At 45.5% G+C, this 144,179-nt stretch overlaps 1 protein-coding gene and 1 pseudogene across 1 annotated transcript; one reads left to right on the top strand and one right to left on the bottom strand.

Moving 5' to 3' along the window:
• Positions 1-23,032: 23,032 nt before the first annotated feature.
• Positions 23,033-77,365, bottom strand: LOC134352509 (serine/threonine-protein phosphatase 2A 65 kDa regulatory subunit A alpha isoform-like; annotated as a pseudogene).
• Positions 77,364-130,563, top strand: LOC134352508 (serine/threonine-protein phosphatase 2A 65 kDa regulatory subunit A alpha isoform-like). Its single transcript, XM_063059775.1, has 13 exons — positions 77,364-77,435; positions 80,035-80,125; positions 80,217-80,317; positions 83,695-83,927; positions 85,676-85,823; positions 88,676-88,831; positions 100,593-100,727; positions 105,837-106,010; positions 112,396-112,456; positions 115,099-115,253; positions 124,241-124,383; positions 127,836-127,927; positions 129,102-130,563. Exons 1-13 carry the CDS (start codon positions 77,364-77,366, stop codon positions 129,560-129,562), a joined length of 2,022 nt encoding a protein of 673 aa, XP_062915845.1. The 3' UTR covers positions 129,563-130,563.
• The last annotated feature ends 13,616 nt before the right edge of the window (positions 130,564-144,179 follow it).

Below are 144,179 nucleotides of genomic sequence, written 5' to 3'. Positions count from 1 at the left end.
AAAAGAATAAGAAATGATAGCGGTGAAAGCTCTGAAAGTGAGGAAGATGAACAAGCTCAGAGAGGAGGTGTTGTCATAATTAGGTTTAATGAGAAGGCTCAGGGACATATGAAGAAAATTAACCCGTTTGTGCTAACAACAACTCTGACAAATAAGATAGGGGAAATAGTATTTGCAGAAGTCCTTAATGATGGCAACTTATTGGTAAGATGTGGGAATGAGGAACAACTTGAGAAAGCACTCAAGCTAAAAGAGATGGGGAAATGCAAGGTGGAATACACTGGGAGGGTGGGAGCACAAAATAGTGGTTGTAAAGGAGTGATCATGGGGATACCAATGTGTATAAATATGGAGGAGATAAAGAGGAATATCAAAGGAGGGAAAGTAATGAATGTTCAAAGACTGAAAACAACAAAGGAGGGAGTGAAAAAGGAAAGTGAATCTGTATTGATTGAATTGGAAGAAGAAAGAGTGCCAAGGAAGGTGTTCCTGGGTTTCATGAGCTACCCAGTAAGGGTGTATGTGCCAAAGCCACTGAGGTGCTATAATTGTCAAAGGTTTGGACACGTGGCTAAAAACTGTAAAAGGCAGAGGAGATGTGCTAGATGTGGGGGTGATCATGAATATGGAAAGTACAGAACAGGAGTGCAACCAAAATGCTGCAATTGTGGAGGAGCTCATAATGTTGCATATAGTGGGTGTGAGGTTGTCAGACGGGAGACTAAAATTCAAGAAATAAGAGTGAAAAGAAAGATCACTTATGCAGAAGCTGTAAGAATGTCAGGAGAATAGAATAATGCTCCGAATGAACAGGGAGCAATAGGGATACGAGAGATGCAACAAAGAACAAATGACAGGATTTATGTAGACAAAAAGGCTCTAGTAACATTCATTGCAGGAGTAATTAATAGTACGGCTGAGGTAAAGTCAAAAAGTGACAAAATTCAGCTGGTGGTAAAAGCAGCAGTAAACCATTTAGGGTTAGTAGGACTGGCATGGGAGGAAGTGAGGGAGAACCTCAGTAATCAGTCAAGCCAGGAAGTGTCATGTGTTGGTTAATACTAATTATGGTGATTCTTTTACAATGGGATGCAAGGAGCTTACTGGCCAATAGCCAGGAATTCAAGCACTTTATTAAAGAAATGGTTGTAAAACCGGATGTAGTGTGTATTCAGGAAACTTGGTTGAAACCAACTTTAGACTTTGTGGTATATGGGTATACAATGATAAGGAAAGATAGAAATCTAGGGGGAGGAGGGGGCTGTGCTATGTTAATCAAGCAAAGTATACCATATAGGGTACTGGAAAAAGGAGATGATCAGGAATACATGGTGGTGGAAGTGTGGGAAGAGGGGAGGGAGTGGTTATAATTAACTACTACAATCCATGTAAAAGGTTGGATTTGGACAGCCTATTAAAGATACAAGGACAAAACAGACATAAAGTAGTGTGGTGTGCAGCTTTCAATGCTCAAAGCACAATATGGGGGGATCAGATTACAGATCCAAATGGAAAGGTAATTGAAGATTTGATGGAAGAAAGGGATTTGCTGTGTATGAATGATGGTAGAGGCACAAGGATAGACATAACAACAGGAACTGAGTCAGTGTTAGATATTACATTCGTGTCTAATACCTTGGCTGGCATTAGTAACTGGGGAGTTTGGACTGCTTCAACAGTAGACAGTGATCACTACCCAGTTTTTTTTTTAAATTTTATTTTTAGATCACGACCCAGTTTTATGTTCAGTGGGTGAAAGAGTTGAAGTAAGACCAGGTGGCGGAACCCCAAAGTGGGTGTTTGGAAAAGCAGATTGGGGTAAGTTCCAGAAGTTGAGTGAAGAAGGGTTGACAAAGATTGATATTTCTGGAAATGTAGATAAATTAAACAGTCAGGTGACTTCAGCAATTATCATGGCAGCAGAAGGATCTATACCTAGGAGTAAAAATAGGATGAATAGGAAACTGGTACCATGGTGGACAGAGGAATGTTGTCAGGCTGTAAAAAACAGAAATAGAGCATTCAGGCTAGTTAAAAGAACCCATAATATGCAGCATTTGGTTCAATATAAGAAAGCACAGGCAGTGGTGAGAAGAACTATACGTCAAGCTAAAAGGGCAAGTTGGAGGAGTTTTTGCGACAAGATAGGAAGAACAACACCTGTGGGAGAGATATGGGGAGTGATTAAGAGGATGGGAGGAGATAGAAGGGAATGGGAATATCCAGTAATGATATCTGAGGAGGAAACTGCAGTCTCCAGTAGGGATAAGGCTGAGATCATGGCCAAGTCATTTGTACTGATACACAGTTCAGAAAATTTGTCTTAAGAAGGGAGAAGGAGAAGGGAAAGAATAATGAGTTAACACCCAGGTGTGTTAAACAGGAGGGAAGGGACAGATGATATAATTGATGATCCATTTACATTAGCAGAAATGGTGAGAGCAATAAAGAGATTGGGACCAGTCTCCCCAGGGAAAGATCTGATATGCTCTGTGATGCTAAAAAATCTAGGAGAAGGAGCGCTCTTGAAGTTGCTGCATTTTTATAACAGAGTGTGGGAGGAGGGAAGATTACCAAGTGCATGGAAAGAAGCAGTAGTAATTCCAATAAGGAAGCCTGCAAGGATCCGTCAAAACCCACGAGCTACAGACCAATTGCATTAACATCAAGTATATGTAAGATAATGGAAAGGATGATAACAGAAAGCTTATCATATGAGCTTGAGAAAAGGGGAATGCTGGCAAGTTATCAGAGTGGTTTTAGAAAGGGAAGGAATTCCATGGACTCAGTGATTATGTTAGAGACTGAAATAAGGAAGGCCCAGGCAAATAGAGAGTCAGTAGTGGCAGTGTTCTTTGACATTGAAAAAGCCTATGATATGATGTGGAAGGAAGGATTATTAATTAAACTGCACAAGATGGGGGTTGGTGGGAGAGTTTTTAATTGGATTAAAGATTTTTTGTTTGGTAGAAAAATTCAAGTTCGGATTGGATCAGAATTATCAAAACAGTACATAGTGGAAAATGGCACACCTCAAGGTAGTGTGATTAGCCCGTAACTTTTCATCATTATGATCAATGATGTCTTCACAAAGGTACCAGTGGATATAGGTAGGTCACTGTTTGCGGATGATGGGGCCTTGTGGAAAAGAGGCAGGAACATGGACCATATAATCAGGAAACTACAAGAAGCAATTGATGAAGTGGTGGAGTGGGGTTATGATTGGGGATGTAGATTTTCAGTAGATAAAACTCAAACTGTATTTTTTACCAGGAAAAAGGCTGAGGTAGGGAAGAAGTTAAGGATGTATGGGGTTGAATTAGAAAGGGTTGTATCATTTAAATTTCTGGGAGTGATATTTGATTCACGATTAACATGGGCAGACCATATCAGGAAAGTTGAGGATAAATGTAAAAAAGTAATAAATGTGATGAGATGTTTGACTGGTAGGGAATGGGGAGCAAGTTGTTCAGCTTTGAAGAGAATGTATGTGGTTTTAGTGAGATCTGTGTTAGACTATGGAAATATAGCATATGGATCAGCAGCTAGGTCTCTTATAAGGAAACTGGATGTGATTCAGGCTCAGGCCTTGAGAGTGTGCAGTGGGGCTTTTAAAACGTCACCAGTGTCAGCCCTACAGGTAGAAATGGGAATAATGCCTTTGGAGCTAAGAAGGATGCAACTGATGACAAACTACTGGGCTAACTTGCAGGGGCACAATGATTCTCACCCTGCTGAAGGAGTGTTGCAGGAGTGCTGTGAAAATGGGAGGTTTCAGAGGGATACCTTTAGTCGGGTAGGGAATGATATCGCGAAAGAATGTGGAGTATTTGATCTGAGGAGAAGTCCTTCAGTAGTTTATCCGGTAGTAGCTCCATGGAAGCTTGTATGGCCTGACATAGACTGGCATTTGTTAGAGGTAAAATGGAAAGAAAGATATAAAACAGATTTGGTAAATGCATTTAACTGTCATGTGATGGAAAAGTATAGTGATTATACTCACATTTATACGGATGGTGCGAAGGAACCTGAAACAGGAGTGACAGGGTTTGGGGTGGTAATACCAGCAAAAGAAACTGGAATCAGCAGAAGAACATCTAATAAGTTAGGGGTGTTTACAGTGGAGATGCTGGCAGTGTTGGTTGCGTTGCAATGGGTGCAGAAAGCCAGACAAGCCAAAGCATTGATATGTTCAGATTCATCCTCAGTTCTAGCAAGTTTAAGGTCTTTTCACACAAACAGTCGGCAAGATGTACTTTATGAAGTCCTTCAGTGAGTTACAAGAATTGCAAATCAGGGAGGTCAGGTAAAATTTCTATGGGTTCCAGCACATGTAGGGGTGAAGGGGAATGAGAGGGTGGATGAGTTGGCAAAGAGGGCGTTAAAGAAAGAAAATGTGGAAATGCACATTAGTATCAGTAAAGCAGAGGTTAAGTGTGTAATCTGGGAAAAAGTCAATCGAATGTGGCAAGAAAGATGGGACAGGGAGGGGAAAGGGAGGCATTTATATCAAATACAAAAGAGTGTTGCAGGTACTAGGGTAGGTAATGGAAACAGAAGAGAGGAAATTGTGTGGACTAGGTTAAGGCTGGGGCATTGTGCATTAAACAAAACATTGAAAATGATAGGGAAACACCAGACAGGATTGTGTGAGGAATGTCAGGAAGAGGAGTCAGTAGAACATGTAGTTTTGTGTTGCAGGAAGTATGGGAGACAGAGAGAGATGATGAGAAATAAATTAAGGGAGTTGGGGATGCAGGAATTCACATTAAAAGGGTTGCTGGGCATGGGTGAGAGAGCACAAGTCTGGATATTATTAGCGTTTTTAAGGGGTACAGCGGTTTTTTATGGGATATGACGGATAAACAGGAATAGGGTACTAGGAAGGTCAAAGATGGGAGGGTACAATGTAGGTTTGTGTGTGTGTGTGTGTGTGTGTGTGTGTGTCTGCGTGTGCGTTTAGGTGAAGGGATTTAGAATATATGTCCAGTGCACATTCCGGAGCAGACGGTGGCGGTAATGCACCATTAAGCTGGACGCCGACCGTCGTAAAACAAGATACAGACAGACAGACACTTAAATAACTTTGGCCACCAGACTTCTACTTGACAATGCACTTCCTATGCTTCTGGCGCCGTAGTTTGACCTGATGCTGTAGTTTCGAAGACAGTATTGTCTATACATTATAAATATTAACTATTTTCTATCTTAGCATGGGAAATGCCAAATAAATGTATCATAGACTTAACTTACATTCCTGAAGGTTGTGGGTACCAACCCAGACAGGTTGGCGTCGGAAGGAAAGGGTGGTGTGATATTTTGTATGTAGCCTCAAAAGGAAGCATTGTCTATAACTTTTTAAGTAGCGATTGCCTTTGTGTTTAGCATATAAATATTGAGCCCGCATTGGGCTAGCAGACCTTTCTGCGGAAAGCGTCTCCGTCCGTAAGATGCCTGCTGTAGCTTGTGTCAAATAAAGAGGCTGCTTTCTACCTACCAGTGACTCTGTCTCTCTGGTGATTTCGTCCACGCTACAACAATGAATAAACTGTTGATGCTTCAGGCTGGGACATTCCATCAGGACTGGTAAGGAAGGGGGAAGATGCCAGAATAAAAGTGTGGGGAGAGGAGAAGGAGACCGAGCTTCAAGGTGATAGGTGAAGCCAAATGGATGGGGGCCGGGGGAATGATGTAAGAAGCTGGAAGGTGACTTGCAGATGTAGGTGGGACGCAACTGAAACAAGAGGGATAAAATGGAGTTGTGGTATGTGGATGCGAGAACAGGCAGAAACAATGGGCCTACCCAACCATTCAGCTTTGTGAATCTTGTGACCAGGTGTCAATTCTCTGGACACCTCCTCTTACTGACCCCTTGAAAAGGACCTCACTTGGGACCATCAGGATATTGTCTCTAACACCACCAGCAACCTCATCGACTCTGGAGATCTCCCATCCACTGCCACCAACCTCAATTTTCCCGTATCCCACACTGCAACACCTCGTATTCCAACTAAGTAGTCTTTAACCTGATGGCATGAACATTGATTTCTCTTACTTGAATTACTTCCGATAATTTTGCACCTTCCATTCCCCACTCTGGCCTCTTACTACCTCTCCTCCCTGTTTATCACCTCCCTCTGGTGCCCTTCCTCCTTCCCTGTCTCCCATGGTCCACTCTCCAGTCCTTTACCTTTTCCACCTGTCATCTCTAAGCTTGTTACTTCATCTCTCCCTCCCCCCTCCCCCACCCACCTGTCTACACCTATCACCTTCCAACTTGTCTTCCTTCCCTTACCCCTCCCTTCATATTCTGGCATCTTTCCCTTCCTCTCCAGCCCTGATAAAGGGTCTTGGCCCAAAACATCGGCTGTTTATTTATTCCCATAGATCTGCTGAGTTCCTCCAGCATTTTGTGTGTACATCCATTTAAAACTTCTCTGCATCATCATTACAAGCCATACAGACCCCAACTTGATATCATTATCAAACATGGATACTGTATATTATTGTAAACCCTCTCAACAAGATCATTGATATTGACTGAATATTAGAGCTCAACATCAACTCCTGCAACACTAGTCAACAACCTCCCAATCTCAAAGTGACCTATTTATTCCTAGTCATTATTTTCTGTTTATTAACTGATCCTCAACCCACACAAGAATATTTCCTTCATTCCCATGTGCTTTATGATTTCTTCTGTGGCACCTTATTCAAGGTCTTCTGAAAATCTAATGAGCAGCATAGCTGTCTTCCTCATCAATTCTCAGCAAACTTGGACAAGTTACACGCCAATTCTGATCAGTCCTACTTTTTCAAATGTGCTCTTGCCACTCACTCAATGATAGACTTTAAGTATTTTCTCTGCAATTGTCTTCTCCCAACTTTGTTAAGTAGTGGGGTTACATTTACTTCCTTCCAGTTGAGGGGAACCTCAAGAAGAAAGAGGTGGGATTTTGGAAAATGTATTCTTTCTACCATTGTAATATGGTAATTTTGCTCATCCATTCTGCAGTCTCTTGAATAGATACAAGGACTGGAGTTTCCTTGGTGTTGTCTGGATCCACATACTAGCCTCATTTGTAATTACAATCTGTTCGCCGTACTCACCAGTTCTGCAGTACTTATTGTTAAGGGCATGATGACCTCCTGGAGCAAAGTCTCCAGTGACACCAGAACCAGGTCTATTAATACTGTCTCATATGACAGGAAATTAGCTGCTTTGCAGCAATTGTAAAGTGCAAAGTTGCAAACGTACAGCCCAAAGACAGTAAATTGCTACAAGTTTCAAAATACATAGTGTTTAAAATACATAATGATGCGTTGTTCGTGGACCTTCATTATAAAATCAGAATCAAGTTTATTATCACTGGCATATGTTGTGAAATTTGTTTTTTGTGGCTGCAATACAGAAAACAAAATAACTAAGTTACAATAAGTCTTTGATGATTGTCTTGGAGGAGGAGATGTTATTTTTGATCTCCCGATCAGGAAGTCGATGATCTAGTTGCAGAGGGAGGTACAGGAGCTCAGGTTTTGAAGCTTGTTGATCAGTAATGAAGGAATGATGATGTTGACCACTGAGTTATAATCAATAAACAGGAGGCTGACGTAGGCATTGTTGTTGAGCAGCTGGTGCAAGGGTGAGTGCAGTGCCAATGAGATTCATTCCCTATAGAACTGGTTGGTTGGGTGGCACAGGTTTTCAGTGCCAATGAGATTCATTCCCTATAGAACTGGTTGGTTGGGTGGCACAGGTTTTCAGTGCCAATGAGATACATTCCCTGTGGAACTGGTTGGTTGGGTGGCACAGGTTTTCAGTGCCAATGAGATTCATTCCCTATAGAACTGGTTGGTTGGGTGGCACAGGTTTTCAGTGCCAATGAGATTCATTCCCTATAGAACTGGTTGGTTGGGTGGCACGGGTTTTCAGTGCCAATGAGATTCATTCCCTATAGAACTGGTTGGTTGGGTGGCACAGGTTTTCAGTGCCAATGAGATTCATTCCCTATAGAACTGGTTGGTTGGGTGGCACAGGTTTTCAGTGCCAATGAGATTCATTCCCTATAGAACTGGTTGGTTGGGTGGCACAGGTTTTCAGTGCCAATGAGATTCATTCCCTATAGAACTGGTTGGTTGGGTGGCACAGGTTTTCAGTGCCAATGAGATACATTCCCTATAGAACTGGTTGGTTGGGTGGCACAGGTTTTCAGTGCCAATGAGATTCATTCCCTATAGAACTGGTTGGTTGGGTGGCACAGGTTTTCAGTGCCAATGAGATTCATTCCCTATAGAACTGGTTGGTTGGGTGGCACAGGTTTTCAGTGCCAATGAGATTCATTCCCTATAGAACTGGTTGGTTGGGTGGCACAGGTTTTCAGTGCCAATGAGATTCATTCCCTGTGGAACTGGTTGGTTGGGTGGCACAGGTTTTCAGTGCCAATGAGATTCATTCCCTATAGAACTGGTTGGTTGGGTGGCACAGGTTTTCAGTGCCAATGAGATTCATTCCCTATAGAACTGTTTGGTTGGGTGGCACAGGTTTTCAGTGCCAATGAGATTCATTCCCTATAGAACTGGTTGGTTGGGTGGCACAGGTTTTCAGTGCCAATGAGATTCATTCCCTATAGAACTGGTTGATTGGGTGGCACAGGTTTTCAGTGCCTTGCCAGGTACACCATTGTGCCTGAAGCTTTGTAAGGGTTCTCCCTCTGGAAAGCTATTCGGATGTCGGCCTCTGAGACAGATATAAGATGCTGCATGAAATTACACATGTATAATTTTATTCTGCCTTTGAAAGTGTACATAAAAGGCATTCATCTTAATTCAGCCATTTATGATGTTAGGTTTCACCTTGTAGGAAGTAATAGCATGCAAACTCTGCCAAAGCTAAGGTGCATCCGATTCTGTCTCCAGCTTCTCTTGGAACTGTTTTTTCATACTTAAGATAGCCTTCCATAGGTCATAGAGTCATAGGTCATACAACACAGGATCAGGCCCCAGGCTGATCTACTTCATAGAAAGCCATTTAAGCTGCCTACTCCCATCAGCCTGCACTGGGTTCATAGCCCTCCACATCACTGCCATCCAGGTACCCATCCCAACTACTCTTAAATGTTGAAATTGAGCTCACACGCAGACATCCTGCCTCTCCCGGAAGTTGCAGGAGTCACCCGCACATTAACAGTGGCTCCCTGATGGCTGCAAATTATGTACAATATCCTGGAAATGGATTTTTTTCACAGAGAGAGAGAGAGACACACACACACAGAGGGGGGAGGGGGGAGGGAGGGGGAGGGGAGAGGGTGGAGGGAGGAGGCGGGAGGGGAGAGGGGGCGCAGGGAGAGAGGATGGATGGATGGCAGAGTGTTCCAAAAAAAGAAAAAAGAAAATATAAAACGTACTTCACCCCAGACTACACGAAAGAGTACCCCTGCCTAACAGGGGTCAAAATAATGACAGTGTTGCTCGCTGCACTGCTTGTAACAGTGACCTTTCTATTGCCCATGGTGGGTTAAGACTGTAAAAGACATGTTGAGGTGAGTTTAACAGGTGTCATTCATTCATTATCATAACTAACGTTATTTAAACTAGCCGGCTAGCTGCTGAGGAGCTACTCTATTGCAGCTATCCCACCTCTCCGGAAAGTTCCAGGAGTCTCTCGCAAATTGATGGTGCTACCTCCCTGAAATGAGTTTTTGCAGGGTGGGATGTCTGCATGCACCACTTGCATTTGCAGCTCATTCCACACTCTCATGACCCTCTGAGTTTCCCCTCATGTTCCCCTTTAAGCTTTTCACCTTTCACCCTTAACCCATGACCTCTAGTTGTAGTCCCACCCAACTTCAGTGGAAAAAGCCTGCTTGCATTTCCCCATCTATACTCCTGTGACCCGACTGGTGGTGTAGTGGCATCAGAGTCGGACTTGGGGACGAAAGGTCCCCAGTTCGAATCCAGCCGGCTCCCCTGCAAACTGCTCCATGCTGGGTCACATACTTCTCCTTATTTAGTGTGTTTCCACTTCTCTACAACAGCACTCCCTGCAAGGAAACACACCAATGAAGACCAGGATTCAGTGAGAACAACCTGATTACCCCACTGCTCTTAACTTGAGTCACCTTGAAACTGGAATCTTTCTTGTTGGAACAACACAGGTCACACTAACACAGGAGCTTGGCAGGTCAAGCACCATCTCTGGAGAGGAATAAACAGACCCCTCCTCAGGGCAGACTGGAAAGGAAGGGGACAGAAGCTGGAATAAAGTGGTGTGGGGACAGGAAGGAGTACAATCTGGAAGGTGATAGGCGAGACCAGGTGAGGGGGAAGGGGAGGGGGGTGTGAGAGGCTGGGAGGTGATAGGTGGAAGAAGTAAAGGGCTGGAGAAGAGGGAATCTGATAGAGATCATGGAAGAAAGGGAAGGAGGAGGGGGGAACCAGAGGAAGTGAAGAGAAGGGTAAGAGGGGAGCCAGCATGAGGGCTGGAAACAGAGAGAAGGAGGGAGTGGGGAAAGATTACTGGAAGTTGGAGAACTCGGTGTTTGTGCCATTAGGCTGGAGGCTACCCAGATCGAATATGAGATGTTGCTCCATCAATCTGAGTGTGGCCTCTTTGAGCAGTAGAGGAGACAATCAGCTCGCCAAAATGGGAATAGGAAGTTGAATTGAAATGGATAGCCACTGGGAGACCCTGCCTTTTGTGGCAGATAGAGTGAAGGTGCTCAACTATATGATACCCCAATCTACGCTGAATCTCACCAATGTAGAGGAGGCTGCACCAAGTTACAGCAGGTGACCCAAGCAGACCTGCCGGTGAACTATCGCCTCACACGGGCGGACTGTTTAAGGGTCTGAATAGTGGTGAGGGAGGTGGTCCAGGGGCAGTTCACAGGGATAAGTGGAGGAGGGTGATCAGTGGGGAGGGATGAGTGGACAAGCAGAAAGCGAGAGTGGGGGCGGGCAGGGAGAAGATGTGTTTAGTGGTAGGATCCTGCTGTAGATGGGAGAAGTTTTGGAGAGTGATGTGCTGGATACAGAGGCTCGTGGGCTGGTAGGTAAGGACAAAGGGAACCCAGTGTGCTGCAATGACAGTGTTTTCTCAAATGTTGCAAAGATGGACCAGTAGTAGTCATGGGATCCACTGCAAAGGCCCATGGATACAGCAGTAAATGCAAGAAACTTCAAACAAAAGACCGGAGTTATTGGAGAAGCCATGGAATTAATTTTCACAGTTCACAGTTGCAGCAGATAGACTGGACAGGTGCATGATGGAAACAAGTCTAAAGTCATATAGGAGCTGATTGGGTAAATATGATCAGTACTATTTTCTTGTATGGGGTGGGGGGCAAAACACTGAGACAGATTAGTTGAGCCAATTGGACTGTTTTGGAATTCAACTCCCATATAATACTATGGTACCAAAGACATTTCCACATCAACAAGTGCTAATAAGAACAATCTGTGCACTCAGCAGAGAGACAGGTGAATACTTGCCACAAAGAAACAGCCGATCGAACCCAGATGCAAGACGTCATCTGACTGACTTGGCCTCCCCTCGTCCCTTCTCCATCCACCCCACCCCTAAGGCTGATTTATGCTTCTGCGTTGGCTCTAACCTGTTGCCGATGCTGTAGCCTGTGCAAGTGGCCTATGCCCTTGTGAGCATTTATACTTCTGCACTGGTGTGTCCGCGTCGCTCTGCAATTCACCGCCAAAACGCTAGTTGGCGTTGGGGTTTCTATACCACTGTGTTGAGTTTCTTCGTGTACTTCAAGCAGTGGCGACTGAAACTGAGCGCATCATGTTGCAGTTGGAGCTAATAAATGTTGAACAAGAGTTACTTTTATTGAAGTTACTGCAATGCAGAAGGGAGGGAAGACGTGGGAGGAGATGGTGTGTATGACCATTGAATGGATTGAGGCAGAAGGAGGGTGAATTTTCTGTGCTTGTCCGGCCACTGAGAGACAAGAAGCAACCAGAAATGCATAGGAGGAAATGCGATGCTACCAAGCCAACCAATCAGTTGTTGCTGTCTGCGTCACCGCAACGCGTGGTTACATTTTTGGGGAGGTGTACGTCAGGCTACGGCATAGCGTACGTGGCTACGCCGTACCTACGGCGTAGATTCAACGCAGAAGTATAAATTGCCCTTAACTCCTTTCCTTTGGCCTAAGGAACATTTAAGTGACACCCACCTGACATGGGAACACAAAAGAGGAAACTGACCAAAATAATTAAGAACCAGCAGGTAAAGATAGTAATATGCCTGAAGTCATTTTCAGATACGTTTTATAAAAACAAAACTGGTGTTTATAATGTAAAGAAACAACCTTTCACAAAGGTAAGGTCGAATTTGGAGTATTGTGTGCGGTTCTGTTTACCTACTTAAAGAAAAGATATCAGTAAGATTGAAAGAGCGCACAGAAAATTTACAAGGACATTGCCAGGACTTGGGGAACTGAGCTATAGGGAAAGGTTGAATAGGTTAGGACTTTATTCCCTGGTGTGTAGGGGAATGAGGGGAGATTTTATAGAGGTATCCAAGATTATGAGGGATGTAGATAGGATAAATACAAGCAGGCTTTTCTCATGGTGGAAGGGTGAGACTAGAACTAGAGGTCATAGGTTAAAGGTGAAAGGTGAAATACTTAAGGGTGAACCTTCACTCAGAGGGTGGTGCAAATGTGGAATCAGCTGCCAGAGGAAGTGGTGGATAAGGGTTTGATTTCAACATTTGAGAGAAATTTGGATAAGTACATGGACAGGAGGGGTACGGAGGGCGAGGTTCAGGTGCAGACAGCTGGGACTAAGTGGAATAATAGTTTGGTACGGACTGGACAGGACAAAGGACCTGATTCTGTGCTGTAGTGGCCTATGAGCCTAAAGGTGAATTATGACGGAACTGGAACTGACAGCTACACAGCAAAAGGTCCTGAGACACTCATAGCAGCAGCATCAAATACAATTTGAGACCAGGCCGTGAAAGGAGATTTTAGAACAGGTGACCAGAGTTTGGTTGATGGGAAGTTTCATAGGAGCATCACAGAGGTGGGGAGAGAGGCAGAAAGGTTTTTGGAAGGGATACCAGAGTTTGAGACACAGACAGCTGAAGGCACAGTCATCAATAGCAGAGTGCTTAAAATCATGGTTGAACAAAATGCTGGAATTGGAGGTGCAGAGACTGGGGGTGGGGTGATTTGTAGGTGTGGGAGAGGTTGCAGAAACAGGAGACGGGATTGAAAACAAGAGTCTTAAGATTGAAATGTTGTTTAACCAGGTGTTTGGGTTGTTTGGTGAGGACAGAAGAGATGGATGAAAGGTCTTGGTGCATGTTAGAACAAGGCAGCAGTGTTTTGGAGGATTGAAACTTGTTAGTTGTTAAACAGGAGATTGGGCAGGTGGTTTGACATTTTTTGGAAGGAGGTGCAGAGATAACAATGCAAGGTGGGAGTCTCAGAGTGTGGGAACATCTAGAGAATTAGAATCCAGAGCTGGAACAGGGGAAGACAAGATTTGGTATACTTGGCTGGGAAAGGCTAAGTGGGATGAAGCCATGGAAGGATTTGTAAATAAGTACATGAATTTTGATATCAATCCCCTGTATTGCCAAGTCAATGGAAGTCAATGGGAGTAACTTATGGCATAGAAGCATTTGCAACTCCTCAGTATGGCCATTTGCAAGGGTGCTACCGGACCTCTTCCTTAAAGCTGTGGATCAAAGGGCTCCCCTCTACCTTTTGGAAGAGGTAATGTGAGTACAGCTCATCCCACTTCATGGAATGGATTCTGAGTCGGAAGATGATCTTGGAGGGTTCTGAGACAAAGACTGAGGCCTGCTGGCTCTCCACTTCTCGGAGTTCCTCCCTAACATCCACACCCTTGACTGCAACAGGAGAAGATTCTGCAAGCATGTCAGAAGTTGACGCAAGTCCTGCTGACCCTGTCTTGGTTTCTGAATACCTTTTCATATGAAGGATCTCTTGATGATTTCAATGCATTTGTTCTATTATTCATCCAAGTCAAACTGGCTTTATGCCAGGTGGACATATGCAGTTTAATTCGCGACATCCTTTCAATACTTTATACACAAAACATGCAGAAGAGGCTGTAGTCATTTCATTAGATGCGCAACATGCGTTTGACCAAGTGGAATGGCCATATATGATGTTTGCACTTAAGAAGTTTGGATTTGGACCATCTTTCATTAAATGGATTGAGATAATTTATTCACACCCATCTGCTTCTGTTATCACTAATCAGAATATTTCCTCCCCTTTTGCAATTCACCGTGGGACTCGTCAAGGCTGCCCCTTTCTCCATTTTTGTTTGCAGTTATCATTGAGCCACTGGCTGTTAGCATCCGACAGGACCCTTTGGTAGCTCCTATTGATATGCATGGACATAAATAGCACCTTTCGTTATACGCTGATGATGTCAAGCCAGCGAACACCGTGAGGGTCATGTTTTTTACCTTCTCCAGTGCGTTCAACACCATCCGCCCTGCTCTGCTGGGGAGAAGCTGACAGCGATGCAGGTGGATGCTTCCCTGGTGTCATGGACTCTTGATTACCTGACTGGCAGACCACAGTACGTGTGCTTGCAACACTGTGTGTCCGACAGAGTGATCAGCAGCACTGGGGCTCCACAGGGGACTGTCTTGTCTCCCTTTCTCTTCACCATTTACACCTCGGACTTCAACTACTGCACAGAGTCTTGTCATCTTCAAAAGTTTTCGGATGACTCTGCCATAGTTGGATGCATCAGCGAGGGAGATGAGGCTGAGTACAGGGCTATGGTAGGAAACTTTGTCACATGGTGTGAGCAGAATTATCTGCAGCTTAATGTGAAAAGGACTAAGGAGCTGGTGGTAGACCTGAGGAGAGCTAAGGTACTGGTGACCCCTGTATCCATCCAGGGGGTCAATGTGGACATGGTGGAGGATTACAAATACCTGGGGATACGAATTGACAATAAACTGGACTGGTCAAAGAACACTGAGGCTGTCTACAAGAAGGGTCAGAGCCATCTCTCTTTCCTGAGGAGACTGAGGTCCTTGAACATCTGCCGGATGATGCTGAGGATGTTCTACGAGTCCGTGGTGGCCAGTGCTATCATATTTGCTGTTGTGTGCTGGGGCAGCAGGCTGAGGGTAGCAGACACCAACAGAATCAACAAATTCATTCGTAAGGCCAGTGATGTTGTGGGGATGGAACTGGACTCTCTCACAGTGGTGTCTGAAAGGAGGATGCTGTCTAAGTTGCATGCCATCTTGGACAATGTCTCCCATCCACTACATAATGTACTGGGTGGGCAGAGGAGTACATTCAGCCAGAGACTCATTCCACCGAGATGCAACACAGAGCATCATAGGAAGTCATTCCTGCCTGTGGCCATCAAACTTTACAACTCCTCCCTTGGAGGGTCAGACACCTTGAGCTAATAGGCTGGTCCTGGACTTATTTCATAATTTACTGGCATAATTTATATGTTACTATTTAACTATTTATGTTTTTTTTACTATTTATTATTTATGGTGCAACTGTAATGAAAACCAATTTCCCCCGGGATCAATAAAGTATGACTATGACTATGAGTATATCTCCAGCCCACAAACATCAATACCCGCCCATCTGACTCTAATTAATAATTTTGGTAGTTTCTCAGGTTTCTCTATTAATTGGGATAAGCATGAACTAATGCCAGTCACTGCAGTGGTTAATACAGCATATTTACAGTCCATTCCCTTTAAAATAATTCATGATAATTTTTCCTATCTTGGTGTGACTAATACAAAAAACCCAGATGACCTTTCGCAAGTGAATTGGCGAAACAAAGGTGAGCAGGTTAAACGCAATATTGACTTTTGGAAAACCCTTCCAATTTCTTTGGTGGGGAGGGTTAATGCAATCAAGATAATTGTACTGCCACGATTTCTTCATCGTTTCCAGTCAATTCCATGTTTTATTCCTCTGTCATATTTTAAGCAATTGGATTCAATTATTATACCCTTCATTTGGAATTATAAAGCCATTAGAATGACTAAAAAACACTTGTCAAAGCCCAAGGAAGCAGGTGGTTTTGCCCTGCTGGACGTTAAAATGTATTACTGGGCTGCCCACCTATCCATGCTTGCATGGTGGAGAAAAGGCCCACCCTCTACCTCAGACTCGTGCCCAGCATGGTTACTCATAGAGCGAGTGCTTTGTAAGAAGACTTCCTTACCAGCTCTCCTTAATAGCCACACTGCAGTTAATAAGTCACATTTTAGTAACAGCTTCGTGGTTGGCAGCACTACAAGAATTTGGAAGCAGATTCAACTCCACGTTAAGGCCGCAAAAATTTATATTAACACTCCGATTTGTGACAATCATTCCTTTTTGCCTGGCCTGAATGATACTGTTTTTTCTACCTGGAAACAGAGAGGCATCTGTAGCGTAGGTGACCTACATAGTAATGGAAGCTTTGCCTCACTTGCACAGTTACAAGCAGTTTATAATATCCCTGCATCTAGTTTTGTTTAGATATTTACAAATTCAGATTATGTTAGGAAATATATACCTAACTTCGAAGTTTTAGACAAACATGAGTCCCTGGAGGCAATAAATAAATTTGATCCTGTTACTCGTAGTGCGGTATCCTATTTTTGTCAGATTCTACATAATGGAGCTCGGGTGAATACTGCAGGTCTTAAACAGGCATGGGTGGATGAACTGGGTATAGAACTGACAGAGGAGGTCTGGGATGAGTGTTTAAAGAGTATACATGATTGTTCGGTCAACGTCAGACACAGACTTATACAGTTTAAAACAATACATAAACTTCATTATTCCAAAGTAAAGTTGCACAGTTTCTACTCTGATGTTTCACCAGTTTGTAATAGATGTAAATCTGTGAGCAGTAACTTGTCACATTCATTCTGGTCATGTTGTAAGCTTTATGCATACTGGAAAAGTATTTTTCACTGTTTCTCTGCGGCTTATGGGAAGCGACGGGAACCAGACCTGCTTATAGCCATCTTTGGAGCAACAAGCTCCCTATCTTCAGCCAATAAGTATGAAAAAAAGGCTGTATTGTTTGACAGGGTGATTGCTAAGAAGTTAATCCTGCAAATGCCGAAAATGGACTCTGTGCCTACGTACGATCTGTGGCTGAGAGAACTGGCAAATACTGTACATTTGGAGAGACTGAGACTATGTAATGAGGACAGAGGGGACATCTTTGAAAGGATATGGGGCCCTGTATTGGACTTTCTCACGGGGTGAGGACTGAGGTTTTTTGGTGCAGTGCACCTCTGCTATGTATGTATACTTTAGCCTTCATATTTTTCTCCCTTTTGCTGCTCGATATTTAATTAGATTTTGTTGAGGTCGTGGTTTCTGTAGATGTGCTGTTTTGTTTTGTTTTTCTTGTTTGTAATAAAAAAATAAAAAGAATATGAAAATAAAAATAATTCAAGAAATATGTTTCAGAACTTAAGGAAAATACTCAGATTTTAGGGTCGAAGCCCAGGGTGCAGAACTCCAACAACAAATAGAAGTACCCGACGAGAACAACTGTGAATTGGAAAGGAGATTGGAAAATGGAGGAGATTATTACAAGGATACAAAAAGAAAAGGAATTTGTTGCAAAGTGAATTATCTACATTTGGATTATAAAATGAAAACATGGAAGCAAATGAAGAAGAACTCCGAGGTCTCAGTAAACAACTGCAGGCTACGATCCAAGAAAAGGAAAACCTGAAAAAGCAGCAGACTTGGAAAAACAACAATTTTAAAAGTATAACGTGCAATAGTTACTATTCTTTAACAAGACGATTTTAGTCTTACAAGTGATGCAGATGAAATCAATGTGATTGAGGTAATGCAACTACATGAAAGCATGTGACAAAATTAGGGAGGGATAGCAGTTTCTGACATTATCTAATGAGCGCATTAAGCATTCACGAGGAATTGCAACTACAGAGTGATGCTAATAGAGAACTGCAGACTGAACTAGATTGTCTAAAGTAGAGAACTCCAGGACATATTTGGTTGGAACACCACAAGTCTAGCAGGTGGCCGTAATGCACTGAAAAACTGGTTCCCAACCGCCATAACACAAAAAAGCAGAAGAAGTAGAGGTCCAACTGCTGGTGAGTCAGTATCCTGGCAAAAACTGCACCACGAAGACAAAAGAACACTCCAAGCAACTCCGCGAAAAGGTTATTGAAAAGCACAGGTCAGCAGATGGATACAAGAATATTTCTCAGTCACAGAATATCCCTTGGAGTACAGTTAAGTCAATCATCAAGAAATGGAAAGAATATGGCGCAGCTGTAAATCTGAAGGGAGTAGGCCGTTCTCGAAAACTGAGTGACCGTGCAAGAAGGGGAGTACATGAAGAGACCTGTGACAACCCTGGAGAAGTTACAAGCTTCAGAGGCTGAGACGGGAAAGTCTGTGCATACAACAACTGTTGCCTGGGTGCTTCAAAGTTGCAGTTTTATGGAAGAAGAAACGATGAATTATGAAAGGAATCTGGCGACTAACATCAAAGAAGACACTAAAAGCATTTTTAAGTATATAAAGGGTAAAAGCGAGTTGAGGGTAGCTATAGGACCAATACAAAATGATGCTGGAGATATTGTAATGAGAGACGCAGAGATGGCAGAGTATTTTGCATCAAGTGGAAGACAGTGGAAGACATCTGCGGTATACCGGACACTCAAGTGTGTCAGGGAAGTGAAGTATGTGCAGTGAAAATTACGACTGAGAAGGTGTTCAGGAAACTTAATGGCCTGAGGGTGGATAAATCTCCTGGACCTGGTGGAATGCACCCTTGGAGAGATTGCGGAGGTATTAGCAATGATCTTTCAAGAATCGATAGATTCTGGCATTGTACTGGATGACTGGAAAATTGCAAATGTTACTCTGCTATCTAAGAAGGGTCGGAGCAGCAGAAAGGAAACTACAGACCTGCTAGCTGACATCAGTAGTTCGGAAGTTGTTGGAATCGATTGTTAGGGATGAAATTACGGAGCACCTGGAGGCACATGACAAGATAGGCCAGAGCCAGCATGGCTTCCTGAAAGGAAAATCCTGCCTGACAAATCTACTGCAAATTTTTGAGCAGATTGCAAGCAGGGTAGACAAAGGAGATGCAGTAGACTTGGTGTATTTGGATTTTCAAAAGGCCTTTGACAAAGTGCCCACAAGAGGCTGCTTAGCAAAATAAGCACCCATGGAATTACAGGGACGTTACTAGCATGGGTGGAGCATTGGCTGAACGGCATAAAACAGAGTGGGAATAAAGGGATCCTATTCTGGCTGCCGCTTACCAGTGGAGTTCCACAGCTCGGTGTTGGGACTGCTACTTTTTACTATGTACGTCAATAATTTGGACCATGGGATTAATGCATTTGTGGCTAAGTTTGCCGATAATACCAAGATAGATGAAGGAAATAGAGAGCCTGCAGAGAGACTTGGATAGTTCAGGGGAATGGGCAAAGAAGTGGCAAGTGAAATACAATGTTGGAAAGTGTATGGCCATGCACTTGGGTGGAAGAAATAAACAGGTAGACTATTATTTAGATAGCGAGATAATTCAAAATGTAGAGATGCAAAGGGACTTGGGGGTCCTTGTGCAGGACAGCCTAAAGGTTAACCTCCAGGTTGTGTTGGTGGTGAACGCGACGAATGCAATGTTGGTATTCATTACTGGAGGTATAGAATAAAAGAGCGGGGATGTGATGTCGGGGCTCTATAAGGCACTCGTGTGACCACACTTGGAGTATTGTGTGCAGCTTTGGGCTCCTTATTTTAGAAAGAATATACTGACATTGGAGAGGGTTCAGAGAAGATTCACGAGAATGATTCCAGGAATGAAAGGGTTACTGTATGAGGAACGTCTGGCAGCTCTTGGGCTGTATTCTCTGCAGTTCTGGAGAATGAGGGGAGGGGGATCTCATAGAAACATTCCAAATGTTAAAAGGCCTGAACAGATTAGATATGATAAAGTTATTTCCCATGGTCGGGGAGTCTAGGACAAGAGGGCACGACTTCAAGATTGAAGGACATCCATTTAGAAGAGAGATGCGGAGAAATTTCTTTAGTCAGATGGTGGTAAATTTGTGGAATTTCTTGCCACGAGTGGCTATGGAGGCCAAATCATTGGGTGTATTTAAGGCGGAGATAGATAGGTTCTTGATTAGCCAGGGCATCATGAGGAGGCAAGGGGAATGGGGATGACTGGAAGAATTGGATGGCAGAGCAGACTCGATGGGCTGATGGGCCTACTTCTGCTCCTCCATGTTATGGTCTTATGATTAAGGGGAGGCTTCTCTGGTGAGGGACACTAAGGTTGGGCTTGGGGCTTTTGTTAGGAAGAGGTGAAGAGAGAAGATGCCAGAGAGAAGAGGTGAAGGGCCTGTTCCCCTGGTGTACTTGTCTCTCCACGTTGACTAAATCTTCAGTGACTAACTCTGATTTGTGTGCAAGACTTTGCTCTCTAAAACTAGCTGAACAGCACAGAAAGCTACCTCAAAAAGAAATTTAACAGAAGAAAAAAATTAAAAGGAAACGAAACACATGACATGCTTTTTACGTGTTTCTGCTCCGCAAAAGTCGCAAGGAGGTAAATCCTGCACCTCTCTGGTGTGCAACACGAAGCAGCGTTTACCTTAATCCACTTTATTAGGGAAAGCAGTCAAAACAATGATGTAATATACAAATTAGGAGAAAGATGTCTGCTGGTAACAGGTTAAATGTGCCTAACATAATCTCTAAAATCATTCAAAAAGCTAACAGACATTAAATTACTTGATTTGCAATATTGAAATGGCATCCCAAATGTGACTAGACCACTGGAATGATACAATATTGTGTAATTCTGGTCGGGAAGAGAAGCTCAGCTATTGAAAAATCTACTTTAACTAATACGTACAGAAGCAATGGCTGCCTAACCAAACCATCAGGTAATCACAGCATCCACTGGCACTGCTGTTCAAGTCACTGGAATAATGAGGTCGGCATTGAAAGTCATTTCAATAACTGTCTAACGGGCACTCTTTCTTTTAATGTTAAAAATGATTAAAAGGGAAATTAAGGTAGGTCAAAACTTATAGCACGTCATTCAGCAACGTGGGGACAATGCAGTGCAGACACATGAGGCCCCATTAAATGTGGGCCCCACCTTAGGACCCATCAATGTGGAACCCACCCCTTCACCAGGCCCCATCAAATGCGAAACCCTCTCCTACATCAGGGTCAGGACGCATTAATGTGGACCACTTCCCCAAGCCAAGGCCCATCCAATGTGGGCCCCTCACTGGGCCCCTCCTCTGCCACCCATCCGAGAACAGTTTCAGATTGGACAACATCTTCAGCTTTAATTCGAGCTCTCAGGATGAGGCTTTTCATTCTAGGACGAGGGAGATGTCTTCATTTTTTAAAGAAAGGGGCTTCCCATCCTCCACTATCAACTCTGCTCTTAAACGCATCTCCCCCATTTCACGTACATCTGCTCTCACTCCATCCTCCCACCACCCCACTAGGAATAGGGTTCCCCTGGTCCTCACCTACCACCCCACCAGCCTCCGGGTCCAACATATTATTCTCCGTAACTTCCGCCACCTCCAACGGGATCCCACCACAAAGCACATCTTTCCCTACCTTCCTCTCTCTGCATTCTGCAGGGATCGCTCCCTACACAACTCCCTTGTCCATTCGTCCCCCCCATCCCTCCCCACTGATCTCCCTCCTGGCACTTATCCGTGTAAGCGGAACAAGTGCTACACATGCCCTTACACTTCCTCCCTTACCACCATTCAGGGCCCCAAACAGTCCTTCCAGGTGAGGCATCACTTCACCTGTGAGTCGACTGGGGTGACGTCCGGTGCTCCCAATGTGGCCTTTTATATATTGGTGAGACCCGACGCAGACTGGGAGACCGCTTTGCTGAACATCTACGCTCTGTCCGCCAGAGAAAGCACGATCTCCCAGTGGCCACACATTTTAATTCCACATCCCATTCCCATTCTGACATGTCTATCCACGGCCTCCTCTACTGTAAAGATGAAGCCACACTCAGGTTGGAGGAACAACACCTTATATTCCGTCTGGGTAGCCTCCAACCTGATGTCATGAACATCGACTTCTCTAACTTCCGCTAAGGCCCCACCTCCCCCTCGTACCCCATCCGTTACTCATTTTTATGCACACATTCTTTCTCTTACTCTCCTTTTTCTCCCTCTGTCCCTCTGAATATACCTCTTGCCCATCCTCTGGGTCACCCCCCCCCCTTGTCTTTCTTCCCGGACCTCCTGTCCCATGATCCTCTCATATCCCCTTTTGCCTATCACCTGTCCAGCTCTTGGCTCTATCCCTCCCCCTCCTGTCTTCTCCTGTCATTTTGGATCTCCCCCTCCCCCTCCAACTTTCAAATCCCTTACTCACTCTTCCTTCAGTTAGTCCTGACGAAGGGTCTCGGCCTGAAACGTCGATTGTACCTCTTCCTATAGATGCTGCCTGGCCTGCTGCGTTCACCAGCAACTTTGATGTATGTTGCTTGAATTTCCAGCATCTGCAGAATTCCTGTTGTTTCAGTTTTAATTCGAGCATTTGCCACTGGATGCTGGGAATACAAGCGAAGGTGTTTTGGGAAAGGAGGAGGAGGCATGCTGGATACAAGTGACTGTCGACAGAGCAGCAAAGCTAATAACCTCACATCCTTGTTAACAGTTAAACCCATCGGATACACAATACCACTGGGTACACTACAGTCACTGAAAATAAATAGGGGGAGTAGACAGCTCGATATCTTAAGCTAAATTGAGACAGCAGAAAGACTGCAGAACCAGAATCTACAAGGCAGCTGAAATCCAGTGACACTACGTACGAGAAGTTTACATTTCCAGGGGTAATTCTTTAAAGAGTGTTGTGTATGTGGCCTGGCTACACAACAATGCTATTAATAAAAATGCTGGAGACAGGAGCGAAGTTTCATGGTTCTTTACTAGTAGAAAACGATGCAGAACACACACATACGTATCAATGTGCGCCTAATAGCGCATGCAACGACGTGTTACTACAACATAAAGCAGTCCCCATATCATACAGTCGGCTGACCCAGCTGGTGTTGTAGTGGCGTCACCCCGAGTTTGAATCCAGCCGGCTCCCCTGCACGCTTTCCATCCATGCTGGGTTACGAGCTGGTGATCTCTTTGGAAACTCACCCGGCAGAAGGCAATGGCAAACCATTGCTGTAACTTGCTTCGTACGCGGTTCCCCACTATGTCAGAGAGGCGTGGAGGGAAATCGTTCGCTAACTGGAGAAACTCCGGATGTGACGTAACTTTCCTTTTTCCTATACGGTACAAAGAGAGAATGGAAGAAGGTTTTCAAAGATGTCAGCAGCAGATCTCGTTGCAAGTCTGGAGGGCCGTTTCTTCACTCCTTTCTACGATAAGGCAAGCACTAGATAAAAAGGAAAACATGCAGATTAGATATTAAACGGAGACAAAATGGGAACGTTTCTGAAGATAATCAGAACACACATCTATCTGTAAGCTATGACGACAACTTGTGGGAATTCTAGCGATGGAGTATGTCATTTCTAAAATATTGCAAGTGAATTCATACAATTGCCAACTCTTAATTCCTGTTGCTTCAAGACCTATTCGGGCAGATGGGACTCGTCAGCTCATCTAGGAGAAGGAAAATTCTGATCTCAAACCTCCACTGCCTTGCGGCTGTACCCACTCACAGGGAAGGCTTCGGGAGTAAACCCGGAGCTGGAGTCCCTAAGGCAGTCCTACGCTGACTGACAACTCCTGTGGTGCTCCTGGTACGAAACTCAATCTGCCGTTCCTTTGGGTGCGTGCAGACGGGGAGCTTGCTACATGGGGCAACAGCTTGCTCTCCATATCGTACTGCCCAGGCTGGCGTATCTGGACAGCTGGGACACAACATCCATGGTCGACTCTGACCGACGGAGGCCTCAGTCACTGTAAGACCTATTGAATAGCACTACAGACATGCCACCTCTCCCGGATATGAATAGCGGCTCCCTGATGCCCGCAAATTATATACAATATCATGGAAATCAATCTTTTTGAGAGTGAGTGAGAGAAAGCAAGAGAGCGTGAGCGCAAAAGAGAGCGAGCCAGAGCGAAAGCAAGTGAGAGAGCGCGCGAGAAAGCAAGCGAGAGTGCTTGAGAGCGCGCGAGCAACCATGAGAGAGAGAGAGAGAGTGTGAGCGAGAGCCCGCCATGGCAGAGTGTCCCATACATCACCCCAGACTACACTAAAGTGTACCCCTGCCTAACAGGGGTCCAAATAATGACAGGGTTGCTCGCTGTACTGTTTGCAACAATGACGTTTCTCTTGCCCATGGTGGGTTAAGACTGTAAAAGACATGTTGAGGTGAGTTTAACAGAGTCATTCATTCATTAGCATAACTAACTATTTAAACTAGCTGGCTGGCTGCTAACAGCTACTCTATTGCAGGCATCCCACCTCTCCCGGAAGTCTCCCGCAAATTGATAGTGCTACCTCCCTGAAATGAGATTTTGCAGGGTGGGATGCCTGGCACTAGATTTTAACACCCGTTCCTAAACCCCAAAAATCACCTAATATAAACACAGAACTCTTTACTGAGGATTGTACTCAAAACTCTGGATTGGTTCTTAAAATATTCAGCTTACAGAAACAGGGAGGCAAGTAAGAGACAGAACTGAGAACTTCATGCTTGGCTCTGTAACAAGGTTTATAATTCTGAACAATTGGTAAATCCCTTTAACTGGAAACAGTTCCAAATATCACAGCATTGTGCCAGCACCTCGAATAACCCTCTTGCTGGTTCAGAGTTTTGAATCCATAATTTGTGTTTTATCCCCTTTAATGAACGTGCTGAGGACTGCATGTTTTCCCCTGACCCTCACTAGTTACACATGCAGATTACAAAACACACATCTTTAGTTTAAAGAGCCTTTTCTATCATCAGTGCACCTACAGCAGGAACCCAGCAGACACCCATCTTGTCGTGTGCTCATCTTCAGAGACCCAGTGACAAACTCTGGGACAATGCAGGCCACAACTGCTTGAAGGGAGAATGCTTATGCTCGTACCGAGCTGGGTCCAAAGCCACAACTTACCAGTCATAGCTTCCTGCGCAAAGTACTTTACGTCCATATCTTGGTCCTGACCCAATTTCTCCAGTATTGGTTTGAACTTGTTCTGTAAAGTGCTGTGATTTAAAAGCAATTTTTAGTACCTCTGACCTTCAAAACAAGACAGCAGCACATTCACTTAAATCTAAAGCGATACTGGATATTACCCAGATTAAAATCTCCTATTTCTGCCTCTCACACAGGCTCTCACTACCACAACTGATCGTTTACTGGCCAGATACAGGTTAGAGCTCAACTAGCAGACTATGGTCAGAAACTGCAGCTGAGCTCATTTGGGGTAGTGGATGCAAAAGGAGAATAATTTGGATGCCCCATTTTTATGCCGTTGAAGAGAGGGGGCACTGAATGCATAAACTTCCTTTTAATGCAATCCATCTGTTATTGCTTTCCACACAAATTCCAATCAAATCACAAACGCACAATTTCACAAAAATCGTTCACCGGACGGGTTGGCGGGGTGGAGATACGTCGCTACCAAAGGAGGTGTAGGGTGCTCCTTCCCTCCGCAGGCCTGCAGGTCACCCTTGGGCAAGGTGCAACACCTGCTTAAGCCCCCCCACCTGATCCGGGTCACGCGATGCCGTGGGAGCAGATGGTGGACAGTCATGTGTGCAGCCGGTGCAGATCACAAGTCCCGGTTGTACGACCACTGACGCCGGGCAGACAATCTCTGAAGAGCACTGATAATGGCTGGGGGGTCGGGGGGTCACCTCGTCTTGTAAAGACACACACGGCCCAGAAGGCGTCAATGGCACAAACCAGTTCTGCAGGACAATTTGCCAAGAACAATCGTGGCCATGGAGAGACCACGATCGCCCACGTCTCATGATGATGAAGATGGTGGTGGCGTTAACTGAAATCTCACTGTGCGGTTTTCACTTCTAACCAGGATTTATCCATCAGTGGTTGAAGGAGAGAGGGAAGATGTATTAAAGAAGATTGGAGGAGTAACCTTTTCATGCAGGAGTTGGTAGCTGAGCTGCCAAAGGAGGTGGTGGTGGTGCAGGCAGGAACAAAACCTGGACAGTCACTTGATAAACCTCTGGTTAGGTCACATTTGGAGTACTGAATTCAGCTCTGGTCTCCCCTTTAAAGGGTGTGGAGACTTTGAAGAAGGTACAGAAGATGTTTACAGGACGTTGCCTGTGATAAACCTCTGGTTCAGTCACATTTGGAGTACTGAATTCAGCTCTGGCCTCCCCTTTAAAGGGTCTGAAAAAGGTACAGAAGACATGCTGGCTGGTACTGCAGATGTTACCGGAGAGGTTGCTTTCTCCAGAGTGATGGAGTCTGAGGGAGGGACGAGCTGATAGAAGTTTACAAAATTCTGAGGCAAAGGCAGACGGCTCACAGTTGAGATGTAAGAGCCAGAAGAGAACAGCTCAAAGATGTGCCGAGGATTTGAGTACCTGGAACACACCGACGGGTCTGGTGGAACTGGATGCAGGTATGAAACAAGTGTTTATGATCCAATGAAGGGTCACGGTCTGAAACACCGACTGGTTATTCATTTCCATGGACACTGCCTGACCTGCTGAGTTCCTCCAGCGTTTTGTGTGAGCATTGAAGTATTTAAGACACTGTTAGACAGGCAAATGAACGTGCTGAGAATGGAGGATATCGGCCACGTGCGGGCAAAAGGACATGGTTCAATTAGGCGCTGCTTTATTTATAAAGTCTGCAGGTGTTGGAAACCCAGAGCAACACACACAAAATGCTGGAGGACCTCAGCAGGTCAGGTAGCACCTATGGAAATGAATAAACAGGTGACGTTTCGGGCCCAGACCCTTCGTCCGGACTGAAAAGGAAGAATTAGTTTGGCACAACATTGTGGGCCAATGGGCCTGTTCTACAGGCTCAGTGAGCAAGACAGAGGGATGTGGAGTTAGTGTGGCTGAGTGGGTTTACTATAGCAAGGAGTGATTGTCAGTATAGATGTAATGGACAAGAGGGCATGCTTCTATACAGTTCAACTGACTATATCCAGAACCCAAGCTTTGCTTGAAACACCCTCCACCATCCTCAGCCAACTTATAACCCACATTGCCAGCTTGCCAGAAGTTTTAACAATAAGGACCAGCCTCCCGTGTGGGACCCTGTCAAAGGTCTCACTGAAGTCCATGCAGACGACATATATTGCATGACACATGAACAAAATGGTTTAATTACTGTGCTAGGCTGCCAAAAGGCCACTGGGAGCTGGGGAACAGATATACAGGCAGATATGACCATGCCACACAGGAGCAAAATCAGGCCATTCAGCCCATCGAGTCTACTCTGCCATTCCATTACAGCCAATTCATTATCCCCCTCAACCCCAGTCACAGAAAGACTTAAAAATAGGGTCACTGAGTGGCTGATTTCAACTTCCCCAGTACTGAATGGAACCTCACAAAAAGGAATATTGCGCATTGCTTGGGAAAGCTGTAGTAAAATGAGGATCCAGGTCAAGCAGGAAAGTGAGGCAAACACCACAGGGGAGGGGGAGGCCTGAGGGTTAAGTTTATGCCCCTCCCCCACGCAGTACATGGAATGAGCTGCCAGAGGAACTGGTTGAGGCAGGCACATTAACAACTTCAATAAGGACAGGTACGCGGGCAGGAAAGGTTTAGAGCAAGGGTGCACAAATATTTTGGTGCCATGGATCATTACGCTAGGGGTCCATGAACCCCAGGTTGAGAACCTGAGACGATGGGACCGGCAGAGATGGTGGTCTTGGCCGGATTGGACCTGTGGGGACAAAGGACGGTGCGACTCCATCACTAAACGCCACCACAGTGGTGTCTCAACTTCCATTCCAAACTGGAGACGAAACATTCTCCACAGGCCGGGTTATAAACCCCAACTCAAATACTTACCTGGCATCTAAAACCGGTCCTATTTTCTGCAATGATTTAGCCACGTTGAAGCGAATGTTTGCCACCTGATCGCCTGCCATCTGGAGAACCGTCGGTAGCATGTGCTTTGCTGTGATTTCTTGGCCACAGGCTTCAGACAACACCTAAAAAAAAACAACAGAAAATGCAAACATTCATTCACAGCCCCGACCTTCACGAAGCAAGACTGAAGAAAAGGTCATCGATCTGATTTGTGCGACACTCAGAATGTATTTTGCCCCATGATAAAAAGGCATAGTCCACGCTGGCACCAATGATCATCCGCAAGGAGAGAGATGAGGTCCTGCAACAGAGATTTACAGATCAATAGACAAGTTGTAAAGAAGAAGTGCTGGTATATTGTAATCGCTGGACTACCCCTTCTGCCATGTACGAGCGAGTTTAGAAACAGGAAGGCAGGACGGCTGAAATGTACAGACAAAGTGTGGGTGCAGATCAGACAGCATCACTGGGATCTCTTCCATGGCAAGGTGACATGAACCAAGAGGGAACCAGGATTATAAGACGCAAGAGCAGAATTCGGCTATCGAGTCAAATATGATGGCAGAATATAGCATTAGTGGTCAGACTCTTGGCACTGTGGAGGATCAGAGGAATCTTGGGGTCTGAGTCCAAAGGACACTCAAAGCTGCTACGCAGGTTGACTCTGTGGTTAAGGAAGCATACGGTGCATTGGCCTTCATCAATCGTGGGATTGAGTTTAAGAGCCGAGAGGTAATGTTACAGCTATATAGGACCCTGGTCAGACCCCACTTGGAGTACTGTGCTCAGTTCTGGTCGCCTCACTACAGGAATGACGTGGAAGCCACAGAAAGGGTGCAGAGGAGATTTACAAGGATGTTGCCTGGATTGGGGAGCATGCTTTATGAGAATAGGTTGAGTGAACTCGGCCTTTTCTCTTTGCAGTGACGGAGGATGAGAGGTGACCTGATAGAGGTGAACAAGATAATGAGAAGTATTGATTGCGTGGATAGTCAGGGCCTTTTTCCCAGGGCTGAAATGGCCAGAACGAGAGGGCATAGTTTTAAGGTGCTTGGGAGTGGGTACAGAGGAGATGTCAGGGGTAAATGAGGTGGAGGATAAATGCGTGGCTGAGGGATTGGAGCAGGGGGCAGGGATTTAGATTTCTGGATCATTGGGACCTCTCATGGGGCAGGTGTGCCCTGTACAAAAAGGACAGGTTGCACTTCAATCTGAGGGGGACCAATATCCTGGCAGGGAGGTTTGCTAAGGCTACTGCGAGTTTAAACTAGAATGGTTGGGGGCTGGCAACCGAACTGAAGAGACTAGGGAAGAGGGGGTTGGCTCACAAATAGAGAAAGCTTGTAGACAGTGCGAGAGGGAGGATAGGCAGGTGATAGAGAAAGGATGATCTCAGACCGAATGTTTGAGATACGTCTATTTTAACGCAAGGAGTGTTGTGAGCAAAGCGGATGAGCTTAGAGCGTGGATCAGTACTTGGAGATATGATGTGGTGGCCATTAGAGACTTGGATGGCTCAGGGACAGGAATGGTTACTTCAATTGCTGGGTTTTAGATGTTTCAACAAGGACAGGGAGGGAGGCAAAAGAGGTGGGGGCGAGGCACTTTTGATCAGAGATAGTGTCACAGCTGCAGGAAAGGTGGACGCCATGGAGGGATTGTCTACGGGGTCTCTGTGGGTGGAGGTTAGGAACAGGAAGGGGTCAATAACTTTACTGGGTGTTTTTCATAGGCCGCCCAATAGTAACAGGGATATCGAGGAGCAGATAGGGAAACAGATCCTGGAAAGGTGTAATAATAACAGAGTTGTCATGATGGGAGGCTTTAATTTCCCAAATATCGATTGGCGTATCCCAAGAGCAAGGGGTTTAAGATGGGGTGGAATTTGTTAGGTGTGTTCAGGAAGGTTTCTTGACACAATATGTAGATAAGCCTACAAGAGAAGAGGCTGTACTTGATCTGGTATTGGGAAATGAACCCGGTCAGGTGTCAGGTCTCTCAGTGGGAGAGCATTTTGGAGATAGTGATCATAATTCTGTCTCCTTTACCATAGCATTGGAGAGGGATAGGAGCAGACAAGTTAGGGAAATGTTTAATTGGAGCAAGGGGAAATATGAGGCTATCAGGCAGGAAACTGGAAACAGATGCTCTTAGGGAAAAGTATGGACGAAATGTGGCAAATGTTCAGGGGATGTTTGTGTGGAGCTCTGCATGGGTAAGTTCCGATGAGACAGGGACGTTATGGTAGGGTACAGGAACCGTGGTGTACAAAGGCTGTAATAAATCTAGTCAAGAAGAAAAGAAAAGCTTACAAAAGGTTCAGAGAGCTAGGCAATGTTAAAGATCTAGAAGGTTATAAGGCTAACAGGAAGGAGCTTAAGAAGGAAATTAGGAGAGCCAGAAGAGGCCATGAGAAGGCCTTGGCAGGCAGGGTTAAGGAAAACCCCAAGGCATTCTACAAGTATGTGAAGAGCAAGAGGATAAGACGTGAAAGAATAGGACCTATCAAGTGTGACAGTGGGAAAGTATGTATGGAACCGGAGGAAATAGCAGAGGTACTTAATAAATATTTTACTTCCGTATTCACTATGGAAAAGGATCTTAGTGATTGTCGTGATGACTTGCAGCAGACTGAAAAGCTTGAACATGTAGATATTAAGAAAGAGGATGTGCTGGAGCTTTGGGAAAGCATCAAGTTGGATAAGTCGCCAGGACCGGATGAGATGTACCCCAGGCCACTGTGGGAGGCGAGGGAGATTGCTGAGTCTCTGGTGATGATCTTTGCATCATCAACGGGGACGGGAGAAGTTCTAGAGGATTGGAGGGTTGCCGATGTTGTTCCTTTATTCAAGAAAGGGAGTAAAGATAGCCCTGGAAGTCATAGACCAGTGAGTCCTACCTCAGTAAGTTGATGGAGAAGATCCTGAGAGGCAGGATTTATGAACATTTGGAGAGGTATAACATGATTAGGAATAGTCAGTATGGCTTTGACAAGGGCAGGTCAAGCCTCACGAGCCTGATTTAATTTTTTGAGGATGTGACTAAACACAATGATGAAAGAAGAGCAGTAGATGTAGTTTATATGGATTTCAGCAAGGCATTTAATAAGGTACCCCATGCAAGGTTTATTCAGAAAGTAAGGAGGCATGGGATCCAAGGGGACATTGCTTTGTGGATCCAGAACTGGCTTGCCCACAGAAGGCAAAGAGTGGTTGTAGGCAGGTCATATTCTGCATGGAGGTCGGCCTCAGAGATCTGTTCTGGGACCCTTACTCTTCGTGATTTTTATAAATGACCTGGATGAGGAAGTGGAAGTGGAGGGATGGCTCAGTAAGTTTGCTGAGACACAAAGGTTGGAGGTGTTGTGGGTAGTGTAGAGGGCTGTCAGAGGTTAGAGCGGGTCATTGATAGGATGCAAAACTGGGCTGAGAAGTGGCAGATGGAGTTCAACCCAGATAAGTGTGAAGTGGTTCATTTTGGTAGGTCAAATATGATGGCAGAATATAGCATTAGTGGTAAGACTCTTGGCAGTGTGGAGGATCAGAGGGATCTTGGGGTCCGAGTCCATAGGATGCTCAAAGCTGCTGCGCAGGTTGACTCTGTGGTTAAGAAGGCATACAGTGTATTGGCCTTCATCAATCATGGAACTGAATTTAGAAGCCGAGAGGTAATGTTGCAGCTATATGGGACCCTGGTCAGACCCCACTTGTAGTACTGTGGTCGCCTCACTACAAGAAGAATGTGGAAGCCATAGAAAGGGTGCAGAGGAGATTTACAAGGATGTTGCCTGGACTGGGGAGCAGGACTTATGAGAATGGGTTGAGTGAACTCGGCCTTTTCTCCTTGGAGCGATGGAGGATGAGAGGTTACCTGATACAGGTGTGTAAGATGATGAGAGGCATTGATCGTGTGGATAGTCAGAGCCTTTTTCCCAGCTCTGAAATGGTTGCCACAAGAGGACACAGGTTTAAGGTGCTGGGGAGTAGGTACAGAGGAAATGTCAGGGGTGAGTTTTTTACTCAGAGAGTGGTGAGTGTGTGGAATGGGCTACCGGCATCGGTGGTGGAGCCAGATATGATGGAGTTTTTTAAGAGACTTTTGGATAGGTACATGGAGCTTAGAAAAATAGAGGGTATTGGTTAGCCGAGCTAGTTCTCAGGTAAGGACATGTTCGGCACAGCTTTGTGGGCCGAAGGGCCTGTATTGTGCTGTAGGTTTTCTTTGTTTCTATGAGTCCCCTCTGCCATTCCATCATGGCTGATTTATTTTTCCTCCCAACCCCATTCTTCTGCCTCCTCCCGTATCCTTTCACACCCTTAACAAATCAAGAATCTATCACCGTCCACTTTAAATATACTCAATGACTTGGCCTCCAAAGCCGTCTGTGGCAATGAATTCCACCGATTCAGTATTCTGTGGCTAAAGAAATTCCTCCTCACCTCTGCTCTAAAGGGACGTCCTTCTATTCTGAGGCTGTGCCCTCTGGTCCCAGACTCTTGCACTATTGGAAACCGCCTCTGTGCGTCCCTTTTATCCATACCTTTGCTCGAGCACTTTGGGAGGGTTTAAGCTAGTAAGGCAGCAGGGCTGGGACACAGAATACTAGTGTAGCAGGTGTTGAGTCAGAATTCCATGTCAAACTAACTAAACAGGCTGGTCCAGTAAACAGAGCAGGCAGAAATAAGTGGGAAAGCACGAGAGGGCTGGGAGGTTTAACCACATGTTTCTGAACATAGAAATTCACAGCATATTACAAGCCCTTCGGCCCACAATGTTGTGCCGACCACGTAACCTACTCCAGAAACTGCTTAGAATTTCCCTAGCACAGCAGTCCCCAACCACCGGGCTGCGGACCGGTACCAAGCCACAAAGCATGTGCTACCGGGCTGCGAGGAAACGATATGTTTTGGCGATAGGAGTCGCTGCACCTTTCCTCATTCCCTCTCACTCACTGTTCAGCTTGAACACACGCGAGGTCATTACTCGCACGTCATCCATGTCAGCACGGGAATAAGATCAACTCCTCGAGCTTGCAAATGACGGCGGGCTGAAAAGCATGTTTGACATAACATCTCTACTGGCATTCTGGATCAAAGTCAAGGCTAAATATCCTGAGATAGCCATGAAAGCACTGAAAACGGTGCTTCCACTTCCAACATATCTCTGCAATGAATGCAACGAAAACTAAAGTGCGGAATAGACTGGACATAAGGAACCCCCTTCGAGTATCGCTGACTCCCGTCAGCCCGTGATAGGACCATCTTGTTGCAGGGAAACAAGCCCAGGGCTCCCACTGATTCAGCAATATTGGTGTGTTGCAATGATTTTATATGTTCATGCGGGGAAAATAGGTACTGTGTGTTTAACATCCAAACGTTACTTAAAATGTTTTGATGCTATTGATTTATAAGTGACTTGTAGAACCATACAACAATTACAGCACGGAAACAGGCCATCTCGGCCCTTCTAGTCCGTGCCGAACTCTTCTCTCACCTAGTCCCACCGACCTGCACTCAGCCCATAACCCTCCATTCCTTTCCTGTCCATATACTGATCCAGTTTTTCTTTAAATGATAATATCGAACCTGCCTCTACCACTTCTACTGGAAGTTCGTTCAACACTTACTTCAAGTTCCCCTGTCCTCTCCGATAATTGACTTATCACGATATTCACGCGAAGAAAATATGCGCTGTGTGTTTAATATTAAAATTCGTTAGATAAATCCTTTTAGAAATGAAATTGAGTGTATTAGCCACTTATCACCTATATTCTGGTCATGATTAACACCCCCTCCCCCCGAACAGAATCGCCAAAACCGATTTGCAGAAAAAAAATCGGCACGTACACGCATGCACGCTGGTGCCCACACAAGGCTTCATGGTCCTGGTAGTTTTTCCTCGGGGTAAACACAACGTATTTGACAGCTACTCTTGACCATCGGCAACCCTACCCACCCCCCGCCGGTCGGCCGGTCCGCAAGAATATTGTCAATATTAAACCGGTCCGCAGTGCAAATAATGTTGGGGACCCCTGCCCTAGCGCATAGCCCTCTATTTTTCTAAGCTCCATGCTCCCAAGAGGCTCTTAAAAGGCCCTATTGTATCCCCTTCCACCACTGCCCCTGGCAGTGCATTCCACGCACCCACCACTCTCTGCGTGAAAAACTTACCCCCGACATCCCCTTGTAACTACTTCCAAGCACCTTAAAAGTACGCCCTCTCGTTCTAGCCATTTCAGCCCTGGGAAAAAGCCTCTGACTATCCACGTGATCAACGCCTCTCATTATCTTGTACACCTCTTTCAGGTCAGCTCTCATCCTCCGTTGCTCCAAGGAGAAAAGGCCAAGTTCACTCAACCTATTCTCATAAAACACGCCCTCCAATCCAGGCTTCATGCTTGTAATTCTTCTCAGCACTCTCTATATAGTATCCACATCCTTCCTGTCGTGAGGTGACCACAACTGAACACAGTACTCCAAGTGGGGTCTGACCGAGGTCTTATATAGCTGTAACATTTTGATGCACTATCAATAACTCCGAAAGACTGGAAGTAGAGTAAATATTGAAAGGCTTTTATTAGCAGTAAAATGTGATCTCCATCATGCTGAGTGTCTGCTCTTGGACTGAGAGGAGGAGCAGTGACACAATCGCCTTTATTGAGGGGTCTGTGGGAGGAGCCACAGGAGCAGTCAGCAGAGGGACGTGTCCAGACAGGTAACCCAGTTACAACATATATATATGGTTTACCACACATTACCTCACAGCTCTTGAACTCACTCGCACGGTTGATGAATGCCAGCACACCATGCGCCTTCTTAACAACACTGTCAACCTGTGCAACAGCTTTGAGTGTCCTATGAACACGGACCCCAAGATCTCTCAGATCCTCCACAATGCCCAGCATCTTACCATTGATATTATATTCTGGTTTTAACAGAGAACTCAGGTGATCTGGCCAATGATCAGTACAGGGATTATATTATTCCTGTAAGTATAGGAACATGGTTGAGGGATGGGAGCACAACGTTCTGGGTTACAGATGCCCTAGGGACAGGGGGAAGGGTTTGAGTGTTACGCTAATCAGGGAAAGCATTACAAGTGATTGCTGAAGCTGGAATCTAGAGCGACAAACAAATTCAATGGAGCAGATCTGTGGGAGGAAAGCAGACTGGATCAAAACCCTGCATCAGGGACTGGTGGGGGGGGACAGTGGAATAGTGGGGAGAAAGGAGTCTGAGGTGACTGGTACACAGATGGCAGGAGAGGAGCGAAGGAGGAGCAGAGACAGTGACAGGTGGAGGACGATGGGGGGAACGAGGAAATAACATCGCGAGGGAGATGGAACAAGGTCGGGATAGTGTGAAGGAGGAGACTTGCCAGGATGCTGCCTGCATTAGAGAGCGTGTCTTATGAGGAAAGGTTGAGTGAGTTGGGGCTTTTTCTGTTTGGAGTGAAGGAGGATGAGAGGTGTGGATGGAGTGGACAGCCAGAGACTTTTCCCCAAGGCAGAAATGGCCAATACCAGAGGCATAATTTTGAGGTGATTGGAGGAAGGTACAGAGGTAAGATTTTTGTTTCACACACACAGAGTGGGTGGGAGTGTGGAATGCCCCGCCAGGCGTGATGGTAGAGGCAGATACATTAGGGGCATTTGACAAATTCTTAGATAGGCACACAGATGATAGAAAAATGGAGGGCTATGTAGGAGGGAATGGTTAGATTGATCTCAGAGCAGGTTAAAAGATCAGCACAGCACTTTAACACAGTGCTTTAACGTTCTATGTTCTAGGTACAATTGCTCTGCCTAGTTTGCCAACTAACCAATGCACCATCATTAGCACTAACACCGCAAGACAAAGCTCACATTTTTATGTCATCTGCTAAACTTCTAGCCACATCCAAATCATTTACAGGAGAGTTCCAGCACAGATTCCTGTGGTATGCCACGGGGTAATCACAAAAGCCGATCAGCAAATCAACTTTGAACCCAATTTGTCAAGTTACTTCGGATCCCTCGGTCTCTTGCTCGTTTGGGGATCTTGTCAAAAGATTTACCGAAGTCCCTGTAGACAACACCAGCTGCACTAGTACACCCGTAACTCCAAGAAACTCAAATTGGCCGACAGAATCACCACTTGCACGCTGACCATTTCTGATGAAGCTCTGCCCAAGTGCAGCTGAATCCCGTCCCTCAGGACTTTTTACAACTACCTTTCCACCACTGATGTTAGATTCACAGCTCTGTAGTTACCAGTTGCTGCCTTCGTCGAAGAAAGGCACCGTACTGCTGGGATCCAGTTACCTGGCACCTGTTCTGTGACAATTTAGGATTTTAATCTACTAGGATCCTTGGAACACACACAAATTGCTGGAGGAACTCTGCAGGCCAGGCAGCATCGATGGAAAAGAGTACAGTCGACATTTCCAGCCGAGACCCCTTCGGCAGGAGTGGAGAAAAAAGATGAGTAGATTTAAAAGTTCGGTGGGGCGGGGGGAAGGTGAGTGGAGAAAGAAATACAAGGTGCTGGGTGAAACCAGGAGTGGGGAGGGATGAAGTAAAGAGCTGAGCAGATATCACAGAGTGAGAGAAGGTTTCACCGACTCCCGTCGAAAGGAAGCAGAGATCACGGAGGGGGAGCAGTGAGTGAGGGGTTCACTGAACTCTCGAAGCTCAGCCCTTCCTTCCCATAACAGCCAAGGATACATTTCATCAGGCCTTGGAAACATATCCGTATCCAACTCCACTAAAGACTCCTAATACATCGGCTTCTTGCCCTGTTTGAGTTTTCCAGCCATGTCCTTCTCTCAAACAACAGGAATTCTGCAAATGCTGGAAATTCAAGCAACACACATAGAAGTTGCTGATGAACGCAGCAGGCCAGTCGACGTTTCAGGCCGAGACCCTTCGTCCTTCTCTCACTCTGTTCCTCACAAAGTTTTCCTGGATCCCCACTCCTTTGGGCCATTCACTTTGAAATCGTTCGTGCTGATATCAGAGAAGTTGAGGTTCTGTACTGCTATAACCTGATAACTCGTACAACTGTGTTTTGCCTTTCTCCTTCGTATCCAGGACATCTTTGAGGAGCGATGCCTCAAAAAGGTGGCATCCATGGTGAAGGACCCCGCCACCCAGGACATGCCCTCTTCTCGCTGCGACCCTCAGGAAGGAGGCACAGAAGCCTGAAAGCACACACTCAGCGATTCAAGAACAGTCTCTTCCCCTCTGCCATTTCTGAATGGACACTGAACCCATGCTCTACTTCACTACTTTTTATTTCTGTTTCCGCACCATTATTTTATATATTTACTGTAATTCACAGTTTTCTCTGTTATTATGTGTTGCACTGTACTGCTGCCACAAAGACAGCAAATTTCACGACATTATGCCGGAGACGTTAAACCTGATTCTGATTTCCTTGCTTCTGTACCTCATGCTGAATACTGGGAGAGCTGTCACATGTGACCACTCCTAGGGACTACCTGTACACTGTTACTTGAAGCTCTTTTTGCATATTCCTCCAAGGAATGTGTGGGCATCACAGGTTGAAGTGGTATTTAATTCCTTTGTGGTGGGCTGCAGTCCTTGAGGTGTGGGTGCACCCACAATGCAGTTAGGGTGGGTGATCCAGGGTTCTGACCCAGTCAGTGTCAATGCCCTGGTTCAGATTTTTACTGCTATGCTGTCGGCATTTCATTTTAGCAGTTCTGTAAGAGCAATCTGTTCTGCTTTCAGCCTGTTTGGGTCCGAGCTCAGGAATGAGGTGTCATCCAATCAGGATGGTAGAATTGGGAGAAGGTGCTAGAGAATGCTGGGCAGAGAGTTCTTTGTTCTTTCTTTCCTTCAATAACTGTTTGCTCAAGTTAACATTCTTAAATATACTCCTGAATAATTCTATGCAGTGTACAATCTGTTATTTTTTGCTGACAGGCGATTGCCAGGGACAGTAAATCACACAGCATTCACACAAACCGGGGTTTTGGTAGGTGAGACATCCCAACCTCACGGATTTTGCGGGACCAAAGTCACATACGCCTTAGATGTACGAAGCCTGAAGTTTCTCCCCGCGGAGTCCAGTGGCTGTTTGCGAGGGGCTAACAGGCTGCATTTCCAGAGACGCCCAGTAAAAAGGGGGTTTCAGAAGTAATGGCAATATATTTCCAAGTCCGGTTGGTGTGCAGCTTGCAGGTAATATTCCAATGTTTTGCTATTCTTGGCTGTTTACATCAAGTTCAAGTTTAATTGTCATTCATGAATACCCATGAATACATCCAAACGAAACAGTGTTCTTTCAGGGTCAAGGTACAAAACACAGTACCAACAGTCATACACAGCACGTGACACATATAGCAGTAAAATATAGTCACACAACAAATATAGTCCAAGTCCCTGAGTCCATGAATGTTGCAGCAGTCTGTAGTCGAACACGTACATCCTGCCTTCGGCCAAGCAAACACTTGTGGGGAGAGGGACAGCACCAACATTAGCATAAACGCTGTGCTACGTCACCTCCAGCGCCAACTCTTGATGCCTCTCTCCTGGGCGGCTGCAAACAGGCGGTCCCATGGCTTGAGGCTACATCCGCTCACCCTGCAGGGGTGTCAGTCACCCCTGCTGCCAGCCCCTGCAGTCTGCAATAAATCAGAAGACCAGACTTGCAGCATTACACATTAACAATGCCGAACAGGGTTTTGCAATCACGAGAAAAGAGACTAAGACAATTGCTGGCTGCCAGTCTGCACGCCAACCACATTGCTGACTCTCTGATGCGGGGAGAGTGCGATCTGCCCCAAGTCCAGCTTCTTCAGTTTCTACGCCGATGGGGTAGGCCCGCAGCACTCTTTAAGTGCTTAACTTCCAGCAGGGTCTTGAGATCGTAAAGAAATAAATAAAAGACAATAACACCTTCGGCTGGCCCAGTAGAACCCGCCGCGCCCCAGCACACCGCCAGCTGACTGGAAGTTCACCAGTAGAGGCTTGTGGATTAGTAAGGAGTGTCCCAGAATGTCCTCCTCCTCGATATTTCAGTAATAAATCAATATTACGGTGCCATGCCCACCACACCATTCACTGAGTGAATCGTTCAGCCATTCAACCCTCTCTATGACAGTAACAATCACCCTCCTGTGAGCTCATTTGCTTTACTAGTAACGTTGCTTACACCAAAATAAATATAATCTTGCATTTCTTATCAGACTGAGGTTTGCTCTCCTTACTGGGCTCGCTTTGTTTCCCTTCGATATTTAACTGCACTGCCACCTCAACTGTAAATGTGGCCTGTGGCCCATCCCTATGAGTTTGAATCCCAGCGAGCACTCCCGCAGGATGTTCGCCCTGTTTTGGTCCAGCCCGCGCAGGCATATCTTTCTGAGGTGTTCCTGCTGATCCAGAGGTCTAAAGTTCAAAGTACATTGCTACCAAAGTATGAGATCCATATACAAGCAGGAGCTTCGTCTTCTTGCAGGCAGCCATAAAGCAAAGAAACACAAGAGAATCCATGGAAAAAGAATCCCATGCACCAAAGACTGTCAGACAAGCAATGTGCCCAGAAAGAACAAATCGGGCAAACAAGAATAAAAAAATAGTAAACCAGTAAGACACAGAACATGAACCGCAGGGTCACCGAAATTAGGTCCACAGGCAGGGAGCCAGTTCAGATCAGTAGATGGCTGCAGGCCACAGCAATGGAGTCAGTTCCGTGCTGAGAGAAGTGAAACCAGTCCAGGGGCCCAATGGTTGCAGTCCACAGCCAAGGAGCCAGTTCAGCATGTTATCTGAGCCAGGGGCCCAATGGTCGCAGGACACAGCCAGCAAGTCAATTCAGTGCAGAGACAAGTGCTGACGGGAACAGTCGGTTCACTGCTGAGGTGTGTAAAGCCTCACAGAGAAGTTAGTCTTTCCCCCTGCGACTCTTTAAACTTTTTAACCTGGCTCGTTGCTGAAATTGACTGAACACCACTTCATTTTCCCCTCTCAGGCCACTCTCATCCAACCTGAAGTCCACTCCCAGCAATGGCCGCGGCCGCTGCACCTGCATTCTTGAGAGTCCAGCTTGCCAAATCCTTGAGGATACCGCAAAAACGCCAGGTCGTGCAGACCTCTCGACACCCTCCAGAACCTATCAAGCTCCACTTTAAATATACCCAATTACTTGGCCTCCCATCGCCGCCTGTGGCGATGAATTCCGTAGACTCACCACGCTCCGGCTAAAGAAATTCTTCATCTCCGTTCTGAAGGGATATCCCTTTGTTCCAAAGGCTGTGCCCTCCAGTCCTAGACTCACCCACTTTTAGAAACATCAATCTTATCTAGGCATTTCAACTGAATCTCTCCCTCACCTTGTCCAAACTCCAGCAAAGCCCAGGCCCATCAAATAAATCCAGGGAAAGAAGTTAATTCTGCATCTGGAATGACTGTTGGGGCCTTCAATTACACTTGTATATTGAAACTAGTTGCATCAAAAAACTTAAAATTCCCTCAGCCAGATAGTGTATAATGTCCATTTCAAGGTACTCAGATCTCTGAGCAAAAGACAGAGCCATAGTCCACTACAGCACAGAAACAGACCCTTGTGAAATAAAACTTGAAATCTGTAAGCCATCTGGTGGGTCAACAGGTCATTAAATCAGTTGTCCTTCAGCTAACACTATCAGTCCATTTTCACAGGGACGGTTAGGAACTCTGCTCCACAAAATCATAAAAAGTCTCGCCCTCAACTCAATTTTTACTCCAGACACCTTGCAGATTAAACACAAAACACCACTACACCTCAGCAAATAACGCAAGCACAGAAGCTCGTATCAAGCAGATGTCAATATTGGAAGGAGAAGCTTTGGCAAAGTGTTAATTGATTTTTGGCAGAATCTAATCATTCACAAAGAATATATTAAAAGAACATTTTAAACAAATCCATAATATTTTTGTTAAATTCTTTATTCTTTAGTGTGTGTTCTAACTGTACGTTTTATTCATGAAATATTTTAGCAGCTTGTGAAGTGTAATGGAAGTATTGTCAAAGTTATACTCACGTTAATGCAGAACAGGGTGGTCATTCTGTGATGGTAGTTGGGGTCACTGGCCATGGCAAGTACTTTCGGCACAATGGTGGATTCTGCCCAGTCTTTGCCAAACTTCTCCACCAACTTGGTCAAGTTGTTGGTCGCGGCCTCGCGAATGGCGTACACTGCAAGACAGCATTCACAGGTCAAGAAATGATCTGATCGCTGTTACTACTTGATTTTCAAATACGTACCTTGCTGATAAAATACAAAGTTCCGAAATGAAATGCTCGTACCACCTTCTTCAAAGTGTCAACCTGTTCCATACCAAGTTACACACAGTGGAGGAAATTATGCACTTGGAAAGTAGCATTTTAATATACTTATCTATTATTGATTATTTATTGAGATACAGCGTGGAACAGGCCCTTCTTGCCCTGTGAGCCACCCCCGATTAACCCTAGCCTAATTACAGGACAATTTACAATGTCCAGTTAACCTACCAACCAGTACGTCTCTGGGAGGAAACAGGAGTACCCGGAGGAAACCCACGCTGTCAGGCTGAGAACGTATAAACTCTTCACAGGTGGCAGTGGGAATCGAACCCAATTGCAAAGTGTTGCACTAACCAGTATCGCCCCATTAGATACTTAAAAAATACTTTGAATAGATTACCATTATTTATTACCTAGTAGTCTCATTGGTCATTGTAAACTGCCCTGTGATGAGGCGAGGGTTAAATCGGCCGGTTGCTGGGCAATGCATCTCATTGGGCCTGTTCCATGCTATTCTCGAATAATTAAATAAATAAACGTATCGGTCAAAGTCAAGTCTGTTTCTTGTTGCCATGTGTAGAAGTGTACGACAAGATTGCTTGCAGCAGTAATAACTGGGGGGGGAGGGGGGCACCAGTGTTTGAACTATGATGGTATTGGACATTGGGCAGGAACCTGGGAGTACAAACTGGGATGAATGCACTCAGAAACACACAATTGAAATGTGGAAGTCATTTTGGGCTTCACTTGGATGGGGCTCTGCAGAGTTTTGTCCCACTGAGACGGGGAAAGAACAGAAGGGTGAAGGAGCCATGCTTGACAAGAGACGCGCAACAGCTCGTCCAGAAGCGTAGGATGCAAAGATCAGCCTGGGCTCCAGAGGGTTACAATGTGGCCAGTAAGAGAGTGAAGAATGGACTTTGGAGAACTAGGAGGGGCCACGAGAAGGACTTGGCGAGTTGGATTCAGGAAAACATACTTGAAGAACAGGAGGATGGCCAGAGTGAGAGTCTGGGCCAGCCAGAGCTAAAAGAGGCAAAATGTTTGGAGTCGGAGACTTTGGGGGAGATCCGCAATGAATACTTTGCTTTAGTAATCAGCAGTGAGAGGGACCTTGATGCTTGTGAGGGCAGTGATATGCTACAACATGTTGACATTGAGAAAGAGGATGTTCTGGAATTTTGAAAAGCCCTGGGATAGATAAGTCCCTGGGGCCAGATGTGATATACCCCAGGGTTACTACGGGAAGCAAGGGAAGAGATTGGTGCACCTTTAGTGACAATCTGGGCATCCTCACTGGCCAGTCCTCACCGGAGGAAGTACCATATGATTGGAAGTTGGCAAATGTTATTTCCTTGTTCAGGAAAGAGAGTAGGGATGACCCTGGGAATTATAGACCAGTCAGTTTTACTTCACCGGTGGGCAAATTATAGGAGAAGATTCTTACAGACAGGATTTACAAGAAGCATAGTCTGGTTCGGGAGAGTCAGCATGGCTTTGTGAGGGGCATGTCGTGTCTTGAGCCTGACCCAATCCTTTGAGGATGTGACAAAGCACGATGAAGGATTTTTGGTTAGGCACCTGGTAGGGTCACTCAGCATCATGGAAGCACCAGTAAGATGACATGGACAACTTTGAAGGACTTTCGTTCAACAAAAGTAACGATTCATCAAGGCGATACTCACCGTGATCCACCAGCCACGTCATGCACAAGGAGTTCAACTTCTCATCAAAAAACTCCACTCCCTAAACAGGTTTTGACAAAAAAAGAATGTTGATAAAATAACCCCTCGAATTTCTAGTAGAACATGCCAACTTGCCACATTTGCATTCCAGCCGTCTTCACCTTTCGCTACTTACCAGTACAGTTTGCTAACTCCTTTGAGCCAATGGTGAAGGGGTCACACAAGAAAGACTGGCAACGTGCTCTAATAAACTGCACAAAACTAGATTGTGCCGTGGCAGAAGGCTACACAGAAGATACCCTATCTAAGGTACTTGCATCTAGTATTTTGACTACCCTTAATTAATTTCTTTGTGCCAACACCAGGACTATGATCCATGAAAAACAGGGAAAAACTTAAAAGTGTCCGATGGTTTAATGCAGACAGTAAGAACGTTACTAACTACTATTGGTGGCGTAGCAGTTGGCGTGACACTATTACAGCTGGGGAATTCTGATGTCACCTGTAAGAAGCCAGTACATTTTCCCTGCGGAACGCGCGGGTTTCCTCTCACAATCCAAAGATGCACCAGTTGGGAGGTTAATTCATCACTGTTACCTGTCCGCTGTTTAGGCTAGGGTTGGATCAGAGATTGCTGGGCAGCACGGTTCGAAGGGCCGGAAGGGCCTAATTCCTCAGTGTACCTTTAAATAAATAACCCAGTGAATCGTATGCTACCAGATCCACAGCAGGGTGCTATTTCAGCTTCACGATTTAAATGTAATTATGCATGTGCTGGATTATTTAGATTACAGATCCCGCACTCCTGACCCGCACAGTATCTCTCTTCGACATGACAGTGCACCATTCTACATTCACGTCTCCCATGCAGTTAATACATTCCACTTTCTACATTCAGTCACTGGGAACAAGTTGGCCTTTGCATAATTCTCAGGTTACTTTGCTTCATATCCAGAACAGCTAACAATTCCCAGGGTAACCACGTGGCTGAGTAGTCCAACCACAAGCTCTGCCCGTGACTCTGACTCAGACCTTGACAACTCTTTACCATAGAAAGTACAGCACAGAAACAGGCCTTTTGGCCCTTCTTGGATGTGCCGAACCATTTTCTGCCTCGTCCCACTGACCTGCACACGGACCATATCCCTCCATACACCTCCCATCCATGTATCTGTCCAATTTATTCTGAAATATTAAAAAAGAACCCGCATTTACCACCTCGTCTGGCAGCTCATTCCATACTCTCACCACTGTCTGTGTGAAGAAGTCCCCCACTAATGTTCCCTTTAAACTGTTCCCTCCTCACCCTTAACCCATGTCCTCTGGTTTTTTTCTCCCCTTGCCTCAGTGGAAAAGGCCTGCTTGCATTCACTCTATCTATACCCATCATAATTTTATATACCTCTATCAAATCTCCCCTCGTTCTTCTACGCTCCAGGGAATAGTCCTAACCTATTCAACCTTTCTCTGTAACTGAGTTTCTCAAGTCCCGGCAACATCCTTGTAAACCTTCTCTGCACTCTTTCAACCTTATTTATATCCTTCCTGTAATTTGGTGACCAAAACGGAACACAATATTCCAGATTCGGCCTCACCAATGCCTTATACAACCTCATCATAACATTCCAGCTCTTATACTCAATACTTTGATTAATAAAGGCCAATGTACCAAAAGCACTCTTTACGACCCTATCTACCTGTGACGCTACTTTTATGGAATTTTGTATCTGAATTCCCAGATCCCTCTGTTCCACTGCACTCCTCAGTGCCTTACCATTAACCCTGTATGTTCTACCTTGGTTTGTCCTTCCAACGTGCAATACCTCATACCTGTCTGTATTAAACTCCATCTGCCATTTTTCAGCCCGTTTTTCCAGCTGGTCCAAGTCCCTTTGCAGGCTCTGAAAACCTTCCTCACTGTCTACTACACCTCCAATCTTTGTTTCATCAGCAAATTTGCCGATCCAATTTACCACAGTATCATCCAGATCATTGATATAGATGACAAATAACAATGGACCCAGCACTGATCCCTGTGGCACACCACTAGTCACAGGACTACACTCAGAGAAGCAATGCTCTACTACCACTCTTTGGCTTCTTCCATTGAGCCAATGTCTAATCCAATTTACCACCTCTCCATGTATACCTAGCGACTGAATTTTCCTAACTAACCTCCCATGCGGGACCTTGTCGAAGGCCTTACTGAAGTCCATGTAGACAATATCCAATGCCTTCCCTTCAACCACTTTCCTGGTAACCTCCTCGAAAAACTCTTTAACCACAAAGGTGTAAATATTCACTAAATAGTTTTATGATTAACCATAAAGCATGGGAACACAGCACAACAGGAACATTGTGAGTTTCTAGCTCAGAAAATCTACTCTGTGTTTGCACACCGAAACTGAGAGCGATTTGCTTCTTAAAACCAAATACATACTAAATCCGGTATGATACAGGAGAGCTTAAGTAAGCTACAGAGAGTTATAAAATTAGTCAGCTCCATCGTGTGCTCCAGCCTCCATATTATCCAGGATATCTTCAAGGAGCGCTGCCTCAAAAAGACAGAGTCCATCATTAAGGACCCACATCACCCTCTTCTCATTGCTACTACCAGAAAGGAGGGACAATTTGTCTGAAGACACACACTCACTGATTCAGGAACAGCTTCCTCCCCTCTGCCATACGATTTTTGAGTGGACACCGAACCCATGAACACTACCTCACTACTCCTGCTAGTTACCGACACAGAGGAGGAATCTACAACAACCAGTTTACAACCAGCACGTCTTTGGGATGGAGGAGGAAATCGGAGCGCCTGGCAGAAACAGAGATGAGGAGTGATTTCTTCAGATAGAGGGTGGCAAATCCGTGCAATTCACTTCCATGGACAACCGTGTAGGCCAAGATATTGGGTATAATTAAAATGGAGGCTGACAGGCTCTTCATTAATCAGGGCGTGAAAGAATATGGGGAGAAGACAGGAGAATAGGGTTGAGAGGGATCACAAATCAGCCATGGTGGAATGTCGGAGCAGACTCAATGGGCTGAATGGACTAATTCTGCTCTCAAGGTCATTTGCTTCCAAACAATTGGTTTATTGATCATTACAGAATATCTCTCTGGTGCTTCCCTCTCCCTTCCCCTTTTCCCAATCAAAGATTCAAAGGTTCACTTATTTTTTTTCAAACATCTCTTTATTGCTTTTACAGAATGAAAAGAAAACACATTCCATCATCCATAGGTTTGAAAGTGCAACAAGGTTAAAGAAAAAGGGAAAAATAAAATACATAAGAAAAAAAAGGGAAAAAAACGCACAAAAAAAGCAAACACCCTGCCATTTAAAAAAAGCTGTCAATTCAATTAGTTACTTTCATCATCCTAAATATTGTTCTCCAGAAACTTGTAGAAAATATCCCAAATTTCCCGAAATTTGCCAAGTTTGTTTTTCTGTGATGTAGTTTATCTTTTCTAGAGGAAGATACGAAGTCATTCCTTTCAGCCATTGTGAAAGTCCACTGGTTGTTGGTTTCTTCCATGAATCGGCTATGCAACGTTTGGCTTCCAAAAAACAAATATTAAGCAGAGACCTTGCATTTTTGGAGGTTAGAAAGTCCTTTGGATAAATGTTCAGAATACATAATTTAGGATCAAGGAGCACCTTTTTTCCAATAATCTGACTAATCAAATCCAGCACCTTCTTCCAGAAGCAGATTATCTGGGGCACTCACACATACAATGGAACAGAGACCGCTTTTAGTGATTATATTTCAAGCATGTGTCTGGAATGTTGGGGTTAAAGTGACGAAACCTGACTGGAGTAATGTACTGTCTGGTTATCCGTTTAGAATGAGTGTTCACTGACTGGGTTTGAACTAAGGAACAAGCTTCTGACCACTCTTTTTCTGACAGATTCTCATGCAAATCAGTTCTCCATGCTTGTAGCATGTTGTTGATGACTCTTTGCATTTACTTGCAAACAATTTGTATGTAGCCCCCGGTAAGCCTCAGACTCGCTCAGCTCGCTTTCGTCTTGGGGAAGCGCCTTCTGCCCCGCCAAACGGGGAGATCAAGTTTGTGTGGATGCTGTGTGATGTACCCCACACCGCCAATTAACAGACACTATGCCATATGAGATTAAATGATTACACTTCATAAGTATTTCTTGGTGATGAGTTAGTAGAAACAAATACAATAAAGGTGCCAAGTCAGTAACTCTATCAGTTCGGTGCACCCTCGTTGGAGCTCTTACAGAACTGGGTCCCCCTTCCTCCAATCGATGTCCTCCGAACTCCACCGACCCACGAATGGGACCACCCTCGGTGATCCACCAAACACTCCACACGAGTCTGTCCTCGTCTCCTCTCCTCGCTGAAGACCCTGGGCCTCGGACTCACGCTCGGGGTCCGTGCCGTCGCCCAGCTTACAGCATCTCTCTCCTCACGTCTCCTTTCTCTGTCCCCATCGCACCTTCTGCCCAAGGCCCACGAAGAACAATAGCTTACAGACACACAAGAAAGAATACCATCTTTCCCAATTGGTTAGCAAATGAATACAATTCCCGAATCACTAATGATAACCCAAACAAGCTGCTATAGACAACCACTGTCTCAGCAGTTAACAGTACAGAGAAGCCATTTTATTAGCCTTAGCAAGTAACATAAAAGAAGAAACCCTTACATGTATAATTCAGACACTTGTCCCCGAGCTTCAGATAATTTCAGAGTGATGTCTTCGAGGGTAAATAAAGGAGGGAGCTTCAAACTGTAACTTTGCCTGGACATAATAAAACTTTGCAACTAAAGGTATTTAAAAAAGTGTTTTGTTGGAATTCCATATGTGGCCTTTGAGATCTTCAAAAGACAGAAATGAATTGCCATTATAAAGATCAGACTCCTTAGCTATGCCTTGGGTCGACCAAGTTTTAAAACCAGGATCCGCTCTGCCGGGCTGGAGCTATCATTACCAAATATAGGAGTAAACTGGGATAACTGTGATGTCTCTCCTATTTACGCAACAGCATCGTGCCAAATCATCATTGTATTTTTTAGGAAAGGGATTTTAGATTGTGTGACTAGTTTTTTCTTATTTGCTGAATACATATATAGTTCTAGAAGGATATTGATCAACTGGGATTCCATTAAGACCCAAGGAGGGGAGAGATCCTTAACAAAATAAAACATTCCTGCTCTAATTTGGGCCGCCCAGAAATACCATATAAGATTTGGTAGCTGTAAGCCACCTCCATCATACGGCAGATATAACAGGGAAAGCCTGAGTCTTGGACATCTATTATTCCAGATGAAATTAGAAAAAAATTTCTTTAATAAGTAAAAGAAAGATGATGGAAGAGAAAGTGGGATAGATTGCAAAAGGTACAGGAACTTCAGTAAAATTGACATTTTTAGAATGTTTATGCGTCCAATCAAATTTATGAGCAATTTCATCCATCTGTTTGTAAGTTGAATAACTGAGTCTGTGAGAGGTTTATAATTAGTTGGGATAATTTTATCAATAGTAGGAGTAATTTTAACACCCAAATAGGTAAACCCTGTTCTGACAAAGTGACATCATCCATGTACAGGGCTATGCGATGTTCTACATCTCCTATAGTTATTCCTGCTATGTTAGCCTGTTTTCAGATTGCCATAGCAAGTGGCGCAATGGTCAGGATAAACAGGAGGGGAGATAGGGGACAGCCCTGTCTTCTTCCCCGTTGGAGTTTAAAAGATGCCGAAAAAAGCTCGTTAGTTGAAACTTCAGCCTGTGGGTTAGAATACAGAAGTTGTATCTCAGAAATTCCACTCTATTCCACTATTCCACTCCCTATTCCACTCCACTCTGTCGAAGGCTTTCTTGGCATCCAATGACAGAATAGCGCCATCAGAGCTTCCAGATTTTTCATAAAGTATATTAAGCACTCTTCGAATGTTGTGGAAGCCCTGCCTTCCCTTACAAATCTATTTTGGTAGGGTGGACCATTTTTGGCAAGAGTGGCTCCAGCCTCCTAGCTAATACCTCACAGAGAATTTTGAGATCATTGTTGAGAAGTGAGATTGACCTATGAGATCCACAAAGGGATGGTGGTTTTCCAGGTTTTAACAGGAGCGTAATTGCTGCCATATTAAGAGAGGGGGCAAGGGATCCAGTGTCAAATGACTCCTGATACATATCAAGCAGAGGTGGTATTCGTTTAGTCTTAAAGATTTTATATATTTCAATTGGAATTTCCATTGGGCCCAGGAGTTTTCCCTCCCTTCATGTTAGTTACAGCTTCAGACAATTCTTTAGCCTCTAAGTTAAACTCCAGTGAGGTCAAGGACGTTTCATCTCGGGGCATAAATTCTAACAAGTCGAGAAATTCCTATTGTATTTGTGGAGCTGAATCTGAATATTCTGAGCTGTACAGAATTTGGAAAAATCTCAAAAAGATATTGTTTATTTCCTCTGGGACAACAGTTGTCACCCCCTCATCTGATTGTATGGAGTTTATTGCCCTTTTTGTGTTTGTATCTGTTTGATGTGCAGGCCAAAGGTTCACTTATTATCATGTACAACTCTGAAATTTGTCTTCCCCAGATAGCCACAAAACAAAGAAAAAACATGAAAGTCATTGAATAGCATCCTGATCATCAGCGCCCCCCCAAAACCACCCCTCCCTCCACACAGAAAATGGAACAGCAACATCGACCCCCACCAACCCATCCGCACAAAAACCAACAGAACATTTTACCCCCAAACACCCTCCCCTCGCACAACAAAATGAAAAGAAACAGGTGATATAAAAACAGAATATAAAATCCGTAAGTCTGACAAAGTCCGCAGTCCTTAAACAGGGGTCTAAACCTGATGGTCTAAACCAGGGGTTTCCACCCCTGCTTGGTTAATGGTCAATTAAAAAAAAGGTTGGGAGCCCCGAGTCTAAAGTAAGACAACCACCCACCAGCAGCCCTGCAAGCAGAGGCATGTACTCGATTATCGCAAGGCGCACTCTCCATTTGGCATCTTCTGCTAATTCTGCAATAGTTGGCAGGAGAGACTGTGATAACTGGCGAATTCCAATAACTTCATTCACGCAGTCCAGATTGGAGATAATGTTCAAACGGACCTCAGGGCACTAGGAAGGAAAGGCAATTTTCTGAGTACAGCAAGGTGAAAAACGTGCATACTGCGAACGCTGTCTGACAAACACACTGGCGCTCCCCAGACTCTCTGCTTTCAAAGTATCATCTTGGACATTTATGAAATATTAATCCCACAAAAGAAATATGAATGCCACTTTCACACTTACAGTACTTAGGCACCTCCCCGCCCCCTGGAACAAAAAATAATGGAATCCTGATAATCAGATCCCCAAAACCATCCCTCCCTCCACACACAAAATGGAACAGCAACATTGACCCCCCCAACCCATCCCCCGCACGAAAAACTAACAGAGCATTTTACCCCCAAACACCCTCCCCTCGCACAACAAAATGAAAAGAATAAGGCGATGAAAAAAAACAGAATATAAAAACCCTAAGTCTGAAAAAGTCCACAGTCCATAAACACAAATGCAGAACCACGATATCATCCTACGCTATCACCGACATTCACCAAAAGAGGGGGACAGGGACACAACTCCCCTCTCCCTGCCCCCTTCCCACTCTCAGTCCACACCAGAGACCCATATCAGACATCTCTGAGGTTTATCATCACTCACAGATGTCAAGCAATTTCATTTTTTTTTGCGGCAGCAGCAGCACAGTGCAATATATAAGAATTACTACAGGACCGTGCAAAACTCAAAGACACCCTAGCCATATACACCAGTCTAAGACTTTTGCACAGTACTATACATTATGGTCCAAGTTATGGTCACACGAGCAGTACGCCAGAAATTCGAGAGTCAGTTAGCAGAAGTGAGTGCAGTTGCTTTTATTAAGGAGAAGGTGCTTGGGAAGCTGAAAGTTTTGAATGTAGTCAAGTCACCTGGACTAGATGGGCTACACCGCAGGGTTCTGAAAGAGGCAGCTGTAGAGATTGGGGAGGCATTAGTAATAATCTTTCAAGCGTCATTAGATTCTGGAATGCTTCCAGAGGACTGGAAATTTCCAAATGTCACTTCACTCTGAAGGGAGGGAGGCAAAAGACATGAAACTAGAGGCCCTTCAGCCTGACTTCAGTGGTTGGGAAAATGTTAGGAGTCCATTATTAAGGACGAGGCTCCCAGTACTTGGAGGTGCATGGTTTCCTTAAGGGGAAATTACAGGCAGGACAGACAAAGGAGGGTCAGTGGATGTTGTTTACTGGGAGTTTGACAAGATGCCGCACATGAGACGCCTTAGCAAGTTAAGAGCCCATGGTATTACAGAAGATATCCTCGTAAAGATAGAAGCTTGGCTGACTGACGGGAGGCAAAGAATTGCAAATGAAAGGGGCCTTTTCTGGTTGACTGCAGGTGACTATTAGTGTCCCACAGGGGTTGGTATTGTGTCCATTTCTTTTCAAGCAGATGTCAATGATCTGGACAACGGTATTGATGGCTTGGTGGTCACATTTGTGGATGATACCAAGATAGGTGGAGGGGCAGAGAGTCTGTAGAAGGACTTGATAGATTGGGAGAATAGCAAGGCAGTGGCAGTTGGAATATACTGCAGTGACCGAAAGTGTTTAGGGTAGGTTGGATTCCTCAGCCTTGGACGGCAGCCCGCCTAGGAGAAGGAAAACCCTGATTTTAAACCTCCGCTGCCTTGCAGTCATGCCCACCCATGGGAAAGGCTTTGGGGGTAAACCCCTAAGGCAGTTTGATGTTGTTTACAGCTTCACTCTGGCAACCTCTGCGATGACACTGGTGCCAAGCTGTATTGGCGCTTGCCCTTCCCTTCGACAACATGAGTGACGTGGAGAGGGGGAGCCTGCTGCATGGGCAAGAGCCGGTCCTTCAAACCTTCCTGCCCCGGAGAGGACACAGTCCACCAGAGGCACAAACCCATCATCCCCGGGATCGAAGGGTGCCTATTACCAGAAACGTATGGCCATGCACTTTGGTAGAAGGAGTAAACACGTGTACCATTTTCCAAATGGGCAGAAAATTCAGAAATCAGAGGTGCAAAGGCAATTGGGAGACCTCGTGCAGGGTTCCCTAAACGTTATCTTACAGGCTGAGTTGGTGGTACGGAAAGAAAATGGAATGTTGGCATTCATTTTGAGAGGACTAGAAAAAAGATAAGGGTAATGCTGAGGCTTTATAAGGCATTGGTCAGAACGCAGTTGGGGGTATAGTGAGCAGCTTTGGGCCCTTTATCTAAGATGTGCTGGTATTAGAGAGGGTTCACGAGGATGATCCTGGGAATGAAACATACAAGAGGAGTGCTTGACGGCTCCGGCTCTGTCCTCGATGGAGTTCAGACAGGAAGGAAGAGGGGTGAATCTCATTGAAACTTATGGAATATTAAGAGGCCTAGAACAGAGAGGATGTTTCCTGTGACCAGAGGGCACAGCCTCAGAATACAGGGACGTCCATTTAGAAGAGAGCTAAGAGGAAATTTCTTTAGTGAAAGGGCGGTGGATCTGTGGAATCCATCAACGCTGATGGCTGTGGAGGACGAGTCACTGGGTATATTTAACATGGAGGCTGACAGGTCCTTGATTAGTCAGGGTGTTAAAGGTTACGGGGGAGAAGGCAGGAGAATGGGGCCGAGAGGGTAATAAGCTAGCCATGATGGAATGGCGAAGCAGACACGATGGGCTGAGTGGCCTAATTCTGTTCCTGAGTCTTAATTGTCCTTTATTGTCCGTTCACTCTCCCTGAGTGCAGGCGAGTTCCTCGGGAGGGCCATGGGAGGAAACAACGGTCATCTTGTGAAAAGCTGCATTTCACAAAAGAAAAACACTTGAATTTCTGCGTTTGAGAAATCTTTCTGCACCTTTGGCATAAATAGATGCAAAATACTAATCACTATTAAATTATACAACAGTTCAAATCATGATTTGGAAGGCTTTTTTCTTGATTTCATTTCAAACAAATAAATAATGCAAGGCTTGAATTAACAGCTGACAATTTGAAGATGTACACTTGGAATCTGTCAGCTGTGCCTGGAAAATCGAGGCATTTCCGCATTTGGGGAATCTTCTGAGGTGTAGCACATGAAGGGAATCAAGTCTGCAGACGTTGGAAATCCAGAGCAACTCACCCAAAACGCTGGAGGAACTCAGCAGCTCAGGCAGCATCTATGGGAATGAGTAAACAGTCGCTGTTTCAGGCCGAGGCCTTTTATCGGGACTGTAAAGGGAGGCGGAAGATGCTAGGATATAAAGGTGAGGAGATGGGAAGGAGGCCAGCTGGAAGGTGTTAGGTGAAGACAGGTGAGTGGGAAAGGTCAATGGCTGGAGAAGAAAGAATCTGAGAGAGGAGAGGAGAAGAGAGTGGACCACAGGAGAGATGGAAGGAGGTGGGGACCCAGGGAGAAGTAATAGACAGGTGAGAAGTAAAAGCTCAGAGTGGGGAATTGAGGAAGGAGAGGGGAGGGGAGAGATTTTTTTTACATATTTAAAAATAATTTTAATTCTGTAAAAAGAATGAAAGAATGCAAATTTCCATATGAATTAAAAAATCCAGAATTTGCACATGCAGCAGTTTTGTTTAAGTTCACGACAAAATAAATAAGGAACATGATAGATGGATAAATAACAGCTCCATCACACCATTAACCGATTCCCCTTTAATCCAATATGCACTGAGATTACTAACTAGCTCACATCACTGCTTCTAAAGAACGCACTGCACATTTGCTCTTATCTAAAGCTCTCAAACTAAAAGAACAGTTGGAGAGACTCCGGTGGAAGAAACAGCTGTTATTCCATTCATGATTCATAAAAACATAAGAAATCGGAGCAGGAGTAGGCCATCCGGCCCATCAAGCCTGCCCCGCCATTCAGTAAGATCATGGCTGATCTGTCCATAAACTCAGCTCCATCTACCTGTCTTTTCCCCATAACCCTTAATTCTCCTACTATCTAAAAATGTATCTAACTGTATCTTAAATATATCTAGTGAAGAAGCCTCCACTGCTTCCCTGGCCAGAGAATTCCACAGATTCACCACTCTCTGGGAAAAACAGTTTCTCCTCATCTCTGTCCTAAATCTTCTCCCCTGAATCTTGAGGCAATGTCCCCTAGTTCTAGTCTCAGCTGCCAATGGAAACAACTTTCCTACTTCTATCTTTCCTATCCATTTCAAAATTTTGTATGTTTCCCTAAGATGTCCTCTCATTCTTCTGAATTCAAGAGAGTATAGTCCGAGGCAAATCAATCTCTCCTCATAGGTTAACCCCTTCATCTCTGGGATTAACCTGGTGAACCTCCTCTGCACTGCCTCCAAAGCCAATATATCCTTCCTCAAGTATGGAGACCAGAACTGCACACAGCACTCCAGGTACGGCCTCACCAGTACCCTGTATAGTTGCAGCATGACCTCCCTGCTCTTGAATTCAATCGCTCCAGCAATGAAGGCAAACATTCTGTTTGCCTCAATAACCTGTTGTACCTGCAAGCCAACTTTTTTGCGATTCATGCACAAGCACTCCTAAGTCCCTCTGAACAACAGCATGCTGCCATCTTTCACCATTTAAATAATCATCTTCTCTTCTATTATTCCTTCCAAAATGGATGATCTCTCATTTTCCAATGTTTACCAACTGCCAGACCATGGCCCACTCACTTAACCTATCTATATCACTCTGCAGACTCTCCACATCCACTGTACAATTTGCTTTTCCACTCAGTTTAGTGTCATCAGCAAATTTTGCTACGCTACACTCAGTCCCCTCTTCCAAATCATCAATGTAAATGGTAAACAGCTGCGGGCCCAGTACCAACCCCTGTGGCACCCAACTCACCACCGACTGCCAACTGGAGAAACACCCATTTATACCAACTCCCTGCCTTCTATTGGTTAACCAATCCACTATCCATGCCAATACACTTCCTCCTTCTCCATGCATCTGTGTCTTATTTAAAAGTCTCTTTTCAGGAACCTTATCGAACGCCTTCTGGAAATCCAAGTATACCACATCCACCTGTCCCCCTCTATCCAATGCACTCATTATGTCCTCAAAGAACTCCAGTAAGTTTGTCAAACAGGACCTGCCCTTTCTGAATCCACGCTGCATCTGTCTAATGGAACCACTCCTTTCTAAACGTTTCACTATTTCTTCCTTAATGACAGCTTCAAGCATTTTCCCGACTGCAGATGTTAAGTTCACTGGCCTCAGAAATGTTATTTACTGAATAACATTTTCCATTCCGGCTCCCCTCTCCTCTTGCAATCGGCCTATCACCTACCCCTGGTGTCCCTCCTCCTTCCCTTTCTCCCACGGTCCACTCTCCTCTCCTATCAGATTCCTTCCTCTCCAGCCCTTTACCTTTCCCACCCATCACCTGCCTTCAACTCCCCTCCCCTACACACCAACCTTTCCCATCACCTGGTCTACCTATCACCTGCCATCTTGTACTCCCCCAACGCCCCCCCAGCCTTCTTATTCTGGCGCCTTCCCCCTTCCTTTCCAGTCCTGACGAAGGGTCTCAGCCCAAAAGTTCATTCCCCTCCATAGATGCTGCCTGACCTGCTGAGTTCCTCCAGCATTGTGTGTGTGTGCGTGCGCGGAGCGGGGGGGGGGCTCTGAATTGCAAGCATCTGCAGAATCTGTGATTATAACACTTCAGAATGCTGGACATCACCGCACAGCTCCAAGCAAACGGCAGTTACAATGTTTGTCAACAGGAAAGAAAGCAGATGAACATGGGCCAACTGCTGTCCCCTTCCAGGAATCAGTATCAGTGACAGTAAAAGCCTGGACACATCAGTCTGTATTGCAACACATCCCGTTCTGGCACACTTATCCAGACACCTGTATCTTGTGGTGGAGCATGGACTGCTCGTCACCTTCAGCAGATGAACAAGTTCCAGAGACGACAACCAACTTTTTGATCGCCGAATGAACAATAAGCGACCTTTCATCAGCACTCTTGACTTGACAACAGCTTTCAAACAGCACACAGAAGAAAGCTCTCCATTGGTGTTTGCCTGATATCAGTACGCTATTCAAAAAATTTCCACCATGCCCACCAGTCACGCAAGGGGTATGTTAAAGTTTGTATTTCATGATAAAATTACCTTATCTTTGAGCTGAGCCAAGAACAGGGGAAGCAGGTGCTCAACAGTGCTGTCCTTGCCCAGGATGGTGGACAAGCCCATAATAACAGAGGCCAGAGCTGACTTCACGTGTTGATTGGTGTCAGACACAAGTTCCTGGAAAAGAAACCCATGAAATGATTAAATGAAAACCTGGACAGATATCTCAGTCAACACGCACAAAATGCTGGAGGAACTCAGCAGGCCAGGCAGCACCGATAGAAATGTCGACTGTACTGTTCCCCATAGAAGCTGCCTGGCCTGCTGAGTCCCTTCAGCATTTTGTGTGTGTGGCTCGGATTTCCAGCATCTGCAGATTTTCTCTTGTTTGTCGTTAGATATCTCAGTCATGTTGCCATCCTGCTCCACGTTCTTATGATCCACCTGGTCAGTCATGGATCATTCTTATATAATTTCTTTTACAGTTTGATATTCTAGTTTATATAAATCATGGAACAGAACCAGCCCTATAACCCACAATGTTATACTTAAATTCCTAATCAAGTGGGCAATCTAATCTACACAATATCCATATTCTTCCGTTTTCCTCACATTCGTGTGCTTCTCTCAACATCATTAAAAGTCCCCGATATATCTGCCTCGACCATAACTCCAGGCAGCCAACACCATGTTAAAAAACCAGCAACACACACAAGATGCTGGAGGAACTCAGCAGGCCAGGCAGCACCTGTGGAGAAAAGGACAGTCGACATTTCTGTCCAAAACCCTTTGGCAGGACTCAGCCCTTTGGGAGATGGGGAGGGAGCGGGAGAGGGGGATGGGACGGGAGAGGGGTAGGGAGTGGGAGAGGGGGATGGGGAGGGAGTGGGAGAGGGGGAGGGAGTGGGAGAGGGAGATGGGGCGGGAGAGGGGTTGGGGGCGGGTGAGGGGATGGGGAGGGAGTGGGAGAGGGGGATGGGACGGGAGAGGGGTAGGGAGTGGGAGAGGGGGATGGGGAGGGAGTGGGAGAGGGGGAGGGAGTGGGAGAGGGAGATGGGGCGGGAGAGGGGATGGGGAGGGAGTGGGAGAGGGGGATGGGACGGGAGAGGGGGCAAGATGTGACTCGTGCTTGGAACAGAACCGGCCCTATAACCCACAATGTTATCCTTAAATTCCTAATCAAGTGGGCAATCTAATCTACACGATGTCCATATTCTTCCGTTTTCTTCACATTCGTGTGCTTATCTAAACGTCATTAAAAGTCCCCGATATATCTGCCTCTGCCATCACTCCAGGCAGCCAACACCATGTTAAAAAACCAGCAACACACACAAGATGCTGGAGGAACTCAGCAGGCCAAACAGCACCTGTGGAAAAAAGGACAGTCGACATTTCTGTCCAAAACCCTTCCGCAGAACCTAACCCTTTGGGAGAGGGGGAGGGAGCGGGAGGGGGGATGGGGAGGGAGTGGGAGAGGGGGATGGGGAGGGAGTGGGAGAGGGGGATGGGACGGGAGAGGGGGATGGGAGAGGGGGATGGGGCGGGAGAGGGGGATGGGGCGGGAGTGGGAGAAGGGGATGGGACGGGAGAGGGGGATGGGACGGGAGAGGGGGATGGGAGAGGGGGATGGGAGAGGGGGATGGGAGAGGGGGATGGGGCAGGAGAGGGGGATGGGACGGGAGAGGGGGATGGAACGGGAGAGGGGGATGGGACGGGAGAGGGGGATGGGAGAGGGGGCAAGATGTGACTCGTGCTTGGACATTGAGCTTTTCCAGTTACAAGCAGTTCACAGTGATAAATGGTGCCTGAACCCTCGTTTCAGGCCCACCCAAAATACTGAGGGACTTTTTCCTAAAGTGAATGAGATGAGTTGCTACATTAATTTTAGATAGACTGGATAACCAGCCAAGAATTTGAGAAGTCATATTACCTAAACATACGGCAAGATGTGACTTATTATGACAGTCTCCCTGCAATCTACTGGCAAGTTTTCACAGAAATCTGCAAGATAGAGTACTGCATGTTAGAGAGTTATTCTCAAACAAAACAATGGAGTCAGAGAAAAGTACAGCACAGAAACAGGCCCTTCAGCCCATCTATTCTGTGCCGATCCATTTAAATTGCCTCCTCCCATCGACCTGCATCTGGACCATAGCCCTCAATACCACGACCATCTACGTGCCCATCCAAACTTCTCTTAAACGTTGAAATCGAGCTTGCACGCACCACTTGCGCTGGCAGCTCGTTCCACACTCTCACCAAAATGATAAATCAATAAAGTTTACCAGATTGAGCAATTGCTGAAAAGCATTTGCCTTAATATTTGTATCTTCTCAGAAGATAGTGGCAAGAGAAAACATACATTCTGAAGCACAATTTAAGTCGCACAAGGAAAAGCAAGGCCAACACCTACAGTGTAAACATCAAGAGTCAGACAGCACAGGTTCAATTCTGGCACATCTGTACGGTCTCCCTGTGACGGTCTGGGTTTCCTTCGAGTGCACATTTCATCCCCCATTCCAGTTGATAAGTTAACTGGTCATTAACTGGTAAATCGTCCCGTGATTAGGTCAGGATTGAATTGGGGGATAGCTGGGCAGCGTGGCTCAGTGTACCTATTCTGCACTGTAATCTTACTAAATAGATATTCAGAGGTATCAAATTGGCCCACTCCTCCTCTAAGTTGTTCTGGTGCAAATTAACTCAATGAGTTGGCATTAATGTACCAGCTACTGAAGATGACTGGCAAAGAACTTTGGCAGGCACATCACAATTCACTTGAAACATCTGATTTATGGAAACTGGCCAGGCCAAGACGACTGATGCTGCGATACTTATCCCGGCCAGCTCCACTTTGCATGAAGGCATAATCCATGACTAAACTACCACAATCTGAAAGGCTAAATATAACTCATGCATTCCTTTTCAAAACGCACGACTGGAGCCAGATTTTGTGGATGAAGTGGGTCCATCTGGGAAGCAACATCACAATCTTTCTACCTTTGTCTACTAGCTTGCTTTCTCGAAAGTAGGGAATCCACATTACACTACCAAGGACGGTTCATGAAGCAATCCCTTTCGCATCTTCGTTTTACTTCCGAGGCTGTCCCCTCCAATCTGGTGACTCGATTTCGGGCTGATCGACACTTTGCTGTCTCCAAGTGCTTCATAAGCCCACGGTCATCTCCACCTCTCGCTGATTGAAGCGCTGAAGAAGATTGAAATCAAGTCAGGCGCGCAGGGCAAGGGAGTATGCAGCGCCGTCTATCAGCCTCTCGCTGGCTGTGCTGGAGAAGGCGCCAGCTTGTGGCAGTCTCTCACTGGCTGTTCCCGAGGGAAGGGCCTCGCGCTCAAGTGAATCTCCCTCTCTCCCCCGATGCTGTCGGCCGATGGTACCTGAGCATGCTTTAATCGAAGTAGATCTCGACTCATTCAGGTTTATGATGTGCTCTAGTTTCTAGTTCCAGTTTATCTCTCTATGTGATGATGTGCTTCTGCAGACACAATCGGTGGACAGTGGTGTGGCTGGGTGGCCCGACATCCACCCCAGTTTCTCTGATGAAAGATCCGATCAAGAGACACGTACACGAGAAAAGATGCAGCTTATTAGGCAGTCAATGATTCCTTAAGGTTGTCATGACCAGGGGCGGTAATGGGGACAAGCTCCACTACAGACTAAATGCTCCGAATGGCATGCACCTCAAACAGCCTCTCACACCAAGTCCAGCTCCTGGCCTTTGCATGTGGCTTACTGACAACAGAAGGCAGCTTACTGACACTTTAAAACTGGTCACTTTGGTCAGATGGGGCTCATGGTTAGCAGCTCATCTAGGAGAAGGAAGACTCTGATCTCAGACCTCCAATGCCTTGCGGCTATACCCACTCACAGGAGTAAACCCAGAGGGAAAAATCCGGAGCCGGATTAACAAAGATAGAGCAGGTTTCAATAGCAGCAATCTGTGCATTAACACGTGAACAGAGGAATCACAAAGACAACACCATCTTTCTTTTCCACGCTCGTCTCGCTGCTGCCATCAGGTAGAAGGTACAGGAGCCTCAGGACCCACACCACCAGGCTCAAGAACAGTTATTACCCCTCAACCATCAGGTAGAAGGTACAGGAGCCTCAGGACCCACACCACCAGGTTCAAGAACAGTTATTACCCCTCAACCATCAGGATCTTGAAATTCAGGGGATCAGTACACTTAATCGATTGAGATGTTCCCACAAGCAATGATCTTCCTTTAATTACTCTTTATCTTGTTATTTCATACTCTTGTTATTTATTGCTATTTATTTATATTTGCATTTGTACTTTATCTTTTATTGATCCTGTTTACAGTTACTATTCTATAGAAATTGCGGAGTATGCCCACAGGAAAATGAATCTCAGGGCTGTATGTGGTGACATGTATGTACTCTGAAAATATGAACTTCAAAATTGAAAATCTGAACTATACTTTAGCTACGGACTTCATTGCAAGGTTAGTTTTTAATTACGTAATTTTATCATGGGTGGCGGGGTGGAAATACATCTCTACCAAGAGAGGTGTAAGGCGTTCCTTCCCTCCGCTAGCCTGCAGGTCACCCTTGGGCAAGGTGGAGCACCTGCTGAGCCAAGCCCACCCCCCAATCAGGGTCACGTGAAGCTATGGGGTAAGAGGAAAGAAACCCAGAGAAATGTTGCCATTGTGTTCAGATGTTTATCAATGAGTGGATACTCCATGCTCTGGTAAAGAAATAAATGAGTGGGGAGAAAAAGGGAATGGTTAGATAAATGGTGTCCATTTAGAAGCAGCATTCTTTCGTGTTACCCAGGTAAAACAGCTGTAATGATCTATCCTTGATAGTATATCCACAGATAAACCAGCTGCTTCGGTACAGATTTTACACTTCTACAGAACAGAAAGTTTTAATCTCAATGCTTTGGGGTGGGACCGGAATTTCCTGGCCTTCAGAGACGGAATTTTAAATTTTTAAAGAAAGGCAAAGTTGAGAAAATATTGTCGTCGATGGCTCTGAATCCGAAAGTATGGTAAACAGACAACAACGTGAGCAATTGTAATCAGCTAGTTTCTCAGGTCAAAAAAACAACTAAATAATGTTATTTAATCATTAAATAATGTTTCTTAATTGTTAAATAATGTTAACCTGATCGTTATTGTTTGCAATTAACCTGTGTAGGCAATGTGCCTTTATTTTGAGGATTTGGATTACACTGTGGTGAGAAAAGCACGGAGATTTCAGTTGATCCGAGTGTTTTCCCAGGCTAGGAAAGTCTAAGACTAAAGGGTATAGATTTAATTGGAGACACAGAACAGAACAAGCTGTTCCGGCCCTTCAAACTGCACTGCCAGTAACCCACCAACTTGTGCAACAATCTACAATGACCCTTTAACCTACAAACCGGAATGCTTTTGGACTGTGCGAGGAAACGGGAGTACCAGGAGGAAGCCTGAGGCAACAAGTTTGGGACTGAGAACAAAGACCATCTGGTTCAAAAAGTATAAACACACAGGAGATTCTGCAGATGCTGGAAACTTAGCACAAAATACTGGAGGAGTTCAGCAGGCCAGGCAGCATCTATGAAAATGAAATAAACAGTCCATGTTTCGGGCCGAGACTACTCTTCAGGGCTATAAATCTGCTGATGACACACTATTGTTGGCAGAATTTCAGATGGTAACAAGGAGCCGAAGAGGAGTGAGATAGATCAGCTGGTTGAGTGGTGTGGCAACAATCTGGCACTTTGTCAGTAAGACCAAGGAACTGATTGTGGACCATAGGAGGGTGAAGTTGAATCACCACCTCCCTACACCATACCTGGTGTGTGTGAAGTCAGCAGTGGAAAGGAACCAGCAAAGTCCAGTCCATCAAAAGTTTTAAGCAGCATTTAATTAATGCACTACATCACAAAATTTACCTCAATGACAGTAAAACCAAGGAACTGATTGTGGACATCAGGAAGGGGAAGTCAAGGGAACACACATCAGTCCTAATCAAGGGGACTGTGGAAAGGGTGAGTAGTTTCAAGTTCCTGAGTGTCAAAGTCTCTGAGGATCATCCTGGCTTTTCGACCTTTCGGCTCATTTTTAAACAGAACTGAAGTTCCCCTTAACTTCCTCCAGTCAAAAGTGAAAAATATCAGTGTCATCAACCTGTGCACGTGCTGAATCCCCAGATCCCTGGCACTATGCCAACAAGTTTGTTCTAAACCCCTGTCACAGGATTATCCTTCAGATACACTGAAAAAGATCTGAGCTCAATTCAGACCAACTTTGTTCTATTTCAGATCCATGTTTAAAAACAGGCTAATTAAATGAATCTGGAATGAAATCTCAGCACCATTTGGCATGTCAGTCAATTATATTAAAAATACACAGGTGCTTGATTTAATGATTTTTTAAAACTATATTAGAGGAACTAATCGTGTTTTCATGACTTTGACAGAGTCAGAAGGGATTCCAGCTGGAACAGAAAACTTAAAGACTAGTTTTAAAACATAAATGCACCATATCATCATACCAAAGAGATGCACTTTGTGCTTCAGCAATAACACGTACTTCAGAAAATTTGTCTGCCACCACATAGCGAACACGCCAGGATTTATCGTCCGCTGCCTGCCGGAGGGTCGGCATCACCAACGCTTCCAGGTCTTCCTGGGGCAGCAGCTGGGCTATGCTCACACAAGCCTCAACTGCCAACAGCCTCACCGAATCCTGTGAAAAAGATGTTCAAACCGGGTTTGAGCTGGTTCTTCATTAAAAAACAAAATTAATTTTCTGAAGTTAACATTAGGAAGAACTAATCTCATCAAAAAAATCATAAAAATAAATACTGACAATATAACAATTGTTTCCCAGATGATATCCGTTCAGATCACCTAGAACGTAGCAACAGGTTTCATTACTTTGCAATGTGTGCTGGAATCTTCCCAGGATACAAGTACTGGAATGGAGATTTGGAGTGTATCAACATGCAACCTTTGATGGAAGCGTTCCTTGGATTAGTATATCAGCAAATGTCATGACAGTGCAAAAATTTATTGATGAATCAATTTTCTTTCTCCTGCTCTTGAAGCACCACTCTCTGCTGAGTGAATCCCCAAGCTAATCACCCAAGTGGTCACTTTTCACCGTAGGATGTAGGAGCTGAATTAGGCCATTTGGCCCATCGAGTCTGCTCTGCCATTTCATCATGGTTGATCCATTTCACCCTCAGCCCAATCCCCTGCCTTCTCCCCATATCCCTTCATCGAAACATGGAAATCTACAGCACATTACAGGCCATCCGGCCCCAAAGTTGTGCCGACCAAGTAACCAACTCGAGAAACTGCCTAGAATTTCCCTACCGCATAGCCGTCTATTTTTCTAAGCTCCATGTCCCTATCTAAGAGTCTCTTAAAAAACCCTACTGTATCCATCTCTACCACCTTTGTTGTCAGTGCATTCCACACACCCACCACTCTCCAGGTGAGAAACTTACCTCTGACGTCCCCCATATACCTACTTTCAAGCACCTTAAAACTATGCCCTCTCATGTTAGCCATTTCAGCCCTGGGAAAAAGCCTCCGGCTATCCACACGATTAATGCCTCTCATCAACTTCTACGCTTCAACCAGGTCACTTCTCATGCCCTGACTAATCAAGAATCTATCAACCTCTCTGCCCTGAATATACCCAATGACTTTGCCTCTCTGACAATGAATTCCACAGATTCTCTGGCGAAAGAAATCCTTCCTCATCTCCATTCGAAATGGACAAACCTCTGTTCTGAGATTGCTTCCTCTGGTTTTAGGCTGTCCCACCATAGAAAACATCCTCCCCATATCCACTCCGGACGCCTTTCAGTATTTGACAGGTTACAATGAGATCCCTCCCCCTCATTCTTCTGAATTCAAATGAGTACAGGCACAGAGCCATCAAACGCTCCTCGTACGACAAGCCTTTCAATCCTGGACCTTTCAATCACTATCGTGACTCTCCTTTCAACCCACTCCTGTCTTGGCACACCCTTTGTTAGATAAGGGGCCCAAAACTACCTTCAATATTCCAAGTGAAGCCTTATAAAATGTGAACATTGCATCCTTGTTTTGATACGCTTGCCATCATTGGTGGGGTCTGAACCTGGAACAAGTGTGAACATCTCCTTGGCTACAGATGTGAAGGTTTATTTCCAGGAGTCACTGGACAGTAACCAGAAGAGAAGCTTACTCAACACCAAGGAGCACACGTCCAACCGTTAACCAGAAGCTAGGTGAGGGTCAAAGTGTCCATCCCAGCTCCCCTTCAGCGTACCATTTCTGTATGACTCTGGCTCCTTAGTACACGAGGATACTGCGGACTGCGTCAAGCCTTTTGCCTGAGATACTTTACGTTGGAGGAATATGAAAGAACACACACTGATTAAACAGTTCGCTCTTCAGGCAAAAGCCTCAAGATAACCACCTTCTTGGAGGAGCATCTCCAGCTGGAGTACTGGAATGGTGTAATCATGCCGATAGATTGACAGGCACCGCTTCCATCTGCTGTGGTTAAAGGAACTTTATAAAGCAGGGGCTCCCAACCTGGGGCCCCTCGGTTGATGGTCGGGGGTCGATGGCGTAAAAGAGGGTTGTGAACCCCGGTTACAAAGGTGAACAGATGGTGCAGATTACGACAACAGAAACTTTGCAAGCAGGAAGTGGCATTAACAAGGCGTAGCATATTGAGTACGTAGACATATTAACCGGATGCAACTCAGTTCTTTGCCACGGACGCACCATCCGTACTAATCTTTCCCACCTCCAGCTCATCCATACAGTAAAATGCAAGCGGTAATGTGGGGGGGGGGGTGTGAAATCATGCAATTGCTCCAGTGAGCGGAATGACAGACAGCCTGTTACCGGAATGAGCCAAGTACTCTCCGTTATTTCACACACTGCCATGACGTGTGGGATACAGAGGCTCCTCAGTACAAGCAATTGATACACATGTGACATAAAGCGAAGGTTACAGCAGCAGCTTCAGCAAGATAAATCATGACAAGCCATGGGGAATAAGATCACCTTTCTTCCACTATAATCCACGCTTCCCTCATCCACGTCACCTGCATTCCCACCCCATAAGCCTTTCCAGCGCATCAGTGTCTGTAGCCCCCACCACCCACAATACACTCCTAGACTAATCTCAATCCTCCGCTATCTGCAAGGGGCCTCTGCCACTAATCACACCCCCCTTCCCCCACCCCACCCTTCAGGTTTCCACAGGGTTCGCTCTCCACGCCACTCATTCATCATCGCCGCTCTCCCCGAAAACAAGACAAGGTCTGCACTCGCCCATTTGCCTCCGTTCAGGGCTGCAAACAGTTCTTGCAGGCGAAGCGGTGCTTTCCTCTCGGGGCTATTCGCTGTATCTGGAGCTCCTGCCGTGGCCTCCTCGACATCGGAGGACCAACACAGATGGGGTTGGCCCACAGTTAGCTGCCAGGCCACAACAAGATAGATTGTAATGTCAAGAGTCCATCTTTATCATGCAAGAGGTCCGTCAATAGTCTTATAAGCCCTTCACGGTAGGTTGATTCAGGAGGTAAAGGTGCATGGGTCCAGGGTGAATTGCAAGTTTAGATTCGGAACTGTCTCATCCATTGAAGACAAGGAGTGGGGATGAGAGGGTGTTAGTTTGGCTGGAGGTCTGTGACCAGTGGTGTTGTTATAGTAGCAGGCAGCCGTCGATCCCAGGGGATCATGGGTTTGTGCCTCTGGTGGACTGTGTCCTCTGCAGGGTGCAAGCCTGGGTGGGAAGATTTGAAGAACCGGCTGTTGCCCATGCAGCGGGTTCCCGCTCTCCACATCACTGATGTAGTCCAAGGGATTGCAAGCGCCGATACAGCTTGGCACCAGTGTCATCACAGAGGTTGCCAGAGTGAAGTTGTAAACAACATCAAACTGTCTCAGGGACCCGGGCTCTGGATTTCTTCCTCGGGGTTTACTCCTGAAGCTGTTCCCATGGGTGGGTGTGGCCACAAGGCAGCAGAGGTTTTAAATCAGAGTCTTCCTTCTCCTAGTCGGGCTGCCATCCAAGGCCGACGAGCCCCACCTGCTCGAAGCGACTGGTTTTGAGGTGCCAGTGGTCCGCCTTTGCCCCCTCTCTCGTCAGTAGAAACAGTTCCGCCGGGTCTCGTAGCTAAACCAGACGTGAAGGCCAAGAGTTGGACTTGGAGAGACACACGCCATTGGGAGCACTTTATAGGTAGTGGGAGCTTATCCTCACCACCAGCCCCAGGCTATGACAACCTTAAGATAAAAAGGATCATTAAATGGTGTAGCAGACTCGATGGGCCAAATGGCCTAACTCTACTCCTATGCCTTACGGTTTTGCAAGGATTGGTGTTGATACCCCTGATGTTCACACGTTCACCAGTGATCTGGATGAAAGTGTAGGTGGGTGGATCAGCAAGTTTGTGGAATGGACCCAGATTGGTGCTGCGGACTGCGTAAAGGACTAACGAAGGACACAGCGGGAAGTACACCAGTTACAGAGAGGGGCAGATGGACTTTAATCCGGGTGAGTGTGAGGCATCGCACTTTGAGAGGTCAAATGAAAGGTACACAGTTAATGGTAGACCCCTTCATCGCACTGAGGTGCAGCAGAATCTTGTAGCCCACATCCATAGTGAAGAGGGGTACAATGTCACTTTTCAAAAACTCCAGCTCCAGAACCTTTGCAAATTCACCCAACTTTGATGCTGCTGCCTGGCGGACCACTGGTGTGTCATCTGAGCACAAGCTGTGGAAAAGTCTGCAGAAAAAATAAAATTAAAGGTCACATAGGAGTAGTCGCCCATTGATGCAGAACTTAACAATTCACAAGCAGAAATACAAGCACTAAAAATTGACATTTTTGCAATTAATGTTTCTAAATCAGAAGCTACTAAAATATTTTGCTAAACCCATCATCATTATGTGCTGTGTCATATGCTATGGGTGGTCACGGTCTTTCCATGACCCTGATTGTTCTCCGTAAAGTTTTCTACAGAAGTGGTTTGTCATTTCCGCCTTCTGGGCAGTGTGTGTCTTTACAAGGTGGGTGACCCCCAGCCCATTATCAATACACTTCAGAAACTGTCTACCTGGCGTCAGGGGTCGCATAACCAGGACTTGTGATCTGCACCGGCTGCTCATCCACCACCTGATCCCATGGCTTCACCTGACCCTGATCGGGGCGGTGGTATCGAAGCAGGTGCTACACCTTGCCCAAGGGTGGCCTGCAGACCAGCAGAAGGAAGCCTTACACCTCCTTTGGTAGAGACGCATCTCCACCACACCACCCAAACATCCAATATTTGTGGTATTCAGATAATATCCTGAGAAATACTTCAAGATAGCAACAGAATATAGAAATTTACTGCACATTACAGGCCCTTCAGCCCACAATGTTGTGCCGACCACGTAACCTACTCGAGAAGCTGCCCAGAATTTCCCCACCATACAGCCCTCTCTTTTTCTGAAACAACTGACTGTGTCTGAAAGTTTACACAAATGACACCACAAAAAATTTTAATTCAGGGAGTAAAGGGGCTGGAAGTGAACCCCAGATGTGGGACTCCTGCACTTGGAGCAGAACAGAGCCATTGGTTGTGGACTGCAGGTGCACACAGTTACCAAAGCAACCTTCTCGTCCGACAAAACTCAAACACCTCTGAACAAGTGAAATCCTCTGTGCACCACATTAATCAAAATGGCCCTGAAGCAGAGCAACAGGCTTGACAAGACACGGCTCTCGAAAAGAGCACTCCTTTGTAAATGACAAGGCCACTTCAATCACACAGCCGAGAGTAAGTGATGAGCACCACTCGACTATGATGCACCTCGGCTTTTGCCCCTTTCTCACCAGAAACACACAAAAAACCTTCAGTTTATGTCATTAAAAACAAAAATGCCGCACTTTCTGTGCTGTTTTGGGGCTGATTATTCTCTAAACTAGAAACTTCTACCCACTCAGTTAAAACAAGGTCCCGTCCACCATGGTGGTAGCATCTTATCGCCAATAAAACCAAATTATACCGAAATTAGGTGGCAGGAAGGAAATAGGTCCCTGCCAAAGGAGGTGTAAGGCACTCCTTCCCTCCACTGGCCTGCAGGTCACCCTAGGGCAAGGTGTAGCACCCGCTTAGCCTCCCCGATCAGGGCTACGTGAAGCCGTGGGAGCAGGTGGTGGACGGTTGTATGAGCAGCAGGTGCAGATCTCAACTCCTGACACTGACACCAGGCAGACAGTCTCTGAAGTGTATTGATAATGGGCTGGGGGTCACCCGTCTTGTAAAGACACACGCTGCCCAGAAAGAAGGCGATGGCAAACCACTTCTGTAGAAAACTTCGCCAAGAACAATCGTGTCCACGGAAAGACCCACGATCGCCCACACCATACGACACGGTACATAATGAGCGATACTACAGGATGTAAATTTTCTACAATAATACAGTAATATTCCTAGGTAACTTCTATTATGTTCATCTGCAGCATTCCAAGGGAGGAAAGTACTTACTGACACAGCTCGGCCTTTACAGAGCTGGATACCCGCGGGTAGCAGACACTGAAAAGGCTGCATGCCGAAGTCCTGGACGTGAACCAGTCACCACAAGTCAGGCGCTTCACCAGTGGCACAAAGTGGACTTCTAGGTCTGCAGGAGAGTGCTCGTGGGAGATGGCTCGCAGTGAATCGATGGCTTTATCTCGTACTACCGATTTTTCCACCGTTGCCAGGTTCTCCAAGGGAGGCTGATTAGTGGGAAAGAATTAAACTGAAACACATCTTCTTTTTACTCTACTTCTAAGAAACACAATATTTAGAAACAATCTTTAAGATAAATTCTTAAATTGCTGAGAATTAGGAATTCTCAGAAAGAAAATGAGACAGAGAAACATTTAAAGGCAGAAGAATATAGAGCCGTGCTGGAGGACAAAACACAAACTACCAAAAACTGTAGAAATCAAAGGACATATTTTCTCAATCACAGAAATTCCCAAGGTTCGTAACCAGAAAACACTGTACTAATATTAAATAAATGGAAATTACACTGACACATTCCTAATTATCAGTAATTACTATTTCATCTTCAAATTAAGTACCAATAATTGTTCATCCTATGCGGTTTTAATATGCAAATAAACATGAAGCTGCCTGTCATAATAATTTTGCCAAAGTTTGAGGGAAGTCCATGGTCATCCACTTTGTTAGAAGAAATTAAAGTGTAAACTACTTTCTAAATTGGGAGAAAGTTCAAGAATCCGAGGTGCAAAGGGACTTGGGAGCCCTCGTGCAGCATTCACTAAAGGTTAACTTGCAGGCTGAGGAAGGCAAATGCAATGTTAGCAGTCATTTCGAGAGGACTAGAATATAAAAGCAGGGATGTAATGTTAAGGCTTTATAATGTATTGGTGAGGCATCATTTGGAGTATTATGAGGAGATTTGGGCCCCTCATCTAAGAAAGGAGGTGCTGACATTGAGCAGAGTTTAAAGGAGGTTCCCAAAATCATACTGGGAATGAAAGGCTTGTCACGTGAGGAGCGTTTGATGGCTCTGGGCCTTTACTCGCTGGAGTTCAGAAGAATGAGAAGAGACCTCATTGAAACCTATCAAATGTTGGAAGGTCTGAATAGAGTGGATGTGGAGAGGATATTTCCTATGGTGGGGGAGTCTGAGGTTAGAGGACACAGCGCCAGGATAGAGGGATATCCTTTTAGAATGAAAATGATGAGGAATTTCGTTAGCAAGAGGGTGGTGAATATGTGGAATTCTGTGCCACAGGTGGCTGTGGAGGTCAAGTCATTGGGTATATTTAAGGCAGAGATTGATAGGTTCTTGATAGGTTCATGGCATCAAAGGTTACTGAGAGAAGACTGGGGAGTGGGGCAGAGGAGGGGAAAAAAGGATCAGCCATGATTGAAAGACAGATTGATAAGACTCTTGATTAATCGCAGCATGAATGGATACCGGGAGAAGGCAGGAGATTGGGGCTGAGAGGGGAAAATGGATCGATGGGCCACATAGCCTAACTCTGCACCTGTATCTTATAGAACTATTCAAACAACAACTGTGCCCATGTTCAGTTTAGAGTTGCAGGCATCACAGGGGCTCCGAGAAAACGTTTCTGAATGGCTATTTTCTATAATACAAAGCCATGCCATCTCAGCGTTCTTCAAGAAACACTGCTAAAAGTTTGTGATATTTTATATACAGCCTCCATCCACACATGAGCGAATTGGATTCCTTAAGTAAATGCCTTAAGAATTCTCTGCCTGTACTCGCAGGTAATTTTACACAAAAAGAAAACATTTTTGAAAGGAGTATCAATACAAAAAGAATGCACACACTCTACACTCAACATACTGAACGCTGGAATGTCTAATTTGGAACCACTGCAAACAAGAAAGTAAAACATCGAACAGTACAGTACAGAAACAGGCCATTCGGCCCACAATGTTGTGCTGAACCAGCTAAAAAGAAAATCAAAAACCACCAAGAACTAATCCCTCCTACCTACACAATGTCCATCTCCCTCCATCTTTCTCATACCCATGTGCCTATCCAAAAATCTCTGAAAAGCCTCTACCATCATACCAGTCAATGTATTCCAGGCATCCACCACTCTGATGGCAAAAAAACTTACCCCTCACATCCCCCTTGAACCTACCTACCCACTCTCACCTTTAATGCATACCTCTGGTATTAGACATTTAAATCCTGGGAAACAGATACTCCTCTCTACTTTATCTATGCACATGCTTCTCATAATCTTACAAACCTCTAGCAGATCTCCCCTCGGCCTCCAGCGCTTCAGAGAAAACAACATAAGTTTATCCAGCTCTCATGATCACATGTCCTCTAAACCAGGCAACATTCTGGCGAACCTCTTCTGTCTCATCCCCAAAGCCCCAACATCTTTCCTACAGTGGGACAATCAGAACTGCATGCAGTACTCCAGACGTGGCCTACCCAGAGTCTGATAAAGTTGGAGCACTTCCTCTAAAGCAGGCAGCATCCTGGTTAAACCTCATTGATCGAGCTACTTTGGTGGTTTCATAAATTGATTTCAATATTTTAATTCCGAATTGTCCTATCATGAACTGATCACTGAAAATCATTTTAATTTGAACTCTGCCCTGTAATAGCCTGAGGCCCTCGTTATTTAATTTCAGAATCTTGTTCCCCATTATGGGTATTTAAAAACAATACAAGTATGTTATTTTAAATAAATATTTAATGCATAGGACCATTGCCTCTGGGCATTAACATCTGTGTTTTGTTTCCCCCGGTTGGGCTCATGTTGAACGTATATTTCGTCAATACAGAACAGAGGTTTCAGTGTTCGGGGGACGGTATCAGTCCATGTATGTTTTCCAACAGGCTGTGTGGGGAACCTGGATCAGGGGTAAAGTAACTACACTTCACTGTAGCAATTCTCAATGATACACCCCTCCAATATTTCAACCAGGTCCTGAAGAAGGGTCTCGGCCAGAAACATGGACCGCTTACTCTTTTCCAGAGACGCTGCCTGAGCTGCTGAGTTCCTCCAGCGTTTTGTGCGAGTTGCTTTGGATTTCCAGCATCTGCAGACTTTCTCCTGCCTACAAATATGTTGGGGCAGCACAAAGCCTCATCTGCCTCAAAGATTTTATTGCAAACAATAAAGGCAGAGAGGGTTCTGTATGTGTCCATTTACCCCTCATTCAAGCAACCCATCATAACAAAGAAAGATTACAGGGACATTGCCGGGTCTGGAGGACCTGAGTTATATGGAAAGATTGAATATGTTCGGACTTTTTTTTAACTTGGAACATAGAAGATTGCAAAGAGATATGACAGAAAGAGACAAGATTATGAGGGGTTTCGATAGGGTAAATGCAAGCAGTCATTGTCCACTGAGGTTGGATGAGACTGCAGCTGGAGGTCATGGGTTAAGGGTGAAAGGTGAAATGTTTAAGGGGAACATGTGCTGAAGTTTTCTATGACTCATTATTAAGTCATTTACTTTATCATTGCCTGTGGAACCCTGCTGCTTTGAGAATCATCTTCTGGAAATTAACCTTTATTAAGACAGTAATACCACTTCAATGGCATTAACCGCGTGACCGTCCTGTGCAGTGCTTTGTAAATGTACGTCCGCTCTTACCAGCAAACAGTGAACATACTCCGGTCCGCCAACGAGCACCGTGAAGCTCCCTAGTTGCTCCGCTAATGCCAGCAGTGCCTCGTCTTCATCGAAAATGGTGTCTGCATCGAGACGAGAAATCAGTGGCAAGGCGACTCTGAGGGGCGATTGTTCAAACCGAGGCAGCCCAACCACACGCAGCTTTGTACCTACCAGTCAGAAGTGGGAGCAGCTCATTCCGGGTACGCTCTACCCCCAAGGCCAAGGCAGTTGTGGACAGTTGCTTTATGTTGTTCAACCGTAACTGGGGAAAGGAAAGAAATGAAATTGATCAATGCCATCCAACCCTGAACAAAAAAAGATATTTTGCTTAAAATATGCTACAATCAAAAATACACCACAAAGTGCCCCTTGTAACAATTAAATGCAGGTAATGGCGAACAGAACAGAAACCCATAGCAGAAAGCATTATTTCCAGAGCAGAGTGAGGTTATAGTTGTGACAGAAAGATTGGATCTTATGATTTAGCGATTCAATCCATTTCTTGCTTGGGCATTGTTGTGTATGTGGCCGGGTTACACAATAAAACTATAAATAAAAATGCTGGAGACTGGAGCTAAGTTAACAGGGTTTTTCACTGACGGAACCCGAACTGAACACAGATATACAGATCAATACGCGCCTAATAGCGCATGTTCAATAACGCGTTACTACACAATAAAATAGTCCCATGTTATACAGTAGGCTATACGGTACAGGCATAATTCATTAGTACAGTTGATGAGGTTCAGTAATAACACTGGCCACTCCACTGGGCATCGCACAACATTATTCTCGTCAGCACAAGTCCTGAGCCCAGTCATTAAATGGTTTCTCTTTCTACAGATGCTGAGCCTCTGCTTTGGTCATCCATTTCCATGAATACAGGACCATAATTCACTGAACGTGGTGCCATGGGTAGATATGATCATGAAGAAAGCTTCTGGCACCTTGGCCTTCGTAAATCAAGGTAAGTTTGGATGTTATGTTGAAATTCTATAAAATAGTAGTAAGACCTAATTTGGAGTGTCGTGTGCACTTTCAGCTGCCTACCCACAGGAAAGATGTCAGTAAAGTTGAAAGAGTACAGAGAAGGTTTATAAGGATGGTGCCAGGACTGGAGGACCTGAGTTATGAGGGAAGATTGAATAGGTTAGGCCCTTATTCCTTGGAACATAGAAGATTGAGAGGAGATTTGACAGACGTATGAGGGATCTAGGGTAAATGCAAGCAGACTTTTTCCACTGAGGTTGGGTGGGACTACAACCAGAGGCCATGGTTTGAGGGTGAAAGGTGAGAGGTTTAAGGGGAACATGAGGGGGAATTTCTTCACTCAGAAGGTGGTGAGAGTGTGGAATGAGCTGCCAGCACAAGTAGTGGATGCGAGCTCGATTGAATTGACTTTATTACCAACATCCTTCATATACACGAGTAAAAATCTTTATCTTACGTCTCCGTCTAAATGTGCAACTTATAATAAATAGTATGTATGTATGGTTCTCAGTAATGTTAACTGCTAAGGCTATTAAAATGGCTTCTCTGTAATGTTAACTGCTAAGGCCAATGTAATGTCTTCCCTGTAATGCTCACTGCTGATGCAATGGTTTCTCTGCCGCTGTGATGTTTGGGTTATAACTGCAGATAACGGGGAACTAACCAATGGGAGACATGTTATTCTATCTTGTATGTTTGGAAACTGAGTTGGTACACAGGCTTTCGGGTGAGGCGAGGGAAGAGGAAGGACAAGTGTGGGGAGCGCTCGGTGGTCACAGGACGGCGTATACGGGAATTCGAGGGTCCGGAGGTTGCCGGCGGTTCTGCGGAGGTCGTTTATGGAAGAACCCCAGATGCGTGAGCTCCAACAATTTTTGTGCACGAATTGATAACTTTAATAAGAGCGGCACCTTTGTCTTTTATAACTGGGGAGAGACAACCTAATGCACTATTGAATGCTACATACTTTTCAAAGACTTGTGAACGTCAGAAGCAATATAGCAATGCAAAGGGCCTTAAGAATAAGTTGAGGGTGATATGAAGGATCTTCCAGCAATGGAACAGAAACAAAAAGAATAAAGGTAGATCAAATCCTTTGAATAACCATATACTTAATTTCCTCAACAGTTTTCCAAATTAAACAATGAATATTGTGGATAGCAAATTGATTTTAGAGTAGTATATACATACAACTTTCTTATTGCCCTAATCAAAGACTGGCAGGACGGTCAAGGTAAGAAGGTATAACAATAATCTTACCTCTAGTTTTTTAATGAGTCTGGCGTCCTGTGCCTTCAATCTCTCCTTCTGATACTTTTCATGCACTTCCTTCAATTTGTCCACAATAGATCTCTTGTCAGATGCTGTCTCTGTTAGGGATGCAATCAAATCAAAGTTATAATAGGTAGTAGCTTACAATTCAACCAATTCTTTATCATTCAAAATATACACCTCAGCAGGGAGAAATCAACTAACAATTTTACTGAGTTTCTATTCATTTATCGCTACCTGAAGCTTAAGTTTCCAATTAAAATCCATCTGATTCAATGCAGTAATATCTGCCAGAATTAAATGGAAACTCTCAGATACCATTTTGTTTTGTTTATCACACATGTACTGAGAGCCCCAGTCTTAGAACACATACCGACTAACACATGTAGGCTTCTTGGTAATGTTAACTGCTAAGGCTAATGAAATGGCGTCTCTGTAATGCTCACTGCTGATGTAATAGTTTCTCTGTAGCTGCGATATTTGGGTTTTAACAGGGAACTAACCAAATGAGAGACACGTTATTCTATCTTGTTTGTCTGGGAACCGAGTTTTTGCGGGTTTTCGGTCGAGGCGAGTGAGGAGGTAGAACGAGTGCGGGGAGTGCTCGGTGATCACCGGACGGAGTCTACGGGAATTCGAGGGTCCCGAGGTTGACAACGTTTCGGCGGAGGTCGTTTAAGGAGGAACACCAGAGGCGTGAGCTCCAACGATTTTTTTACACATTAGATCCTTTACCCTCAGGTAGCGATTTCCAGCTCTTTACAGATTCAGTCCTGAAAACAAAAAGCAGAAAACTAATTTTGAGCTTAAGAGCTTGGCAGATAAATATCATATTGTCTTTGGAATTTTGCAGTGACAAAGGATCGCAGATCGACATTGTAGACTGCTTTTCTTTTCACAAATTCTGCCTGATTCCGTGTGCCTAGCTCTGGACTGAATCTGAAACGAGCTGGAAATCGCTTCCTGAGGGTGAAGGATCTAATGTGTCATTGAGTTGCATTGTTAAAAAGGGGACGTCTGCATCTCAAAATGTTCTCTCTGTAAACACCTGAGATGACACATTCCAAAAACACTTGATAAAAGAAAAGTCTTTTAAATTGAAAGTTTACAAGTATAAACACTTTTAAAAATTAGTTGAACAACTAAATTGTGTTTCTAAAAATAAAACCTACCTGCCTATTTCCTAAGCCAAGCTCATAGAACCATAAAAATAAATATGTTGGGAATTGCATCTGTGATGGTCAAGAAAAGAGCTACCCATTCTAATTCCACGTCCTACCTCAGGCTCTGTAGCCCAGTTGATCACAGCTCTTCAGATATTCAGCTACTTTTTAAATATGAGGGGAATTTATGCCTTGGAAGTATTTCAGATCCCTCTACCATCCTCTGAGTGAAAATACTTTTAATACTACTAGCAGTTACTATGGACCTCAGTTTTTTAGTCCCCCTGTTCAGGAAATAAGCCCTTCTCATTTCTGCCATTTAATCCTCCCAATTTTATATATCTCAAGACTAGAAAACAACCCAAACTTATCCAATCTTTCCTCCATAGCTGCAGTTTTCCAGGCTTAACAATATCTCTTGTAAGACCGACCTGGAGTCCCACAATCCAGGCTATTCATATGGTACGGTATTGAAGGATTACTCTACCAATAGAGATGCAATGGTAACCGGAAGCCTGTCTGGTTTTATCAGTGTAACAAATAATGTAGTCCTAATTTTAAAAAGAAGTAGGAAGTGTTCTTCCTCGAGTTCTTGCCAATGTTTTTCTGGCAACCGACACTTAGAACATTCTCTGGTCTGTAATCTCTCCATCACTTCAATCACTTTCAGTTGCTTGGCCCAGATCACATTATTTTCACTATGGGTTTAGTGTTTATACATTTTCATCCCCTTCCAGGAAGTCCTTAAAGTTCTGCTTCTTTCTAGACAACAGACCTCATCAGTTCCCCTTCATCACCATCTTTCCTCAACTGGTAGAACTAGTTCTTACTCTCAAGTTTGACTTAGGTTTCTCCCACTTTCTCCAAACCAAAGGTGTAGCCTCGGACAGTTGCATGGGCCCCAATTAAACATGCCTTTTCAGCAGTTACATGGGACAATCCATGTTTCAAGCCTTCACTAGTAACGCCTTGGCTTCCTGCATATGACGTGTACGCAGTAGCTTCCTTTCGGGTACAGTGAACCAGATGCCCGAGATGTTAACTCCACCTGCTCTCCTTGCTGATCTCCAGGGTCCCAAGCTTAAACCTCTCAGGCTGGGGATTGACCTGCAGGTGATAGGGCATGGTCCTCAATTTCTCAACTCCCAGCATGCCCAGTAACTCATAGATGAGTCTACTCTCGAAGTCCCGTCCCTGCTCACTATGTATCCGCCTGGGGAAGGCCATAATGCACGAAATACTTCTCCCATAACACTTTTGCCACCGTAGTCGCCTTCTGGTCCTTGATAGGAAAAGCCTGAGCATATCCAGTGTAGTGGTCCGTGATGACTAAGACATTGGCCGTGTTGCTGGCATCGGGTTCTATAGACAGGAAATCCATACACACCAGGTCCAGGAACCTGCACTCTGCAGGTATGACAAAGGAGCTGCCTGCACAGGCAGTGTCTTCCGGCGTATGCAGCGAATGCACGACTTGCAGTACTCTTCAACCTCCAACTTCATTCAGGGCCAGTAAAACCGGTCTTTGAGCAATCCATAGGTCTTTTCCACCCCCAAATGTCTAGAATCATCATGAAGAGACCTCAACGCAATGCTCCGATACTTCTCAGGCAGTACCAGCTGGCAACGCCGAGGTCGGTCCGGGGCTGACATGGCCAGTATAAAATTTGGTTCTTTAACTTCAAACGAGGCTATTCTCTCAGTAATGGAGGCACTGAAGCTGGTTTTGTCTTCTCCGCCTGCGCCATATCCCCCTTTCCAAATACATACCAAATAGTGCCAGTGCCCGGATCACCTCACTGAGCAGCTGCCACTCCTCCAGAACTCAATTCCGGCAGCTGCTTGGTCTTCAGAACAGTCAGGTTACAGTAAACTGGAGGTAGGGCATCATCAGAAGCCCCCAAATGATCCACTGCTCGATCCGCCCTTTCCTTTTCCTCGGCCTTCACGGTGATGGCAAACTGACACATGGCCTTCACCCCAGGGGCAGGAACACTCTCCCACTCCTCGTCCATGTCCAGTCCCTCATGCACCCGTCGGGACAAAGCATCTGCATCAATGTTCCGGCTCCCAGCCGGTACTTCAGGCTGAAATCATATACCGACAAGGCCGCCAACCACCTGTGGCATCCAGTTTCGCCAAGGTCAGGATGTAAGTGAGCGGATTGTTGTCCGTCCTCACCTCAAACTTGGCCCCAGAGGGACAGTCACTCAGCTTATCCACCACTGCCCATTTCAATGCCACAAATTCCAACTTGTGGGTGGGAGAGTTTCTCTCGGAGGGTAACAAACTCCAGCTGACGAACACCACAGGCCTCAACCCGGTGCCCTGATCCTGATACAACATACGGTAGTCGGGGCTCTGCAAAAGCCAGCACCGGTGCCTGGGTCAGCAACTCTTTCAGCGATTGAAAAGCCTCCTCGCATTTTGCATCTGTCGAAAGGGCTCTGATGGGTTTAGATATTCTCCAACCTCCCGTCCCCTTTTCCCTTTCCCTTTCTTCCCCAAGGGAGGGTAACCACACTGAAGCTGGTTCAAGGGGTGACTCACTTTGGGTAGCCCTTCACGGATCTCCGATACCAACCACAGAACCCCAAGAATGAGCGCAGAGTACTCACAGTCTGGGGCCTCAGCCACGTGGTCCCCAATTCTATCTAGCTATTAAATGATTACACTTTATAACTCTTATTTTGTTGTGTGGTTAGTAGAGAAACCAAATATAAAAGACAAAGACGCCACTCTTGTTAAAGTTAACAGTTTGTGCACAAAAATCGTTGGAGCTCACGCCTCCGGTGTTCCTCCTTATATGACCTCCGCCGAAACGTTGCCAACCTCCGGACCCTCAAATTCCCGTAGACTCCGTCCGGTGATCACCGAGCACTCCCTGCACTCGTTCTACCTCCTCACTCACCTTGACCGAAAAACCGCAAAAACTCAGTTCCCAGACAAACAAGATAGAATAATGTGTCTCTCATTTGGTTAGTTCCCTGTTAAAACCCAAATATCGCAGCTACAGAGAAACTATTACATCAGCAGTTAACATTACAGAGAAGCCACTTTAATAGCCTTAGCAGTTAACATTACTGAGAACCATACATACATACTATTTATCATAAATTGCACATTTAGACGGAGATGTAACATAACGATTTTTACTCGTGTGTATGAAGGATGTTGGTAATAAAGTCAATTCAATCGAGCTCGCATCCACCACTTGCACTGGCAGCTCATTCCACACTCTCACCACCTTCTGAGTGAAGAAATTCCCCCTCATGTTCCCCTTAAACCTCTCACCTTTCACTCTCAAACCATGGCCTCTGGTTGTAGTACCACCCAACCTAAGTGGCAAAAATCTGCTTGCATTTACCCTAGATCCCTCATACCTCTGTCAAATCTCCTCTCAATCTTCTATGTACCAAGGAATAAGGGCCTAACCTATTCAATCTTCCCTCATAACTCAGGTCCTCCAGTCCTGGCACCATCCTTATAAATCTTCTCTGTACTCTTTCAACTTTACTGACATCTTTCCTGTGGGTAGGCAGCTGAAAGTGCACACGACACTCCAAATTAGGTCTTACTACTGTCTTATAGAATTTCAACATAACATCCAAACTTATTTTGATTTATGAAGGCCAAGGTGCCAGAAGCTTTCTTCATGACCATATCTACCCATGGCACCACGTTCAGTGAATTATGGTCCTGTATTCATGGAAATGGATGTCCAAAGCAGAGGCTCAGCATCTGTAGAAAGAGAAACCATTTAATGACTGGGCTCAGGACTTGTGCTGACGAGAATAATGTTGTGCGATGCCCAGTGGAGTGGCCAGTGTTATTACTGAACCTCATCAACTGTACTAATGAATTATGCCTGTACCGTATAGCCTACTGTATAACATGGGACTATTTTATTGTGTAGTAACGCGTTATTGAACATGCGCTATTAGGCGCGTATTGATCTGTATATCTGTGTTCAGTTCGGGTTCCGTCAGTGAAAAACCCTGTTAACTTAGCTCCAGTCTCCAGCATTTTTATTTATAGTTTTATTGTGTAACCCGGCCACATACACAACAATGCCCAAGCAAGAAATGGATTGAATCGCTGAATCATGAGATCCAATCTTTCTGTCACAACTATAACCTCACTCTGCTCTGGAAATAATGCTTTCTGCTATGGGTTTCTGTTCTGTTCGCCATTACCTGCATTTAATTGTTACAAGGGGCACTTCGTGGTGTATTTTTGATTGTAGCATATTTTAAGCAAAATATCTTTTTTTGTTCAGGGTTGGATGGCATTGATCAATTTCATTTCTTTCCTTTCCCCAGTTACGGTTGAACAACATAAAGCAACTGTCCACAACTGCCTTGGCCTTGGGGGTAGAGCGTACCCAGAATGAGCTGCTCCCACTTCTGACTGGTAGGTACAAAGCTGCGTGTGGTTGGGCTGCCTCGGTTTGAACAATCGCCCCTCAGAGTCGCCTTGCCACTGATTTCTCGTCTCGATGCAGACACCATTTTCGATGAAGACGAGGCACTGCTGGCATTAGCGGAGCAACTAGGGAGCTTCACGGTGCTCGTTGGCGGACCGGAGTATGTTCACTGTTTGCTGGTAAGAGCGGACGTACATTTACAAAGCACTGCACAGGACGGTCACACGGTTAATGCCATTGAAGTGGTATTACTGTCTTAATAAAGGTTAATTTCCAGAAGATGATTCTCAAAGCAGCAGGGTTCCAGAGGCAATGATAAAGTAAATGACTTAATAATGAGTCATAGAAAAGTTCAGCACATGTTCCCCTTAAACATTTCACCTTTCACCCTTAACCCATGACCTCCAGCTGCAGTCTCATCCAACCTCAGTGGACAATGACTGCTTGCATTTACCCTATCTAAACCCCTCATAATCTTGTCTCCTTCTGTCATATCTCTTTGCAATCTTCTATGTTCCAAGTAAAAAAAGTCCTAACATATTCAATCTTTCCATATAACTCAGGTCCTCCAGACCTGGCAATGTCCCTGTAATCTTTCTTTGTTATGATGGGTTGCTTGAATGAGGGGTGAATGGACACATACAGAACCCTCTCTGCTTTTATTGTTTGCAATAAAATCTTTGAGGCAGATGCCACCCAACATATTTGTAGGCAGGAGAAAGTCTGCAGATGCTGGAAATCCAAAGCAACTCTCACAAAACGCTGGAGGAACTCAGCAGCTCAGGCAGCGTCTCTGGAAAAGAGTAAGCGGTCGATGTTTCTGGCCGAGACCCTTCTTCAGGACCTGGTTGAAATATTGGAGGGGTGTATCATTGAGAATTGCTACAGTGAAGTGTAGTTACTTTACCCCTGATCCAGGTTCACCCACGCAGCCTGTTGGAAAACATACACGGACTGATACCGTCCCCCGAACACTGAAACCTCTGCTCTGTATTGACCAAATATACGTTCAACATGAGCCCAACCGGGGGAAACAAAACACAGATGTTAATGCCCAGATGCAATGGTCCTATGCATTAAATATTTATTTAAAATAACATACTTGTATTGTTTTTAAATACCCGTAATGGGGAACAAGATTCTGAAATTAAATAACGAGGGCCTTAGGCTATTACAGGGCATAGTTCAAATTAAAATGATTTTCAGTGATCAGTTCATCATAGGACAATTCAGAATTAAAATAATGAAATCAATTTATGGAACCACCAAAGTAGCTCGATCAATGAGGTTTAACCAGGATGCTGCCTGCTTTAGAGGAAGTGCTGCAACTTTATCAGACTCTGGGTAGGCCACGTCTGGAGTACTGCATGCAGTTCTGATTGTCCCACTGTAGGAAAGATGTTGGGGCTTTGGGGTCGATGTGGAAGAGGTTCGCCAGAATGTTGCCTGGTTTAGAGGACATGCGATCATGAGAGCTGGATAAACTTATGTTGTTTTCTCTGAAGCGCTGGAGGCTGAGGGGAGATCTGCTAGAGGTTTGTAAGATTATGAGAAGCATGTGCATAGATAAAGTAGAGAGGAGTATCTGTTTCCCAGGATTTAAATGTCTAATACCAGAGGTATGCATTAAAGGTGAGAGTGGGTAGGTAGGTTCAAGGGGGATGTGAGGGGTAAGTTTTTTTGCCATCAGAGTGGTGGATGCCTGGAATACATTGACTGGTATGATGGTAGAGGCTTTTCAGAGATTTTTGGATAGGCACATGTGTATAAGAAAGATGGAGGGAGATGGACATTGTGTAGGTAGGAGGGATTAGTTCTTGGTGGTTTTTGATTTTCTTTTTAGCTGGTTCAGCACAACATTGTGGGCCGAATGGCCTGTTTCTGTACTGTACTGTTCGATGTTTTACTTTATTGTTTGCAGTGGTTCCAAATTAGACATTCCAGCGTTCAGTATGTTGAGTGTAGAGTGTGTGCATTCTTTTTGTATTGATACTCCTTTCAAAAATGTTTTCTTTTTGTGTAAAATTACCTGCGAGTACAGGCAGAGAATTCTTAAAGCATTTACGGAAGGAATCCAATTCGCTCATGTGTGGGTAGGAGCTGTATATAAAATATCACAAACTTTTCAGCAGTGTTTCTTGAAGAACGCTGAGATGGCATGGCTTTGTATTATAGAAAATAGCAATTCAGAAACGTTTTCTCAGAGCCCCTGTGGTGCCTGCAACTCTAAACTGAAACATGGGCACAGTTGTTGTTTGAATAGTTCCATAAGATATAGGTGCAGAGTTAGGCTATTTGGCCCATCGATCCATTTTCCCCTCTCAGCCCCAATGTCCTGCCTTCTTCCTGTATCCTTTCATGCTGCGATTAATCAAGAGTCTTATCAATCTGTCTTTCAATCATGGCTGATCCTTTTTTCCCCTCCTCTGCCCCACTCCCCAGTCTTCTCCCAGTAACCTTTGATGCCATGAACCTATCAATCTCTGCCTTAAATATACCCAATGACTTGACCTCCACAGCCACCTGTGGCACAGAATTCCACATATTCACCACCCTCTTGCTAAAGAAATTCCTCATCATTTTCATTCTGAAAGGATATCCCTCTGTTCTGGGGCTGCGTCCTCCAGCCTCAGACTCCCCCGCCATAGGAAACATCCTGTCCACATCCACTCTATTCAGACCTTCCAACATTTGATAGGTTTCAATGAGGTCTCTTCTCATTCTTCTGAACTCCAGCGAGTACAGGCCCAGAGCCATCAAATGCTCCTCACGTGACAAGCCTTCCATTCCCAGTATTATTTTTGTGAACCTCCTTTAAACTCTGCACAATGTCAGCACCTCCTTTCTTACATGAGGGGCCCAAATCTCCTCATAATACTCTAAATGATGCCTCACCAATACATTATAAAGCCTTAACATTACATCCCTGCTTTTATATTCTAGTCCTCTCGAAATGACTGCTAACATTGCATTTGCCTTCCTCAGCCTGCAAGTTAACCTTTAGTGAATGCTGCACGAGGGCTCCCAAGTCCCTTTGCACCTCGGATTCTTGAACTTTCTCCCAATTTAGAAAGTAGTTAACACTTTTTATTTCTTCTAACAAAGTGGATGACCATGGACTTCCCTCAAACTTTGGCAAAATTATTATGACAGGCAGCTTCATGTTTATTTGCATATTAAAACCTCATAGGATGAACAATTATTGGTAATTAATTTGAAGATGAAATAGTAATTACTGATAATTCAGAATGTGTCAGTGTAATTTCCATTTATTTAATTTTAGTACAGTGTTTTCTGGTTAGGAACCTTGGGAATTTCTGTGATTGAGAAAATATGTCCTTTCATTTATACAGTTTTTGGGAGTTTGTGCTTTGTCCTCCAGCACGGCTCTATATTCTTCTGCCTTTAAATGTTTCTCTGTCTCATTTTCTTTCTGAGAATTCCTAATTCTCAGCAATTTAAGAATTTATCTTAAAGATTGTTTCTAAATATTGTGTTTCTTAGAAGTAGAGTAAAAAGAAGATGTGTTTCAGTTTAATTCTTTCCCACTAATCAGCCTCCCTTGGAGAACCTGGCAACGGTGGAAAAATCGGTAGTACGAGATAAAGCCATCGATTCACTGCGAGCCATCTCCCACGAGCACTCTCCTGCAGACCTAGAAGTCCACTTTGTGCCACTGGTCAAGCGCCTGACTTGTGGTGACCGGTTCACGTCCAGGACTTCGGCATGCAGCCTTTTCAGTGTCTGCTACCCTCGGGTATCCAGCTCTGTAAAGGCCGAGCTGCGTCAGTAAGTACTTTCCTTCCTTGGAATGCTGCAGATGAACATGAGCGAAGTTAGCTGGGAATATTACAGTATTATTGTAGAAAATCTACATCCTGTAGTATCGCTCATTATGTACCGTGTCGTATGGTGTGGGCGATCGTGGGTCTTTCCGTGGACATGATTGTTCTTGGCGAAGTTTTCTACGGAAGTGGTTTGCCATCGCCTTCTTTCTGGGCAGCGTGTGTCTTTACAAGACGGGTGACCCCCAGCCCATTATCAATACGCTTCAGAGACTGTCTGCCTGGTTTCAGTGTCAGGAGTTGAGATCTGCACCTGCTACTCATACAACCGTCCACCACCTGCTCCCACGGCTTCACGTAGCCCTGATCGGGGAGGCTAAGCGGGTGCTACACCTTGCCCTAGGGTGACCTGCAGGCCAGTGGAGGGAAGGAGTGCCTTACACCTCCTTTGGCAGGGACGGATTTCCTTCCTGCCACCCAATTTCGGTATAATTTGGTTTTATTGGCGATAAGATGCTACCACCATGGTGGACGGGACCTTGTTTTAACTGAGTGGGTAGAAGTTTCTAGTTTAGAGAATAATCAGCCCCAAAACAGCACAGAAAGTGCGGCATTTTTGTTTTTAATGACATAAACTGAAGGCTTTGTGTGTGTTTTTAGTGAGAAAGGAGCAAAAGCCGAGGTGCATCATAGTCGAGTGGTGCTCATCACTTACTCTTGGCTGTGTGATTGAAGTGGCCTTGTCATTTCCAAAGGAGTGCTCTTTTCGAGAGCCGTGTCTTGTCAAGCCTGTTGCTCTGCTTCAGGGCCATTTTGATTAATGTGGCGCACAGAGGATTTCACTTGTTCAGAGGTGTTTGACTTTTGTCGGACGAGAAGGTTGCTTTGGTAACTGTGTGCACCTGCAGTCCACAACCAATGGCTCTGTTCTGCTCCAAGTGCAGGAGTCTCACATCTGGGTTTCAGTTCCAGCCCCTTTACTCCCTGAATTAAAATTTTTTGTGGCGTCATTTGTGTAAACTTTCAGATACAGTCAGTTGTTTCAGAAAAAGAGAGGGCTGTATGGTGGAGAAATTCTCGGCAGCTTCTAGAGTAGGTTACGTGGTCGGCACGACATTGTGGGCTGAAGGGCCTGTAATGTGCAGTAAATTTCTATATTCTGTTGCTATCTTGAAGTATTTCTCAGGATATAATCTGAATACCACAAAATATTGGATGTTTGGGTGGTGTGGTGGAGATGCGTCTCTACCAAAGGAGGTGTAAGGCTTCCTTCTGCTGGTCTGCAGGCCACCCTTGGGCAAGGTGTAGCACCTGCTTCGATACCACCGCCCCGATCAGGGTCAGGTGAAGCCATGGGATCAGGTGGTGGATGAGCAGCCGGTGCAGATAACAAGTCCTGGTTATGCGACCCCTGACGCCAGGTAGACAGTTTCTGAAGTGTATTGATAATGGGCTGGGGGTCAGCCACCTTGTAAAGACACACACTGCCCAGAAGGCGGAAATGACAAACCACTTCTGTAGAAAACTTTATGGAGAACAATCAGGGTCATGGAAAGACCGTGACCACCCATAGCATATGACACAGCACATAATGATGATGGGTTTAGCAAAATATTTTAGTAGCTTCTGATTTAGAAACATTAATTACAAAAATGTCAATTTTTAGTGCTTGTATTTCTGCTTGCGAATTGTTAAGTTCTGCAACAATGGGCGACTACTCCTATGTGACCTTTAATTTTATTTTTTCTGCAGACTTTTCCACAGCTTGTGCTCAGATGACACACCAGTGGTCCGCCAGGCAGCAGCATCAAAGTTGGGTGAATTTGCAAAGGTTCTGGAGCTGGAGTTTTTGAAAAGTGACATTATACCCCTCTTCACTTCCCTGGCTTCTGATGAGCAGGTATGTAGTTGTAGAGCAGACACTGGTGTGGCAGCGGGAAGTCGAATTGAAGTGGGTGGCCACTGGGATACCCCGGCTGTCGCAGCGGACCCAGAGAAGGTGCTCGATGAAGAAGCCCCCACCCCCAACCCCATCTGTGTTGGTCCGCCGATGTCGAGCAGGCCACGGCAGGAGCTCCAGATACAGCGAATAGCCCCGAGAGGAAAGCACCGCTTCGCCTGAAGAACTGTTTGCAGCCCTGAACGGAGGCAAATGGGCGAGTGTAGACCTTGTCTTGCTTTCGGGGAGAGCGGCGAGGATGAATGAGTGGCGTGGAGAGCGAACCCTGTGGAAACCTGAAGGGTGGGGTGGGGGAAGGGGGGTGTGATTAGTGGCAGAGACCCCTTGCAGATAGCGGAGGATTGAGATTAGTCTAGGAGTCTATTGTGGGTGGTGGGGGCTACAGACACTGATGCGCTGGAAAGGCTTGTCGGGTGGGAATGCAGGTGACGTGGATGAGGGAAGCGTGGATTATAGTGGAAGAAAGGTGATCTTATTCCCCATGGCTTGTCATGATTTATCTTGCTGAAGCTGCTGCTGTAACCTTCGCTTTATGTCACGTGTGTATCAATTGCTTGTACTGAGGAGCCTCTGTATCCCACACGTCATGGCAGTGTGTGAAATAACGGAGAGTACTTGGCTCATTCCGGTAACAGGCTGTCTGTCATTCCGCTCACTGGAGCAATTGCATGATTTCACACCCCCCCCGCCACATTACCGCTTGCATTTTACTGTATGGATGAGCTGGAGGTGGGAAAGATTAGTACGGATGGTGTGTCCGTGGCAAAGAACTGAGTTGCATCCGGTTAATATGTCTACGTACTCAATATGCTACGCCTTGTTAATGCCACTTCCTGCTTGCAAAGTTTCTGTTGTCGTAGTCTGCACCATCTGTTCACCTTTCTAACCGGGGTTCACATCCCTCTTTTACGCCATCGGCCCCCTACCATCAACCGAGGGGCCCCAGGTTGGGAGCCCCTGCTTTATAAAGTTCCTTTAACCACAGCAGATGGAAGTGGTGCCTGTCAATCTATCGGCATGATTACACCATTCCAGTACTCCAGCTGGAGATGCTCCTCCAAGAAGGTGGTTATCTTGAGGCTTTTGCCTGAAGAGCGAACTGTTTAATCAGTGTGTGTCCTTTCATATTCCTCCAACGTAAAGTATCCCGGGCAAAAGGCTTGACGCAGTCCGCAGTATCCTCGTGTACTAAGGAGCCAGAGTCGTACAGTAATGGTACGCTGAAGGGGAGCTGGGATGGACACTTTGACCCTCACCTAGCTTCTGGTTAACGGTTGGACGTGTGCTCCTTGGTGTTGAGTAAGCTTATCTTCTGGTTACTGTCCAGTGACTCCTGGAAATAAACCTTCACATCTGTAGCCAAGGAGATGTTCACACTTGCTCCAAGTTCAGACCCCACCAATGATGGCTGGCATATCAAAACAAGGATGTAATGTTCACATTTTATAAGGCTTCACTTGGAATATTGAAGGTAGTTTTGGGCCCCTTATCTAACAAAGGGTGTGCCAAGACAGGAGTGGGTTGAAAGGAGAGTCACGATAGTGATTGAAAGGTCCAGGATTGAAAGGCTTGTCGTACGAGGAGCGTTCGATGACTCTGTGCCTGTACTCATTTGAAATCAGAAGAATGAGGGGTAGGGATCTCATTGTAACCTGTCAAATACTGAAAGGCGTCCGGAGTGGATATGGGGAGGATGTTTTCTATGGTGGGACAGCCTAAGACCAGAGGAAGCAATCTCAGAGCAGAGGTTTGTCCATTTAGAGTGGAGATGAGGAAGGATTTCCTTATCCAGAGAATCTGTGGAATTCATTGTCACAGAGGAGAAGTCATTGGGTATATTCAGGGCAGAGAGGTTGATAGATTCTTGATTAGTCAGGGCATGAGAAGTGACCTGGTTGAAGCGTATAAGATGATGAGAGGCATTAATCGTGTGGATAGCCGGAGGCTTTTTCCCAGGGCTGAAATGGCTAACATGAGGGGGCATAGTTTTAAGGTGCTTGAAAGTAGGTATAGGGGGGACGTCAGAGGTAAGTTTCTCACCTAGAGAGTGGTGGGTGTGTGGAATGCACTGACAACAAAGGTGGTAGAGATGGATACAGTAGGGTTTTTTAAGAGACTCTTAGATAGGTACATGGAGCTTAGAAAAATAGAGGGCTATGCGGTAGGGAAATTCTGGGCAGTTTCTCGAGTAGGTTACTTGGTCGGCACAACTTTGGGGCTGGATGGCCTGTAATGTGCTGTAGATTTCCATGTTTCGATGAAGGGATATGGGGAGAAGGCAGGAGATTGGGCTGAGGGTGAAATGCATCAACCATGATGAAATGGCAGAGCAGACTCGATGGGCCAAATGGCCTAATTCAGCTCCTGCATCCTGCGGTGAAAAGTCACCACTTGGGTGATTAGCTTGGAGATTCACTCAGCAGAGAGTGGTGCTTCAAGAGCAGGAGAAAGAAAATTGATTCATCAATAAATTTTTGCACTGTCATGACATTTGCTGATATACTAATCCAAGGAACGCTTCCATCAAAGGTTGCATGTTGATACACTCCAAATCTCCATTCCAGTACTTGTATCCTGGGAAGATTCCAGCACACATTGCAAAGTAATGAAACCTGTTGCTACGTTCTAGGTGATCTGATGGATATCATCTGGGAAACAATTGTTATATTGTCAGTATTTATTTTTATGATTTTTTTGATGAGATTAGTTCTTCCAAATATTAACTTCAGAAAATTAATTTTGTGTTTTAATGAAGAACCATCTCAAACCCGGTTTGAACATCTTTTTCACAGGATTCGGTGAGGCTGTTGGCAGTTGAGGCTTGTGTGAGCATAGCCCAGCTGCTGCCCCAGGAAGACCTGGAAGCGTTGGTGATGCCGACCCTCCGGCAGGCAGTGGACGATAAATCCTGGCGTGTTCGCTATGTGGTGGCAGACAAATTTTCTGAAGTACGTGTTATTGCTAAAGCACAAAGTGCATCTCTTTGGTATGATGATATGGTGCATTTATGTTTTAAAACTAGTCTTTAAGTTTTCTGTTCCAGCTGGAATCCCTTCTGATTCTGTCAAAAGTCATGAAAACACGATTAGTTCCTCGAATATAGTTTTAAAAAATCATTAAATCATGCACCTGCGTATTTTTAATATAATTGACTGACATGCCAAACGGTGCTGAGATTTCTTTCCAGATTCATTTAATTAGCCTGTTTTTAAACATGGATCTGAAATAGAACAAAGTTGGTCTGAATTGAGCTCAGATCTTTTTCAGTGTATCTGAAGGATAATCCTGTGACAGGGGTTTAGAACAAACTTGTTGGCATAGTGCCAGGGATCTGGGGATTCAGCACGTGCACAGGTTGATGACACTGATATTTTTCACTTTTGACTGGAGGAAGTTAAGGGGAACTTCAGTTCTGTTTAAAAATGAGCTGAAAGGTCGAAAAGCCAGGATGATCCTCAGAGACTTTGACACTCAGGAACTTGAAACTACTCACCCTTTCCACAGTCCCCTTGATTAGGACTGATGTGTGTTCCCTTGACTTCCCCTTCCTGACGTCTACAATCAGTTCCTTGGTTTTACAGTCATTGTGATAAATTTTGTGATGTAGTGCATTAATTAAATGCTGCTTAAAACTTTTGATGGACTGGACCTCGCTGGTTCCTTCCCACTGCTGACTTCACACAGACCGGGTATGGTGTAGGGAGGTGGTGATTCAACTTCACCCTCCTGTGGTCCACAATCAGTTCCTTGGTCTTACTGACAAGTGCCAGATTGTTGCCACACCACTCAACCAGCTGATCTATCTCACCCCTCTTCGGCTCCTTGTTACCATCTGAAATTCTGCCAAAAATAGTTGTGTCATCAGCAGATTTATAGCCCTGAAGAGCAGTCTCGGCCCGAAACATGGACTGTTTATTTCATTTCCATAGATGCTGCCTGGCCTGCTGAGCTCCTCCAGTATTTTGTGCTAAGTTTCCAGCATCTGCAGAATCTCCTGTGTGTTTACAGTTTTTGAAGCAGATGGTCTTTGTTCTCAGTATAAAACCTTGTTGCCTCAGGTTCCTCCTGGTACTCCGGTTTCCTCGCACAGTCCAAAAGCATTCCGGTTAGTAGGTTAAAGGGTCATTGTAGATTGTTGCACAAGTTGGTGGCTTACTGGCGGTGCAGTTTGAAGGGCTGGAACAGCTTGTTCTGTTCTGTGTCTCCAATTAAATCTATGCCCTTTAGTCTTAGACTTTCCTAGCCTGGGAAAACACTCGGATCTACTGAAATCTCCGTGCTTTTCTCACCACAGTGTAATCCAAATCCTCAAAATAAAGGCACATTGCCTACACAGGTTAATTGCAAACAATAAGGATCAGGTTAACATTATTTAACAATTAAGAAACATTATTTAATGATTAAATAACATTATTTAGTTGTTTTTTTGACCTGAGAAACTAGCTGATTACAATTGCTCACGTTGTTGTCTGTGTACCATACTTTCGGATTCAGAGCCATCGACGACAATATTTTCTCAACTTTGCCTTTCTTTAAAAATTTAAAATTCCGTCTCTGAAAGCCAAGAAATTCTGGTCCCACCCCAAAGCATTGAGATTAAATCTTTCTGTTCTGTATGAGTGTAAAATCTGTACTGAAGCAGCTGGTTTATCTGTGGATATACTATCAAGGATAGATCATTACAGCTGTTCTACCTGGGTAACACTAAAGATTGCTGCTTCTAAATGGAGACCATTTATCTAACCATTCCCTTTTTCTCCGCACTCATTTATTTCTTTACCAGAGCATGGGGTATCCACTCATTGATAAACATCTGAACACAATGGCAACATTTCTCTGGGTTTCTTTCCTCTTACCCCATAGCTTCACGTGACCCTGATTGGGGGGTGGGCTTGGCTAAGCAGGTGCTACACCTTGCCCAAGGGTGACCTGCAGGCTAGCGGAGGGAAGTGTTACGAGAATACACATAAAATTAAGATGTTTGCTGGCCTGGGCTAGCATCAGTGGCATCAGCAGTTGGTCTGCCACCTGCCCTCAGGGGAAGGAGAGATAAGGAACAATGGAGCAGCGTCTGGAGATGTGTAATGAAGGGATGTGGGAGGAAGAGCTGTCTGGAGCGGCTCCCCCCTTTGAGCCCTGAACTGTTTGAAGTGATGGACAGGCGATACCCCAGCAGGGGGATAAAAAGGGACAGGTTCGCTAAGACAGACACACACGCCACCCGAGGTAACGAGACCCTGGAAGCGGTGTGCTTCTCACGAGTGGGTGAGAAGTACCGAACAACGCACAGGGTGGAAAGGTACGATCAGCGGGAACCCGGTGTGTGTCCGCCCTTGCCTGGGTGCCGGGTTCACTGCAGAGGATCGACCGCATCTGGAGGAGGGGTCACAGTCGGTGACCTCAGGTGACATCACCAAGGACCCGCCCAAATGCTGTTTGTGAGCCATTCCGCTGGTCTGTGAGCCATCTCGCTGGTCTGTGAGTGAAGCCGTTCTGAATGATGAGTTGTTCCTATTCTATCTCTCTCTTCCCCCACGTTGTCCACCGCCATGGCAACGATTACTGCGAACTGAACTACTAAACTGGACTGAACTTTGAGTCATTTTGAAATTGGTCATTTACCCCTAGACAACGATAGAGCTTGATTGATGCTGTTATCTTAATTCTGTGCACATGTGTGTTTATCATCACTGAACTGTTGCATTTATTATCCTTTCGATTACTGTGTTGCTTGTTTCTTTAATAAAACTTTCTTAGTTCTAGTACTCCAGACTCCAACTGAGTGATCCATTTCTGCTGGTTTGGCAACCCAGTTACGGGGTACGTAACATAAGTGGGGTTCTCGTCCGCGATTTTGAACGCTAAATTTGGGACAGAGTAAATTGATTGGGTTAAAATTCCCGAAAGAAAGAAAAGACAAACAGCAGAAATGGAGGTTGAGGAATTTATAAAGGCGCCGACCTTGGAGGCATTAGAGGATGCCAGGAAATCGGAATTGATAGCTGTGGCAAAACGGGTGAATCTTGCTAAGGTGAAGTCGACAATGAGGAGAGAGGAGATACACAGAGCTATTGTAGAGCACTATGTATCTAAAGGTGTGTTTCCCCAAGGTGAGCTGGGGGAGGTGTCTATTGAAAAACCTGCTGGAGACGCGGTACAGGTACAGCTTGAAAAACTGAGACTCGAGCACGAGTTCCGGGTACGGCAGTTAGAAAGGCAGGAGAAAGAGAGAGAGTTAGAAAGGCAGGAGAAAGAGAGAGAGTTAGAAAGGCAGGAGAAAGAGAGAGAGTTAGAAAGGCAGGAGAAAGAGAGAGAGTTAGAAAGGCGGGAGAGAGAGAAAGAGGTAGAAAGGCAAGAGAGAGAAAGACAGTTGGAGAGAGAAGAGAGAGAGAGGGACAGACAGTTGGAGAGAGAAGAGAGAGAGAGGGACAGACAGTTGGAGAGAGAGGAGAAACAGAGGGAAAGGGAATTTGAGCTGGAGAAGTTAAAGATAAGGGCCGAGCAGGGGCTCGTGCCGAACCAAGGTGGAGGGTTCCGGGCGACCCAGGAGGTTAGGCTGGTTCCCCCATTTGACGATACCGATGTGGATCGGTACTTTCTCCATTTCGAAAAAGTGGCCATAAGTCAGGAATGGCCGAGGGATAAGTGGGTTGTCTTACTTCAGAGTGTACTGAAAGGGAAAGCCCAACAAGCTTACTCCGCTTTATCCCCGGAAGATGCCCAGAAGTATGAGGTGGTGAAGGAGGCCATCCTCAGGATTTATGAGTTGGTCCCGGAGGCATACCGGCAGAGGTTCCGGAATGCGAGGAAGCGGTGGGACCGCACGTATTTGGAGTTTGCTCGTGAGATGCAAACATATTGTGAGCGTTGGTGCGCCTCGAAAGGGGTAGAGGGGGATTATGACAGACTGCTGCAACTGGTTCTGATTGAGCAGTTTAAAGGTTGTGTCCCTGAGGGTATGAGACCCTACCTCGATGAGAAAGAGGCAGCCACGTTAGCCGCAACTGCTAAGTTAGCGGATGAGTATGCGTTGACGCATAAAATGAAGGTTGCCCCGAGTAAAGGCTACCAGAAGGGTAGTCAGGACGGCGGGGAGAGTCCGCCGGAAAAGTCAGAAAGTAAGCCGGGGACTAGTGAAAAGGATAAGGTAGACCGGGAGCAGTCTGGTAGGAAGTCTCCTGGGGTCGTCTGTTATAATTGTGGGAAAGTCGGACACTTTGCGTCCAGGTGCTTTGCCCCAAGGAAGGAGACGGGGAAAGGAAAAGCGGAAATTTTGAATGGCTGTATTGAGCTGTTAAGCGAACCGCTAGGGAAGGACAGGTCTGAAAAAGTCCAGGAAGGGCGCGAGAGGTTTATCTCGGCCGGACTGGTGTCAGTGAAGGAGAGGTTAAAACCAGTTCCAGTACGGATCTGGAGAGACACAGGAGCGTGTCAGTCACTAATACTGAAGAGTGTATTAGAGTTTAGCTCAGAGACCCAGACTGGGGAGGTAGAGGTCGAAGGTGTTGGGGAAGGGACAGAGTCAGTCCCTTTGCACCAGATACATTTACAGAGCAACCTGGTCTCTGGACTAGTCACGATCGGGGTGAGGTCCGAATTACCGATGAAAGACGTGGAAGTCTTGCTCGGTAATGACATCGCCGGAGGAATCGTGTTCCCAGTCGTGAGATTGACGGGTCAGCCTGCCAGCATGGAGGCCCCGCCCGCGATGGTGAATTTGGCTGAAACATTTCTGCCAACCTTGTATGAGACAGGGTGTAGTGAGATAAGAGGTAGTGAGGGAGCTGGGACGGACGTAGCAGTAGCCAGGAAAGAATTTGTGCAGACGCAAGAGCGAGACGAGGGGCTGATGGTTTTGGCCGAGACAGCTCTCTCTGACACAGCCTTGACAAGGGAACTAGTAGGCTATTGTGCGGATGAGGAAGTGCTAAGGAAGAAAGGGAAATCAAGTACAGCATCCGCAGATGAGGAGTGGGGGGTGGTGCAAAAGAGTTATGGGGATGAGGTTTTTAACATGGCCCACGAGGTACCCCCCGGTGGACATTTTGCGGTGCTGGAGGAAACAGTTGGTGGAATCATGAAAGAGAGTTACCGGCTGCCCAGGGGGAAAAATGTTATTGATCATGACCGACGCGAACTGAGACGGTCACCGGCTTTTGATATGCTAACAAACCTAGTCGGTGTTAGTGTGGAAATCAATGAAGCTAGGGGCCCCTTGATAAGAGGAAAAAAACATTTTGAAAAGATTAGGATGGGATCGGTCAGATGGGAGAAGGCTATTGTTTTGGCCAGGTCTACTGATAAGGTCTCTCCCTTAATCCCCGAAGGAGTAATTAAACGACTCGCACCCATGTGTTTGATTGTCCCGAGGAAATGCAAAGAACTGGGACGTTGGGTTATGTCGGTTACAATAGGGCAGCCAAGCAAACAACACCCATATTTTTTGAGTAATTCAGTGACTAAAGGGCTGATGAACACAGAGGTGTGTATTGGCAATTTAACACGGCTGTCTGAAGCCAGCTTGATAGTGAACCTTGGAAAAAATGAATTCGGCCACGCGAATGTCACTTACCTGGGAATTGTGGTGACACAGGGGCAGCTGGCAGTGATGCAAGCTACAGTGCAGGCTATCGCTGACCTCCCAACCCCGACAGACAAGAGGGCCCTCAGAAGGCTTTTGGAGATGGTGGGGTACTGCAGGAAGTTTTGCAATAACTCTGCGGTCAATACCCGTCCCCCTCCTACTAAGCCCTTGCGAGGGAAAATTGAGTCGGAATGGGACGACCCTTGTTGTTGTGGTCCGGGACAAAACCAAATGAGAGGTTACATTGGTCGCAATTCATCAGTGTTTTTGGCCACTATGAAGTTTGCTGAGTTGGAGCCTGGTCTAAGGGATTATTAATAACACGTGTAAAAGGAACAGAAAATGTGATGACTGTCTGTCAAGGTGTTGACAATTTCAAATTCTCTGTATTAGCTAAATAACTGTTAAAGATGTATATTGTGTATGTATCAGATAATGTAGTCATGTTTGTAATTTTTACCTCCCGGTAAAAATCCTTAAAGGGGGGAAGTGTTACGAGAATACACATAAAATTAAGATGTTTGCTGGCCTGGGCTAGCATCAGTGGCATCAGCAGTTGGTCTGCCACCTGCCCTCAGGGGAAGGAGAGATAAGGAACAATGGAGCAGCGTCTGGAGATGTGTAATGAAGGGATGTGGGAGGAAGAGCTGTCTGGAGCGGCTCCCCCCTTTGAGCCCTGAACTGTTTGAAGTGATGGACAGGCGATACCCCAGCAGGGGGATAAAAAGGGACAGGTTCGCTAAGACAGACACACACGCCACCCGAGGTAACGAGACCCTGGAAGCGGTGCGCCTCTCACGAGTGGTGAGAAGTACCGAACAACGCACAGGGTGGAAAGGTACGATCAGCGGGAACCCGGTGTGTGTCCGCCCTTGCCTGGGTGCCGGGTTCACTGCAGAGGATCGACCGCATCTGGAGGAGGGGTCACAGTCGGTGACCTCAGGTGACATCACCAAGGACCCGCCCAAAAAGCTGTTTGTGAGCCATCTCGCTGGTCTGTGAGCCATCTTGCTGGTCTGTGAGTGAAGCCGTTCTGAATGATGAGTTGTTCCTATTCTATCTCTCTCTTCCCCCACGTTGTCCACCGCCATGGCAACGATTACTGCGAACTGAACTACTAAACTGGACTGAACTTTGAGTCATTTTGAAATTGGTCATTTACCCCTAGACAACGATAGAGCTTGATTGATGCTGTTATCTTAATTCTGTGCACATGTGTGTTTATCATCACTGAACTGTTGCATTTATTATCCTTTCGATTACTGTGTTGCTTGTTTCTTTAATAAAACTTTCTTAGTTCTAGTACTCCAGACTCCAACTGAGTGATCCATTTCTGCTGGTTTGGCAACCCAGTTACGGGGTACGTAACAGAAGGAACGCCTTACACCTCTCTTGGTAGAGATGTATTTCCACCCCGCCACCCATGATAAAATTACATAATTCAAAACTGTAAACCTGATCGAAAATTAAAGCAACTTACAGATGGACCAGTGTTCAAAAGCACACAGAAAACACAGCCATTTTGTCAGTTTAGGATTATTACCCTTGGAACAGGCAAAGACTTTATATTGTCTGTCTTTATAAGATAACTAACCCGTGTTCAAAAATAAGCTCCATACAAGGTAACACACACAAAAATGCTGGAGCAACTCAGCAGGTCAGGCTGCATCTTAGGAAGTGAATAAACAGTTGACGTTTTGGGCCAAGACCTTTCATCAGGACTGGAAAGGAAGGGGAAATATGCCAGAACAAGATAAAGGTTGCCAGAGCACTTGTGAAATTGGCACCAACCCATGATTGGAAAACAATTGCATTAGAACGGTACGGAGTTTATTGTATTTATAATGTTCTGCTATCATTGCTAATGACAGACCATCACAAAAGGCACTTTCTATGCTCAAGATCACATATAAACTAATCTTGCAATGAAGTCCGTAGCTAAAGTATAGTTCAGATTTTGAATTTTGACGTTCATATTTTCAGAGTATATGTTGGAGGTGCATGCCATTAGGAGCATTTAGTCTGTAGTGGGAGCTTGTCCCCATTACCGCCCCTGGCCATGACAACCTTAAGGAATCATTGACTGCCTGATAAGCTGCATCTTCTCTCGTGTACGTGTCACTTGATCGGATCTTTCATCAGAGAAACTGGGGTGGATGTCGGGCCACCCAGCCACACCACTGTCCACCGATTGTGTCTGCAGAAGCGCATCATCACATAGAGAGATAAACTGGAACTAGAAACTACAGCACATCATAAACCTGAATGAGTCGAGATCTACTTCGATTAAAGCATGCTCAGGTACCATCGGCCGACAGCATCGGGGGAGAGAGGGAGATTCACTTGAGTGTGAGGCCCTTCCCACGGGAACAGCCAGTGAGGGGCTGCCACAAGCTGGCGCCTTCTCCAGCAGCAGCCAGCGAGAGGCTGATAGACGGCACTGCATACTCGCTGGCCCTGCGCGCCTGACTTGATTTCAATCTTCTTCAGCGCTTCAATCAGCGAGAGGTGGAGATGACCGTGGGCTTATGAAGCACTTGGAGACAGCAAAGTGTCGATCAGCCCGAAATCGAGTCACCAGATTGGAGGGGACAGCCTCGGAAGTAAAACGAAGATGCGAAAGGGATTGCTTCATGAACCGTCCTTGGTAGTGTAATGTGGATTCCCTACTTTCGAGTAAGCAAGCTGGTAGACAAAGGTAGAAATATTGTGATTTTGCTTCCCAGATGGACCCACTTCATCCACAAAATCTGGCTCCAGTCGTGCGTTTTGAAAAGGAATGCATGAATTATATTTGGCCTTTCAGATTGTGGTAGTTTAGTCATGGATTATGCCTTCATGCAAAGTGGAGCTGGCCGGGATAAGTATCGCAGCATCAGTCGTCTTGGCCTGGCCAGTTTCCATAAATCAGATGTTTCAAGTGAATTGTGATGTGCCTGCCAAAGTTCTTTGCCAGTCATCTTCAGTAGCTGGTACATTAATGCCAACTCATTGAGTTAATTTGCACCAGAACAACTTAGAGGAGGAGTGGGCCAATTTGATACCTCTGAATATCTATTTAGTAAGATTACAGTGCAGAATAGGTACACTGAGCCACGCTGCCCAGCTATCCCCCAATTCAATCCTGACCTAATGACGGGACGATTTACCAGTTAATGACCAGTTAACTTACCAACTGGAATGGGGGATGAAATGTGCACTCGAAGGAAACCCATGCCATCACAGGGAGACCGTACAGATGTGCCAGAATTGAACCTGTGCTGTCTGACTCTTGATGTTTACACTGTAGGTGTTGGCCTTGCTTTTCCTTGTGCGACTTAAATTGTGCTTCAGAATGTATGTTTTCTCTTGCCACTATCTTCTGAGAACATACAAATATTAAGGCATATGCTTTTCAGCAATTGCTTAATCTGTTAAACTTTATTGATTTATCATTTTGGTGAGAGTGTGGAACGAGCTGCCAGCGCAAGTGGTGCGTGCAAGCTCGATTTCAACGTTTAAGAGAAGTTTGGATGGGTACATAGATGGTCGTGGTATTGAGGGCTATGGTCCAGATGCAGGTTGATGGGAGTAGGCAAATTTAATGGATCGGCACAGAATAGATGGGCTGAAGGGCCTATTTCTGTGCTGTACTTTTCTCTGACTCCATTGTTTTGTTTGAGAATAACTCTCTAACATGCAGTACTCTATCTTGCAGATTTCTGTGAAAACTTGCCAGCAGATTGCAGGGAGACTGTCATAATAAGTCACATCTTGCCGTATGTTTAGGTAATATGCCTTCTCAAATTCTTGGCTGGTTATACAGTCTATCTAAAATTAATGTAGCAACTCATCTCATTCACTTCAGGAAAAAGTCCCTCAGTATTTTGGGTGGGCCTGAAACGAGGGTTCATAGAAACATAGAAACATAGAAAATAGGTGCAGGAGTAGGCCATTCGGCCCTTCGAGCCTGCACCGCCATTTATTATGATCATGGCTGATCATCCAACTCAGAACCCAGCCTTCCCTCCATACCCCGTGACCCCTGTAGCCACAAGGGCCATATCTAACTTCCTTTTAAACATAGCTAATGAACTGGCCTCAACAGTTTGCTGTGGCAGAGAATTCCACAGATTCACCACTCTCTGTGTGAAGAAGTTTTTCCTAACCTCGGTCCTAAAAGGCTTCCCCTCTATCCTCAAACTGTGACCCCTCGTTCTAGACCTCCCCAACATCGGGAACAATCTTCCCGCATCTAGCCTGTCCAATCCCTTTAGGATCTTATACGTTTCAATCAGATCCCCCCTCAATCTTCTAAATTCCAACGAGTACAAGCCCAGTTCATCCAGTCTTTCTTCATATGAAAGACCTGCCATCCCAGGAATCAATCTGGTGAACCTTCTTTGTACTCCCTCTATGGCAAGGATGTCTTTCCTCAGATTAGGGGACCAAAACTGCACACAATACTCCAGGTGTGGTCTCACCAAGGCCTTGTACAACTGCAGTAGTACCTCCCTGCTCCTGTACTCGAATCCTCTCGCTATAAATGCCAGCATACCGTTCGCCTTTTTCACCGCCTGCTGTACCTGCATGCCCACTTTCAATGACTGGTGTATAATGACACCCAGGTCTCGTTGCACCTCCCCTTTTCCTAACTGCTTGTAACTGGAAAAGCTCAGTGTCCAAGCACGAGTCACATCTTGCCCCCTCTCCCATCCCCCTCTCCCGTCCCATCCCCCTCTCCCGTCCCATCCCCCTCTCCCGCTCCGTCCCCATCCCCCTCTCCCACTCCGTCCCCATCCCCCCTCTCCCACTCCGTCCCCATCCCCCCTCTCCCACTCCGTCCCCATCCCCCCTCTCCCGTCCCATCCCCCTCTCCCGTCCCATCCCCCTCTCCCATCCCCCACTCCCTCCCCATCCCCCTCTCCCGCTCCCTCCCCCTCTCCCATCCCCCTCTCCCGTCCCATCCCCCTCTCCCGCTCCCTCCCCCTCTCCCAAAGGGTTAGGTTCTGCCGAAGGGTTTTGGACAGAAATGTCGACTGTCCTTTTCTCCATAGGTGCTGTCTGGCCTGCTGAGTTCCTCCAGCATCTTGTGTGTGTTGCTGGTTTTTTAACATGGTGTTGACTGCCTGGAGTGATGGTAGAGGCAGATATATCGGGGACTTTTAATGACGTTTAGATAAGCACACGAATGTGAGGAAAACGGAAGAATATGGACATCGTGTAGATTAGATTGCCCACTTGATTAGGAATTTAATTATAACATTGTGGGTTATAGGGCCGGTTCTATTCCAAGCACGAGTCACATCTTGCCCCCTCTCCCGTCCCATCCCTCTCTCCCGTCCCATCCCCCTCTCCCACTCCCTCCCCATCCCCTCTCCCGCTCCCTACCCCTCTCCTGCCCCATCTCCCTCTCCCACTCCCTCCCCCTCTCCCACTCCCTCCCCATCCCCCTCTCCCACTCCCTACCCCTCTACCGTCCCATCCCCCTCTCCCGTCCCATCCCCCTCTCCCAAAGGGCTGAGTCCTGCCAAAGGGTTTTGGACAGAAATGTCGACTGTCCTTTTCTCCACAGGTGCTGCCTGGCCTGCTGAGTTCCTCCAGCATCTTGTGTGTGTTGCTGGTTTTTTAACATGGTGTTGACTGCCTGGAGTGATGGGAGAGGCAGATATATCGGGGACTTTTAATGACGTTTAGAGAAGCACACGAATGTGAGGAAAACGGAAGAATATGGATATCGTGCAGATTAGATTGCCCACTTGATTAGGAATTTAAGTATAACATTGTGGGTTATAGGGCCGGTTCTGTTCCATGATTTATATAAACTAGAATATCAAACTGTAAAAGAAATTATTTAAGAATGATCCATGACTGACCAGGTGGATCATAAGAACGTGGAGCAGGATGGCAACATGACTGAGATATCTAACGACTAACAAGAGAAAATCTGCAGATGCTGGAAATCCGAGCAACACACACAAAATGCTGAAGGGACTCAGCAGGCCAGGCAGCTTCTATGGGGAACAGTACAGTCGACGTTTCTGTAGGTGCTGTCTGGCCTGCTGAGTTCCTCCAGCCTTTTGTGCGTGTTGACTGAGATATCTGTCCAGGTTTTCATGTAATCATTTCATGGGTTTCTTTTCCAGGAACTTGTGTCTGACACCAATCAACACGTGAAGTCAGCTCTGGCCTCTGTTATTATGGGCTTGTCCACCATCCTGGGCAAGGACAGCACTGTTGAGCACCTGCTTCCCCTGTTCTTGGCTCAGCTCAAAGATAAGGTAATTTTATCTTGAAGTACAAACTTTAACATACCCCTTGCGTGACTGGTGGCCATCGTGGATAATTTTTGAATAGCGTACCGATATCAGGCAAACACCAATGGAGAGCTTTCTTTTGTGTGCTGTTTGAAAGCTGTTGTCAAGTCAAGAGTGCTGATGAAAGGTCGCTTATTGTTCATTAGGCGATCAAAAAGTTGGTTGTCATCTCTGGAACTTGTACATCTGCTGAAGGTGACGAGCAGTCCATGCTCCACCACAAGATACAGGTGTCTGGATAAGTGTGCCAGAACGAGATGTGTTGCAAGACAGACTGATGTGTCCAGGCTTTTACTCTCACTGATACTGATTCCTGGAAGGGGACAGCAGTTGGCCCATGTTCATCTGCTTTCTTTCCTGTTGACAAACATTGTAACTGCCGTTTGCTTGGAGCTGTGTGGTGATGTCCAGCATTCTGAAGTGTTATAATCACAGATTCTGCAGATACGGGCAATCCACAGCCACACGCACGCACGCACACACACACACACACACACACACACACACACACACACACACACAATGCTGGAGGAACTCAGCAGGTCAGGCAGCATCTATGGAGGGGAATGAACCCTTGGGCTGACACCCTTCGTCAGGACTGGAAAGGAAGGGGGAAGGCACGAGAATAAGAAGATTGGGAGGGTGGGGGGAGTACAAGCTGGTAGGTGATAGGTAGACCAGGTGATGGGAAAGGTTGGTGTGTAGGGGAGGGGAGTTGAAGGCAGGTGATGGGTGGGAAAGGTGAAGGGCTGGAGAGGATAGATAGTAGGGGAATTAAGGGCTATGGGGAAAAGGCAGGTAGATGAAGCTGAGTTTATGGACAGGTCAGCTATGATCTTACTGAATGGCGGGGCAGGCTTGATGGGCTGGATGGCCTACTCCTGCTCCGATTTCTTATGTTTTTATGAATCATGAATGGAATAACAACTGTTTCTTCCACCGGAGTCTCTCGAACTGTTCTTTTAGTTTGAGAACTTCAGATAAGAGCAAATGTGCAGTACGTTCTTTAGAAGCAGTGATGTGAGCTAGTTTGTATTCTTGGTGCATATTGGATTAAAGGGGAATCGGTTAATGGTGTGATGGAGCTGTTATTTATCCATCTATCATGTTCCTTATTTATTTTGTCGTGAACTTAAACAAAACTTCTGCATGTGCAAATTCTGGATTTTTTAATTCATATGGAAATTTTCATTCTTTCATTATTTTTACAGAATTAAAATTATTTTTAAATATGTAAAAAAAAATCTCTCCGCTCCCCTCTCCTTCCTCAATTCCCCACTATGAGCTCTTACTTCTCACCTGTCTATTACTTCTCCCTGGGTCCCCACCTCCTTCCATCTCTCCTGTGGTCCACTCTCTTCTCCTCTCCTCTCTCAGATTCTTTCTTCTCCAGCGATTGACCTTTCCCACCCACCTGTCTTCACCTAACACCTTCCAGCTGGCCTCCTTCCCCACTCCTCACCTTTATATCCTAGCATCTTCCCCCTCCCTTTACAGTCCCGAGAAAAGGCCTCGGCCTGAAACACCGACTGTTTACTCATTCCCATAGACGCTGCCTGAGCTGCTGAGTTCCTCCAGCGTTTTGGGTGAGTTGCTCTGGATTTCCAATGTCTGCAGACTTGATTCCCTTCATGTGCTACACCTCAGAAGATTCCCCAAATGTCGGAAATGCCTCGATTTTCCAGGCACAGCTGACAGATTCCAAGTGTACATCTTCAAATTGTCAGCTGTTAATTCCAGCCTTGAATTATTTGTTAGTTTGAAATGAAATCAAGAAAAAAGCCTGCCGAATCATGATTTGAACTGTTGGATAATTTAATAGTAATTAGTATTTTGCATGTATTTATGCCAAAGGTGCAGAAAGATTTCTCAACCGCAGAAATTCAAGTGTTTTTCTTTTGTGAAATGCAGCTTTTCACAAGATGACCGTTGTTTCCTCCCATGGCCCTCCCGAGGAGCTTGCCTGCACTCAGGGAGAGTGAACGGACAATAAAGGACAATTAAGACTCAGGAACAGAATTAGGCCACTCAGCCCATCGTGTCTGCTTCGCCATTCCATCATGGCTGGCTTATTACCCTCTCGGCCTCATTCTCTTGCCTTCTCCCCCGTAACCTTTAACACCCTGACTAATCAAGGACCTGTCAGCCTCCATGTTAAATATACCCAGTGACTCGTCCTCCACAGCCATCAGCGTTGATGGATTCCACAGATCCACCGCCCTTTCACTGAAGAACTTTCCTCTTAGCTCTCTTCTAAATGGACGTCCCTGTATTCTGAGGCTGTGCCCTCTGGTCACAGGAAACATCCTCTCTGTTCTAGGCCTCTTAATATTCCTAAGTTTGAATGAGATTCACCCCTCTTCCTTCCCGTCTGAACTCCATCGAGGACAAAGCCGGAGCCGTCAAGCACTCCTCTTGTATGTTTCATTCCCAGGATCATCCTCGTGAACCCTCTCTAATACCAGCACATCTTAGATAAAGGGCCCAAAGCTGCTCACTATACTCCCAACTGCGTTCTGACCAATGCCTTATAAAGCCTCAGCATTACCCTTATATTTTTTCTAGTCCTCTCAAAATGAATGCCAACATTCCATTTTCTTTCCGTACCACCAACTCAGCCTGCAAGATAACGTTCAGGGAACCCTGCACGAGGTCTCCCAATTGCCTTTGCACCTCTGATTTCTGAATTTTCTGCCCATTTGGAAAATAGTACACGTCTTTATTCCTTCTACCAAAGTGCATGGCCATACGTTTCTGGTAATAGGCACCCTTCGATCCCGGGGATGATGGGTTTGTGCCTCTGGTGGACTGTGTCCTCTCCTGGGCAGGAAGGTTTGAAGGACCGGCTCTTGCCCATGCAGCAGGCTCCCCCTCTCCACGTCACTCATGTTGTCGAAGGGAAGGGCAAGCGCCAATACAGCTTGGCAGCAGTGTCATCGCAGAGGTTGCCAGAGTGAAGCTGTAAACAACATCAAACTGCCTTAGGGGTTTACCCCCAAAGCCTTTCCCATGGGTGGGCATGACTGCAAGGCAGCGGAGGTTTAAAATCAGGGTTTTCCTTCTCCTTGGTGGGCTGCCGTCCAAGGCTGAGGAATCCAATCTGCCCTAAACACTTTCGGTCACTGCAGTATATTCCAACTGCCACTGCCTTGCTATTCTCCCAATCTATCAAGTCCTTCTACAGACTCTCTGCCCCTCCACCTATCTTGGTATCATCCACAAATGTGACCACCAAGCCATCAATACCGTTGTCCAGATCATTGACATCTGCTTGAAAAGAAACGGACACAATACCAACCCCTGTGGGACACTAATAGTCACCTGCAGTCAACCAGAAAAGGCCCCTTTCATTTGCAATTCTTTGCCTCCCGTCAGTCAGCCAAGCTTCTATCTTTACGAGGATATCTTCTGTAATACCATGGGCTCTTAACTTGCTGAGGCGTCTCATGTGCGGCATCTTGTCAAACTCCAAGTAAACAACATCCACTGACCCTCCTTTGTCTGTCCTGCCTGTAATTTCCCCTTAAGGAAACCATGTACCTCCAAGTACTGGGAGCCTCGTCCTTAATAATGGACTCCCAACATTTTCCCAACCACTGAAGTCAGGCTGAAGGGCCTATAATTTCATGTCTTTTGCCTCCCTCCCTTCAGAGTGAAGTGACATTTGGAAATTTCCAGTCCTCTGGAACCATTCCAGAATCTAATGACTCTTGAAAGATTATTACTCATGCCTCCCCAATCTCTACAGCTTCCTCTTTCAGAACCCTGCGGTGTAGCCCATCTAGTCCAGGTGACTTGACTACATTCAAAACTTTCAGCTTCCCAAGCACCTTCTCCTTAATAAAAGCAACTGCACTCACTTCTGCTAACTGACACTCGAATTTCTGGCATGCTGCTTGTGTGACCATAACTTGGACCATAATGTATAGTACTGTGCAAAAGTCTTAGGCTGGTGTATATAGCTAGGGTGTCTTTGAGTTTTGCACGGTCCTGTAGTAATTCTTATATATTGCACTGTGCTGCTGCTGCCGCAAAAAAAAATGAAATTTCTTGACATCTGTGAGTGATGATAAACCTCACAGGTGTCTGATATGGGTCTCTGATGTGGACTGAGAGTGGGAAGGGGGCAGGGAGAGGGGAGTTGTGTCCCTGTCCCCCTCTTTTGGTGAATGTCGGTGATAGCGTAGGATGATATCGTGGTTCTGCATTTGTGTTTATGGACTGTGGACTTTTTCAGACTTAGGGTTTTTATATTCTGTTTTTTTCATCGCCTTATTCTTTTCATTTTGTTGTGCGAGGGGAGGGTGTTTGGGGGTAAAATGCTCTGTTAGTTTTTCGTGCGGGGGATGGGTTGGGGGGGTCAATGTTGCTGTTCCATTTTGTGTGTGGAGGGAGGGGTGGTTTTGGGGATCTGATGATCAGGATGCCATTATTTTTTGTACCAGGGGGCGGGGAGGTGTAGGTTTCATGTTTCTCTCTGAATGACTTTCATGTTCTTTCTTTGCTTGGTGGCTATCTGGAGAAGACAAATTTCAGAGTTGTATTGGATTGATGCTTTGATCAGAAACAAACCTTTGACTCTTTGGTTGGGAAAAGGGGGAAGGGAGCGGGAAGCACCAGAGAGACATTCTGTAATGACCAATAAACCAATTGTTTGGAATCAAATGGCCTTGCCTGGGTTCTCAGGGCTGAGTGTCTGCACTCGCGCCACCCCCTCCTGCCCCTGGCACTCCTCAGCTACCTGTCTCACACCCCTCCCGTGGGCGCTCCACCCTCACCATTCCCAACATCCTGTGCTCCCGCCAGATTTACAAACTTGCTTCCGCTGCACGTTGACAAGTACAGTTCTGTGCAAAAGTCTTTGGCACCCTGGCTAGATGTGCATGTGCCTAAGTACTGTAAGTGTGAAAGTGGCATTCATATTTCTTTTGTGGGATTAATATTTCATAAATGTCCAAGATGATACTTTGAAAGCAGAGAGTCTGGGGAGCACCAGTGTGTTTGTCAGACAGTGTTCGCAGTATGAACGTTTTTCACCTTTGCTGTACTCAGAAAATTGCCTTTCCTTCCTAGTGCCCTGAGGTCCGTTTGAACATTATCTCCAATCTGGACTGCGTGAATGAAGTTATTGGAATTCACCAGTTATCACAGTCTCTCCTGCCAGCCATTGCAGAATTAGCAGAAGATGCCAAATGGAGAGTGCGCCTTGCGATAATCGAGTACATGCCTCTGCTTGCAGGGCTGCTGGTGGGTGGTTTATTCTAAAATGTTTTTATAGTCTATTAGCAATGCTTCCATATGGATGATTTGCAGAATGGAAATGATTGCTCATATCAAATTGAAACTTTAGTTTAAAGACGGAAATAACTTTGAACATCTTCTTTCCTTTTGCACCAGAAGCAAATGTGCGATAGTAACAATTATACTTGTAGCCCACTGACATTGGTAGTCTTACTTTCGACTCGGGGCTCCCAACCTTTTTTTTAATTGACCATTAACCAAGCAGGGGTGGAAACCCCTGGTTTAGACCATCAGGTTTAGACCCCTGTTTAAGGACTGCGGACTTTGTCAGACTTACGGATTTTATATTCTGTTTTTATATCACCTGTTTCTTTTCATTTTGTTGTGCGAGGGGAGGGTGTTTGGGGGTAAAATGCTCTGTTTTTCATGCGGGGGATGGGTTGGTGGGGGTCGATGTTGCTGTTCCATTTTCTGTGTGGAGGGAGGGGTGGTTTTGTGGGGGGCGCTGATGATCAGGATGCTATTCAATGACTTTCATGTTTTTTCTTTGTTTCATGGCTATCTGGGGAAGACAAATTTCAGAGTTGTACATGATAATAAGTGAACCTTTGGCCTGCACATCAAACAGATACAAACACAAAAAGGGCAATAAACTCCATACAATCAGATGAGGGGGTGACAACTGTTGTCCCAGAGGAAATAAACAATTATCTTTTTGAGATTTTACCAAAATCTGTACAGCTCAGAATATTCAGATTCAGCTCCACAAATACAATAGGAATTTCTCGACTTGTTTGAATTTATGCCCGGAGATGAAACGTCACTCCTCACTGGAGTTTAACTTAGAGGCTAAAGAATTGTCTGAAGCTATAACTAACATGAAGGGAGGGAAATCTCCTGGGCCCAATGGAAATTCCGATTGAAATATATAAAATCTTTAAGACTAAACTAATACCACCTCTGCTTGATATGTATCAGGAGTCATTTGACACTGGATCCCTTCCCCCTCTCTTAATATGGCAGCAATCACACTACTCTTAAAACCGGGAAAACCACCATCCCTTTGTGGATCTTATAGGCCAATCTCACTTCTGAACAATGATCTCAAAATTCTCTGTAAGGTATTAGCTAGGAGGCTGGAGCCACTGTTGCCAAAAATGGTCCACCCTGACCAAAATGGATTTGTAAGGGAAGGCAGGGCTTCCACAACATTCGAAGAGTGCTTAATATACTTCATGAAAAATCTGGAAGCTCTGATAGTGCTATTCTGTCATTGGATGTCAAGAAAGCCTTCGACAGAGTGGAGTGGAATAGGGGGAAAATTTCTAAGAAACAGCTTCTATATTCTAACCTACAGGCTGAAGTTTTAACGAACGGGCTTTTTTCAGCATCTTTTAAACTCCAACGGGGAACAAGACAGGGCTGTCCCCTATCTCCCCTCCTGTTTATCCTGGCCATTGCGCCACTTGCTATGGCAATCTGAAAACAGGCTAACATAGCAGGAATAACTATAGGAGATGTAGAACATCGCATAGCCCCTGTACATGGATGACGTCACTTTGTCAGAACAGGGTTTACCTATTTGGGTGTTAAAATTACTCCTACTATTGATAAAATTATCCCAACTAATTATAAACCTCTCACAGACTCAGTTATTCAACTTACAAACAGATGGACGAAATTGCTCATAAATTTGATTGGACGCATAAACATTCTAAAAATGTCAATTTTACTGAAGTTCCTGTACCTTTTGCAATCTATCCCACTTTCTCTTCCATCATCTTTCTTTTACTTATTAAAGAAATTTTTTTCTAATTTCATCTGTACTGTTAACTGCTGAGACAGTGGTTCTCTAGAGCAGCTTCTTTGGGTTATAATGACTGATACAGGAATTGTATTCATTTGCTAACCCATTGGGAAAGATGGTATTCTTTCTTGTGTGTCTGTAAGCTATTGTTTTTCGTGGGCTTTGGGCAGTAGGCACGATGGGGACAGAGAGAGGAGACGTGAGGAGAGAGATGCTGTAAGCTGGGCGATGGCACGGACCCCGAGCGGGAGTCCGAGGCCCAGGGTCTTCAGCGAGGAGAGAAGGCGAGGACAGACTCGTGTGGAGTGTTTGGTGGATCACCGAGGGTGGTCCCATTCGTGGGTCGGTGGAGTTCAGAGGACATCGATTGGAGGAAGGGGGACCCGGTTCTGTAAGAGCTCCAACGAGTGTGCACCGAACTGATAGAGTTACTGACTTGGCACCTTTATTCTATTTGTTTCTACTAACCCATCACCAAGAAATACTTATAAAGTGTAATCATTTAATGGCATATGGCGTACTGTCTGTTAATTGGTGGTGTGGGGTACATCACACAGCATCCACACAAACTTGATCTCCCCGTTTGGCGGGGCTGAAGACTGCTCCCCCAAGACGAAAGCGAGCTGAGCGAGTCTGAGGCTTACCGGGGGCTACATACAAATTGTTTGCAAGTAAATGCAAAGATTCATCAAACAACATGCTACAAGCATGGAGAACTGATTTGCATGAGAATCTGTCAGAAAAAGAGTGGTCAGAAGCTTGTTCCTCAGTTCAAACCCAGTCAGTGAACACTCATTCTAAACGGATAACCAGACAGTACATTACTCCAGTCAGGTTTCGTCACTTTAGCCCCAACATTCCAGACACATGCTTCAAATGTAATCACTAAAAGGGGTCTCTGTTCCATTGTATGTGTGAGTGCCCCAGATAATCTGCTTCTGGAAGAAGGTGCTGGATTTGATTAGTCAGATTATTGGAAAAAAGGTGCTCCTTGATCCTAAATTATGTATTCTGAACATTTATCCAAAGGACTTTCTAACCTCCAAAAATGCAAGGTCTCTGCTTAATATTTGTTTTTTGGAAGCCAGACGTTGCATAGCCTATTCATGGAAGAAACCAACAACCAGTGGACTTTCACAATGGCTGAAAGGAATGACTTCGTATCTTGCTCTAGAAAAGATAAACTACATCACAGAAAAACAAACTTGGCAAATTTCGGGAAATTTGGGACATTTTCTACAAGTTTCTGGAGAACAATATTTGGGATGATGAAAGTAACAAATTGAATTGACAGCTTTTTTTTTAATGGCAGGGTGTTTGCTTTTGTTGTGCATTTTTTTTTCTTTTTATTTCTTATGTATTTCATTTTTCCCTTTTTCTTTAACCTTGTTGCACTTTCAAACCTATGGATGATGGAATGTGTTTTCTTTTCATTCTGTAAAAGCAATAAAGAGATGTTTGAAAAAAAATAAGTGAACCTTTGAATCTTTGATTGGGAAAAGGGGAAGGGAGAGGGAAGCACCAGAGAGATATTCTGTAATGATCAATAAACCAATTGTTTGGCAGCAAATGACCTTGAGAGCAGAATTAGTCCATTCAGCCCATTGAGTCTGCTCCAACATTCCATCATGGCTGATTTGTGATCCCTCTCAACCCTATTCTCCTGTCTTCTCCCCATATTCTTTCACGCCCTGATTAATGAAGAGCCTGTCAGCCTCCATTTTAATTATACCCAATATCTTGGCCTCCACGGTTGTCCATGGAAGTGAATTCCACGGATTCGCCACCCTCTGGCTGAAGAAATCACTCCTCATCTCTGTTTCTGCCAGGCGCTCCGATTTCCTCCTCCATCCCAAAGACGTGCTGGTTGTAAACTGGTTGTTGTAGATTCCTCCTCTGTGTCGGTAACTAGCAGGAGTAGTGAGGTAGTGTTCATGGGTTCGGTGTCCACTCAAAAATCGTATGGCAGAGGGGAGGAAGCTGTTCCTGAATCAGTAAGTGTGTGTCTTCAGACAAATTGTCCCTCCTTTCTGGTAGTAGCAATGAGAAGAGGGTGGTGGGGGCCCTGAATGATGGACACTGCCTTTTTGAGGCACCGCTCCTTGAAGATGTCCTGGATAATATGGAGGCTGGAGCACACGATGGAGCTGACTAATTTTATAACTCTCTGTAGCTTACTTAAGCTCTCCTGTATCATACCGATTTAGTATGTATTTGGTTTTAAGAAGCAAATCGCTCTCAGTTTCGGTGTGCAAACACAAAGTAGATTTTCTGAGCTAGAAACTCACAATGTTCCTGTTGTGCTGTGTTCCCATGCTTTATGGTTAATCATAAAACTATTTAGTGAATATTTACACCTTTGTGGTTAAAGAGTTTTTCGAGGAGGTTACCAGGAAAGTGGTTGAAGGGAAGGCATTGGATATTGTCTACATGGACTTCAGTAAGGCCTTCGACAAGGTCCCGCATGGGAGGTTAGTTAGGAAAATTCAGTCGCTAGGTATACATGGAGAGGTGGTAAATTGGATTAGACATTGGCTCAATGGAAGAAGCCAAAGAGTGGTAGTAGAGCATTGCTTCTCTGAGTGTAGTCCTGTGACTAGTGGTGTGCCACAGGGATCAGTGCTGGGTCCATTGTTATTTGTCATCTATATCAATGATCTGGATGATAATGTGGTAAATTGGATCAGCAAATTTGCTGATGACACAAAGATTGGAGGTGTAGTAGACAGTGAGGAAGGTTTTCAGAGCCTGCAGAGGGACTTGGACCAGCTGGAAAAACGGGCTGAAAAATGGCAGATGGAGTTTAATACAGACAAGTATGAGGTATTGCACGTTGGAAGGACAAACCAAGGTAGAACATACAGGGTTAATGGTAAGGCACTGAGGAGTGCAGTGGAACAGAGGGATCTGGGAATACAGATACAAAATTCCCTAAAAGTAGCGTCACAGGTAGATAGGGTCGTAAAGAGTGCTTTTGGTACATTGGCCTTTATTAATCAAAGTATTGAGTATAAGAGCTGGAATGTTATGATGAGGTTGTATAAGGCATTGGTGAGGCCGAATCTGGAATATTGTGTTCAGTTTTGGTCACCAAATTACAGGAAGGATATAAATAAGGTTGAAAGAGTGCAGAGAAGGTTTACAAGGATGTTGCCGGGACTTGAGAAACTCAGTTACAGAGAAAGGTTGAATAGGTTAGGACTATTCCCTGGAGCGTAGAAGAACGAGGGGAGATTTGATAGAGGTATATAAAATTATGATGGGTATAGATAGAGTGAATGCAAGCAGGCCTTTTCCACTGAGGCAAGGGGAGAAAAAAACCAGAGGACATGGGTTAAGGGTGAGGAGGGAACAGTTTAAAGGGAACATTAGTGTGGGGCTTCTTCACACAGACAGTGGTGAGAGTATGGAATGAGCTGCCAGACGAGGTGGTAAATGCAGGTTCTTTTTTAATATTTAAGAATAAATTGGACAGATACATGGATGGGAGGTGTATGGAGGGATATGGTCCGTGTGCAGGTCAGTGGGACCAGGCAGAAAATGGTTCGGCACATCCAAGAAGGGCCAAAAGGCCTGTTTCTGTGCTGTACTTTCTATGGTAAAGAGTTGTCAAGGTCTGAGTCAGAGTCACGGGCAGAGCTTGTGGTTGGACGACTCAGCCACGAGGTTACCCTGGAAATTGTTAGCTGTGCTGGATATGAAGCAAAGTAACCTGAGAATTATGCAAAGGCTAACTTGTTCCCAGTGACTGAATGTAGAAGGTGGAATGTATTAACTGCATGGGAGACGTGAATGTAGAATGGTGCACTGTCATGTCGAAGAGAGATACTGTGCTGGTCAGGAGTGTGGGATCTGTAATCTAGGTAATCCAGTACATGCATAATTACCTTTAAATCGTGAAGCTGAAATAGCACCCTGCTGTGGATGTGGTAGCATAGGATTCACTGGGTTATTTATTTAAAGGTACACTGAGGAATAAGGCCCTTCCTGCCCTTCGAACCGTGCTGCCCAGCAATCTCTGATCCAACCCGAGCCTAAACAGGGGACAGGTAACAGTGATGAATTAACCTCCCAACTGGTGCGTCTTTGGATTGTGAGAGGAAACCCGGGCATTCCGCGGGGAAAATGTACTTGCTCCTTACAGGTGACATCAGAATTCCCAAGCTGTAATAGTGTCACGCCAACTGCTACGCCACCAATAGTAGTTAGTAACGTTCTTACTGTCTGCATTAAACCATTGGACACTTTTAAGTTTTTCCCTATTTTTCATGGATCATAGTCCTGGTATTGGCACAAAGAAATTAATTAAAGGTAGTCAAAATACTAGATGCAAGTACCTTAGACAGGGTATCTTCTGTGTAGCCTTCTGCCACGGCACAATCTAGTTTTGTGCAGTTATTAGAGCACGTTGCCAGTCTTTCTTGTGTGACCCCTTCACCATTGGCTCAAAGGAGTTAGCAAACTGTACTGGTAAGTAGCGAAAGGTGAAGACGGCTAGAATGCAAATGTGGCAAGTTGGCATGTTCTACTCGAAATTCGAGGGGTTATTTTATCAACATTCTTTTTTTGTCAAAACCTGTTTAGGGCGTGGAGTTTTTTGATGAGAAGTTGAACTCCTTGTGCATGACGTGGCTGGTGGATCACGGTGAGTATAGCCTTGATGAATCGTTACTTCTGTTGAACGAAAGTCCTTCAAAGTTGTCAGAGTCATCTTACTGGTGCTTCCATGATGCTGAGTGACCCTACCAGGTGCCTAACCAAAAATCCTTCATCGTGCTTTGTCACATCCTCAAAGGATTGGGTCAGGCTCAAGACACGACATGCCCCTCACAAAGCCATGCTGACTCTCCCGAACCAGACTATGCTTCTTGTAAATCCTGTCTGTAAGAATCTTCTCCTATAATTTGCCCACCGGTGAAGTAAAACTGACTGGTCTATAATTCCCAGGGTCATCCCTACTCTCTTTCCTGAACAAGGAAATAACATTTGCCAACTTCCAATCATATGGTACTTCCTCCGGTGAGGACTGGCCAGTGAGGATGCCCAGATCGTCACTAGAGGTGCAGCAATCTCTTCCCTTGCTTCCCGTAGTAACCCTGGGGTATATCACATCTGGCCCCGGGGACTTATCTATCCTAGGGCTTTTCAAAATTCCAGAACATCCTCTTTCTCAATGTCAACATGTTGTAGCATATCACTGCCCTCACAAGCATCAAGGTCCCTCTCACTGCTGATTACTAAAGAAAAGTATTCATTGCGGATCTCCCCCAAAGTCTCCGACTCCAAACATTTTGCCTCTTTTAGCTCTGGCTGGCCCAGACTCTCACTCTGGCCATCCTCCTGTTCTTCAAGTATGTTTTCCTGAATCCAACTCACCAAGTCCTTCTCGTGGCCCCTCCTAGTTCTCCAAAGTCCATTCTTCACTCCCTTCCTGGCCACATTGTAACCCTCTGGAGCCCAGGCTGATCTTTGCATCCTACGCTTCTAGACGAGCTGTTGCGCGTCTCTTGTCAAGCATGGCTCCTTCACCCTTCTGTTCTTTCCCCGTCTCAGTGGGACAAAACTCTGCAGAGCCCCATCCAAGTGAAGCCCAAAATGACTTCCACATTTCAATTGTGTGTTCTGAGTGCATTCATCCCAGTTTGTACTCCCAGGTTCCTGCCCAATGTCCAATACCATCATAGTTCAAACACCCGCCCCCCTCCCCCCCAATTATTACTGCTGCAAGCAATCTTGTCGTACACTTGTACACATGGCAACAAGAAACAGACTTGACTTTGACTGATACGTTTATTTATTTAATTATTCCAGAATAGCATCGAACAGGCCCAACGAGACGCACTGCCCAGCAACCGGCTGATTTAACGCTCGCCTCATCACAGGACGGTTTACAATGACCAATGAGACTACTAAGTGGGACGTCTCCAGACTCTGTGGGGTGTTGTGGGGGGAATCTGAGCACCCGGGGTAGACACACGATCCACTCTGGTTCGTTGCCTCTTATTCCAAAGGCAGCGGAGCTGCGAATCTGAAATAGTAACTGTAAATTCTGGAGACACTCAACAGAGCAGGCCAATGAATGGGCAGAAAGTCACAGATACAGCTGTGCATCTCCCAATATGATCTCATGCCAGCTCATCCACACCTTTTTTTCTCCCCCCTCTGCGTACAAGTTCTTAATCCTGCCTACATTTCCAGAAGCCGCCTGTTCCATCTGCAGTGCCTCCCTGGTTTTCTGCTTGCCTGGCGGTCGAAGCTGTGCCGAACTCAAGCCGGCTTTGCTCAAGGCCACATCACTCAGGTCCTGTGTGTTTTGTAAATGATAGTTCTCTTCGTTCTCTTGGTGTAAGCGAGTTGTGGTATTTAATTGATGCCAGAAGCCTCTCCTAAGACTTGGGCCACTCAGGTGTACTCTGTGTGTCACCCATCGTACTATCTCTCAGCCATTTAAATGGGAGCTTTCAAGCTGAGCTTCTGTACTGTTGTCAGTCAAGATGTAGTTTATACTTGCAACTGTTTGCAAGTGATATTCACATTCCTTACCATTTTTATAAATGAATGGCAGATCAGGATTTTTTACCTGTGCAAGTAATTTCCCAAAAATGGCAGGGCTGATTTTTCTTTAAAGTAAAGTGCATTTTGATTAAAGACCAATAAAATTAACAACAAATTTGATTTGGACTGTTTTGCTTTTAGTGTAGGTCCCTTTTACCCTGGAATCTGAATATTGCAGTTAGGGCTTAAACAATGACTAATTATTCAATTACAATAATTAGTAATAAATAATGGTAATCTATTCAAAGTATTTTTTAAGTACCTAATGGGGCGACACAGTGGCGTCTGGTTAGGGCAACACTTTGCAATTGGGTTCGATTCCCACTGCCACCTGTGAAGAGTTTATACGTTCTCAGCCTGACTGTGTGGGTTTCCTCCGGGTGTTCCTGTTTCCTCCCAGAGACCTACTGGTTGGTAGGTTAACTGGACATTGTAAATTGTCCTGTAATTAGGCTAGGGTTAATCAGGGTTGGCTCGCAGGGCAAGAAGGGCCTGTTCCACGCTGTATCTCAATAAATAATCAATAATAAATAAGTATATTAAAATGCTACTTTCCAAGTGCATAATTTCCTCCACTGTGTGTAACTTGGTATGGAACAGGTCTACACTTTGAAAAAGGTGGTACGAGCATTTCATTTCGGAACTTTGTATTTTATCAGCAAGCTACTTATTTGAAAATCAAGTAGTAACAGCAATCAGATCATTTCTTGACCTGTGAATGCTGTCTTGCAGTGTACGCCATTCGCGAGGCCGCGACCAACAACTTGACCAAGTTGGTGGAGAAGTTTGGCAAAGACTCGGCAGAATCCACCATTGTGCCGAAAGTACTTGCCATGGCCAGTGACCCCAACTACCATCACAGAATGACCACCGTCTTCTGCATTAACGTGAGAATGGCTTTCACAATGTACTTGCCATGGCCAGTGACCCCAACTACCTTCACAGAATGACCACCCTCTTCTGTATTAACGTGAGAATGGCTTTCACAATGTACTTGCCCATGACCAGTGACCCCGACTACCATTGCAGAATGACCACCTTGTTCTGCATTAACATGAGTATGCATTTAACAATGTACTTGCCCATGGCCAGTGACCCCAACTACCTTCATAAAATGACCACCCTATTCTGCATTAACGTGAGTATAACTTTGACAAGTCTTCCATTACACTTCACAAGCTGCTAAAATATTTCATGAATAAAACGTACAGTGAGAACAGACACTTAAGAAGAAAGAATTTAACAGAAATATTATGGATTTGTTTAAAATGTTCTTTTAATATATTCTTTGTGAATGTTTAGATTGTGCAAAAAATCAATTAACAACACTTTGCCAAAGCTGCTCCTTCCAATATTGACATCTGCTTGATAGGAGCTTCTGTGCTTGCGTTATTTGCTGAGGTGTAGTGGTGTTTTGTGTTTAATCTGCAAGGTGTCTGGAGTAAAAATTGAGTTGAGGGCGAGACTTTTTATGATTTCGTGGAGCAGAGTTCCTAACCGTCCCTGTGGAAATGGACTGATGGTGTTAGCTGAAGGACAACTGATTTAATGACCTGTTGACCCACCAGATGGCTTACAGCTTTCAAGTTTTATTTCACAAGGGTCTGTTTCCGTGCTGTAGTGGACTATGGGTCTGTCTTTTGCTTAGTGATCTGAGTACCTTGAAATGGACATTATACATTATCTGGCTGAGGGAATTTTAAGTTTTTTGACGCAACTAGTTTAAATTTACAAGTGTACTTAAAGGCCCCACAGTCATTCCAGTTGCAGAATTAATTTCTTTCCCTGGATTTATTTGATGGGCCTGGGCTTTGCTGGAGTTTGGACAAGGTGAGGGAGAGATTCAGTTGAAGTGCCGAGATAAAATGAATGTTTCTAAAAGTGGGTGAGTCTAGGACTGGAGGGCACAGCCTTTGGAACAGAGGGATATCCCTTCAGAACGGAGATGAAGAATTTCTTTAGCCGAAGCGTGGTGAGTTTATGGAATTCATCGCCACAGGCGGCGATGGGAGGCCAAGTAATTGGGTATATTTAAAGTGGAGCTTGATAGGTTCTGGAGGGTGTCGAGAGGTCTGCACGACCTGGCGTTTTTGCGGTATCCTCAAGGATTTGGCAAGCTGGACTCTCAAGAACGCAGGTGCAGCGTCCGCGGCCATTGCTGGGAGTGGACTTCAGGTTGGATGAGAGTGGCCTGAGTGGGGAAAATGAAGTGGTGTTCAGTCGATTTCAGCAACGAGCCAGGTTAAAAAGTTTAAAGAGTCGCCGGGGGAAAGACTAACTTCTCTGTGAGGCTTTACACACCTCAGCAGTGAACCGACTGTCACCGTCAGCACTTGTCTCTGCACTGAATTGACTTGCTGGCTGTGCCCTGCGACCATTGGGCCCCTGGCTCAGATAAAATGCTGAACTGGCTCCTTGGCTGTGGACTGCAACCATTGGGCCCCTGGACTGGTTTCACTTCTCTCAGCACGGAACTGACTCCCTTGCTGTGGCCTGCAGCCATCTACTGATCTGAACTGGCTCCCTGCCTGTGGACCTAATTTCACTTACTCTGCGGTTCATGTTCTGTGTCTTACTGGTTTACTATTTTTTTATTCTTGTTTGCCCGATTTGTTCTTTCTGGGCACATTGCGTGTCTGACGGTCTTTGCTGCATGGGATTCTTTTTCCATGGATTCTCTTGTGTTTCTTTGCTTTATGGCTGCCTGCAAGAAGACGAATCTCCTGCTTGTATATGGAGTTCATACTTTGGTAGCAATGTACGTTGAACTTTAGACCTCTGGATCAGCAGGAACACCTCAGAAAGATATGCCTGCGCGGGCTGGACCAAAACAGGGCTAACATCCTGCGGGAGTGCTCGCTGGGATTCAAACTCAAAGGGATGGGCCACAGGCCACATTTACAGTTGAGGTGGCAGTGCAGTTAAATATCGAAGGGAAACAAAGCGAGCCCAGTAAGGAGAGCAAACCTCAGTCTGATAAGAAATGCAAGATTATATTTATTTTGGTGTAAGCAACGTTACTAGTAAAGCAAATGAGCTCACAGGAGGGTGATTGTTACTGTCATAGAGAGGGTTGAATGGCTGAACGATTCACTCAGTGAATGGTGTGGTGGGCGTGGCACCGTAATATTGATTTATTACTGAAATATCGAGGAGGAGGACATTCTGGGACACTCCTTACTAATCCACAAGCCTCGACTGGTGAACTTCCAGTCAGCTGGCGGTGTGCTGGGGCGCGGCGGGTTCTACGGGGCCAGCCAAAGGTGTTATTGTCTTTTATTTATTTCTTTACGATCTCAAGACCCTGCTGGAAGTTAAGCACTTAAAGAGTGCTGCAGGCCTACCCCATCGGTGTAGAAACTGAAGAAGCTGGACTTGGGGCAGATCGTTCTGCTCCCCATGTCAGAGAGTCAGCAATGTGGTTGGCGTGCAGACTGGCAGCGAGCAATTGTCTTAGTCTCTTTTCTCGTGATTGCAAAACCCTGTTCGGCATTGTTAATGTGTAATGCTGCAAGTCTGGTCTTCTGATTTATTGCAGACTGCAGGGGCTGGCAGCAGGGGTGACTGACACCCCTGCAGGGTGAGCGGATGTGGCCTCAAGCCATGGGGCCGCCTGTTTGCAGCCGCCCAGGAGAGAGGCATCAAGAGCTGGCGCTGGAGGTGATGTAGCGTAGCGTTTATGCTAATGTTGGTGCTGTCCCTCTCCCCCAAAGTGTTTGCTTGGCAGAAGGCAGGATGTACGTGTTCGACTACAGACTGCTGCAACATTCATGGACTCAGGGACTTGGACTATATTTGTTGTGTGACTATATTTTACTGCTATATGTGCCACGTGCTGTGTATGACTGTTGGTACTGTGTTTTGTACCTTGACCCTGAAAGAACACTGTTTCGTTTGGATGTATTCATGGGTATTCATGAATGACAAACTTGAACTTGATGTAAACAGCCAAGAATAGCAAAACATTGGAATATTACCTGCAAGCTGCGCACCAACCGGACTTGGAAATATATTGCCATTACTTCTGAAACTCCCTTTTTACTGGGCGTCTCTGTAAGTGCAGCCTTTTAACCCCTCGCAAACAGCCACTGGACTCCGCGGGGAGAAACTTCAGGCTTCGTACATCTAAGGTGTATGTGACTTTGGTCCCGCAAATCCGTGAGGTTGGGATGTCTCGCCTACCCAAACCCCGGTTTGTGTGAATGCTGTGTGATTTACTGCCCCTGGCAGTCGCCTGTCAGCAAAAAATAACAGATTGTACACTGCATAGAATTATTCAGGAGTATATTTAAGAATGTTAACTTAAGCAAACAGGTATTAAAGGAAAGAAAGAGAAAAAAAACAAAAAGGGCCCATTCTACTTAAAATGTCACAAGTGCACAGTGGAGCTCAAATCTTGAACTTCTCTGTAAATCGCGCGCTGAACCCTCCCTCCATCTGCGTGAAAGCCCACACCACCTTCCGAAGGTCACTGGAAATCCATCTTGAACAAAGAGGTTTTCCCACGGGATTATTGGTCCTTCCTCCTCGAAGCCATTCATCTGCACAAAGCACCCTGCATCGTCCACCATCTTCCCTCCTGCCTTCTCCCAGCTCCCGCCAAACAAAGACCTCTCTGCCCAGTAATCTCTAGCACCTTCTCCCAATTCTACCATCCTGATTGGATGACACCTCATTCCTGAGCTCAAAACCAAACAGGCTGAAAGCAGAACAGATTGCTCTTAGAGAACGGCTAAAATGAAATGCCTACAACATAGCAGTAAAGAAAAACTGGATCGGTATATGGACAGGAAAGGAATGGAGGGTTATGGGCTGAGTGCAGGTCGGTGGGACTAGGTGAGAGTAGAGTTCAGCACGGACTAGAAGGGCTGAGATGGCCTGTTTCCGTGCTGTAATTGTATGGTTCTACAAGTCACTTATAAATCAATAGCATCATAACATTTTAAGTAACGTTTGGATGTTAAACACACAGCACGTATTTTCCCCGCATGAACATAGAAAATCATTGCAACACACCAATATCGCTGATTCAGTGGGAGCCCTGGGCTTGTTTCCCTGCAACAAGACGGTCCTATCATGGGCTGATGGGAGTCAGCGATACTCGAAGGGGGTTCCTTATGTCCAGTCTATTCCGCAATTTAGTTTTCGTTGCATTCATTGCAGAGATATGTTGGAAATGGAAGCACCGTTTTCAGTGCTTTCATGGCTATCTCAGGATATTTAGCCTTGACTTTGATCCAGAATGCCGGCACAGATGTTATGTCAAACATACTTTTCAGCCCGCCTTCATTTGCAAGCTCGAGGAGTTGATCTCATTCCCGTGCTGACATGGATGATGTGCGAGTAATGACCTCGCGTGTGTTCAAGCTGAACAGGGCGTGACAGGGAATGAGGAAAGGTGCAGCGACTCCTATCGCCAAAACATTTCGTTTCCTCGCGGCATGGGACCGGTCCGCAGCCCGGTGGTTGGGGACTGCTGCGCTAGGGAAATTCTAAGCAGTTTCTAGAGTAGGTTACGTGGTCGGCACAACATTGTGGGCCGAAGGGCTTGTAATGTGCTGTGAATTTCTATGTTCAGAAACATGTGGTTAAACCTCCCAGCCCTCTCGTGCTTTCCCACTTATTTCTGCCTGCTCTGCTTACCGGACCTGCCTGTTTAGTTAGTTTGACATGGAATTCTGACTCAACACCTGCTACACTAGTATTCTGTGTCCCAGCCCGGCTGCCTCACTAGCTTAAACCCTCACAAAGTGCTCGAGCAAAGATATGGATAAAAGGGACGCACAGAGGCGGTTTACAACAGTGCAAGAGTCTGGGACCAGAGGGCACAGCCTCAGAATAGAAGGACGTCCCTTTACAGCAGAAGTGAGGAGGAATTTCTTTTGCCAGAGAGTACTGAATCTGTGGAATTCATTGCCGCAGACGGCTTTGGAGGCCAAGTCATTGAGTATATTTAAAGTGGAGGGTGATACATTCTTGATTTGTTAAGGGTGTGAAAGGATACGGGAGGAGGCAGAAGAATGGGGTTGGGAGGAAAAATAAATCAGCCATGATGGAATGGCAGAGGGGACTCATAGAAACAAAGAAAACCTACAGCACAATACAGGCCCTTCGGCCCACAAAGCTGTGCCGAGCATGTCCTTACCCGAGAACGAGCTCGGCTAACCAATACCCTCTATTTTTCTAAGCTCCATGTACCTATCCAAAAGTCTCTTAAAAAACTCCATCATATCTGGCTCCACCACCGATACCGGTAGCCCATTCCACACACTCACCACTCTCTGAGTAAAAAACTCACCCCTGACATTTCCTCTGTACCTACTCCCCAGCACCTCAAACCTGTGTCCTCTTGTGGCAACCATTTCAGACCTGGGAAAAAGGCTCTGACTATCCACACGATCAATGCCTCTCATCATCTTACACACCTGTATCAGGTAACCTCTCATCCTCCATCGCTCCAAGGAGAAAAGGCCGAGTTCACTCAACCCATTCTCATAAGTCCTGCTCCCCAGTCCAGGCAACATTCTTGTAAATCTCCTCTGCACCCTTTCTATGGCTTCCACATTCTTCTTGTAGTGAGGCGACCACAGTACTACAAGTGGGGTCTGACCAGGGTCCCATATCGCCGCAACATTACCTCTCGGCTTCTAAATTCAGTTCCATGATTGATGAAGGCCAATACACCGTATGCCTTCTTAACCACAGAGTCAACCTGCGTAGCAGCTTTGAGCATCCTATGGACTCGGACCCCAAGATCCCTCTGATCCTCCACACTGCCAAGAGTCTTACCATTAATATTATATTCTGCCATCATATTTGACCTACCAAAATGAACCACTTCACACTTATCTGGGTTGAATTCTATCTGCCACTTCTCAGCCCAGTTTTGCATCCTATCAATGTCCCGCTCTAACCTCTGACAGCCCTCTACACTACCCACAACACCTCCAACCTTTGTGTCTCAGCAAACTTACTAAGCCATCCCTCCACTTCCACTTCCTCATCCAGGTCATTTATAAAAATCACGGAGAGTAAGGGTCCCAGAACAGATACCTGAGACCGACCTCCATGCAGAATATGACCTGCCTACAACCACTCTTTGCCTTCTGTGGGCAAGCCAGTTCTGGATCCACAAAGCAATGTCCCCTTGGATCCCATGCCTCCTTACTTTCTGAATAAACCTTGCATGGGGTACCTTATTAAATGCCTTGCTGAAATCCATATACACTACATCTACTGCTCTTCCTTCATCATTGTGTTTAGTCACATCCTCAAAAAATTAAATCAGGCTCGTAAAGCACGACCTGCCCTTGACAAAGCCATATTGACTATTCCTAATCATGTTATACCTCTCCAAATGTTCATAAATCCTGCCTCTCAGGATCTTCTCCATCAACTTACTGAGGTCGGACTCTTTGGTCTATAACTTCCAGGGCTATCTCTACTGCCTTTCTTGAATAAAGGAACAATATCGGCAACACTCCAATCCTCCAGAACCTCTACCATCCCCACTGATGATTCAAAGATCATCACCAGAGGCTCGGCAATCTCCTCCCTCGCCTCCCACGGTAGCCTGGGGTACATCTCATCCAGTCCTGGCGACTTATCCAACTGGATGCTTTCCAAAAGCTCCAGCACATCCTCTTTCTTAATATCTACATGCTCAAGCTTTTCAGTCTGCTGCAAGTCATCACAACAATCACTAAGATCCTTTTCTATAGTGAATACGGAAGTATTCATTAAGTACCCCTGCTATTTCCTCTGGTTTCATACATACTTTCCCACTGTCACACTTGATAGGTCCTATTCTTTCACGTCTTATCCTCTTGCTCTTCACGTACTTGTGGAATGCCTTGGGGTTTTCCTTAACCCTGCCTGCCAAGGCCTTCTCATGGCCTCTTCTGGCTCTCCTAATTTCCTTCTTAAGCTCCTTCCTATTAGCCTTGTGCTGTGGTAAAGGAGATAGAATTATCATCACTATCTCCAAAATGCACTCCCACTGAGAGACCTGACACCTGACCAGGTTCATTTCCCAATACCAGATCAAGTACAGCCTCTTCTCTTGTAGGCTTATCTACATATTGTGTCAAGAAACCTTCCTGAACACACCTAACAAATTCCACCCCATCTTAAACCCCTTGCTCTTGGGATACGCCAATCGATATTGGGAAATTAAAGCCTCCCATCATGACAACTCTGTTATTATTCGACCTTTCCAGGATCTGTTTCCCTATCTGCTCCTCGATATCCCTGTTACTATTGGGCGGCCTATGAAAAACACCCAGTAAAGTTATTGACCCCTTCCTGTTTCTAACCTCCACCCACAGAGACTCCGTAGACAATCCCTCCATGGCGTCCACCTTTCCTGCAGCTGTGACACTATCTCTGATCAACAGTGCCATGCCCCCACCTCTTTTGCCTCCCTCCCTGTCCTTGTTGAAACATCTAAAACCCAGCAATTGAAGTAACCATTCCTGTCCCTGAGCCATCCAAGTCTCTAATGGCCACCACATCATATCTCCAAGTACTGATCCACGCTCTAAGCTCATCCGCTTTGTTCACAACACTCCTTGCGTTAAAATACACGCATCTCAAACATTCGGTCTGAGATCATCCTTTCTCTATCACCTGCCTATCCTCCCTCTCGCACTGTCTACAAGCTTTCTCTATTTGTGAGCCAACCCCCTCTTCCCTAGTCTCTTCAGTTCGGTTCCCACCCCCCAACCATTCTAGTTTAAGCTCGCAGTAGCCTCAGCAAACCTCCCTGCCAGGATATTGGTCCCCCTCAGATTGAAGTGCAACCTGTCCTTTTTGTACAGGGCACTCCTGCCCCAAGAGAGGTCCCAATGATCCAGAAATCTGAATCCCTGCCCCCTGCTCCAATCCCTCAGCCACGCATTTATCCTCCACCTCATTTACCCCTGACATCTCCTCTGTACCCACTGCCAAGCACCTTAAAACTATGCCCTCTCGTTCTAGCCATTTCAGCCCTGGGAAAAAGCCTCTGACTATCCACACAATCAATGCCTCTCATTATCTTGTTCACCTCTATCAGGTCACCTCTCATCCTCCGTCGCTGCAAAGAGAAAAGGCCGAGTTCACTCAACCTATTCTCATAAAGCATGCTCCCCAATCCAGGCAACATCCTTGTAAATCTCCTCTGCACCCTTTCTATGGTTTCCACGTCATTCCTGTAGTGAGGCAACCAGAACTGAGCACAGTACTCCAAGTGGGGTCTGACCAGGGTCCAATATAGCTGTAACATTACCTCTTGGCTCTTAAACTCAATCCCACGATTGATGCAGGCCAATGCACCATATGCCTCCTTAACCACAGAGTCAACCTGCGTAGCAGCTTTGAGCTATGGACTCAGACCCCAAGATTCCTCTGATCCTCCACAGTGCCAAGAGTCTGACCACTAATGCTATATTCTGCCATCATATTTGACTCGATAGCCAAATTCCGCTCTTGCATCTTATATTCTTGGTCCCCTCTTGGCTCGGGTCACCTTGCCATGGAAGAGATCCCAGTGATGCTGTTTGATCTGCACCCACACTTTGTCTATACATTTCAGCCGTCCTGCCTTCCTGTTTCTAAACTCGCTCGTACATGGCAGAAGGGGTAGTCCAGCGATTACAATATACCAGCACTTCTTCTTTACAACTTGTCTATTGATCTGTAAATCTCCGTTGCAGGACCTCATCTCTCTCCTTGCGGATGATCATTGGTGCCAGCGTGGACTATGCCTTTTTATCATGGGGCAAAATACATTCTGAGTGTTGCACAAATCAGATCGATGACCTTTTCTTCAGTCTTGCTTCGTGAAGGTCGGGGCTGTGAATGAACGTTTGCATTTTCTGCTGGTTTTTTTTAGGTGTTGTCTGAAGCCTGTGGCCAAGAAATCACAGCAAAGCACATGCTACCGACGGTTCTCCAGATGGCAGGCGATCAGGTGCCAAACGTTCGCTTCAACGTGGCTAAATCATTGCAGAAAATAGGACCGGTTTTAGATGCCAGGTAAGTATTTGAGTTGGGGTTTATAACCCGGCCTGTGGAGAATGTTTCGTCTCCAGTTTGGAATGGAAGTTGAGACACCACTGTGGTGGCGTTTAGTGATGGAGTCGCACCGTCTTTTGTCCCCACAGGTCCAATCCGGCCAAGACCACCGTCTCCGCCGGTCCCATCGTCCCAGGTTCTCAACCTGGGGTTCATGGACCCCTAGCGTAATGGTCCATGACACCAAAATAGTTGTGCACCCTTGCTCTAAACCTTTCCTGCCCGCGTACCTGTCCTTATTGAAGTTGTTAATGTGCCTGCCTCAACCAGTTCCTCTGGCAGCTCATTCCATGTACTGCGTGGGGGAGGGGCATAAACTTAACCCTCAGGCCTCCCCCTCCCCTGTGGTGTTTGCCTCACTTTCCTGCTTGACCTGGATCCTTTGGTACCCTTAAACGATCTTCTTCTCTGTCCAGAGATTAAGACCATAAGACACAGGAACAGAAACAGGATGTTCGGCCCATCGATACTGTACGGCCATTCTATCATGGCTGATTCATTATTCCCCTCAACCCCACTCGCCTGCCTTCTCCCCATTTTTTTTAAAGAAAGGACATCCTCGCCAAGAACATTTAGTGGCCCATTTCTACCCTCCAAATTACCTGTTTAAGGTCTCCCCACTGGCTTTGTATTCCAAGGGCCTCATTTTACTACAGCTTTCCCAAGCAATGCGCAATATTCCTTTTTGTAAGGTTGTAAGACTGACCTTGCACACTCGGTCTCTCATCACCCATGCTACCTGAGGAACTCCAATCAACTGGCCTTTTAAAAGGGTCCCACATGTCAGAGGTGTTGTTTGACCCTCGAGCAGCTGCTTCCCAGTTTACCTTCTCCTGTTCCTGCCTAACACCGTTGCAATTAGCCCTTCTGCACCTCAGCACCTTCACCCAAGGATCAGTTTTAATCTGTAACCATCTTAAAACTGAGGGAATTACAATTATGGCTGAAAATTTGATCATCTGGCCCGGCTCATTTCCTCGTAAGCTGTGTTACGTCGCCATGCCAACTTGGAGTGTCTGCATACTGTCTGGTGTAACCCCCCGAGACACAGTTATCAATTTTGACCCATTGAAGCCTCTGACGCTCAGGAAGTTCCATTCAGTACTGGGGAAGTTGAAATCAGCCGCTCAGTGACCCCATTCCGTGACTGGGGTTGAGGGGGATAATGAATTGGCTTTAATGGAATGGCAGAGTAGACTCGATGGGCTGAATGGCCTGATTTTGCTCCTGTGTGGCATGGTCGTATCTGCCTGTATATCTGTTCCCCAGCTCCCAGTGGCCTTTTGGGAGCCTAGCACAGTAATTAAACCATTTTGTTCGTGTGTCATGCAATATATGTCGTCTGCACGGACTTCAGTGAGACCTTTGACAGGGTCCCACACGGGAGGCTGGTCCTTATTGTTAAAACTTCTGGCAAGCTGGAAACGTGGGTTAAAAGTTGGCTGAGGATGGTGGAGGGTGTTTCAAGCAAAGCTTGGGTTCTGGATATAGTCAGTTGAACTGTATAGAAGCATGCCCTCTTGTCCATTACATCTATACTGACAATCACTCCTTGCTATAGTAAACCCACTCAGCCACACTAACTCCACATCCCTCTGTCTTGCTCACTGAGCCTGTAGAACAGACCCATTGGCCCACAATGTTGTGCCAAGCTAATTCTTCCTTTTCAGTCCGGACGAAGGGTCTGGGCCCGAAACGTCACCTGTTTATTCATTTCCATAGGTGCTACCTGACCTGCTGAGGTCCTCCAGCATTTTGTGTGTGTTGCTCTGGGTTTCCAACACCTGCAGACTTTATAAATAAAGCAGCGCCTAATTGAACCGTGTCCTTTTGCCCGCACATGGCCGAGATCCTCCATTCTCCGCACGTTCATTTGCCTGTCTAACAGTGTCTTAAATACTTCAATGCTCACACAAAACGCTGGAGGAACTCAGCAGGTCAGGCAGCGTCCATGGAAATGAATAACCAGTCGGTGTTTCAGACCGTGACCCTTCATTGGATCATAAACACTTGTTTCATACCTGCATCCAGTTCCACCAGACCCGTCGGTGTGTTCCAGGTACTCAAATCCTCGGCACATCTTTGAGCTGTTCTCTTCTGGCTCTTACATCTCAACTGTGAGCCGTCTGTCTTTGCCTCAGAATTTTGTAAACTTCTACCAGCTCGTCCCTCCCTCAGACTCCATCACTCTGGAGAAAGCAACCTCTCCGGTAACATCTGCAGTACCAGCCAGCATGTCTTCTGTACCTTTTTCAGACCCTTTAAAGGGGAGGCCAGAGCTGAATTCAGTACTCCAAATGTGACCTAACCAGAGGTTTATCACAGGCAACGTCCTGTAAACATCTTCTGTACCTTCTTCAAAGTCTCCACACCCTTTAAAGGGGAGACCAGAGCTGAATTCAGTACTCCAAATGTGACCTAACCAGAGGTTTATCAAGTGACTGTCCAGGTTTTGTTCCTGCCTGCACCACCACCACCTCCTTTGGCAGCTCAGCTACCAACTCCTGCATGAAAAGGTGACTCCTCCAATCTTCTTTAATACATCTTCCCTCTCTCCTTCAACCACTGATGGATAAATCCTGGTTTGAAGTGAAAACCGCACAGTGAGATTTCAGTTAACGCCACCACCATCTTCATCATCATGAGACGTGGGCGATCGTGGTCTCTCCATGGCCACGATTGTTCTTGGCAAATTGTCCTGCAGAACTGGTTTGTGCCATTGACGCCTTCTGGGCCGTGTGTGTCTTTACAAGACGAGGTGACCCCCCCCACCCCCCAGCCATTATCAGTGCTCTTCAGAGATTGTCTGCCCGGCGTCAGTGGTCGTACAACCGGGACTTGTGATCTGCACCGGCTGCACACATGACTGTCCACCATCTGCTCCCACGGCATCGCGTGACCCGGATCAGGTGGGGGGGCTTAAGCAGGTGTTGCACCTTGCCCAAGGGTGACCTGCAGGCCTGCGGAGGGAAGGAGCACCCTACACCTCCTTTGGTAGCGACGTATCTCCACCCCGCCAACCCGTCCGGTGAACGATTTTTGTGAAATTGTGCGTTTGTGATTTGATTGGAATTTGTGTGGAAAGCAATAACAGATGGATTGCATTAAAAGGAAGTTTATGCATTCAGTGCCCCCTCTCTTCAACGGCATAAAAATGGGGCATCCAAATTGTTCTCCTTTTGCATCCACTACCCCAAATGAGCTCAGCTGCAGTTTCTGACCATAGTCTGCTAGTTGAGCTCTAACCCGTATCTGGCCAGTAAACGATCAGTTGTGGTAGTGAGAGCCTGCGTGAGAGGCAGAAATAGGAGATTTTAATCTGGGTAATATCCAGTATCGCATTAGATTTAAGTGAATGTGCTGCTGTTTTGTTTTGAAGGTCACAGGTACTAATTATTGCTTTTAAATCACAGCACTTTACAGAACAAGTTCAAACCAATACTGGAGAAATTGGGTCAGGACCAAGATATGGACGTAAAGTACTTTGCGCAGGAAGCCATGACTGGTAAGTTGTGGCTTTGGACCCAGCTCGGTACGAGCATAAGCATTCTCCCTTCAAGCAGTTGTGGCCTGCATTGTCCCAGAGTCTGTCACTGGGTCTCTGAAGATGAGCACAAGACAAGATGGGTGTCTGCTGGGTTCCTGCTGTAGGTGCACTGATGATAGAAAAGGCTCTTTAAACTAAAGATGTGTGTTTTGTAATCTGCACGTGTAACTAGTGAGGGTCAGGGAAAAACATGCAGTCCTCAGCACGTTCATTAAAGGGGATAAAACACAAATTATGGATTCAAAACTCTGAACCAGCAAGAGGGTTATTCGAGGTGCTGGAACAATGCTGTGATATTTGGAACTGTTTCCAGTTAAAGGGATTTACTAATTGTTCAGAATTATAAACCTTATGATAGAGCCAAGCATGAAGTTCTCAGTTCTGTCTCTTACTTACCTCCCTGTTTCTGTAAGCTGAATATTTTAAGAACCAATCCAGAGTTTTGAGTACAATCCTCAGTAAAGAGTTCTGTGTTTATATTAGGTGATTTTTAGGGTTTAGGAACGGGTGTTAAAATCTAGTGCCAGACATCCCACCCTGCAAAATCTCACTTCAGGGAGGTAGCAGTACGATATGGAGAGCAAGCTGTTGCCCCATGTAGCAAGCTCCCCGTCTGCACGCACCCAAAGGAACGGCAGATTGAGTTTGGTTCCAGGAGCACCACAGGAGTTGTCAGTCAGCATAGGACTGCCTTAGGGACTCCAGCTCCGGGTTTACTCCCGGAGCCTTTCCTGTGAGTGGGTACAGCGGCAAGGCAGCAGAGGTTTGAGATCAGAATTTTCCTTCTCCAAGATGAGCTGACGAGTCCCATCTGCCTGAATAGGTCTTGAAGCAACAGGAATTAAGAGCTGGCAATCGTATGAATTCACTTGCAATTTATTAGAAATGACATACTCCATCGTTAGAATTCCCACAAGTTGTCGTCATAGCTTACAGATAGATGCGTGTTCTGATTATCTTCAGAAACGTTCCCATTTTGTCTCCTTTTAATATCTAATCTGCATGTTTTCCTTCTTATCTAATGCTTGCCTTATCGTAGAAAGGAGTGAAGAAATGGCTCTCCAGACTTGCAACGAGATCTGCTGCTGACATCTTTGAAAACCTTCTTCCACTCTCTCTTTGTACCGTATAGGAAAAAGGGAAGTTATGTCACATCCGGAGTTTCTCCAGTTAACGGACGATTTCCCTCCACGCCTCTCTAACATAGTGGGGAACCGCGTACGAGGCAAGTTACAGCAGTGGTTTGCCATTGCCTTCTGCCGGGTGAGTTTACAAAGAGATCACCAGCTCGTAACCCAGCATGGATGGAAAGCGTGCAGGGGAGCCGGCTGGATTCAAACTCGGGATGACGCCACTACAACACCAGCTGGGTCAGCCTACTGTATGATATGGGGACTACTTTATGTTGTAGTAACACGTCGTCACATGCGCTATTTGGCGCACATTGATACGTATGTGTGTGTTCTGCATCGTTTTCTACTGGTAAAGAACCATGAAACTTCGCTCCTGTCTCCAGCATTTTTATTAATAGCATTGTTGTGTAGCCAGGCCACATACACAACACTCTTTAAAGAATTACCCCTGGAAATGTAAACGTCTCGTACGTAGTGTCACTGGATTTTAGCTGCCTTGTAGATTCTAGTTCTGCAGTCTTTCTGCTGTCTCAATTTAGCTTAAGATATCAAGCTGTCTACTCCCCCTATTTATTTTCAGTGACTGTAGTGTACCGAGTGGCATTGTGTATCCGATGGGTTTAGCTGTTAACAAGGATGTGAGGTTATTAGCTTTGCTGCTCTGTCGACAGTCACTTGTATCCAGCATGCCTCCTCCTCCTTTCCCAAAACACCTTCGCTCGTATTCCCAGCATCCAGTGGCAAATGCTCGAATTAAAACTGAAGATGTTGTCCAATCTGAAACTGTTCTCGGATGGGGTGGCAGAGGAGGGGCCCAGTGAGGGGTCCACATTGGATGGGCCTTGGCTTGGGGAAGTGGTCCACATTAATGCGTCCTGACCCTGATGTAGGAGAGGGTTTCGCATTTGATGGGGCCTGGTGAAGGGGTGGGTTCCACATTGATGGGTCCTAAGGTGGGGCCCACATTTAATGGGGCCTCATGTGTCTGCACTGCATTGTCCCCACGTTGCTGAATGATGTGCTATAAGTTTTGACCGACCTTAATTTCCCTTTTAATCATTTTTAACATTAAAAGAAAGAGTGCCCGTTAGACAGTTATTGAAATGACTTTCAATGCCGACCTCATTATTCCAGTGACTTGAACAGCAGTGCCAGTGGATGCTGTGATTACCTGATGGTTTGGTTAGGCAGCCATTGCTTCTGTACGTATTAGTTAAAGTAGATTTTTCAATAGCTGAGCTTCTCTTCCCGACCAGAATTACACAATATTGTATCATTCCAGTGGTCTAGTCACATTTGGGATGCCATTTCAATATTGCAAATCACGTAATTTAATGTCTGTTAGCTTTTTGAATGATTATAGAGATTGTGTTAGGCACATTTAACCTGTTACCGGTGGACGTCATTCTCCTAATTTGTATATTACATCATTGTTTTGACTGCTTTCCCTAATAAAGTGGATTAAGGTAAACGCTGCTTCGTGTTGCACACCAGAGAGGTGCAGGATTTACCTCCTTGCGACTTTTGCGGAGCAGAAACACGTAAAAAGCATGTCTTGTGTTTCGTTTCCTTGTAATTTTTACCTTCTGTTAAATTTCTTTTTGAGGTAGCTTTCTGTGCTGTTCACTGGGTTTTAGACCAAAGTCTTGCACACAAATCAGAGTTAGTCACTGAAGATTTAGTCAACGTGGAGAGACAAGTACAGCAGGGGAACAGGCCCTTCACCTCTTCTCTCTGGCGTCTTCTCTCTTCATCTCTTCCTAACAAAAGCCCCAAGCCCAACCTCAGTGTCCCTCACCAAAGAAAACTCCCCTTAATCATAAGACCATAAGATGGAGGAGCAGAAGTAGGCCCATCAGCCCATCGAGTCTGCTCTGCCATCCAATTCTTCCAGTCATCCCCATTCCCCTTGCCTCTTCATGATGCCCTGGCTAATCAAGAACCTATCTATCTCTGCCTTAAATACACCCAATGATTTGGCCTCCACAGCTGCTCGTGGCCCCAAGACCACCTCCCTCACCACTATTCAGACCCTTAAACAGTCCGTCCATGTGAGGCGATAGTTCACCAGCAGGTCTGCTTGGGTCACCTGCTGTAACTTGGTGCAGCCTCCTCTACATTGGTGAGATTCAGCGTAGATTGGGGTATCATATAGTTGAGCACCTTCACTCTATCTGCCACAAAAGGCAGGGTCTCCCAGTGGCTATCCATTTCAATTCAACTTCCTATTCCCATTTTGGCGAGCTGATTGTCTCCTCTACTGCTCAAAGAGGCCACACTCAGATTGATGGAGCAACATCTCATATTCGATCTGGGTAGCCTCCAGCCTAATGGCACAAACACCGAGTTCTCCAACTCCCAGTAATCTTTCCCCACTCCCTCCTTCTCTCTGTTTCCAGCCCTCATGCTGGCTCCCCTCTTACCCTTCACTTCCTCTGGTTCCCCCCTCCTCCTTCCCTTTCTTCCATGATCTCTATCAGATTCCCTCTTCTCCAGCCCTTTACTTCTTCCACCTATCACCTCCCAGCCTCTCACACCCCCCTCCCCCTTCCCCCTCACCTGGTCTCGCCTATCACCTTCCAGCTTGTACTCCTTCCTGTCCCCGCACCACTTTATTCTAGCTTCTGTCCCCTTCCTTTCCAGTCTGTCCTGATGAAGGGTCTGTTTATTCCTCTCCAGAGATGGTGCTTGACCTGCCAAGCTCCCGTGTTAGTGTGACCTGTGCTGTTCCAACAAGAAAGATTCCAGTTTCAAGGTGACTCAAGTTAAGAGCAGTGGGGTAATCAGGTTGTTCTCACTGAATCCTGGTCTTCATTGGTGTGTTTTCTTGCAGGGAGTACTGTTGTAGAGAAGTGGAAACACACTAAATAAGGAGAAGTATGTGACCCAGCATGGAGCAGTTTGCAGGGGAGCCGGCTGGATTCAAACTGGGGACCTTTCGTCCCCAAGTCCGACTCTGATGCCACTACACCACCAGTCGGGTCACAGGAGTATAGATGGGGAAATGCAAGCAGGCTTTTTCCACTGAGGTTGGGTGGGACTACAACTAGAGGTCAGGGGTTAAGGGTGAAAGGTGAAAACCTTAAAGGGGAACATGACGGGAAACTCAGAGGGTCATGAGAGTGTGGAATGAGCTGCAAATGCAAGTGGTGCATGCAGACATCCCACCCTGCAAAAACTCATTTCAGGGAGGTAGCACCATCAATTTGCGAGAGACTCCTGGAACTTCCGGGAGAGGTGGGATAGCTGCAATAGAGTAGCTCCTTAGCAGCTAGCCGGCTAGTTTAAATAACGTTAGTTATGATAATGAATGAATGACACCTGTTAAACTCACCTCAACATGTCTTTTACAGTCTTAGCCCACCATGGGCAATAGAAAGGTCACTGTTACAAGCAGTGCAGCGAGCAACACTGTCATTATTTTGACCCCTGTTAGGCAGGGGTACTCTTTAGTATAGTCTGGGGTGAAGTACGTTTTATATTTGCTTTTTGCCTTTTTTGGAACACTCTGCCATCCAGCCTCCTCCCTCCACCCTCTCCCCTCCCCCTCTCTCCCCCCTCCCCCCATCTGTGTGTGAAAAAAATCCATTTCCAGGATATTGTACATAATTTGCAGCCATCAGGGAGCCGCTGTCAATGTGCGGGTGACTCCTGCAACTTCCGGGAGAGGCGGGATGTCTGTGCGTGTGAGCTCAATTTCAACATTTAAGAGTAGTTGGGATGGGTACCTGGATGGCAGTGATGCGGAGGGCTATGGACCCAGTGCAGGTTGATGGGAGTAAGCAGCTTAAATGGCTTTCTATGGAATAGATCAGCCAAGGGCCTGTTCCTGTGTTGTATGACCTATGGAAGGCTATCTTAAGTATGAAAAAACAGTTCCAAGGGAAGCTGGAGACAGAATCGGATGCACCTTAGCTTTGGCAGAGTTTGCATGCTATTACTTCCTACAAGGTGAAACCTAACATCAGAAATGGCTGAATTAAGATGAATGCCTTTTATGTACACTTTGAAAGGCAGAATAACATTATACATGTGTAATTCCCTGCAGCATCTTATATCTGTCTCAGAGGCCGACATCTGAACAGCTTTCAAGAGGGTGAACCCTGACAAAGCTTCAGGCCCAATGGTGTACCTGGCAAGGCACTGAAAACCCGTGCCACCCAACCAACCGGTTCTATAGGGAATGAATCTCATTGGCACTGAAAACCCCTGCCACCCAACCAAACAGTTCTATAGGGAATGAATCTCATTGGCACTGAAAACCTGTGCCACCCAACCAACCGGTTCTATAGGGAATGAAGCTCATTGGCACTGAAAATCCGTGCCACCCAACCAACCGGTTCTATAGGGAATGAATCTCATTGGCACTGAAAACCCGTGCCACCCAACCAACCAGTTCTATAGGGAATGTATCTCATTGGCACTGAAAACCTGTGCCACCCAACCAACCAGTTCTGTAGGGAATGAATCTCATTGGCACTGAAAACCTGTGCCACTCAACCAACCAGTTCCACAGGGAATGTATCTCATTGGCACTGAAAACCTGTGCCACCCAACCAACCGGTTCTATAGGGAATGAATCTCATTGGCACTGAAAACCCGTGCCACCCAACCAACCAGTTCCACAGGGAATGTATCTCATTGGCACTGAAAACCCGTGCCATCCAACCAACCAGTTCTATAGGGAATGTATCTCATTGGCACTGAAAACCTGTGCCACCCAACCAACCAGTTCTATAGGGAATGTATCTCATTGGCACTGAAAACCTGTGCCACCCAACCAACCAGTTCCACAGGGAATGTATCTCATTGGCACTGAAAACCCGTGCCACCCAACCAACCAGTTCTATAGGGAATGAATCTCATTGGCACTGAAAACCTGTGCCACCCAACCAACCAGTTCTATAGGGAATGAATCTCATTGGCACTGAAAACCTGTGCCACCCAACCAACCAGTTCTATAGGGAATGAATCTCATTGGCACTGAAAACCCGTGCCACCCAACCAACCAGTTCTATAGGGAATGAATCTCATTGGCACTGAAAACCTGTGCCACCCAACCAACCAGTTCTATAGGGAATGAATCTCATTGGCACTGAAAACCTGTGCCACCCAACCAACCAGTTCTATAGGGAATGAATCTCATTGGCACTGCACTCACCCTTGCACCAGCTGCTCAACAACAATGCCTACGTCAGCCTCCTGTTTATTGATTATAACTCAGTGGTCAACATCATCATTCCTTCATTACTGATCAACAAGCTTCAAAACCTGAGCTCCTGTACCTCCCTCTGCAACTAGATCATCGACTTCCTGATCGGGAGATCAAAAATAACATCTCCTCCTCCAAGACAATCATCAAAGACTTATTGTAACTTAGTTATTTTGTTTTCTGTATTGCAGCCACAAACAACAAATTTCACAACATATGCCAGTGATAATAAACTTGATTCTGATTTTATAATGAAGGTCCACGAACAATGCATCATTATGCATTTTAAGCACTATTTATTTTGAAATTTGTAGCAATTTACTGTCTTTGGGCTGTACTTTTGCAACTTTGCACCTTACAATTGCTGCAAAGCAGCTAATTTCCTGTCATATGAGACAGTATTAATAGACCTGGTTATGGTGTCACTGGAGACTTTGCTCCAGGAGGTCACCATGCCCTTAACAATAAGTACTGCAGAACTGGTGCGTGAGGCAAACAGATTGAAATTACAAATGAGGCTAGTATGTGGATCCAGACAACACCAAGGAAACTCCAGTCCTTGTATCCATTCAAGAGACTGCAGAATGGATAAGCAAAATTACCATATTACAATGGTAGAAAGAATACATTTTTCAAAATCCCACCTCTTTCTTCTTGAGGTTCCCCTCAACTGGAAGGAAGTAAACGTAACCCCTCTTTGACAAAGTTGTGAGAAGACAATTGCAGAGAAAATACTTAAAGTCTACCATTGAGTGAGTGGCAACAGCACATTTAAAGAGTAGGACTGATCAGAATTGGTGTGTAACTTTGCTGAGGATTGATGAGGAAGACAGCTATGCTGCTCATTAGATTTTCAGAAGACCTTGAATAAGGTGCCACAGAAGAAATCATAAAGCACATGGGATTGAAGGAAATATTCTTGTGTGGGTTGAGGATCAGTTAATAAACAGAAAATAATGACGAGGATAAATAGGTTACTTTGAGATTGGGAGGTTGTTGACTAGTGTTGCAGGAGTTGATGTTGAGCTCTAATATTCAGTCAATATCAATGATCTTGTTGAGAGGGTTTACAGTAATATACAGTATCCATGTTTGCTAATGATACCAAGTTGGGGTCTGTATGGCTTGTAATGATGATGCAGAGAAGTTTTAAATGGATGTACACACAAAATGCTGGAGGAACTCAGCAGATCTATGGGAATAAATAAACAGCCGATGTTTTGGGCCAAGACCCTTTATCAGAGCTGGAGAGGAAGGGAAAGATGCCAGAATATGAAGGGAGGGGTAAGGGAAGGAAGACAAGTTTGAAGGTGATAGGTGTAGACAGGTGGGTGGGGGAGGGGTGGGGGGGAGAGGAAGTAACAAGCTTAGAGATGACAGGTGGAAAAGGTAAAGGACTGGAGAGTGGACCATGGGAGACAGGGAAGGAGGAAGGGCACCAGAGGGAGGTGATAAGCAGGGAGGAGAGGTAGTAAGAGGCCAGAGTGGGGAATGGAAGGGGCAAAATTACCGGAAGTAATTCAAGTAAGAGAAATCAATGTTCATGCCATCAGGTTAAAGACTACTTAGTTGGAATATGAGGTGTTGCAGTGTGGGATACGGGAACAATGAGGTTGGTGGCAGTGGATGGGAGATCTCCAGAGTCGATGAGGTTGCTGGTGGTGTCAGAGACAATATCCTGATGGTCCCAAGTGAGGTCCTTTTCAAGGGGTCAGTAAGAGGAGGTGTCCAGAGAATTGACACCTGGTCACAAGATTCACAAAGCTGAATGGTTGGGTAGGCCCATTGTTTCTGCCTGTTCTCGCATCCACATACCACAACTCCATTTTATCCCTCTTGTTTCAGTTGCGTCCCACCTTCATCTGCAAGTCACCTTCCAGCTTCTTACATCATTCCCCCGTCCCCCATCCACTTGGCTTCACCTATCACCTTCAAGCTCGGTCTCCTTCTCCTCTCCCTACACGAAATCACCAGAGAGACAGAGTCACTGGTAGGTACAAAGCAGCCTCTTTATTTGACACAAGCTACAGCAGGCATCTTACGGACGGAGACGCTTTCCGCAGAAAGGTCTGCTAGCCCAATGCGGGCTCAATATTTATATGCTAAACACAAAGGCAATCGCTACTTAAAAAGTTACAGACAATGCTTCCATTTGAGGCTACATACAAAATATCACACCATCCTTTCCTTTCGACGCAAACATGTCTGGGTTGGTATCCACAACCTTCAGGAATGTAAGTTAAGTCTACGATACATTTATTTGGCATTTCCCATGCTAAGATAGAAGATAATTAATATTTATAATGTATAGATAATACTGTCTTCAAAACTACAGCATCAGGTCAAACTACGGCGCCAGAAGCATAGGAAGTGCATTGTCAAGTCGAAGTCTGGTGGCCAAAGTCATTTAAGTGTAAACAAATCATTATCCCAAAAAAATTCACTCTAACATTCATTTGCATAGATGATGCCTGACCTGCTGAGTTCCTCCAGCGTTTTGTGTGTGTTGTCCTGGATTTCCAGCATCTGCAGTATCTTTTGTGTTTGAAATGGATTCATGCAGGTTATGTGAATCTGCAAGGTCACAGCTGATAGAGTGTAATGTGGAAAAGTGCAAGAGGAAATTTGGTTGGGAAAATAGAAAAGTAGAGTAGTTAAATGATGAGAGACTGTAAGGAGTTGGTGCTCAGAGTGACCTGGGTACCAGTGTACGTGAATCACTGATGCCAAAATACAGCAAAAAATTAGAAAGACAAATGGTTTGCTTGTCTTTATTGAAAGAAGAAGGAGTACAAGAATAATAACATTCAAGTGCATTTATATAAATATCTGGTAAGATTGTGCCTGGAATATTGTAAAGAGATCTGGTCTCTCGAGCTAATAAAGGATATGAAAACAAACGAGACTGTAGATTCTGGGATCTGCCAGCAAAAACAAAACTCTGAAAGAACTTAGCTCATCAATTTGTATCTGCAGAGAAAGAATACAAGTTGATGTTCCAGGCTGAGACCTTGCACCAGGAGTGGACTGGGTGTGAAAAAATGATATACTGTACAGTGGATTCTGGTTAGTTATTCTATCGGTTAATCCAGACAGCCACTTATTTGGGACAACTCTAAATCAACATAAACTAATCAAAAAAATAGCCAGAATTTCCTCACTTATTTGGGACACTATGTCTCTTAACTGGGACGGGAGAGTATTGCCACACAGTTTCTAACTAGCGTCAGTTGTGTGCACTTGTGTGCCATTAAATACTCCACCGTGCTTAGAGTGAACAGTTTTTAAATATCATCAGCTTGTGTTCAAAAAAGCAGTGGTTTATGTCAGGGATAGGTAGCGAGAAATAAGCAGTAAGACAATTCAGAACTGTTTTTCTCACTGCAGTTTCAAGCAGTCAGGCTTGGACATGCAAGAAATGGCTGGGAATGAAAATGAAACAATTTCACTGCTTCAACAAATTAGAAACCACGAAGAAAGTTAAGATATTGACAATCATCTTGAATATTACAATGAAAATGAGGATTTGCAGAATGCAACAGTTTCTAACTAGCATCATTTGTGTGCATGTGTGTGGCCATGAGACGCTACAGCATGCTTAGAGCAAATAGTTTTTAAATCGCATCAATTGCGTATGCTTGTGCTATGGTATTCATTTGAGCCTACTGATGCCAAATGACAAAGCAACAATATTTGACACTACTTCAACACTGATTTTGTTCATTTACAGTCAATCAAAAAGAACAGAGCAGCGTACACTGTATGAACTCCGCTGTCGAGAACTATTAGGTGTTATCATAGTACTACAGTTATATTGGTAATATTCTAATTTGTTCTGTATTTATTTAAATACATAATTTGTTGCTCAGTTGAACATAGTTTGCCCTTTTAAAACTATTTTCATGAAACTTTGGCTAATTGTGGCAGCCACTTCATTGGGCCAAAATGTACTGATCCTGGTGTGTCCCCATTAACTGGAATCCACCATTCTGATAAATGGATGCAGGGTTATTAAGGTAGAAGATCAGCCATGATTGCACTGACTGGTAGGACATACATGAATAGGCAAAGTGACTGACTTCTGCTTCAATTTTTTTAATGATCTCAAAAGAATGGTCAAGATCAATGAGCCTACCTTCAAAAGTCATATTCCATTAACTGCACCAACAGCCTAATTGACTATTAAATCACCAGTTTTGCATCAGACTATAAATCAGGCCTCATATGTAACATTAGAGTACATCACCTGTTCTATCCATGCACCAAGAATTGACCCCCAAATCCAAATCTCACAGGTTACACAAACTGCTCATTTCAACCAAGATAGCCATGTCAACCAGGTGACACTTACCGACAAATTGTATTGCCCCTTGCAGAACAGGATGGTGCAGGGTCAGAAGCACTGGGTGCTTACTAAATGGGATAGGTGGACCACTACAGAATGAAAGTATCATGACTGCATTTAGTATGCTGGGCACTGACCTACATGATTCACTGCCAATGGTCACGTCAACTGGATCTTGAGGAAATGCTATGACCTTCTAAAATATACCAGTGTTGCCTGCAAATTATGTGCATGCAGTAATTGTGCCCTGTACCCTAGTTAAGCTTGCAACTCCAGTGAAATTACTGCACATTCTCAGTAAATTTGAACAGTCTTAATAACTCTTACACAACAGAGGACAACTAACTGTGAGTTATTAAAAACAGCTCCAATCTGAGAGAAGCCAAATGTTAAAGATTTGTCACCACATTAAAAGGCAATGCTGTTCTTTCCCTATTGTTGTAATTGTAGCTGGTGATTTATTTCAGTGAGGACTTTGTGTAAGGCAACCTGCACCTCAACTAGGTATCTTACTGAAGTTCAGAGAGGAGAATGTTCCATAAAGATTCTGTGCATAAACAAACTTCTGCAATGAGCCTTTCTCCACTTCCCCTCATGTCAGGATGAGTGGCTGTCCCAGCTCTGCTTGGTCCCTGTTATTAGTCACAGAATTGTACAACATAGGGACTTTGTACATTTGACCCATTGTGTCTGTTCTATCAAAGAGCTCATTTACACTAATCTGATTTCCTGTTATAATAATCAATTAACCTAGTAACTCGCACATCTTTTGAGTGTGCCTCAGTAGCTGCACAGCAAGTTCCTAATGGGAATGGATGCATCTGGTGGGATCTCAGAACGAATGTGTAGACTCCACAGACAACACTAGAGATCAGGAAGGAAGCTAATGTTTGTACCAGACCTCCAAGGTAATCAGTTTCTCTCTCTTTGATCCAATACCATTCCCTACTACCATAACACACATCAAAGTTGCTGGTGAACGCAGCAGGCCAGGCAGCATCTCTGGGCAGAGGTACAGTCGATGTTTCGGGCTGAGACCCTTCGTCAGGATTAACTGAAAGAAGAGCTAGTAAGAGATTTGAAAGTGGGACGGGGAGGGGGAGGGGGACGGGGAGATCCAGAGTGATCGGAGAAGACAGGAGGGGGAGGGATAGAGTCAAGAGCTGGACAGGTGATTGGCAAAAGGGATATGAGAGGATCAACTGTCCAGCTCTTGGCTCCATCCCTCCCCCTCCTGCCTCCTCCTATCATTTTGGATCTCCCCCTCCTCCTCCCCCTCTCAAATCTCTTACTAGCTCTTCTATCAGTTCATCCTGACGAAGGGCCTCGGCCCGATATGTCGACTGTACCTCTTCCTAGACATGCTGCCTGGCCTGCTGTGTTCGCCAGCAACTTTGATGTGTGTTGCTTGAATTTCCAGCATCTGCAGAATTCCTCGTGTTTGCGCTACTACCATAATACCATTCTCCTCCCTTCCAACCCACCATTACAGCCTTCGCCACAACTTGTCTACTCTGACTCTCCTTCATTATCTTTAAAATTCTGTAAGAAAACCTCAGACAAAATATTAATTTGCATACAAGAAATATTTTGCTGCTAATCATTTCCCCACCATGCTGTATATAAATAGCGCACATCCCGCACACTGATTAGGTTTGAGCATTGAACCAAGCTTGAATGAGTAAGACATGCCCACTTCGCCTGTTTGACTGAAAGTGAAAAAATGGAGCGGAGCCTCATGTAGTTTTCAGGTATCTGTAACAGGTAGACAGATACTATTTCAGAACAGACATTGCCAACCTCGGGAAGGCGCCGAACAGCAAGGACAAACGCTACATTCGTAGTCTAACCACGTCAACAACATTTTCCTGAGTTACCGCCTTTAAAAGCCCTTGCAACGATCAATGCACACCGAAACCAGGACTGACCCTGTCCCTCAAGATGAAAGGGGGCGAACTACTTTTCTTATCCTTACTATGTAATATTATTGCTATTAAATTTATATATTCGACACGTCTCAATAGCATTTTCGAGATTAATCATGGAACATTAAAGCGTGGACACGAGCGGATTTCCAAATATATTACCAGTTTTTGAGGGTCTTGGATTAGGTTCCGGGCCAATGTAATGACGTTAGATCATCAGAACTCAGGCGTCCCCGCAGCATTAGGGCGAGTCTGGGAGATGTTAATGTCGTGGACGCAATATATTAGCGTAAAAATGGGATGCAATGGTGTGGGAAGCGGTGGAGTCCAATGACATAGTAGTGGTTACGAATAAGAAGGATGACAAGTTGGGGTACCGATGGTTAATGACCCTACCAAATTGGACAGAAATACGAATGCGATGTGAAACAGGGTCAAAGACGCTTGGAGAGGGGAGGTGAGCAGGATGAAAGGATTCCCTTATATTTGCCACATTATCTTTCCTCTAGTTTGTCAGTGACCTCTCTCTGCATTATCTCGTACTGATCGGTAAGCTCTTGGTTCTTCTCCAGCAAGGCTTTGCCGAGCTTAGCCGCCAGGATGAGATCGTTATCCGTTTGCCGAAGCTGAGAGAGCAGGTCCTCGATGCCGGGGCTACCGGCTGCTACTTCCTCGCTGTAACTCTCCTGGCGGCTGGTCGCCAGCACAGGGAAGCGTTCGTCGAACAGCAGGTTGGCACTGCCGTCGCCCTCAAGCCCTGGAGGTGTTGGGAGTGGAGAAATGGGCGGCAGTCTCGGCTGATTGCTGGCCTGATGGTGTTCGGCCTGCTGAACGCCAAACGAGTGGTGGGGCTCGTCACCCTGCCGAAACTCCTGCAGCCATAAAGCCGCCATAGTTCCAGCTGCGCTGGGCAGATTATAATGGGCTCCGATCCCGGCTCAGCTCACAGATTGCACCGAATCCCATGGACCTTTCTCCCGTGCCCTGGCCGGGGATCAGGATGGCGTGACCCAGTTCCCCCGCTCGCAGCACTCGGTGTCCCGTGTGGTGATATCCCGTGTCAGAACGTGATTGGACAGTGTTCGGAGAAATCATCGAGAAACTTGTATGGTAAACGTGGTTGCAGTTGCTGTAGTAAATAAAAGTTCCAGTTCTATTCTTCCAGAATATGTTTTGTTATTGTTAAACCACGATGCGTATAAAGAACACAACATGGTGTCAGAAGTCGGTCTGGAAGAATAATACGTTCGCTAATACGGGAGAGTCGAAGATGATCCAAAAGAAAACCGCACGAAATGTTTTCGGGGTTTGCTAACAGCTTTAAAAATGGAACATCTGCAATCCCCACCGACACTTCAGCTGACTAGGAATGCAGCTGAAAACTGGAGGAAATACAAGCAACATTTTGAACTATATTTATCGGCGATCAGAGCCGATAGAAAACCAGAAAAAATGAAAGCGGCGATTCTACTCCACGTAATAGGTGACGACGCCATTGAAATATAATCATTCTATTTCTGAAGATGAAATTAATTTCAATTTAAAGTCGATAATGGACAAATTGGAAGCATTTTGTATACCGAAGCGTAATGTGACGTATGAGGTGTTCAAGATTTTCACGTGTAAACAAAGTTGATGAAAGAATAGATCGATATGTTACGAAGTTGAAACGGCGAAGTAAAACGTGCGTTTGCAGACTGACAGACTCTCTCATTGCAGACAGAATTGTTTGTGGCATTCGGGATAATGGGCTGAGAGAAAGGCTGTTAAGAGAACAAGACCTGGATTTGGAAAAAGCTTTGATATTTTGCAAAGCTTCGGAAACCGTAACGACACAGGCTGAACACCTTTTCATTGAAAGCTGCAGCGTAGACACTGTAAAAAAGCGCGAACATATGAGAAGAAATATTAAAAAGGCAACGAAACCGACAGAGAGCAAGACGTCTTGTGATTGCTGCGGACAGCAGCACCAGGCAAAAAAGTGTTCAGCGTACGGAAAAATATGCATGCAGTAAGAGTAATCATACTACTTTTCACACTGTTGCAGAAGTAGGAATAAAATGGAACAAGTAAATGTAGTGATTGAAGAGAAACGTGAGGAATGTTATATTGTCACGGTCCTGATTGTTTATTCCCTAGCTTCCTCTAATTTCCTTTAATTGTGCCATGGTTCTGACCGTTAATTTCCCAATTACTTCTAATTTTCTTTGATGATGACACACCCGGTTTCCATCAGGACCTGCAGTATAAGAACCCCCCCGGCGTTACAAAACCTAGTTACTAGATCGTTGGTCTTTTTCCCGTGTAATAACTAACGTTTCCCGACCGCTTAGAACTGTTTGTTCTAAGTTAGCAGCAGTTTCAAGGTTTATCTATGAAACTCCGTCTCTCTGAGTCAAGGCTCCATATCAGGGCTCCGTGTCAGGATCCCTGCTGTTTGCTGTTCGGCGTTTACGCCCGTGTAAGCATCCTACCTTAATCTCCGTGCCTGTGTCCTGCGCTTGGGTTCGCCGCAGTCGCTCCTTGCAACAGAACGATCTGGCCACTATGGACCCAGCGGACACCAATACCCTGTAACAAGCCCTCGCCAGCCAGGGCTCCCAACTGGGTCTGCACGATCAACTTCTCTGGGATGTCATGGAGAACCTCCGTTCCCTGTCTGCTGATGTAAAGAAGATCAGTGACCAGGTGGACCGAGTATCCGTTCATCTTACCCGATCCACTCCTGGAACTCTGTCAGACCAGCCCAGACAGCCGGTAGTGGCAACCCCCTACGTGTCGGTAACACCACCGCCAAGAGAGCCACACATACCTGAACCAGAACACTATACTGCGGATTTGGGGAAGTGCCGGGCCTTGGTGTTCGAACAGCAGTCATCCAAGTACTCCACAGACAAGTCGAAGATGGGTTATATGGGTTGTAGCGGGGAAGTGCCTTAGTGTGGGCTACAGCTATCTGGGATAATCAACCGGCTAACTGCTCTTCATTCCCCACCTTTATCACAGAAATGAGAAGGATCTTTCACCACCCCATCCGTGGTAAAGATGCCGCAAAGCGACTACTCACTCTCCGTCAGCGCTCACACAGTGTTGCCGACTATTCCGTGGATTTCCGGCTGTTAGTGGCTGACTCGGGGTGGAATGATGAGGCACTCCAAGGGGTATTTTGAAAAGGCCTCAGCGACATGGTGAAAGACGAGTTGGCGGCAAGGGATGACACCAACAGCCTGGATTGTTTGATCTCCCTAGTCACCAGGTTGGACAATTGTCTTCGAGAACGCCATAGGGAGAGAACTGGTCGTCCACTCCCTTTAGCAACTCCACGACACTCTTTACCGTCTCCCACCAGCCCGAGCCTCTCTTCCCCTCCCTTCCCCTCCCTCTCCTAGAATAGCTCCCAGTCCAGCCGTTTCCACCACCCAGGAGAAGAACCCATGTAGCGGGGACGGAACCGCCTTTCTCTCACAGAGCGACTCCGGAGATTGAGAGCGGGGAAATGTCTCTATTACGGCCAGTCCCGCCACTTCCGTGCTACCTGTTCCCTTCGGCCAAAAGGGAGGGCTCACCAGTAGAAAGGGGAACCCTCGTGAGTCAG

Source organism: Mobula hypostoma, chromosome 10 (genome assembly GCF_963921235.1).
Source record: "Mobula hypostoma chromosome 10, sMobHyp1.1, whole genome shotgun sequence".
NCBI classification, from domain to species: Eukaryota; Metazoa; Chordata; class Chondrichthyes; order Myliobatiformes; family Myliobatidae; genus Mobula; species Mobula hypostoma.
Note: the sequence above shows the minus strand (reverse complement) of the source record. Positions and strands in the feature narration are given on the sequence as shown.

Excerpts from the sequence above, each read along its gene's own strand:
- LOC134352508 (XM_063059775.1), top strand. The coding sequence starts at position 77,364 with ATGGCCAGTATAAAATTTGGTTCTTTAACTTCAAACGAGGCTATTCTC. Across the intron at positions 85,824-88,675 it reads CCCTGGCTTCTGATGAGCAG|GATTCGGTGAGGCTGTTGGC; the intron begins GTATGTAGTTGT and ends TCTTTTTCACAG. Across the intron at positions 106,011-112,395 it reads CTCTGCTTGCAGGGCTGCTG|GGCGTGGAGTTTTTTGATGA; the intron begins GTGGGTGGTTTA and ends AAACCTGTTTAG.